Below are 102,963 nucleotides of genomic sequence, written 5' to 3'. Positions count from 1 at the left end.
TTAAAAAATAACCAGACTTTTTCTATCCGTTTATTTGATTATTTTACAAATTCTTCATATTTTTTGTTTGTAACATGTTAAATAGCAAAAATATCTATGGTTTCCTTTTCTTATCTTTTGCACCAAAATGCTGCAGGTCCCTCTTTCTCTTTGATTATCTTGGCCTAATAAAAACTGCAGGAAACAAGTTAAAAAGCTTCAAACTGTGTGACCTCTTCAGGATCAGCCTGTGGGTATATGCGGCACTTTATTCTCTCTTTGGATTGACCTTGTTGTGTTTAAATAAAGCTGACTTCATTTTATCAACTCCTGCCCCATCACCTGGCGCAGGTGTCTCTATTCAGACACCTCCTACTTCCAGTTTCATGGATGAGATACATTGAAAGAGAATCAAATCCAAGTGTATAGAGCTCTACATCTGTGTGTGTGCGCGCGTGTGTGTGTGTGTGTTTAGAGCTATATTGAGCACATTATCCTCTGCAAAATAATGAATCACACACACACACACACACACACACACACACACACACACACACACACACACAGTCATTTCATACATGCAGCAGAGAAGCTGGGGATATTCAGGATGTTGCTTCTGCTTTTTATTCATGCTGGTTGAATGCATTCAAAGACCGTGTGTGTGTACTCATGTGGCTATCTTTGCGAGGACCAGTTTGACGTTTAGACCAATGTTGTGAGGACATTTTGGACATTTTGGTTGCTCTGGTTTTAAAACAGAGCTACAAACGAACAGAAAGGAAATAAAAATTTAACTTAATGGGAGTTTTCTGATTCCTGACGGTGTTATTCCATCATTGTAGCTCAGTGATGGAATAACATGACAAGACTAGGTGATAATAAATGCAAACCAGCAAACTGAAACATATTTTCATCATTTATAAGAAAAATTAGCCACAGGGTGTCAACACCTTAGCGATCATGGCATGAATATGAATATGTATATTTCTGTTCAGTTTTTGCAGCTCCATGGTGTCAGGGTAAAGATAATACTCTGGAGTTCAAATGCCTCTTATCACAATTAATTTGGTACTGTTCCCAAAAGGGTTAAAGCCAGTCAGTGAGTATCCCCACAAAGACAGTACAGATGTGTGTGTGTGTGTGTGTGTGTGTGTGTGTGTGTGTGTGTGTGTGTGTGTGTGTGTGTGTGTGTGTGTGTGTGTATGTGATGAGTCACATATAAGTTGAGTGGGATGTTCACAAACCCGCAAGCTCTCTCTCTCCCTCTCTCTCTTTCAGTTGGCACATAATGCAGCTACTGACATATGCATGCTGTGATTCCAGTGTGTGTGTGTGTGTGTGTGTGTGTGTGTTGGCAGTGTGTCTGACAGTAATCTACAAAATGAGGCTCCAGCTGCATCACAAGCACACACACACTCTCAGTCTTCTTCAGAACGTCTCTCAGGAAATGATCCTGATTATGATTCTGATGATGAAGATGCTGATGATCAGGAATCTGATGCAGCTGTGAAGACGGAAGTTCTAAACCCGCTTATCAACACAAATCCTTTCAATCCCCTTATCTGAGATATTTAAGAAGCTTTTTTTTAGTGGAGAATGACAACATTTGTAAGGCTGTGTTCACATCACAGCTGCTATTTTCCCTCCAGAAAATGAGGGAACAGACCAAACCAGATGTTCTCAGATCAGATCTGGGCCACCTGCATATCTGGTCCTAGATCCGATTCCTATCCGAGCACCCTCAGAACGGTCAGATCAGAATCCATGTGGTCGTTTTAATGTCTCCCTCCTCTGCACATGTCGCCTGTCGTCATCATTCAGTGTGGGAAACATCAACATGGAGGAGGGGGGGCAGTGGAGAGACCAGAACGCTTCACATTGGTTGGACATTCATGGAGAAGCTTCTGATGGAGCCAAACTGGAAGGAACATATGGGAACCCAGCAGCTTTGGAGGAAACTGAGCACAAATGATGTTGTTGTTCTTCTTGTAGCACGTGGATCAGTTCAGTCTGTGCATGGTGGCAGTTTAAGAGCTCAGGGTGTTCACACCGGCACCTGATACATGTCCCTGACAGACATAGATCAAACAGCAGATCTGATGGAAGTAGCAGGACAGTAAGTTCTGGGCTGTGGATGCAGACTGACTAAAAAAAAACAACAGTTTTTATTTCAGTCAGTGCAGTAACAAAACCAGTGTGGACTGATTTATGGAACAAAAGATAAGAGAATTAAAATACACCATCCTGCCTCTGAGATGCTTTGTCCTATTTTAGGTTGTGGTCTGTACCAGAATTAAACTTGACAAACTCTACACACTTTGAAGACTCCACGTCTCTTGAATCAATTTCTTTCTCTAAAAACTGCAAAAAGCTCATTTAACTTTTACCAAAGTGTTTTCCGAACAAAAGCTGCTACTACAGGTCTGACTATGTTCATTTCTCTGTATTTTCTATATCATTAATATTTTTGGAAACAGCAGCTGACAAATAATAATTTATTTAACAGTTGTTTAAATATATCACATGATCTTATACTGCAGAGTGAGTTTGTCCAGTGGTTGTGGAGCATCTTTCAAGCCAACATGGATGAGAAGTCCTCAGGTGCTCAGAAAATAAGTGGAAGTTTAATCGTGATTACAATTCAATGAAAAGTCCATTTGCTGATGAAGATCATGTGGTTTGATCAAAAGCTCCTAAACAGCTGTTTATTGGCCCTCATGGCAAGTTTGTGGTACGAGCTGCTGCTGATGTCCAAGCTCAAATTCAAACCAAATGTCTACAGCGTGTCCTCATTTCTTCAACTGTCACTGAAATATTTGCTATTCTTGGGACCTGAGGTAGAACTGAAAATACCAGCGTTCAACCACACATCCTGGATTAATAAAGACTAAGGGTAAATGACAATAACTCACTGTGATGCACAATAATAGTAAACTGGTAGACGTTTGCTGTAACTGGCTGTAAAGCTGCAGCTCTCTGACTGTATCCGTCTTCAGATTGAGGTCAGTCCTGCTTTTTGTCTCGTAGCCTGCAGAGACTCATTCTTCCACCTCACTGCGTCTTTTCCGTCTCCTCCTCCTACACCCGTCTCTCCACAGCCTCACAGGGATCAAACATGGCTGCTCATCATGCTGAAGGCTGTCAGTTGGTCGCTGCTGTTGACAGGGGTGTTAGATCCAGAGGTTTGGGCCCTGTGGTTTTTCTTCTTCCTGTTGCACATTAAAACATTAGAAAGAATCCAGTTAACTGACACCAACATGTCCTTTGACCTCTTTTATGTTCTGAGTTTGTGATAAACTTGTCATCCTAAAGGTTGATTTAAAAATACACAATTACCTGGACTGCTTTATCAAAATATTTTTCGTATGGTTTGTCTAATGTTAGGGAGGTCCTGGTCAAGTTTGGGTCTCTGCCAACAAAGGAATCCAGTTCTTTTATTTAATTAATCGCTGGTTAACTGACACCCACACCAACAAAAATGTGTCAAGGGAAAATCAGAAACAGCAGCACTGCTGCATGTGTTGTTCAGAGTCTGGAGAAAAATATGTTTTGCTTAATAAAACTGAAAAGTAAAACTTAACCAGAATTAGCAGCGACAAGGTCAAAGGTCAGAGGTCACAGGAGCCTCTCACAGCTGTTCCTGTCAGTCACCTACTGTCATTGTGTAATGCCAGTGTGGCGTCGCCTCCGCTGCTTTGTTCTTTAAGCATTAAAGGCTGAAATTTGGTAGAATTCCCCTTTAATCCACTGCTGGGCGGAGTTGGGGGGTTGGGGGGTGAATTCCTCAGAGACAGGTCCAAACAGGAACAAGGCTTCAAATACCTGTACTCGTGTGTGTGTGTGGTTTCGTGCACATTTATTACTGTAACACACACCAGCAAACTGCCGAGTGTCTTTATAGCACATTTTAGACTTCACTGTTGATGTTTTCGAGTGTGCATTTTTAGGTCTTTGGGGCATTAACTAATCAATCTGCAATTAAAATGCTAGAAGAACCAGTCACTTGAGTATTGACATTTCTGCCTGCTATATAAACAACTAGATTTAATGGTTACTCTTTAAAAATTAATTATTAATTAATATAGGGCAGCATGGTGGGTTAGTGGTTCGCACTGTCGCCTCACAGCAAGAAGGTTCCTGGTCTGAAACCCATCAGGGGCCTTTCTGTGTGGAGTCTGCATGTTCTCCCTGTGCTTGTGTGGGTTTTCTCCAGGTCCTCTGGTTTCCTCCCACAGTCCAAAAACATGTATGTCAGGTTGATTGGTGACTCTAAATTGCCCATAGGAGTGAGTGTGAGTGTGTGAGGTTGTTTGTCTCTATGTGGCCCTGTGATGGACTGGAGACCTGTCCAGGGTGGACCCCTGCCTTTCACCCAAAGAGAGCTGGGATAGGCTCCAGCAGATCCCTGGGACCCTGGTTAGGACTAAGGGGGTGCAGATGATGGCTGGATGGATAAACATATAAAATAGAATTCAAAACAGGCAGTGTATCTTTGGGGCTAAGTGTTTCAGATGTATGTGAACCATTAGCAGTTGTTAGCACCGTTGGCTGCAGAGCTTTCTAAAACTCTCACATGTTCTGAGTATAAGTAACTGTTTGAGGTCCAAAGAGGTCAAACTATCCAATATTTCACAACAACCAAAGGTTAAGGAAACATTTTTTAAAAAATGAATTCATCTTTTTGTAGCAGAACTTTGTTTTCCTTGCCTCTTTCCCATTTATCATCTAATGACATCTCAGATTTATTTTGTGATCCTTTGGAAGGAAAAAAATGAAGCGGGTTCCTGGAGTTTACTTTCCACATTATAAAAATCGGTTACTGCACTTATTACAAAGTGAAACCTTTGTGAATGTAACAAAATTAAATAGCTCCCTTAAAGAAACTACAATAAGCCTTTCATCAGTTGGAACTTGGTTTTGTCCAAACTCACCAACCCTCGTTTCTCAAGTCATTTAACTTTCAAGTTGTAATCTCTAGTGTCTAAAAACTTCCACAGTGTTCAGCATCTAAACACAACCCCTCAACCCGCTTGTGGCCACTTCTGTTAAGAAGTGACATTTAACATGCAAATGTCAAGGACTTATGGGAAATGGTGTTTATTAAATGCCACTATAAAACAAATATTTAATTTAGATTTCTTTTTAATATGAAGTGAGAGACTTGGTGTTGAAAAAGTCTGTTTTTTAGTTTTAGTGTTTTGAACAGGAGGTTTTGGATTCACTTGTACAGGCTAATCACTAAAATGTGCTTTTTAATTGTATTGCTGAGGTCAAGGTGCTAGGTGATTATTTTTACCAATATTTTCTGGCTCTTTAGTTCAGAATGAATCAGTCTCGCTGTTTGAACAGCCTGTGGTGATTTATCCATCTTTATAGGAAGACATTTAGCTGAGAGCCGTATCGATCCCGGAACATTTCCTCGTGCTCTATCTCCCCCGGGGACTCTGTCTGTTATGAATGAATGAAGGCGGGAGGCGCGTGCCTGCTGGGCAAAGCCCTTAAATGGCCGCGAAAATTAACGAGGTTTGTAACCAGCGTCGGCTTTTTAACGGCCGGACAAGGAGCGGGAGATTTGGTGGAGCTCGCGCCGGGTTCGGGTTCTAACGGTCGTACCCGTACCCTGCTGGGGTCGCGTGCTCCTTCACGGGCATCACGTCACCCCCCCCCACCCCCCAGAGACCACAGGCTGTAGGGTAGAGTTACAGAGGGGGAGGGGGGAGAGAGACATAGACAAAGACAGGGAAGGAGGGAGAGAGAGCGAGAGAGACCGAGGTTCGCGTGCCCGTGAGAGGTTGAAAAAGAGAGAGCGCGGTCGAGAGAGGTAGGTGCAGAGTCAGGGGGTGGGGGGGTGGATCCCTGTGTAGTGTAGCGGCTTAAGCTAACGCTAACTAGCCATGTTGCTGTCGCTGCTGCTCCTCCCGCTGCTGGTGGTGTGTGTCTGATAGCGGGCCGCCCTGGACTCCCTATCCGCCCTGAGGTGCATCATGCCCGGCTGGAAGAAAAACATCCCGGCCTGTCTCCAACCGGACCAGGAGGGAGGTAAGACCGGACCGAGACTGACCCGTGCACGCTCATACCGACCAGTGTGTTATAGTACATACCTGTGTGTGTGTGTGTGTGTGTGCGCGCGTGTACTAATTATCACCGGTGCAATCTCTCGTGCAGCGTGGTTTGGCGCCGCCGGTAGAGCTCGCGCAGACTGTGGCTGTGTTGAAATTAGTGAAAGTTGGTAACGGAAACCGAGTGAATGTGTGTGTGTGTTTTCTGGTGTTAATCTGACGCATCGGGTGAGGTTAGAGTGACGTGACGGTGATTTGTTTTACGGTGAGTGCTACTAACGTGTTTAACGTTATGAGCGATCACCGGTGACCGGTTACCGGAGCGACGGACCGAAGTTAGCAGCGCTGCTAACAGGCTAACCAACGTTTAAACCGGGCGACGAGCAGTGTGTCGGTGCTGGTCAACCGTGTGTGTGTGTGTGCGCGCGCGTGTGTAACGACCACCTTCACCGGGCTGCGGGCGGCAGCAGCCCCGGGATTTACCGGCGTTCCGGACCCATCAGGTTCTGTGTCGCTGAAGGGTCAAATGTGGAAACAACAGCGATGGTTTCGGTAAATATTGACAGGTCAGGGGTTAAAGCTTTACCGACAGACCTGTACACCGACTCCAGTGTTTTCATAACACTACTACAGTAATACTACACCACCGTATGGTTTACTGTAGTACTATGTTAAACCGGTGTAGTAACAATATGTAGTAAAACATGTCGTGTCGTGCAGATGCTGTGGTAACATTTTGTAATAAGACACCAGCTATAAAGGGCTGCAATTAAAGGTTAATAAATCAATCACTAATGTCTCGATGATCAGCTATAAGCCATTAATAAGGCAACCTGGGGGTTGCCAGGTTGTGAAAAATCCTCCTGTCCAAGGGAATGTTTGACCACTTCTCTCCTGGGAAACATCTGCAGGACATCTGGACTAGACTCCAGCCATAAACTGATTATTTACATTTACAACTTTTATATTTAGAGAGAGAGAGACACTATGTTGTCATTTGTGTGCATGTAACAGAACCTCAGAATACAGCAGGAATACACAAATAAAAATTTTCTTTGCACAGCCAGATTAACAAGACAAAATATGATAAACAAATGAATTATGCCCTTGTACAGTAAATCTTAGCCTTAGCTTGGACTTTATTGATCCCAGGGGTGGTATTCGAAGCTATACTTAGCAGTATATAAGGTAGTGAGAGTTACTTAGCTATTTTAAGTGATGAAGTACTGCAGGTGATAGTTGCTGGATGAGCCACTTTAAGTCACAACAGTCCTGTAAACTGCAGCATGAAGAGCTACAGTCGGTGCGGAGCAGACACAGTTTACAGGATAATAAAAATGGATTTTGGGACCTAGTTCTGCTGCAGACAGTTCGTGTGTCAACGTATGAGAGAGCATTTCTTTTTAAAGGTATGCAGGGTGATGGTGCCCTTTCTGTTGCTGCAGGTTTTATCTTATTCTTGCTCATCTGTTGTGCACTCATTGCCTAAAAATATAAATGTGTCATGTTCTAGTTGTTTTGCAGGGGAAAACAAATGTGTTTACAGTTCGCCCCGTAACATAAACCTTACACAGCAGTGTTGTTTATTTGTTGGAACGTAGAACAAAATTAAGTTCCCAAGATAAATCCTGAGCAGCATTAGTGGACACACTGGTGTTTATCTAACTGTGATTATTTACAGCATCTATTCATCTGTACAGACTGATGTTAATCATGTTTAATTATCTGACACTTAATGAGGGAAAGATGTTTAGTTTACAGGGATGCACGGAAAAAAAAGCTGCAGCTTCTCACATTTAAGAAGCTCGAACTGACAGAACTGAAGTGTTAAAATGTTTGGAGACCAGTTTTCTGCTGTTGGACTAATTGTTTCAGCTCAGCCAGTCTGCTTATGTGGCTGAAATACGGTTTATCAAAAACGAAAAATAGTACTAACATGACCCCACAGTATGGTTCAGTGTTCCTGTACAGTCTAATGTCAGGCTGCAACGATAAACTGGTTAATCATTTAGAGTATAAGATATCTGGAACTATTTTAATGTGTCAAATGTTTCGATTTGCTGCTTTTCTTTGCCATAAATGTAAGTAAACTCAGTGTTATTGGATTTTGGATTGTACAAAAAACAGATTTGAAGGCACGACCTCAGGCTGTGGGAGAATATTCACAGATTTCTGAATAGTGAAAATAAGGTTCATTAAGAATGAAAATAATCGTTAGCTGCAGCCCGGTGGTAAAGGAAGGGACTGTAAAACGTTTTCTAATCCACTCAGCTTCACCCACAGCAGCTGTTAGAAAATATATTACATCGCTGATTTAGTGTTGTGTTGTAAAGCTGTCTGTAGTGCTCATCCAGAGATAATAATATAATCTTCAGGTGTGCAGCTTCCAGCTAAAGTCTGGCCACAGTCCTTCACAGCAGGATGCTGGAAAACAACAACATGTTAAAACGTCCAGTACTTAGAGTAAAACCTGGAAAAGCATCTGCACAAAAGACAAAACGTCACACAGCCAGCGGCACGGGGTGGTAAAAATAGATAAGAGGTAAATAATAGATAGAGCAGGCATTTAGAGACACAGTGTTTTACTGTGAACTACTGTAATAACACGTGTCAAGTCATGTTTATTTGTATAGTCTGATGTCATACAGTGTTTCAGTTCCTGCTCTCCAAAAACATCAGGAGTTAAATTCTAATATAATGTAAATTAAAAATACAAAAAATCAGCCAGGTTTTTTATAAATTGGACTCTGCTATAGTGGAAAAAACAGTTACAGGTTGAGAAAATGAAAAATGAAAAAAGAAATGGTAAAAAATAAAACTGTTATATTTTAGTACTAAACCAAAATTAGATATCAAAAAAGCTGAAAAGCTTAAAGGAAGCAGCCAGTGATTTTGTGTGACGTTCGTCTTTTTCCAAACACCAGCTCTCTGCAGGAAGAAAAACTCCACCGGTCTCTGCTCACAGCAGAGTCTGGAGCTGGTTTTTGGAAACAGACGGGCTCCCATTGCTGGTGAGGAAGAACCATGTGAGCCAGTGCAGCAGTGTGGCTCCCTGCTGTGTTTTTAATAGTTTTTGGACAACAATGGAGGTCTACGGCACAGACCCATAAGCTGAACCAGGTTCTGAATTCACACACAGTTTGCTGAGGACACCACATTCATTGGTGCTGTCAGGATTTGGACTCAGTAACACAGAATGACCAGCAGTATCTTTTAAAACTGAAGTGTCTAGTTAAAAGGGAAAACATAAAAAGTGGAACAGGAAAATAAATGAAGATAGAAGAGCTTTGGACTCTGTGTTAAAGGGTTTTATCTCCCTCAGTTCTTTTTATACTGAGGGAATGAAAGCTGAGCACTTTAATGTAGTCTCCACTATTTTATTTCTAATTGAATGTGCTAAAGCTGTGAGGTTGAAGATCAAAGGTCTTCAACTGACCTGTGGTCTTCATTGTGTGTTATTATGTTGGGAGTGATAGTCATAGAAAGGAATGAATGACCCCAGTTTGAAGACATTTAACTGGTTTTTGATCAGGATCCTGCAGGAGATGATCGAGTCTGAATCACATAAACAGCAGAATCAGTTTCACAGCTTGTTGTTTGTGATGCAGATAAACTGAATATGAATAATTCTGTTGGATTCATGTTCAGGTTGAGCTTTGTTTTGGGGTGTTTGGTGATTATGCTTACTTGTTTATACTGTGGGTTTGTTGCAGAGGCTTTACTTTACTTTCTCAGCTCTGATGTAAAACGTTTGGTATCTGTTGAGCTGGTGTTTCACATAAACACTTCTTCTATTTCTGCACGCTGCTCATCGCACACTCCTTTAAGTTATGTACTCATTTAGCACATTAGCCTGTCAATCTGTAGATCTGTGCACATCTTCACTGCGTCTGATTCCTTTGTTGATTCTTTTCTCAGTTTGTGTGTTCGGCTTCGTTCTGCATCACGTCACCCAAACAAATTCCTCCTGTGTCCTGATTCTGGGACCTGGTGGGACGTGAAGAGAGCTGTGCATCACTGAGGCGTGTGTTGTGTTCCTTGTTAATGAGTGGCATTGTGAGAAAATTATTGGATTGATTGATGCGATTGAGTTTGAGATGGACAGGACCTGCTTTGTCTGAATTCCAGCCTAAACGTTGGCATTTTAAACGCTCTGCTCCCTCCATGTTTTCATCCAGTAGCTGATGGAGATCGACTCTAGCCTCACAGTGCTCCATTAGAAACCATGTGGAGGAAAACACAGTCACTGCAGGTTCAGGTTCACTACCCCAATTTCTTACCTGGCAGGTCCAGAATGAACCAGCACCTGTGCCACCTCCCCTCACCCCACCCCCCCCAGGCCATAGTGACGTCTGAGCTGCGGTCAGACTCTCGACAGGAGCGTCCTTCGCCCAAACTCGCCGCCTTCATGCAGGCAGTGTTAGAAAGTGACAGCTGCAGCCGGAGCCCCGAGGAGCGCGGGCGGCGCTTGGATCATATTCCACATTTTACTGGATAATCTGTCCATGGGTTTGTTGGACATTATACCATTAATCCTTTAGTTCAGTGATTCCAGGTTCTGATTGAAATGTTTTATTTCAGGCTGCAGTTAGTCGCAAAGACAATAGCATTAAATGGCATCTAAATGAACATGTGTCTGTGTGTGTGTTGCACAGACACATGCATGAGTTGCATTTTAAGAAATTCATGTGACACGACTGAAAGCTCTGGAACGGCTGCTCTTTCAACGCGTTAGACATGTTTAAAATGTGTCACATTCAGAAGAAATGCAGTAAAAACCAACAGAACACACACAAACATGTTTTGTTTAGTGTGTGTGTGTGTGTGTGTGTGGTCACGGTGTGTGTCACAGCCTGACGTCATCCCACCGTCTTAAGCTTTTTGACTAAGAAGCAGAGAAAATGGCTCGAACACAAACACACACAGTAACACACAACATCATGAACCATTTTCTGTTTAGCCAACACGCACACAGTAAGACACTCACTGAAACACACACACTGTCTTTTAAGAGGTGCTGATGTCAGGACTCTGCTTGTCTTTGTCCCCAGGATTACTGAAGCAGGCGTGTGTGTGTGTGTGTGTGTGTGTGTTTGCATCCATTTCCCTCAGCTCACTGTATTATGCCATCGTCTCTGACACATTTTACCAAGAGACTCTCTCTCATTTTCTTGTCAGTGTCTATGTCTCTCTCTCTCACCATGACTCTGGAACAAATTGCTGACTGTGTGTGTGTGTGTGTGTATGTGTGTGACTGTGCATATGACTAACTTTATCCAATGTGCTTAAGTGAGTCTTCTTCATTGGTTTCCACCCAGACTCCTGTGTGTCAGGTGTGTGGTGTTTATCTCAGTGAACAACAGGCAGCTTCCCTCTGTGCGACCTGTCTGCAGAGCTCTTTGGAATCTCGATGGGAAAAGCAGAAATCCCAGTGGAACTCCAAGCTGGACACCATCATGACTAAAACCTTCCTCAGTGATCAGCAGCATTTAGAAAAAAAAAAATCCAGTGTTCGTCCATTACAACTCGTCCTTCATCAAGCGAAATGGGATGAACGTTGCGTTGCATCCTGGGTGTTGTAGGATCTTTCACCTTGGGTGCTTTGGGGAATCAGTTGTCCATTTTCACCTTTTTCTCCAGTCATCAGTAACGTCTCTGTAGCTGTTTGACACATAAAGTGGTGAGTGTATTAAATGATCACCAGGTCAAACAGTTCTGGCAGTCCTGCCTGCACAGTAATGGCCGACGAATCCCTTATTGAATCTGACGTTCATGTCTTCTGTTTAGCACATCCCTCTGACTCGACACACACTGCAAAGAAACAAATGATGATGTAAACAAATACTGTGGCCTGATGTCAATGGCCTGTATTCTTCATAGCTCTTCCACAGAGTGCATCTGATTGTTTCAGCTGTGGGTTTGGACGCTTAATTTGCAAGTGTCCAGTGCAATTGATTTGCATTTCCTGTGTTGCTGTGAAAGTTTGGGGCTTTGCTTATTCTGCTTATTCCAGCCGTGTGCAGATGCAGATGTGGGTGCAGTGGATTACAGCGTGACGTACTCTCGTGTGCTTTCTGTTTTGTTGTTTCAGTCTTTTTGGCAGAAAGCTGCGGCCGGGTGTTTGTTTACACCCTGTCTGACCGTGTTGTTTCCCTGCTGCACTCTGATGTGGAGATTTTCCGGATCTGGGCAATGATGCTGCTGAGTGAAATGTCATGGTGGCTGATAGGACTGATGGCGGAAACTACTGAAATAGGAGCCAGATTGTTAAAAAGAAACAGACTCGGGATGAGGATCTGCTTTATTGTCCTTCATCTGTTACACCCTGACACACACAAGCACAGGAACACGCACACACAGCCCTGGGCAGCATCCAGGTGGACAGCCAAGCTGCTGGCATCATACACACACACTCATTTTCTACATGGATAAGCCCAGCATGGACACACACAGTCACACACATTATGTCTTTGTGTGCCTCTAACAGTGCAGCAGTCGGTCTGAGACTGAAACCTGCAGCGAGAGAGAAAAAAGAGTTTCCACTAGTTTTTCTGAACTGTTTTATCTCTTATTGCGCTTAAGAAGATCACTGTGTGTGTGTGTGTTTGTGTGTGTGTGTGTGTGTGTGCGCACCAGCTGCTTGTGTCTGATAACTCCTTGCCTTTCCTCTCTCTCAGAGGTTGAGGGGTAGCAGAACGTTTTGGAAGCACAGTGCAGGAGTCCTTGTTTGAAAAACATGTTGGTTGCAGCTTCTTCACACAGAGAGAGAAACACCAGGACTCCAGTCAGTACATTTTACATTGTTATTCATGCTGCTGCTGCTGATTGAGTCCAGAGACTCAGCAGCACGATGTGGAGGAGCCGAGAAAGTTTCAGCTTTAAGAAACATTCTGCGATGTGCCCAATGTCCACACACCTGCTATATCTGCTTTGGAAATGAAGACGTTTCTGCTCGGCTCATCTGTTCACACTGTTCCATCTCAGCAAGTTCATCTCAGGAGTCCAGTACGATTACAGCGCCAGCCTACTGGGCCGGCACCAGCGGCCCGAGGCTTTATGGGCCAGGGAGCCTGTGTGAAGTGACTTCAAAGTCACCGTTTCTTGTTGGACAGGACTACAGAGACACAAACATGCAAGGTGTTAGAGACTCAAATCCACCACACAGAGATTAAAACAAAACTACATGAAGAAAAAAAATGTGTAGTTTGACCATTTCCATAAGACATCCAAGGATCTTATCTGTTCATGTCATAGGTAATTAGTTATTTTAGTAGTTAGTATTGAAATGGACTTAAACAGGTTCAGAACATTTTGTCTGTAAAATGTTAGAAAATGGTGAAAAATATTCATCACACCACCTGGGAAACAGTCAAAAACCCAAACATGCTCAATTTACTCTCAAAATCGACAGAAAAACTAAAAAAATGACTAAATTTAGATTTTTGAAAATAATTGCTGATACTTAATCCGTCATAAATGGCTTCAATTCAACATGATTATTTCTTTTGCCTGGATCACAATGGTGACTAACAGCCTGGTTGGTTGGTGAACCTGGGACAGCAGACATGCTGTTTTTGGATGAAACTCTCCTTTAGTTAGTCTGCAGGGCAGCTGTTGTCCAGCTGTTTGTCCTGTTCAGGTTAGGCCGAGCCTTCAGGGAATGAGGGGAAGTCAATGCAGTGTGTGTGTGTGTGTGTGTGTGTGTGTGTGTGTGTCCATTAGGGATCAAGGTCAGTCGCTCAGCAGTCCATTAAGACCACGTAGTCACTCCTCTCTCTCTTTTGTTCTGGTTGTTTCTGGGTCTCTCTGTCCATCTTACTCTCCCTCAGGCATTATCAATATCCGCTTGTCTGCCCCAATGAATTATGGGTAGTTTCTAGCATGTCTCAGACGCCTGTCTACGAATACGTTTACTCAAGTACAAGTACATTTCTGAGGTATTTGTACTTTACTGGAGTATTTCCATGTTCTGCTACTTGATCCTTGGACTTCACTACATGTCAGAGTCAAACCTTGGACTTTTTCCTGCTCTACATTTATCTGATAACTTTAGTTCCTTTTCAGAATCAGATGGATCCAACAAAATACAGTCTGATCATCAAACCTTATTGATCCCTGGGGGGACATTCACAAGATACCCAGCAGTATATAAAGTACTTCAAATTAGAAGTATATAAGGTAGTTAACGTCAGCTACCCAGCAGTATATAAAGTACTTCAAATTAGAAGTATCTAAGGTAGTTAACGTCAGCTACCCGGCGGTATATAAAGTACTTCAAATTAGAAGTATATAAGGTAGTTAACGTCAGCTCCAACATTAAAGTGATCAACACAATAATCATCAGTAATTAGAATCCAATAATATCAGATCCATTCATGTGGAATGGGCCATTCTGCACAATGAGTACTTTTACTTTGGATACTTCAAGTACATTTGGATGATGATACTGATACTGAGACTTTTACTGTAGTGACATTTAGAATGCAGGACTTTTACTTTTACACTGTGGTATTTCCACCATTACCGCAATAAAGGATCTGAGTACTTCTTCCACTGCTGTGAAAATGTCAGTTTTCTCTTCAGAGTTCTGAATGATGAGTCTGTGTTTCTAGGCTGCAGTTCCTCCATGTGAGCAGGAGGTGGAGTCAGAGGATAAACTCTGTGTGTGTGTGTGTGTGTGTGTGTGTGTGTGTGTGTGTGTGTGTGTGTGTATTCTGCAGAGAAGCATGGAGAATCAGATTACACACACACACACACACACACACACTTCAACGGGGTGTCCAATCATGTTACAGAGCTGCAGAAGCCTGAGAGCGATATGCAAATGAACTAAGACTTGTCATTTTTAGCAGCAACTCTTCTCCCTCTCTTTCTCCCTCTTTCTGCCTGTGTCAGTAAGTGTGACTCGACCATCTGCCCGGCTGTCAGATCGGTCAGTATGAAGCATCGTGAAGCCTCATGGCCTTCAGGCTCTCTGACAGGTGAAGGAGGTGGAGCTGAGCCTAATGTGGCGTCTCCTCCCTCGCCTTCGTGGGCAAACACTGAAGCTAATCTAACTTCACCACATGAACAGATCACTTTGTGGCCTGAGGCTGCGTGATTCTGGACCAAATCACTCTTTTTATGACTGTGACTCTCTGATTTATGGGCTTTTTTTTGGTCTGGTTTGCGTTTGATCAGCTGCAGCTCATGTGGTAAAGAGACTTGGCTGTTTATTGGTGGAGGTACTCACATCCTTTTTAAGTAAAAGTACTAATAGAACACTGTACAACACTGGTACAACTAAAATATCTGCATTTTAATCCTACTTAAGTAAAAAAAATCACAATATGATTATAAAAATTTTAAAGCATTAAAGTGAAAGTATTGTAGAAGTAATGTTGAAAGTAAAGCAGAAAAAGTTGCAGTTGGATGATTTCCTTGATTAATGAATTAATGAATTGGATTTAAAAACATGAAAATAATGAGAAATGACATTTTTAACTGTGTTTGTGTCCAACCATCTGTCCAAATTTCACAATTATTGAAAATGATTAAAATAAGTAAAAGGAAAAGTGGAAGGAACATCAAACATCAAAGGATCAAAAATCCAATTAATTTTTTGTCAATCCTCCAGTCAGTTATTCAACTAACTGGTTCAGCTAATGTGTTTTTTTTCTGTTGGATAGTTAGTTCATGTTTTATTTGTAAAAATCTTAACGTGTAAAAAAGCTGAAGCTGTTAAATAAATGATGCACAGTAAAAAGTACATCATTTCAGGTTGTTTCCCTTGTTTACCTGTTTATCCCAGAGTGTCCCCTGGGGCGTCACACTGCTCAAGGGCTCTGTGTGTGTGTGTGTGTGTGTGTGTGTGTGTGTGTGTGTGTGTGTGTGTGTGTGTGTGTGTGTGTTGCTGTCCGTCATGTTTCTGTCAGCGTTTTTCCATCTGTCAGGCGTCGCTGCCACACGGGATACAAGAGCTGTCAGGACACGACAGGGGTCGGAGGTCATCTCACACAAAACACAGTTCCCTGACTGTCAGTCATGGCCTCTGTCAGCTTCAGGGGGTCAAAGGTCAGAGTTCACAGAGGTGCATGCTTGGTACCTTAACTCACACAAACATGGTCCTGTCTCCTGTGTGAGCTGAGACTTGCCCAGTGGAACCAGTTTACTGCCAGTGTCCAGCTCTGTATTAGTGGTGGGAACACAAACAGTCGCTGTGTGTTTGAACAGCTGAGTAACCTGAATAAATCCCATTGCACTACAGGTCTTCCACTTTCCCTTTTTCAATGACCAATACAGACTACTGCCCCCTGCTGGTAGGGAGTGGTATTTCTGCTCACCAGGTGCAGAGCGTACGGGCTGGTTGGCCGTCAGCTGGAGTCTGTGTGGTGCGTTCAATGACACTTTTTGGATCAGATGAAAGAGGCGTCCAGTGACTCAACAATCAGCCTCCGTCGCCGCTGTTTTTGTTTTGCTGTTGGGTTGAGAGAGAAGGCACAAAGTTAGTGACATTCAGTGGTGGCATATGCATGTGAGGGGGGAGGAGCTCAGTCCATGATGGAGAGTCCTCAGGCAGTCTAGACCTATAGCAGCATAACTAAGGGATGGTTCAGGGTCACCTGAGCCAGCTCTAAATATAAGCTTTGTCAAAAAGGAAGGTTTTAAGTCTAGCCTTAAAAGTATAGAGGGTGTCTGCCTCCTGAACCCAGACTGGGAGCTGGTTCCACAGGAGAGGACCTCCCATTCTACGTTTGGAAACTCTGGGAACCACAAGTAGACCTGCACTCTGAGTGTGAATTGCTCTGTTGGGATGATATGGTACTATGAGGAGGCCTTTAGGAGAAATATGATCTCTCTTGCTAGTTCCTGTCTGAACTCTGGCTGCAGCATTCTGGATTAACTGGAGGCTTTTTTTGAAGATACTAGGACATCCTGATAATAACCAATTATAGTGATCTAGCCTTTAGTAAAAAATGCATGGACTAGTTTTTCTGCATCATTTTGAGACAGGAGGCTCCTAATTTGGAAACTTTTCACAGGTGAATGAACCCAGTTCATGATGTTAATGGATGTAGCTTATTATCTTGTCCTACTGCTTGTTGGCACTCACTGAAAACTGCAGAGGACGAGGTGGAGCACAGGAGGAAGCACTAATCACCCGCCAAGATGAGCTTATCTCAGCAGATCCCATCACCGAGGCAGACTGGAGGACGCCACTTCCTGTCAAACTTGGTCTGTTCAGAACTGTCCTCAGTTTAAGGACAGTCTAGTCTAGTCTCGGTTTCAGGTGTCTTCTGGGTGACTCCCTGTGGAGGGATCCTAGGCTCTAGCAGGATATCCAAGGGAAGACCCAGAACACCTGGAGGGATTAGATTTCCCATCTGGCCGGGAACGCCCCGGGATCCCCAGGAGCAGTTAGAGGAGGTAGCACAGGAGCAGTGTTCATTTTGATTCATTCATTTTTTCCTGACTTAAATTAAATTTTCAGTTTAGTTGTTTATTTATTGTTAGGTTGTAGTTTTAGTTATAAAACATTTAGATTAAGTCTCATCTCTGCATTTTTAAATTTGTCTTCTGAACTTTTTAGGTTGTTACACATGAGGTTAGAAAGGGCTGTTTACTTCTGTATTTCTGGGTTTCTTGGTTTTACCTCTCCTCTTCTCCTAGATTCCTTTCCTCATCTCATCTCCTTTCGTCTTCTCTCCCCTCCAAGTTTTTAACACCTCCTCAGTGCACAGAGGTGTGTGTGAACGAGGAAGAGGAGAATGAGGCAGATAAGGAAACATGAATATGGAAAGAGAAATGAGGGAAGGAAGGAAGGAAAGAAAGGCAACAGAGGAAGAAAGGATGCAACAAAGCCAGGAAGCAGGAGAGCTGAGAGCTGAGCTGGAGGAGTGGTGCGTTTGAGGGCGAGAGCAGCAAGGGAGCAAAGCCAGCGTGTGTGTGTGTGTGTGTGTGTGTGTGTGTGTGTGTGTGTGTGAGAGAGAGAGAGCTGTGAGCTCTGTGATTGGCTGAGACCGGCTAGATGCACCAACAGCCGAAAGAAGAGGACAGGAACGGAGGAGGAGGAGCAGGAGCTGGAGAGGGAGGCTGCAGATAGAGAGAGGGGAGAATACAAAGAGTGTGTGTGTGTGCTGCATGCTTCTTAATGTGTGATTGCATGTGTAAGAGCATGCATGAGTGCAAATGTGCGCAACATCCAGAGGTGTGTGTGTGTGTGTGCAGCAGCAAAGCAGGCAGGCAGGAGGAAACCTGATCTCACTCTCTCTGTGGAATAACACTCTCCGTTAGTGCTCACTGTTATTGGCTGAACTGTTAGCTCGTAGCATAGCCTGGCCCGGTTTGGCCCGGCACAGCTCGGTGATGGAAAGGTTCCTGGCCCTGCTGCGCCTGCTGGGCCGGAGGAGGCGAGGGAGGAGGTACCGGGCGGACGACGATTACCAGGAAGGCTACGAAGACGTTTACTACTACACCAGCAAGTACAACACACACCTACTGAGTGAGTGAGTCCCATAGAGAAACACTGGGGGAAAAGAGAGGGAGGGAGGGAAGGGGCTTTGTTTTATTGTTGCTTGAAGTGCGAGAGAGAGAGGAGCTTATCAAGAGATTATGAAGCAGCCCTCGGTGTGTGTGTGTGCGTTTAAGGTCCTGTATTATAGATGAAGGTCGTTAGTCAAGTGCTGTTCGGTTACAGCAGTCTGGTCTTTCTATAGCTGTGAGGACACTGGTTGACATTATGCAGCCCCCAGCCCCTTACCTTAACCCTAACCATCACAGCTGAACCACTAGCCCAACTCTAACCCTAACCCTGGCTCTAACCAGAACTCTAAAACCACGTCTGAACCCTCAAACAGCCCTTTGAAGCTGTGATGGTATCAGACTGAAGCACAAAGACTCCCACTCAGGTATCCAGGTGACGGGGGGCCAGGTGGTTTGTGAGTAATAACAAGGCAGTGAGTGCTGACTGTGGAAAGGAATGCCAACAATGTGACAGTAATTCCAGCTGTAAATCCTGGTGATTTCTCAGTCCACATCCTCTCTCAAATTCCTTCTGCTGTAGTATCTGCTTTTCATGCAGTTCTGGTGCTGTTCCAGGTTCTGGCACAGTACGGACCACAGTCTGTCTGTAGCGGCAAGCATCTAAGAGTGTCAGGTCCTGTACTGAAGGGAGGTAATAAAGTATAACTGCTGTGTGCCTCTCACTCTGACAGCAGCCTGACTCATACAGCAACAAAGACTGTGGTCGATCATCGCAGCGTTTTTAACACCTGCATGGGATCTGCATGTTTTCAGAAGTCAAAGTCAAAGCACTGAATCCTGCCTTTAAGGATAAGTCCAGTGATTTTGTGTGTTTCTGTTCAGTCCAGATCCCATCCAGAGACTGGCAGCACCAATGAATGTGTGTGAATCCAGAACCTGGTTCAGCTTATGGGTCTGTGCCGTAGACCTCCATTGTTGTCCAAAAACTATTAAAAACACAGCAGGGAGCCACACCGCTGCACTGGCTCACATGGTTCTTCCTCACCAGCAATGGGAGGCCCGTCTGTTTCCAAAACCAGCTCCAGCAGCTGAGAATGGCCAGTTCCCCTGCAGCCTCTCTCTGCTCACAGCAACATCTGGAGCTGGTTTTGTTTCACGAATGAACATGTAGTTGAGATTTAAGAAATGTGTGTGTCGGTCGGTCTGGGACCCACAGCAACCTAGGTTTACCCATAATCCCCCTGGCTGCGCAGATACGCATCAATGCCTACATATAGTTATGGTGAAATGAACCAGCATCATCTAATCAACTGGAACAGCTCCAGAAATCACTAAAGATTACAATCATTACCTCAAAAGGAAACATATTTTAATGATCAATGTAATTATTATTATTTATCGTATTCATTAATCAGTTAATTGTGTGGTCATCTTCAGAAACTGGTACAGAAATATCTGTCAGTTTTCCATAGCCCAGGGATTTTTGTGGGGCTGTGATACTGGGGTATATAAATAACACCAACAAGAGGACGTCTTCCAACACCAGAAATATTCCGTTTATAAACAGAGAAAAGCAGCAAAATCTCAAATCAGAGAAGATGCAACTGTAAAACCTTCGAAGTGTTTCCTTAAAAAAATCAGTTAATTATTGATGTTGTTTCTTTTTTGGTTGTTCTACCGGTTGACAAACCGTTGCAGCTCTGCACTGATGGTTCAAGTGTTCTCTTGTGTAAATTGAGGCAGAATCTGTCCCCAGGACACTTTTACCAAGACAACACTTGTTTAATTTGACTGGCTGACGTGACGTGTGTTCACCTGCTGCTGGGAAAGTTTCTCTCTATTTATTTTTATCCACTGCTCATTTTACTCAAATGTCTCCTGAGCTAAAATAGGATTCAGGAATATTTTGCGGATGAACGTCTTCATCTGTCTCTCTCCAGAGGAATCTCTAGCAGGACACGACCTCGCTGTCTAATAAACTGTTTACCCTGATTAAAGTGTCTGTGAGCTGATGATAAAAGATTCACTTTGGTGTCTGAAATGATTGTGAGTGAGGTGGACGCAGCGTTAACTAGAGTAACTAGAGTAGGTTCAGGGTTTGTGGAGAAATTATGCTGCAAAGTCTAAAACAATCCGTGTTTGTACATTACACATTGCTGAACTAAAACAGCATGTCTGTGAGTCTGGATGTGTCTGTAAGTGCTAACACCTGACACTGAACCGTGTTATTCCTCTGTGAAACATTAGTGAATTTTCCTGGGTGTGTAGCTGCCAAGAGACATTTCCTGCAGCTACCAGCTAGCTCGTTAAGTGTGTGTGTGTGTGTGTGTGTGTGTGTGTGTGTGTTTAGCACAGCGTGTGATTCTATATGATGGCAATTTAAGATTGGTTGACTGGATAACCCAGAGACACAGACACACACTCTCTCTCTCCCTCCTCAGACCTTGTTCAGTGTGATTCTGGTTCAGTCTCCTTATTTAATCTGGTTTACTCTCATTAATCTGGTTGGTTGTCAGTATCAAGTATCTTAAAACTGCTCTGTCTCTAGAGGCTCTAATAAACATCCAGACAAACTCCCACCATAAACCCCTTCTTACCGCCCTTTGCCCCAACCATCCCATCTTGTTTCCTGAAGCTACGATGTGAACTACGGATGCCTGGTTGGGACAAAGGGTACAAAAGTCAGCCTCCAGTCCAAAGCTAGCAGTAGCCGACTAACGAGTAAATGTGTCAGTCCAGTTGAATGATCCAGTTACTGCTAATGCGACACAAAGCACTAACGTCACACAAAGCTCCAATTCCTCCCAAATTCAACTCAGATTCATTCAACCCAAAGGAACGAGAGATGAGCTGTAATGAACGAGCATTGGATTTTCTTATTTCTAGACGCTGCTGATCATTGAGGAAGGTTTAGTCATCATGGTGTCCAGGTTGGAGTTCCACTAGGAGTTCTGCTTTTTTCATTGACTTTCCAAAGAGCGCTGCACCTTTTTAGCATCTTTCAGCTGATTGTTTTGGTTCTGACCCAGTGCTTTGCTGTTCTGGTTGAGTCTCACTATCTCTGAGAGAAGCATTTTTCTTCCAGGCTGCTGTGAGTCTGTGCAGGAGCTGGTTTCGGCAGCAGCTCTCTGTTGGCTCCATGATCTCATTCCATGGTGAAACATTATGGTGCATATATTTGCACGTTAATGAGGGAAAATGATGCTGACTGTTGTGTGATAGGGTTCAGACCAGTGCATTTCACAGCAGTCATGTGTTATGTGAAGGTTGTTGACAGAAAAAATGCTAATTAATGCTTTAAATAAGGGCTTCATTAGCATAACTGGTCCTGTGTTAACATGATGGAGATTAAAGAGGGAAATGGGCAGCAGAGGGGAGGGCTGGGCATCTCATTTGGCATTTTGTTTGTTTTTTTTTTTTTATTAAATTCTGCCTCTGATTTTCAATGTACTGAGTAATTAAGGAAACCTGAATATGTTAAAAGCAAAAAGGCGTCTTTACTTTCACCCACAGTCCTGTCAGACTCCACACCTACCTGTTTTTTAAATAGATGCCATGTGTGAACGTGTGAGACTCCTCTCCTCTCGGCAGCGTTCGCTGGGGCTGGATCAGCCGTGCGTTCACTGCTGGATTGTTCCACAGCCAGAAAACACAGAAAGTAGAGCAGAAATCTGCACAAGTTCACCTTAATTAATGTGTGGGCCTCTCAGGATTCACAGCACTTTCCCCTCATTATCTGGATATGATGTTTAATTAGTTTTCTTAAATTAAAGAACAACTCCTGTGCTAATTCCTTATTAACTAAGGAAGCCCAGGAACAGAGAGCACAGCACGTTACACAGTGTGCACTCAGTTGGCAGGTTACTGAGCTGTTGATTCAGCTGTCTGGTCTTTTGTTTGCCTCGTTTCTATCAATCAGAATAAACAACCAGAACCAGCTCTCAGCCCAACAGCAGCACAAACTGCAGCCAACGATCACCCAGGTGGATCAGCAGCTCTGAAACAAACAACACAAGCTGAACATTATTACTTTCATGGAGGACGATTTACTGCAGAACTGTTGGATTAGACAAACTGACCGCCTCATTTTACTGACCATACTTTTACCTCTGACCAGACACCTCCTGTTTTTGTGATCAGAAAAATCCAGATTAAATTTAAATCTACATTTTATAAACAAAGTCCAAATGAGCAGCAGAGAACCAGGGTCACAGAGACACAAACGTGGTACAGAGAGAAGTTTGGTTTCACCACAGCAGTTGTTTTTTTGACAGAACAGAGAGAGAATAAGTCCTGTAATAGAAACTCAGTGAATACCTTTGACCTGTGGGCAGAGCTCTTTGGAAACTCAATGGAAAAAAAGCAGAAAACTCCAGTTGAAGTCCAACCTGGACACCATGATGAGTAAAACCTTCCTCTGTGATCAGCAGCGTCTAGAAAAGAGAAAATCCAATGTTCGTCCATTACTGCAAGAAACATGTCTGATATTATCTCGTGGTATTTACTGTTTAAAATCGGGTGCCTGTCAAAATGTGCATTGTGATGCAGACAAGTTCACTGGACGTACTGACAACTATCTCTACTTGACTCTGATAATGAAAAAATCTTAAACACAAGATGATTGTCAGGCAGGTTGCGTTCCTGTCCCACTGTTATTGTCGTACAGTGTTATTGTTCTGTCAGGGCACAGTGCTGCTGTAGAAACTGTGTTAACTTCCAGCGTTTTGTTTTGTTTGCTGCAGTATTCTTGGTTTGTTGATTACAGCGCTGTCGCTTCGTCCCATCTGTTCCTCACGCACGGAAACTTGTCAGTCTGTGACTGTTAGCACTAATTAAAGGTCCTCTGCTCTTCCTGTCTTTGGAGCAGTGTTATTAACACAGTGTGTGTGTGTGTACTTACATAAGGAGATGTCACGGTGACTCAAGCCCACGTGTGTAACTTTGGGCGGTGGGTGTTGACATGCACACACGCACTGTCAGTGTTAAACTCTGATTTGGTTATTTGGAAATGCTGGAGGCTGTGATGATAACCTGCAGTGTGTGTGTGTGTGTGTGTTTATGTGTGTGTGGGTACGCGCTCAGCTGTTTGAGGACTGGTTTGATACCATCCTTGTGAGGACATGCTTTCTGGTCCTCACAAACAGCTGTTTCACACCTGGATTTAGGGTTCAGGTCAGAACCAAGTTTAGGTTCGGGATAGGGTTAGAGATTTAGTGGTGTTGTTTGCAACACTGTGTGTATGTGTGTGTTTGTATCTGTGTGTGTGTGTGTGTGTGTGTGTGTGTGAACACTTCTTTCATCTCTCAAAATCACTCTTTGTATGGTGTAGGGTCGCTCTCTCCCCTCAATTATTCATCAGCTAGTTTCCATAGTAACAGCTGCAGCCGTGTGTGTGTGTGTGTGTGTGTGTCCGTCTGTGAGTGTCTATGAGTGTGTACCTGGTATTACTTGCATTGTGGGGACTCAGCTTTGCTTGTGGGGACCAGGTGCAGACCCACTTCATGTAAATCACTGTATTTTAGCATAGTGTGTGTGTGTGTGTGTGTGTGTGTGTGTGTGTGTGTGTGTGTGTGTGTGTGTGTGTGTGACAGCAGGCCAATAGCTTCCTGTTATTATTACATGTGATGTGGAAACAGCAGCTGTAAACAGGCGCCGCAGTAGACGAAGTACCAGCGTTAGTACCAGTACAAGTTTTTCCCGGAAACTTCCTTCATAATTTCCTGTTTGTATTTAGCTTTAAATCACAAAGTTTTATTCTAAGTATAGTAAGTATTAGATACTGCAGTATAGTAAGTATTAGATACTGCTCATTATATTTAGATGTGGTTTTTATACTTTTTAAGAATAAACAAGAGGAATGTTGTTGTAAAGTACAAAATAGTTCAAAAAGTTAATATTCATCAGTTTCCTAAAAAGAAACAAAAAATGTGAGTCACTTCATTTAATTTATTTCTTGATGGATTTTTAAACTGGTTCTGATTCTTCTGGTGCTACGTGGTTTGGGCTGGTGCTGGTTTCACTGGTTCTAACTGGTTCTGTCTGGGTTTAGAGCAGCACTATCCAGGTGTACCATTTGTAGTGGCTGTTGTTGTCTTGGTAGTGATAGTAGGATAGTAGTAGCAGTGGGAGTAATTTTAATAATAAGTGAGTCTTTACTTCAAAAGAAGGATTATGTAACCGTACAAACCAAAAAAATACTTAGTACACATATACTACATGCTCAGCTGTGCTGCCATGTTGTGTCCAGCAGAGGGGAGTATCAGGTTCATGGTGGGCCAGGTGACCTGTGGAACCAGCAGGGGGCACCACAGCCCATAACAGCCCAGTACACCTGAGTCCAGATGAGTCAGGTACACCTCACTTATTTAATAAAACATTATTACACTGCCAGAGTGGGCGGCGGGCGAGAGAATGCCAGAGAGAGAGAGAGGGCTGTGTTTAATATGCTGACCTGCATTTTACTGCAGCTGTAGTAATATTACTGTTAATACCTTTAGTACACACTCTGACAGTAATCTGCAGTAATCTGCTGCTGAAACACTGACCTACATGTCTGCCCACTACCTGCTGGACAGGCCACGCCCCCTTCATCTGTCAGCCAGTAACATTGCAAGGAACAGGAAACAGCTGGATTCATGGCCTCATACTTCAACAAATACTAGTACAAATTAAACACTTGTACTAGCAGTACTGCATCAAAACAAAATATTTATATAAACACCTGAACTCTTAACACACTAATATTCATCAAAAACAAGTATTACTGTGTTTTTATACATTGTACAGTAATAGTGCAGTACTATGTTAAAAAATGCAAGTATTATATAGTACAGTATAAATACTGTATATACTGTACTGCAAGGAAATGCAGGGACTGAGTTAAAGGTTTAGTTTGTCAAAAACCTCACTCCCTGAGTATTTACTTAAGAACTCTACTATTTTGTGGTACTTGTACTTTGATTTCCATACCATTGGCTGCTTTTGGGGTGGTGAAATACTGCATTGATTCTACTACTATCATCTCAGTACTTCAGTCGTAATTTACTGTTAACTGTGTGCGTATGGGAATAATACTTGTATATAGTTATTTCCTTTCTTCCTTCCTTCATATCTATTCTTCCTTTCCTTCTCTCCTCATTTCTTCAGTCCTTCCTTTCCTTCCTCATTTCTCTACTTTTATTTTTGTTCTTCCTTCAACTCCTTCATTTCTTCCTTTTACTCTCATTTCTTTCATTCATATCGTTTTTTCCTTCCTGGATTTTTTTCCTCATTCGTTTTTCGTTTCCTTCCATCATTTCTCTCTCGTTTATTCTTTTTATTCATCCTTTTATCTCCATTATCTCCACCTCCTGTCAATGCCTGCTTCTTTACACGTTTCTATATCCATAATTCATCCATCCATCCATTCATCCATCATGTATTCATCAATCCATCAGTCCATACATCCCCACATTTCATCCGTTTATCCATCTCATTCGTATATCATTCATCCCTCTCCTCCATCCATTCATCCATCATCCCTGCATCCCTCATACCTCCCTCTCCCAGCCCTGTTTCCTCCATCCCTCCATCCAGCTGCTACAAACCAGACAAACAGCAGCCTCCTCCTCCCTCATCCTCCCCATCATCCCTCCACCCCCTCCTCCTCCTCTTCATCCTCCCATCTGCGCAGACTCTGCCTTCCCTCCCTCCTCCCTTGCCTCATTTTATGGAGGAGCTTCACATCTGCAACGCTCCCTCTCTCCCGTGATGGTTTCCATTTGAGGAGGTCGTTCAGTCCCTCGCAGAGAAGAGGAGGAGGAGGAGGTGTAGTTTGCGGCAGCTGCATGTGCATGGCTCTGGGGGGGGAGGCATCGCTCGGCTCGGCTTCACCATGATCGCCGTGTCGTTTAAATGTCGCTGCCAGATCCTGCGCAGGGTGAACAAAGGTAGAGAGACACAGGAACCCTGGGAGAGAGAGAGAGAGAGAAAGAGGCTGTGTGTTTGCATGTGTAACATACATGTTAGCATGGTCAAGAGACATTCACCGTGCTGACATTGAAAAGAGAGAGAGAGGATTGTTTATGGCCAGCTGTGTGTGTGTGTGTGTGTGTGTTGAAGAGGATCTGCTGATGGATCATTCAGTCGATCGCTGCAGGTTGCTTTGGACGAGAGACCTTCAGAGTGAGTGTGAGCACAGAGAGAGAGGGAGCGCATCTTATTTTCATGAATGTAATTTCATGGTGTGTTTTTACAATACAGAGAATGGAGCAGAAAGGAGGGCAGTGTGTGTGTGTGTGTTCAGGGTTTTGCACTCGGTGTAATTTCCTCTATTTTTCTTATCAAGTCTGGTGCAGTTTGGAGCTTCAGGTGTTTGATGTTTCTCTGTTTGCAGGGAGACATTAAACCTACTCAACATGTTGAGACGAGCAGAGAAAACCAGTTGAAAATACAGATGTGGAGCTTGTTTATTACTCTTACTGCACATCCAGTGTGTAGTGAATAATCTTTCTTCACAGCCTTAACCTGTTCTTCTATAATAATTGATATTTGTGAAGATTATCACCAAAGAGGCATCTGTCATTTTTTTACTTTTTTAAAATCACAGATGGAAAGTCAGACTAGTGTGAGTTTGTGCAGAAGCAGAATTTGTGTCCTTATAATTATTGACGGATTATTGTGTTGATCGCTTTAATGTTGCAGCTGGTAAAGGTGGAACTAATGTTAACTACCTTATATACTTCTAATTTGAAGTACTTTATATACTGCTGGGTAGCTGACGTTAACTACCTTATATACTTCTAATTTGAAGTACTTTATATACTGCTGGGTAGCTGACGTTAACTACCTTATATACTTCTAATTTGAAGTACTTTATATACTGCTGGGTAGCTGACGTTAACTACCTTATATACTTCTAATTTGAAGTACTTTATATACCGCTGGGTAGCTGACGTTAACTACCTTATATACTTCTAATTTGAAGTACTTTATATACTGCTGGGTAGCTGACGTTAACTACCTTATATACTTCTAATTTGAAGTACTTTATATACCGCTGGGTAGCTGACGTTAACTACCTTATATACTTCTAATTTGAAGTACTTTATATACCGCTGGGTAGCTGACGTTAACTACCTTATATACTTCTAATTTGAAGTACTTTATATACTGCCGGGTATCTTGGGAATTTCCCCCCAGGGATCAATAAAGTTTGATGATCAGTCTGTATTTTGTTGGATCCATCTGATCCTGTAAAGGAACTAAAGTTCTCAGATAAATGTAGAGCAGGAAAAAGAAAAAGGTTTGACTCTGACATGTAGTGAAGTCCAAGGATGAAGTAGCACAATATAGAAATACTCAAGTTAAGTACAAATACCTCTGAATTGTACTGCTCCATACTGAATTATACTGAATTATACTAAATGAGTAAATGTACTGAGTTACTTTTCACCACTGGCTGAGAACAACTTAAGATATTTGATTAATGAGAGTTTATGTGACCTTAAACAATTACAGCTCAATGCTGCGAGCTAACATGTAGTGTGTAGTTCTATAAGTGTGAGTATTGTGTGTATATATGTGTGTACGGTGTGTACTATAGATGGGGAGAGATGCTGCCGTCCTAAATCTGCAGGAGGAGGAGGAGGCACAGCTTTCATCTTCACTTAGATATGGTGTGTGTGTGTGTGTGTGTGTGTGTGTGTGTGTGTGTGTGTGTTTTCAGTCTTGTGTTTCTGAGCTCAGCTGCTGGAACCAAACAGAGGAGTCACAGAAGAGATCCGGAGCGGATTAGAGCAACCCAGAATGAAAGAAAATAGAACAGAACCGAAACGAACAGAACAACCCGAACTCAGCGGGTCAAAGTGATTATCAACGGTTCAGTGTCATTTTTCTGCATTAAGGGCTGTGATTTACAGTCATGTTCATTTGCAGTAATGTTTTTGAACATATATTCGGTGGTCAGTATATTAGGAACCCCTGTCTCAAACTGTGTCAGACTAGTCCAACAGTCCAAAACCCAGAGATGTTCAGTTTAGGGTGATGAAACAGAGAAAAGTAACATGTTCCTACTGAAAGTCAAAACCAGACAATATTTGGTGTTTTCTTCAACATAAATCGATTCAGGGGGTATAAAAAAGTCACCAGTTGCTGCCGTCGTTGCTGTTCATTTGTTCGGGCGGTGCGGATGGTGTTGGTGCTGATATTTTTTCTGTTTGCTGATGTTGCCGACTGATGTGTGGGTATTTCCGCTGCTGAAGAACAGCAACAGCTTTTATTTGGGGGACATTATTATTCAGTTCGTGCACAAACATGGGTGTCTGGGCAGCCGTTACGTAAAAATCCATAAGTTTCAGTCAGTTGTTGACATTTGTGCAGTGAACAAATAAAAACAGTCCATGTCTTTGCGTTTGAGCTGTGCTGCAGTCCATCTTTGTAAAAGAGTCTGTCTTTATCTGCTGCTCAGAATGTTCTGCCAATGTCCCCGTAGGACTGAAGTACTCTGGGTAATACTGGGCCATGTGTGGGGCTTCTTTAAACCATAAACCAGTCAGACATTCAGATCCTGCGTCATTTGTACATATCTGTGGAAGTCAGTTGAGGGCGACATTGATCCACACTGTTCCTGGTCTGATCTCTCAGCATGAAAATTATTTTTCCAGACGTCTCATCTTTGTGATGACTTCATCAGGGAGGTCTCCCAGTGGGCTGCTGGGATTGGCCCAGACTGAGAGGCCACAGTGTTCTCCACAGGGATTGGCTGCTGCACCAATGATGTCATCTCTCTCTGGCTGGAGTTTCTTTATTCATGAGGGCAGGCTGACTTGACAGACCTCTCAGCAGCAGCTGTGTTAGTTATCTACCACAAACCAGGCAGATAACTGGGTCTTACAGCTTTTTTGTAGGTGCTAACAAGTAGCATGAGCTAAAGCTAGGATGCTAACATGTTACATTACCGACTAATGAGGCAACACCGCTGTTAGCTTAGCTTTTAGCTTTAGCATTAAGGCAACTTGTCTGTTTTTACCTTCAAGCTCTAACATGTATTTTTGTAGTAGAAGCGCTGTTATGTCTGATGATGACGGTGAGTACAGATGCATTCTGGGAGCCTTAGTTTGAGGTGTCGTGTCAGAGGTCATCAGGTGTTTCTGACCAAAACCTTCGAACCAATTAAAGGCACTGGTGGGACCTCTGAGCCAACTGAAAGTACTGGTGGAGGCCCAGATCCAATCTTATTGGCCTGGTTAAGCCTTGAAGCCAGAACTGGTAAAGGTTCAGAAGTAGTTAAAGAAAGTAGTTCTGTATACAAGAACTGGATAAATTTCTAAACAATTGAGAAACTGGTAAAGGTCTAGAACCAGAAACAGAGGAACCCATGAAGTTTTTGAGAACCAGTTGGAGAAACTGGTAAAGGTCTAGAAATAGTCAGAGGAACTGGTCAATCTTTGGAACCAGTTGAAGGAACTGGATAAAGCTCGGAGCCAAATAGGGGCAGTGGCTAAAGGAACTGGTCCATCTCCAGAACTAGTTAGAGAAACTAGAAAACTGTCTATAGTGATGTATGCTGTGGGTTTGTGTTTCAGATGAGGGGCCATACACCAAACACTCTGCTGGGTCGAGACCTCCAGACGGAGCGTTGGCCATCAGGAGGCAGAGTATACCAGGTAACACACACCTCAGAGAAAGTCTGCTCATCTGTTCTTTCCTTTCAGGCAGCAGAGTTTACAGATTACTGCTCTGAAAATAGAACAAACACAGAGTTAGCTGATGTTTTCACAGTATCTGTGCAACCTGCAGGAAGATGCTTCAGTGCAGTTTATCTCCTCCCACCTGGAGCTGTGGCCTAGTTGCAACTCGTATCTGAATCCTGCAGTTACAATAAGCCAAAACTGCTGCAATGATAAATGGGGCTTGTTTATTTACAACATTCAATTAACACTTATAGAATAATATGTAAGAACTGAGTGAGTTAGAGGAGCTGGTGGAGATTTGGAACCAGTTACAGGAAGCTTTGGTGCTTTGGGACCAGTTAGAGGAGCTGGTTGGAAGTTTGGAACCAGTTACAGGAAGCTGTTGTGCTTTGGAACCAGTTAGAAGAGCTGGTGGAGGTTTGGAACCAGTTAGAAGAGCTGGTGGAGGTTTGGAACCAGTTAGAAGAGCTGGTGGAGGTTTGGAACCAGTTAGAAGAGCTGGTGGGGGTTTGGAGCCAGTTAGAGAAGTTTGTGGAACCAGTTGATGGATGGACCGGCAGAGCTTCAGAGAAGAATCAGTTTCAGTTGTTATACTTCAAGCTGTTTGTGACACTTCTGCTTTTAAGGATTTGAACATTTTGGGTTTTTTCGAGACTGAGTCGTTGCTGATGTGTTAGAAACGTAAAAAAGGACATTGCAAAGCCTCTTTGGAGGAAGAAGATGAGGCAGTCGAAGGTGATAATAATGGTCACTGTCACAGATCAGATGTTCTAATCCTGTCTGAAGGAGGGCGAATATTAACATCCAGCATTTTAATGAAAGCCTGCTCTCTGTTTTATCACCTGAGGGCTGGTCACATCATTGTACCAGGTCTGCACTGAGATATCTCCTCTCTCTCCATCCGTCTTTCGCACTGTTAAATATTTTAGGCTTTTGATAAAATATAGATGGACGACAGAAAAGAGGATGACTTCAGCCTCTTTTTGTCCAGATGATTATTTTATTTCACTGGGTTGAGAGGGTTAGAAGACCAGCTCTGAAGCCAGAGTGCAGAGAAAGGAAAGTCGTTCAGGTGAAATTGTGCCGTGAGGTTATTTTATGGCGGGAATCAGTGTTGGACCAATCTCGTGTCCTTCCTGTTGTGTTGTAGACGAGTTTCGGGGCTGCTCTGTGGTGGAGCTGATGAAGAAAGAGGGCACGACGCTTGGACTGACGGTGTCAGGAGGCATCGACAAGGATGGGAAACCCCGGGTTTCAAACCTGCGACAGGGAGGCATCGCTGCCAGGTAAACAACACCCTGTCTGGATCAGATTTGTTTACCATGTCAGGTGAAATCTAACACTGGCTCCGCCCTGCCAGTAGCCCCAAGTTTAGATTCTATTTTATGTTGCTGTATTTTATCTTGTGTCCTCAGAATCGAGTTTTATTGATAATTAATTTGTTTGAACGTTGTAAATATGCAGTTACAGGGAACAGGTCAGGTTAGCCTGGGTCTGCACTGGAACCTGCTGTAAAAATTTAGTAAAAGTAAAATCCAAGTTGGTGGTTTGACACTTTGTTCAGGAGCGACCAGTTGAACGTCGGCGACTACATCCGCTCCGTCAACGGCATCAACTTGGCCAAGTTCAGACACGACGAAATCATCAGTCTGCTGAAGAACGTTGGTGAGCGAGTTGTCCTGGAGGTGGAGTACGAACTGCCACCTGTCTGTAAGTACTCGTAATAGTATTAGTAGTAACATCCTCTAAGTAGAACAGTCTTGATTTGTATTTCATGTTCGTCTTTGTTTTGTTTAGTTCCTGGAAGCTTTGTACTGTGGTAAACTGACAAAATAAAACTTTTAGCTAAGTTTGTGCTGAAAAATAAGGACACCAGGCAGTTTTGGGCAAAGATGAAAATTAATGCATAGAGGTGTCGGAGGTGATGCTGATGTGTTCTTGATGTGTGTTGCAGCGGTGCAGGGGTCAGGGGTCATGTTTAAGAACGTGGAGGTTACGCTTCACAAAGAAGGAAACAGCTTCGGCTTTGTTATCAGAGGTGAGAGGAGCTCTGTGTGTGTGTGTGTGTGTGTGTGTGTGTGGGTGTGGTAAAAGATAAACATTTACAACCATTACTGTGTGTTTTTTGCAGGGGGGGGCCCATGAAGACAGGAACAAGTCTCGGCCCATAGTAATAACAACAATCAGGCCAGGTGGACCGGCCGACAGGTGAATGACACCTCTGTCCTTTCTGCCTGTCTGAATGGATCAGAGAGACCACATTAGCAGTAACAACTACTTGGGCCTGTATTTATCAAACTGCTAAAAATCTGTCACTCCTCCTCACAAGCTTAAGAATAAAAGCTACTTATCAAACTTCCTTTGACCTAAAAATTACATAGTTTGAGCTGTTTCATGTCCAATTCTCAGTTAATTGTAGATCAATTGAACCCATAAGCTTCAGTGTGTGATTCCAGGCTATTAAATATGGCTTTGCATTAAAAATTTAATTATGCTTTAGTTTGTTTTTCACATTAAAGTTTAGTTTTTTTTGTTGAGGAGAACACGAAAAATTTTGTCATAGTTCTTGTTCTAAAATGTTTTATTAAATGATGTGTTTTAGTTCTGTTTTTGGCCTGGCAACAAGTTGCCACTAAATTAACTCTGCTCAGAAGAAAAAAACTTTCCTGTCTCTCTCTGTCTCTGTCTTTAGAGAAGGGACCATCAAACCGGGCGATCGGTTGCTAAGCATCGACGGGATTCGTCTCCATGGCAGCACGCTGTCCGAGGCCATGAGCATCCTGAAACAGTGCGGACAGGAAGCGACGCTGCTGATTGAGTACGATGTCTCAGTGATGGGTCAGTCACTAATCCTTATGCTAATGTCAGCATTCAGAGAATAAACTGAGTCACCATCAACAAAGCTAAAAACATCAGTTGCATCTAATACAACCAGTCAGCAGCTGTTTCAGTAATAAATTATTTTCATGACAATTTTTAAACCAAAATGACAAAAATTATTAATATTAATTCCAGCTTCTACAGTCTGAGATTTTGTCTTTCATTATGGCAATTTGTATATGTGTGGGTTTTGGACTGTTAGTCACACCAAAACAGTTTCAACAGGATGGAAGTCATCATCAGAAAGTTGAGTATCGTCTGCATAATTATGATTGGAAATATCATTATTCTAAATAATAAGGAGTAGTGGACAAGCATGCAGAGATCAAACAAAAGAGGACCCAGGACTGAACTCTGTGGCACGCACCTTTAAGTCTTTACTGTAAAATAAATGATAAATGTCTCTTCTTTTTCATACCTAAGACTCGGTTGCTACGGCATCTGGACCACTGCTTGTTGAGGTTGCCAAAGCAACAGGCTCCAGTTTGGGCGTGGCTCTATCCACCTCCATGTTCTGCAACAAGCAGGTCATCATCATCGACAAGGTCAAACCAGCCAGCATCGCGGACAGGTATGACCTCTGATGATAAGCAACAAATGTGAACAGAAAAAACTGTTGGACACTGATTTTAAATAAATTAGGTGTGTTGGTATTTTGGTCTCTACATGTGTGTACATGTATTGTGTGTGTCTGTGTGTGCAGGTGTGGTGCTCTTCATGCAGGGGATCATATTCTGTCCGTCGATGGGAAGTCGATGGAGTTTTGTTCTCTGGCTGAAGCCACTCAGCTGCTCTCTGCCTCCTGTCAGACCGTCCGCATGGAGATCCTGCCACAACACCAGGCCCGACCGGCCCTGAACGCTCCACAGCACGGTATAACCACACACATCTCACACCTGTTGGGCCCTGAACGCACCACAGCATGGTATAACCATACATATCTCACACTTAGTGGTCCCTGAACGCACCACAGCATGGTATAACCACACACATCTCACACCTGTTGGGCCCTGAACGCACCACAGCATGGTATAACCATACATATCTCACACTTAGTGGGCTCTGAACAAACCACAGCCTAGAATAAACACAGATAAAGAATTCTGAATACATAAAAACCAAATATGATAACTTATAATACATATAAAAGATCACACAAACCTGTAATATAACCAGCAACCAGCAACCTGACCTCTGACCTTTCCTTGTGTTTTAACCTAAAAACCCTCCTCTGTGTGTGTTCAAATGTGTTTGTGTGCAGTCAAGGTGCAGCGTAGTCCTCGTCCCCTCCCCTGGGAGACAGGAAGCTCCGCCCCCATCCTCCCCCCTTACCACTACAACACATACCACCCTGACCAATCAGCTGGCAGATCGCACAACCGCCATACAAACAACCCTCGTACGTCCATCTCTCTCTCTCGCTCTCTCTCTCTCTGAAGTGTGTTTTATTTTGAAAGAGTGACCTCCGCTCATCCTGCCTCTCTTTCTTTCAGAAATGTGTTTTATTTTGAAAGTGTGACCTGAACTCATCCCCCCTCTCTCTGCAGCTCTCAGTCACTCGTTCTCTCCTGGCTCCATGTCAGCTTATAGTCTCTCGTCCCTCAACATGAGCACCCTGCCCAGGAACATGTATCCCACAAGTCCACGGGGCACGCTGATGAGGAAGAAGGGCAAGAAGAAGGACTTCAAAAGCTCCTGTGAGACTGACCTCTGACCTCTGAACTTGAGATTGATTTGTAGTTGTCCCAATCTTAAAGGATGTTTCTGCTTTATTAGCCAAGATAAGTCTGATGGCTTGTGGGAAGAAACTGTCATACAGTCTGGTTGTGTGGGCTCAGATGCCTCAGTACCTTTTTCCAGACAACAGCTCTGATTTAAAGTTACCATATTTGCCCTAATAGAAGACTATGATTCTTACTGAATCCATGCACCTTTTAACAGCTGTTTTTGGGAGTTGCACTGTGGGAAATGTAGGATCCTGTTTTGTTAGTTGCCTCCGTCCCCCACTAAGACCCCACCTCACCTCTTCCTGTCTTTGTGTCCGTCAGTGTCTCTTGCGTCCAGCACCGTCGGCCTCGCCGGTCAGGTTGTTCACACAGAAACCACGGAGGTGATGTTGCTAGGAGACGGCATTATGGGGTTCGGCCTGCAGCTGCAGGGTGGAGTCTTCGCCACGGAAACGCTGTCCTCTCCGCCGCTCATCGCTTACATCGACCCAGACAGCCCAGCTGAAAGGTGAGCTCACAGCTTCACATTTTATTAAAAGTCAGTATTCAGAGGTTAATTCAGGACTCAGAAGATTCTTGTTTGGGTGAGTGTGATCGGAACACACCTGGATTTGGGTTTATTCCTCTCTTCCTGTGATTCATTTCCAGGGCTCTTCACAGATGTTCAATATGTTACATATATATATAATATTTAAAAAATGAAGGCCACTGTGGGTATTCAGGTGCAGAATTTATAACACTCCGTGACTCTTCTTTCTGTTTGCAGGTGTGGGATCCTGCAGATCGGGGACAGGATTTTATCCATAAATGGAGTTCCTACTGAGGACTCCACCCTAGAAGAAACCAATCAGCTGCTCAGAGACTCGTCCATCACGGCTCAGCTCACACTGGAGATCGAGTTTGATGTGGCCGGTACACACTTGAAAACATACACACATTTTTTTCTCATTTTAAGGATGTCGTCAACATTTCCACTGCATTTACTTCATATATTTGAAATTCCTGGCACATCTGGATGGAGCAGTTTCACAGTCAACATGATGATGTCAAGTAAACCGGTATCTGATATGAAACAAATGGATTTATAAATGTAACAGTACTTTTTCCTGCGTGTTTAGTTTGTCTAATTTTCAGTGGCACAGAAGAATAAAATCAAATTTTCTTCCAAACAGAGAAATCAGTGTCTGCCAGAAACATTTTGGTGAAACATCAGACACCGAATCAGCTTCTGAAGAAACTTTGGCTGGTGGAAGAAGCTGTTCCACACTGTTTATTTGTTTGTCCATTTGCTGGTCTTAGTTTTTGTTTGTTTTTATAAATGCCAACATATTTTGGCACAGCGCCTGTTTGCAAAGTTTACTTTTCAGTTACAGTTTTTGCCATTCGGGCTCGTTTTGGCCAACTGACTGTCACTCTGTGGTTAGTTTGGCGTCTCCGGCGCCTCCCTGTAATTTATCAGATGGTTTGTCAGTGTAACACACTCCTGCTCGTGTAAATAACCACCTACGTCCAAAAGCAACACAACATGCTGTCAGCGATGACTCAGACATGGGGAATAATTTTGAAAGGGAGGAGTCAGTGTGTTAGATCCTGATGATAATCACAGGATACCAGCAACTCAGCAAACACGTCGGCGGAACTTTTACATTGTGTTCGGTGGGAACTTGTAGCTGTATCTTTTAACATTTTAGTAAACTCCACAGTGTTTGTCGAATGCTGCTCTGCACATCGTGACAGCCAGAATGAGCCGTGTCTGGCTGATTGATTGTTTCAGTTGCAGAGAATTAAATCACTGAATTTATTGAAACTGTCAAAATTTGGTAACAGATGAACCATTTTGGTCATTTATAAGCAAATGTGACTCGTATGAAAATACAGTAAACATTTTTGGGTTTGGGATTCAGATGATATATCTCCATGGGGTTGTGGGAAAATACAGCAGGACTTTTTTTTTCAGTTTTCTGACATTTAGTACTAATCAATAATAAACATAATCATTAGCTGCAGCCCTCATTATTGTTCCAATGTTCTGCAGTTTTCGGCTCCTCTGCGAGATGATGTACCAAATCAACTATTAATGAAAACTATAAAAATCTCCAACCCGCATCACTTACAGGCAAAGATAAAGTCTAACAGATGACAGGAGGAGAGAAACCAGTTTCCCAGTTAAGTCAGTTTTGCTGTTTTTTGTCTCCGTCTCTCAGAGTCGGTTATTCCCAGCTCTGGGACGTTCCACGTGAAGCTGCCGAAGAAGCCCGGGGTGGAGCTGGGAATCACCATCAGCTGTAAGTAAAGTGCTCCACGCAGCCTGGTCAGCACCTCAGCTGATGTTTGTCCTGGTTCAGTCCTGTGGGTCTGGGTTTGTTTAACTCCAGCTTTAAATGGCTTTGCCTTCATTTTCCCTCCAAACACCGTTTCTGCATTTTTATCTTGTTATTGTGACATAAAGCATTTTCAAACTGCACACATCTGCCACTTAGGTTTTTATTTTACTCATTACACATGTAGCCTGTAGCTCCTCATGCTGTGAGACAGAGTCAGCTCGATATCACGTTCCGTTTCCTCTCTAACATTTAGTCGCAATCTGCAGTCGAGGTGGAAACACCTTTTGTTTGTGTGTGCAGCTCCGTCCAACAGGAAACCAGGAGATCCTCTGATCATCTCCGACATCAAGAAAGGCAGCGTCGCACACAGGTACCTTAACACCACTGTTACCTCTTTCTACGATTCTCACGGTTCTTGTTCTCAGATGTGAATTTTAAGCTTGTTTTTTCATCCCAGACTGATTTCTGTAGTTTGTGTTGTTGTTTATTTTAATCTGGGTCTCGTTGCTATTTCAGGACGGGGACGTTGGAGCTCGGAGACAAGCTGCTGGCCATCGACAACATCCGGGTGGAGAACTGCTCGATGGAGGAGGCTGTTCAGATCCTGCAGCAGTGTGAGGAGCTGGTCAAACTGAAGATCCGCAAAGACGAAGACAACTCAGGTACCAGGTCCTGCTGCTCAGGTTTAGGACCTTATAGGCTCTAAAATTTCATTTGGGTTGTGAATATCAGTCCGTCTGTTGCAGCCTGGGACATTAGTTTTACCTTTTGTCTCTTTGCCATCTTCATTTATTTAAAAGTCATTTTTAGCTGTCACCACTTCACTAGGAGCTAATTGAAACATATACAGTAAATTATCACCAGCGCCAGATCTAGCTCCTGTGCAGCCGAGTCCTTTATCTCTGTTCTTCCTCTGGCGCCACCTTCAGGACAAACCTCCTCTTTATAACCTGGTGCTGAGCCTGGAACAAAAGTAAAACCACCAGCAGGGCTGCTATTCTTTTCGCATCATGCCATGCGTTCACAACTCTCTCTGCATGTTGAATGAATCTTTATTGAACGTTTCAGATGAACAGGAAGTGTCCGGCAGCATCATCTACACGGTGGAGCTGCAGCGGTACGGAGGCCCGCTGGGAATCACCATCTCCGGCACAGAGGAGCCGTTTGACCCCATTATCATCTCCTCACTGAGCAAGGGGGGGCTGGCAGAGAGGTGCTGACACTGATAGTATTATTATTATTAATGTATTATATATGTGACTAAGAAGAGGGAAGGTAAATGCGTTTTTATAAATTATTTACTTGTGCTGCAGGACCGGTGCCATCCATGTCGGCGATCGTATTCTGGCGATCAACAGCAGCAGCCTGAAGGGGAAACCTCTGAGTGAAGCCATCAGTCTGCTGCAGCAGGCAGGAGAGACGGTCACACTGAAGATCAAGAAGCAGGGAGAACGTACGACTCTTTGAACACACACGAACATGCTGTGATGCTGCTTAAGTTGGTTGAGCATTTTATATAACAGTAAGTCTGCGTCCACATCCCTGAGTGTCCTGATGTTTCCATCAGACCTGCTGTTTGTGTGTCTGTTGTCTGTCAGGGACATGTATCAGGCTCTGGTGTGAACACCCTGAGCTCCTAAACTGCCCCCGTGCACGGACTGAACTGAAATGTGAAGAACAACAACATCATTTGTGCTCAGTTTCCTCCAAAGCTGCTGGGTTCTCATATGTTCCTTCCAGTTTGGCTCCATCACAAGCTTCTCCATTAATGTCCAACCAATGTGAAGCATCCTGGTCTCTCCACTGCCCCCCTTCGGATGGGAATCTGATCTAGGACCACATATGCAGGTGGCCCAGATCTGATCTGAGAACATCTGGTTTGGTCAGTTCACGCTGTGAACACATCAGGGCTGAGTCACTGGTGGGAAAACAGCAGCTGGGATGTGGACGCAGTTATAGCTGTGGTGAAACTGAAGAATTAATAATTTGATAAAGTTCACAGCCAATATGTTTTAACGTGCATGAGCTGTTTTTAAAAAAATCTTTACATCCTTTCAGGTTTTACACCAGTTTTCAGCCACGTTCCACTGATGGGACTGTGTGATTTTATGATTCATTTTTTAGTGTCAAGCCCCAAGTCCTGTGTGATTGGTCCAGGCCTGGGGTCAGGGGTGGGGCTAGGCCAGGAGAACCAGGATGGGGAGGAGGAGCCTGTCGTCATGGTCGCTCCTCGATCGAGTCAGCGAGCGTTCAGCACACTGCCATCTGTTGACAGCGCTGTGGAATCCTGGGACGGATCCAACGTGGACAGCAGCTTCACCACACCGGGTACGACCCTGACCGCTGACCTTTGCCCCCTGAGCTTCACCTTTACATCAGGGTTTCTGCAGGGACCCCCAGTCTGAAAGGGTCTTTTTGTGGTCAATTTCATGGGGAAAGTGGTATAGAATTGTATTTCATGTGGACTCAAAAAGGTCCCGCAAGGTCTTAAATATAATTGGTGGCCACTGCAGAAACCCTGGACCTCCGGTCAAAAATACCTGCCAACGATCGATGTAATAAACATTTCTCTTTGTTTGTAGCGCCACCATTTCAGTCGTCCCCGTACAGTTTCCACGAGTGGCGCAACACCAAGACAACCAACAGCCAGTCATCATCCTCCAATCGCCAGAAAGCCAATCCGCTGTCAGATCTGGGTTTGAGTGATGACGAATGGGACCGCCCACCGCTCGGAGGGTGAGGAAAAGAAAAACAGTGGATTTCTAATTTCTAATTGAAAAGAAATCCAGCAAATGTGTAAATACTAGAGCAGGTTTATGTCAGCAAACACAATAAAATGACAGCTGCTTCAGATCTGCTTTACTAATGTCTAAAGCTTCGTGCAGTAACTTCACATTTAGGCAGAACCATTGTTTGAAGTGAAGGATACACTTACACTGTAAAAGCATAAATTACTGAATTTATTTTCCTGCTTAAAAATATAGGACTTATAAACACATTTATATATAACATATTATATATTTATTATAGCAAACTAAACTTTTATTGGTCATAGAGCCCTGACCAACTTTTGCAATAAACAGCATAAGCACACAAACACAGTGTGGAAGGTCTTACCTTAAATTCAGCAAAACTCTGCTTATTAAACTCCACAGCCCCAGAGCCTGAAGCTGTTTTGACCTGAAAGAGAAGTTTCCTTTTAGGGATTTGTACAGTTTTAAGGCACAAAAACTTTATGATGTTAGAGCTTGTTTTTTTCCTCAAGTGCATCTAATGACATCACTTGAAACTCGTCTCTATCAGTCTGTAAACTTTGACATTTCCAAACCTCCTCCAGGTCCCCCCAGTTTAACATTAGCATGTTAGCATTCCTTATTGAAATGAGTTGGAGTTACTAGCAGTGAGCTAACAGCAGTAACAGCAGTGCATCTCTGTCCGCAGAGCCTGTAATCTGCCCAGCGGTCTAATCACTGACAGCAGGTACCACACTGACCTTTGATCTTTAACCTCCACACAGTCCTCTGTCACCTGTCTGACCTCCAGCAGAAACCCTCACCTGATGACCTTTAACCACCGCCACACTGACACATACACCCGGTGGATGTGTATGTTGCCGCTGCACGTCTCCTCCTGTCGAAAACACACCAGCATGACCTGTCACCTCCTCTGTGTGTGAAACCATCAGGTTATTGTCCCCGCTGATTGGCTGACCTTTGACCTTTTCTCCAGGTTCACCGTGGGCCACGACGGGACAGAACCGGACCAGGAGGAGAACTTCTGGTCTCAGGCTCTTGAGGATCTGGAAACCTGCGGCCAGAGTGGCATCCTCAGAGAGCTGGAGGTTAGTAATCCTGCTAACATTACTACTATTAGACAAATTAGTAGCATGAGGAGCAGTTGTAGTAAAAATAGCTGTGGTCCAAATAGTACTATGAGTAGGACTAGTATAACTGAATATTTGTACTTATACGGTATCTCAGTTTGAGACAAGAACTGCATTTTTTTATGCCTTTGAGTGTACACGTTTTTGATGGGAATAATAAACCAGGCAAAAATGTTACTGTTTATCATAATGTACCCAATACCAGCTTTACATACACAAGTACTACTCATTCAGGAGATGAATAGTTATAGTTATTACAGTTATGGTTATTTAAACCAAATCACCAACCAGACAATGACAGTCATCCAACCAAACAAACATTAAACAATAAAGAAAATGAATCAATGCGAATGAGTGAAAATATGAACAAGTCAGCACATAATAAAATGTTTATTATTATAATTACCTCAACAAATTCATATATGTAAAACAAAAGTATCATCGGTTTCTTCTGTTTGCTGGCAGTCAGTACTGTTTAATTTGGACATAAACACAAAAACACAATGTGTTTTTTTGTTTTTGTTCAAAAGAAGATAATAAATAATATGGAGCTCGTATACCTCTGAGGTATTAGAAGGTGTAAATTCAGCTCCATGATTTACCTTCTTTGCAAATGCAGCAGTAAATGTTAGTGACTCACCTGAAAAGAGACATAATTCCTTCTCTTCCAGGAGTCTGGAAAGGAGACGCGCCTCCCTACTCTGGTATCTTCCTTCCTCCCCTTTACTAACGCTCCTCCTCTCCTCTCTGTAACCGGACTTCTAGTGTTGCCGAGCATAAGACGTGTTAGCTGTTTCTGAATGTGACTCTAACCGCACCCCAGCAGCAAGCTACAGACCATGGTGACATTTTTAGTGACGTCATCTAGCTTCTGACCAATCACGTGGCAGAGTCATGTTGCACCGGGCATGGCAGTTTTGAGCAAAGCATGCTGGGAGAGCTTGTGTGAGGCTTGATGGGTAGTTTGTTTCACCGGTCTCAAAACAGATCTGTCGGTCATGCATGTGTCTGACGAGTCCTTGATTCTGATTGGATGAACAGTGGACACCGGACAGTCAGTAGAAACAGCAGTGGATCCTGTCAGTGGATTCTGTAGAAGAATATTACAAAGATCAGCAGGTCCCGTCAGTTGAAATAACAGCACATTTACCACCGTAAAGTATCACAGCTGTAGTAATTCTGTCAGCAGATCATGTTGGCAGATCTGGTCAATAAAAATTCTCAGAACAAACCACAGATCATTCAGAAGAAGCAACAACAGAATCTGTTAGTAGAAGCAGAAATGTTCTGTTCTCGTGTGACTTTGACCCCATCAAAGATCGTACCCCCAACACCCTTTAATCTCCATGTTTTCTAATGAACATACTGGGAGTTTCAACCAGCTCACTGCTGATTGGATGATTTTGATTGATTGGCTCTCTCTGATTGGGCTGTCTCCAGGCAACCATCATGTCAGGCTCCACTCTGAGTCTGAACCATGACCCCACACCCATGCGCAGCACTCTAGGACGCCAGGCGAGTTTCCAGGAACGCAGCAGTTCCAGACCACAGGTAAACAGCACTGACCTCTGACCTATAACAACTTAACCTCAGCTCTGTGTTGTCACACTTACTGTGGTGCTACACTCTCATGAAAAAATATTGCTGTGAACTTTCCCAGGTCACGCCTCGATCCAACACGTTGCCCTCTGACCCCCAGCGTCGAGCCTTTGCCATGAGGAAGATGAGGCAGGAAGTCAATGACATCCTAAACCAGAACCCTGTGGAGCTCCACAAGGTGACTTCTGACCTCTGAACACTTCAGAGTGACAGGACATTATCCTACTTGTGATCCTAACAGTGTTTTTCTCTTTGTAGTTGACTCTAGAGAAGGCAACAGACCTGGAGGATTTTGGTTTCAGCGTTTCAGACGGTTTGTTGGACCGTGGCGTTTACATTAACAACATCCGACCGGGAGGCCCTGCAGAGCAGGGCGGCCTCCGAGCCTTTGACCGAATACTACAGGTACAAATACACAATTGTACTCAGGCAGTATTGAGCTAATGTACTCACTGTGACAATGCTAATCTGCTAATGTTTACCATGTTCACCATCTTCCTGTAGGCTGTTAGAAACCGCAATTACCACTAACAAGATATAGATAATAGAGTTTTCATGGGTTTTACAGGTATTTGGTCAAAACCAAAACTATTTGACTGTCACTGTTACTGAGGGGTGGCTGGTTGTGGAAGTGTTTTTCTCCTCATTGTGTATTCTCATTACTCCTTAAATAATATCATTAATGTTTCTTAACATGCAAATATGGGACTTTCCTGAAACTTTATGAGAAGTCATATGTCAGTGCTTTGGAGAATGGATCTAAAAACTACAGTTCCCATGAGCATCAGCTCCTGTTTCCTGAAACTCATGCACATACATACTTTTCTGTCTGCAGATTAACCACGTGCGAACCAGGGACTTTGACTGCTGCCTCGTTGTTCCTTTGATCGCAGAGTCTCCAAATCGATTGGAGCTCGTCATCAGTCGAAACCCCACCTCCTCCTCCACGCTGGCCAATCACACAGATGGTACCACCAACAGTAGCCACTCCCCTCAGCCAGTTGGCAGTGAGCTGGGACCATCAGAGCTTTCTATTGGCCCAGGAGAGGATGGTGGTCCAATCAAGTGGAACCAACCAGGAGATGGGCTAGGGGTGGGGCTTGGGGTGGGGCTTGGGGTGAGTCAGGTGAATAATAGTTCCTTATAGCAGACTGGTTGTAACCAGAATAAATGGAGAGGTCAACAAGGAGAACAATATAACAAAGTTGAATCAGACTGGTTTAGACCCATCCAAACTGGTTCAGAGTGGACCGCCATGGTGCTACACACCCTCTGGATGAAGTTTGACCTTTGATCACTAAAGTTTGAACCTTGAACTGCTAAAGCAGCCTGAAAGCACACTGATGGACTGGAGACAATATTCACCTTTTCACCGTACCAGTTCTGAATACTGGTACTACTGGTGTCACTGGAACCAGAACTATGACTACTGATCTTACTAGTACAGCAGATAAAGCTTCTGACTGGTCCAAGATTAATAGGTAATGGTTCTACCAGCCTAGAGCAACGACTAAAGCCAGAAGCATAGCCAATGTTCTTGCTGGTCTAAGATCAGTGGTTACTGGTTCTGCAAGCCTAGAACTAGGCCAACTGGTCCTACTGCAACTAGAGCCACATCAAGTCTTACTGGTCCAAATCACATGTGTTTGGATGTTAGTGGTGACAGAACCATAGCTAGCGGTCGTTGTGAAGCCAGTGCCACAGCCAGTGGTCTTACCTGATCCAAGACATGGTTCTGGTTCATGGTCTCAGGGGTCGCAGAACCATGGCACTGGTCCTACTGAGCCAGAGTCACAGGCAATGGCCTTACTGGTCAAAGACATGTGGGTTCTGGTGTTTGTGGTTAGAGAATCATGGCTGCTGATTCAACTGAAGCCAGATTGGTAGCCAGTGATCTTACCAGCCCAAGACACAAAGGTTCAGGTCTTCAGCACAAAGACTAACAGGACTCCAGTCCAAAACCTAAACAGGTTGCCAAGGAGACTAGGGATGCTCCGACCAGGCGGTCTAGGGCTCATGTCATTGGAATAGTCTGAACCAACAGTGATCTGTTCTGAAATAATTTACAAGACGGTCTTGAACAAGAAACCTTTTAAATAAAACACAGCTTTGATTTGAGAAGCCGTGTGGCAAAAAGGGCAAAGTAGTAGATCCCACCAGGGTTATGGACAGAAGCACTGGGGTTGGGCTGGAAGGTTTGGTTTAAAGTGTAAAGATGGTTATTTGGAAGTTATGAGACTGTGAACAGAAAGTATAAAGTCAGAGGCGGTTGGTGTTAGGTGAAGATAAGATTAAGATTAAGATAGGAGCCTGGAAGGATGTGCTGTCTAAGATCACATTTTGATGCAGCTGCTGAAATTCAATTCTGACATGCTAGGTAATCCTGCTCAAATAGTTTCTAATTTAAATCAAACGTTTGCCAAGCTGAGGTTCAGCATTTGTTCTTAAACTTCAAAACAGCTTGAAAACAGTCTTTTAAAACTTAAAAGTATTATTCCGGTTTCAGCACCAAATCTCAGGTAGCATATTAAGTCTAGCATCAGAAACTTTCAGACATTATCCAGTTCTAGTGGTGGAGACCAAGCAGCCACGATGGATTTGGCAGCAAAAACACTGTTTTAATTTAGTGACTTACGGGCAAAAACGTAAATAAAACAATTATCAGTTGGTACTGTTGGAGCATCCCTAGTAAAATGGGGTGACAGACAGAGGGTCTGCCGATTTCAGTTCTGTGCCATGACCGAGCTGCAGACTGGAAGAGTAATAATGATCATGTTGACAATAATGATGATGATGATACTGAGCAGTTCAATAAGAATCTTTTTCTACTGTTTACACCTGTTCGACTGGCCACACTGTGTGTATGTATGTGCGTGTGCCTGTGTGTGTTGTGTGTGCGTTAAACACAAGGCCAGTTAAGCCCCTCCTACCCCAATTTCTTGTCTTGGCTTGGCTTTACCCCACCCCCTCTATTCCCTCAACCAATAGGCAGCCAGGATGACAGACAAATGCTAATTCTGAGAGATTCAGCTGATTGGCTGGAACCAATCAGAAAACAAATGCCTCTCTGCCTGTCTGTGATTGGTTCTCCTTGACACACAAACCAACCAATCCTTTCAATGAAGAAGCCAAGCATGTCCCCACCCTCTGCTCCCCTACCCCAGTTACAGTGATCTATTATGCTAATCGATCGGTGTGTTTTTTGATTGACTGTTGTCAGTTTTTTTGTTTGTTCGTTTGTTTTCATGGTGACTGAACCTGAAAAGATGTAAAATAGATTAAAAAATGGTTCAGCCCCGATGTCCTGTACACATCAAAACTATAGAACCCTAAAACCCTTCACCTCATAACCATGTTACACGAGAAAAAAAGTCCTGTTAAAACAGGAAACTTGTGACAGTAAATACCTGTATGTGTGTGTGTGTGTGTGTGTGTGTGTTTATCCTTGAGTGCTCTCACCTCAGTCTGAACTATTAAAACTGGCCAATCAAAGCACTCCCTCAGCACCAACAATCAGTAGAAACCCTCCATGAGCCAAACAGACCAGCGGATGCTCTGATATAGCTTCTGTGTTTTGGACAGGAGACCTGTGATTGGCTGCTTCTGTGATTGGCTGTTGTGATTGGCTATACTAGTCCATCCCAAAGTTGGATATCTGTCAATCTAAAGCACAGTGCTAGCATATAGTTAGCATAAGGCTAGCACACTCTGATTAGAATTAGCTTAATATGTGGCAACTATAGTGGTAACAAATTTAGCACAAGCACTAGCTATGTTTGTCAACTGGAAAACATAAATGCTCTATTAAGAAATGCTAATAACTAATACATGGGTAGAATACAGCTAACCCAAGGCTAACATCGAGCCAGCGTATAAGCATATGGCTAGCCCAAGGGCACCCCCTGGCTGACATGGCCACACACCTAGCACAAGGCTACCACAGGGCTAGAATCTGCTTAATATAGCTAATATTTGCTTAGCACATAGCTAACCCTAACCTGCCTAACAGCTATGTGTTAATACATTGGTAGTTAACACCTGGCTAATATAGGTAGCATTTTGTCAGCACACAGCTACTGCAAACAAGGGCAACACATGGAGAGACATAGCCAGTATTTTGTAAACATACCTAAAGTAGTGCTGGTATTTGACAAGCTCAGCTCAACAAGTCACAGGGCTAATACAACTTTTAAATTGTTAATAAAAGGCCAAGATTTTGCTAAGCCATAAAAACAGCTAATATCTTGTTAGCTTAATGCTAACACTGGGTCAGCACGCCTAAGTGTTGCCATGGGGTTAACGCAGTTAGTAAATGGTCACACAGAAAAAAGATAATACGTGATGATTATAGTTAATACCTGGTTAATATAGCTATGATATAGCCAGCACAGACTTGGCTAACACAGGGCTAACATATGGTTAGCACACTGTTAACACAGGGCTAACACCTGGCAAACACACAAGTGTTACAACAGGGTTAACACAGTTTGTATAGTATAGTGCAATTAGCAGAGACATAGCACATAACTAACATTGGAATAACACTTGCTAAACATAGTTCAGCTCAGGGCTAACACCCAGTAAACCTGACATAGGGCTCATATAGGGCTAAGACCTGGTAAAAACAGCTGGATATTAGCACAGGGCTAAAAAGGCTAGTAAACATTAAATAATATTTTATTAGCACACGGCTAGCATTCACCATCGTACGGCTAACCTGTTACGATGCGCTCAAAGCCAACCAATCACCAAGCTGAGGGGGCGTGGCTTCAGGAGGGTTTGTTGAATGAGATCTTAAGCCATACACACTGTTACTTCATGTGTTATCTGAGTGTGTGAGTGTGTTTGTGTGTCACATTGCACAGATTTGCACTCCAGTGATTCACCTCAGCAAGACATCCACACATCCACATCCACACACACACACACACACACACACACATTGCACTGCCATTTGAAATAGTGGGTCAGATTAGTTTCCATGTAGCTTCACCAACCAACCAAACTGTATTTTTCTTCAAAGGAACAGGGATGTTGTAAAGTATTTTTGTACAAATTTAATACTTTGGTAGCATGATGTTCCTGGTGTTTGTCCTGTGGGGCTCCACTGCTCTCCTCCACCCCCCTTTGTATGGACGACTACTGAGCAACAATAAAGATGAAGACCTGCTGGCATGACTGGACTCCATGTGTCACGTCACATACATGCATGTTTGTGTTTAATATATTTGACACATACAGATAAAAAGGAAACCCTAAGGCAAATATATATATTTTAATAGGTTATTTAAAATATTAAAACTCCTCTGGAATTTAAAGAAGCATTTTTTAAACAAGACAAATATGCTAATAATATGTGCTAAACTTGACAGAAGGGTTGAATATATATTATGTACAACATAAACCTCTCTATATATTTTTTTAAATTATAAAGTATACTTTGCTTACTGAGGATCACATGTTTAGATGTCACATCCTGAGTGAAGCCACTGTGTCCAGTTCAAAGACCAGGCTTTGGTGCTGCTATAGATGTTCTAATAAAAGAAACGACAAAAACAAACAACACTTGATTAGAAAGATGTTATGAACTAGCCCTAGCCCGTCTCCAATCATGAACACCTGTGCTGATGACGTCACCGTTTGTGGGATTATTTCCGGCCGCCATCTTTGTTTTGGTCAAGGAACTAATTTGCGAACAGGTTCAAAACATGTTTCTTTCCCCATGAACACAGTATTTTACATATTTTCTATGAAAGTGTTTGAGAATTGTGTGAGTGCCTTAAAAACCGCGCCTGTGAGTCACGTTATTGTTTAATACCCTCCTCACGTGGTTTCCCAAAATAGTCGAACTTTTACAGTCTGTTCTGCTTCTAACATGAAAATGAACATACTGGAATAATTTTAATTATTGCTGTGACACCTAAATATTTATCTCACGTTTGTTTGGAAAGTTTTTGGGCCGTTGAAACCGGATGTGACACTCGGCGCTCTCCTCTCGTGCCTGCTCGGTGGATCGGCGGACGATTATTCCGGTCTGTTCCGTGTTGTTGCCGTTAGCAGCCGCCGCTATTTCTCCGCCACATTTCTGCGAATATTCATCAACACACAGCCGGTGGAAATATTTACCGACATATAAGCCCCGAGCTCGACGGGAATCATGTCCACCGCCCTGGAGAGCTACATTAACCGTATCCTTTGCTGCCGCTAGCTGGCTAACATGCTAACCGCCCGTTTGAATGAATGGACAAATGCTAGTTAGCTTAGCCTCGAAGCTAGGAGCTGCATTTGGAATAGTTTGAATGGCTAACTGTGTGTGAAAGTTATTTATGTGAATTAGAATTAATGTAATAATTTGTTAGAAAATGTTTCTTTAACTCGGGGGCTCAGGGACTGTGGCCATCGTCACCTCAGACGGAAGAATGATTGTTGTGAGTTTGAACAACGTGCTTTCTTAATGTACCTAATAACTGATCAATTAATCGATAGACAGAAGATTAATGGATGATAGATTAGCTAAGTTTGTCTGGCTCTCGGAGGAGAATGTGCATTTTTGACCCCTGATGTCCAGAGATCTAAACCCGGATGTCTCCCCTTGTGTCCACCACTGTGCTGTCAACCAAATAGCAAACTAAACATCCAGTCACTAATAAGAGGTGTATATCGATCCATATTGATTCATAATGTTATATGGAAGAACATATTTCCAGTTATTGAGAGTTTAATTCCACCATAAAGACTGTAAGCAAGTTAGCAGTGGTTTTTAGTTACCCTAGTAAACATACAGCTGAGTTTTCTTTCATGTGTTAATGAAGAAGAATAATTGTAGTCCAAATTAATGTCCATCATGAAATCCACTGCTATCTTTTTCTTCTTCTACACTGCTTTTACGTGTGGCAGATTACAAAACAAGTTCCCAAAATCTGACATTAGTGAATAATAGGCCTAATGATTAATTAGTAGAACTTTTAGGGGGGTGCTGAGAGGAAATGTGGGTGCTTGAGCACCCCTAAAGAGGGTGTAAAATCCTCAGATTTGACTTTGGGGACGATCAAATTAAAGAAAAGTTTAACCTCCTCTTGGCTATATTCTAACTGACCACAGGATTTTCTACCCTCGTGCCTCCTGTGTATTTTCATTACATTTGAGCCACAGACCTAAGATCCTGTTTTTTGATTGTGGGCAATTTTCATTTACTTTTGTTCCTGTGATAACCGTGTGACAGGTTGTTTTTTAGACAGAAGTGTCTCTTGAATAAATGGGTGCATATAAAACATCCCCGTCTGCTGCCTAACGCAAAAACCATTTTTGATGTGTTGGTGATGCGTTCAGGGAACTTTAAAGGGCTTCGATCAGACCATCAACCTGATTCTGGACGAGAGTCACGAGCGAGTGTTTAGCTCCAGTCAGGGGGTGGAGCAGGTGGTGCTGGGACTTTACATCGTCAGAGGAGACAACGTGTGAGTCACCTTTTTGTTTTCCACTCAAACCTCTTTGTGACGTCAAACAGCAGAAACAAAACCTGCTTAGAAAATGTATGAACGTCTCATCTCATCATTCCTGCACTTGTGTTGGTGGATTTATTTCCTGCTCTGCTCTGATGTCGACATTCGGACAGTTGAATAATGTCATTTTTTAAAATTGTGCCTCTTATGTTAAGATGTTGAATTTTTTTTTTTTTAAATCTCCACGTCAGTGAAGATGAGTGTGTGTGTGTGTGTAGTTTGGCTGTTTATAAGTGTTGTTGTGTTTCAGGGCGGTGATCGGGGAGATTGATGAGGAGACAGACTCCACTTTGGATTTAGGAAACATCAGAGCCGAGCCTCTGAACTCTGTTGTCCACTGACCGCCACTGTCCTGATTGCTGTTTCCATGACGACAGGAGGAAGCTGACGGCATGTTAGAGGAGCAGGTTTAGTTTCACTGGAGTCTGGTGAGAAATGAACAGGCTCCTGTGGTGATGCTCGTCTGTTTGTACTTTTTATAGATAAAGAAGTGAAGAGTTTGAATTGTTAAACTTTTTTTATGCGTCTTTGTTCTGTCACATTGAGTTTGTTTAATAAAGTTTCGTTTCTCAGATTCTGATGAAACCTGTTTGTTTACCAACAGCTGAAAATCAGTTTCTATTTTTTCCATGTTGAAGTGACATAAATGAAATTTAACTTCATCTCATATTTCTGAGAAAAGAAGAATTGTGAGAATTAGTGGAAAATGTTTTTATGACATTTTTAATATGTGTCTATGATACTTTGCTTTGGATATAGAAGAAAACGGTGTATTAATAAACATGCACATACACCTTAAAGCTGAGAGAAAGCCGTCACAGGTGACCAATAAATGAATATTTAGATTTTCTCCAGAGAAAACTGAGGCTGGTTGTGTCTTGGTTGAGAATCCAACCCATCTTTGTCTTCAAATACGTTTCCCTCCTGGCCAATGATCAAACCACAGTTTAAGGCTGATCTGTTTCTTTGGTAAGTTGCTCTGAGAATTCATTCATAAATGTTCCTTAAAGTAAGAAAAGCAAATTCTTTATCGCATTGATAAGAATGTGTGTTAAAAAAGTAAGAGCACTAAGATGTGTGTTACATAGGTGGCAGCAGCTCCTTCACTAAAGTGTATTTGTGTTGAGGTTCGTCTGCTCCCAGAGCCAGAGCGTCCTTCAGCTGTTGAATCTGGTCTGGACTTGGAGCCGGATCCTCGTAATGAAGACGCAGCCAAGTGTCTCCTGGAAACACACAAGACCTCAGAAAGAGTTTGAATCATCATCATCATCTTCATCATCAGTGGCCTCTCACCTTTCTTGACCTTCTGCCCCAACAGCACCAGTAGCTCCGCCCCCACTCTGTGCTTGATATCTTCTCCAACCTTTGATCGTCCCGCCCCCAGTTTATGTAGGACTTCAGCCACAACCATACCATCCACGCCTAGGACCCAACCTGCAGGAGCACAGAAAGAGGTCTTAAGGTGGATTAAGGACCAGGACCACACCTTCAGGAGGACAGAAAGAGGTCTTATGGTGGACTAAGGACCAGGACTACACCTGCAGGAGGCGGAGAGATGGATTTGAAAGATTTTCTAACAGAAAGAAATCAGTCTCAAGGATAATCTGTGTCTGTGTTTTTGTTTTTTTACCTTCTTTAGGAGCCTTCAGTTCCTCCTGTTTGCCAGACTTTCCCAGGATGCCGTAGTAATCTGTCTCTGGGGAGCAGAGTGCCCGAGCTATGTCTTTCGCGACTCCCTGAGCCTCCATCATGGCCTGGAACTTGGACAGAGCTTTTCCGTTAGTGACAACATCAGATATCTTCTTCCTGCCCTCCGACAGGTCGGACGCCAGGCCAGTATTCTTCAGCAACACGCCGCCTGCACAGGAACAGCCGTGACCTCTGAGGTTATTGCAGGTCATGAGTCACTTCATGTGTTTTCATAACGCACTGGGCTACTCAGTAAAACTTTAAATGGTTGGTACTATCATAAATACACAGAATGAACTGATCAGATCCACTGGATTATTGTGGATTATTGTGATACTGAAAGAAATGTGAAAACTTCTCAGGCCAGTTCTTTAAACACATGAGAGCAGTTTATTCCTGAGTGGATGTAAAGACATTTATTTGCTGCCAGCAGCTGGATTTTTACCTGAGGTTTATAAAACTGTTCTGGCTCCAGAGTTGAATTATATTATTTCTGTGTTGCAACATACTGGAGGTGATTTTCTTGCACATGGCTCCAAAAAAAAAAATCCCAGTTTCTTCCAGACCCTGAACTACCCACTGGTTCTGCGTCTTTGCCCCGGAAGTGCTCGCGTTTTCCCCTGTGTTCCCTGCACGTGGACGATGTTACCGTTCACCTGGTCCGCGTTTGGACGTTTTTTTAATGTAATTAATCGGATCAACTGGGTCGGTACCGTGTCGGCGGCTCTTTAAAGTGTCATTTATGAGCAGAAGAAGAGGGGCGAGTAACGGGACAGGTGTGAACAGGTGTGAACAGGTTGACTGCTCCAGCAGCGTTAAACTGAGCGATGCAAACCTCGTTGGATTCTGTGTGAGCCAAACTGATATTACCGTCTGTTATTGTCTGTTGTCGTCTGTGCTGTCTAACAGCCAAAAACTCGAATACAGTTCATACAAACAAGATGCTTCAGAACTGGCTTGGGAATATTCGCGTTTTTAGGATTTCCTCTGTGAATATGAATGTTATCGATATTTGCCTGTGCATTTAAATCCTCCATAGCAAACATGGAGAGTCACTGGTGAATTCGGCGAACTAAAGTTTCCAGCATGTCAACAAAAAAGGCTAAAAACGGGGCTGGATGTGAGGCTCATAGCGCAGCTAGTGAGGAGCAGAGGTGGCTGTTCACACATTAGTGTTTGCTGACTCTTGTTGTGTCTTGTTGTCTTCTGTGACTGAAAACACAAAACTTTGGGTTTCAGGCTGGACTCAACATGAAGACGTCAGCCCGGACGGCTCAGAGCTCAGGTAGGACCATGTGAACAAACTGGTTTCTGATCTCACAGCGTGAATTGAACCAGATCCATTATGGTTTAAGTTTCTCACGTTTCAAACCTTAAGACAAACAGATTAAATTAAAACCAACATTAAACTTAATAAATAATTTTAAAATGTGATCATTCTGGGCTGTAAACTTCCTGGTGTTTAAATCTGAGATGGGCAAACTCATGTTTTGTTTTGTGCCTGTGGTGGTTTTGTGGTTGTTTTTGGTTTATGAGTGTTTAAGAGGCTGCAGACTCTGTTTGCTTCTAAGAGTAAACATCCGTCAGAATCACTGACGTGTCCAGTCGAAGCTGTGAAGTGATGTAGTTACCCAGAGTAGTGACCAGCTCCATCAGGTCTTCACGCCCTTCGCCCTTCAGCGTCTCCAGAGACTCGATCACCTCCAGACTGTTGCCCACACATCGGCCGATGACGCCGTCCATCTGGCTGAGCACTGCACACGTGCACATCCCCAGGCCGATCCCAGCATCCACCTAAAACACAACCATCGTTACTGACGTCTAAATGCTTCCACCAGCTTCTCGTATAAACCGACCAGTGACTGGACTGGTAGTTATGGACACTACACCAGAGTTTGATGTCTGATCCAGTGTGTTTTGGTCTGATACCGAGTCCTTTAATCCCGTACCATTGACTGTGCTAATTCTTTAGCACTCTTGAGATCTTTGTAGAGAGCAGCTTGTCCAAACTTCACGTCCAGCACCAGCGCAGACAGAGACTCAGCACCTTTCTTGGACATAATGGAAGCTGAAAAACAAAAACACATCTGAAGTGACGTTTAACGAAGCAGCGCCTGGTTCAGGTAATGATCCCGGTTCAGTACCAGTGATGAGTGGCAAACTGTCCACGGTGCTGGTGGCGTCTCGCAGACCGTACAGGACTCGATCTGCAGGAACCAGCATCTCTGTCTGTCCCGCGATGCAACAGCCCACTGAGTCCAGGATCTCCCGAATCTGTAGTCACACATTTATCTGCATCAGGTTCAGTGGTTTTCTGGGACTATCTGAAAAGTTTCTGTAGTCCAGATCCTTTTTAATCCTTTAAGAGTCTTAGCCCAGGTCCTAACAATAAGTACTGGAGGACAGGACTTCTTTGATGTCAGTAAATATTCCTGTGCTCTGTGATAATTTGTCTATAATCAATAATCTATGGCAGTTGTAAATGGAACAATATGCTACGAAACATGTGACCTGATCTATTCTGGATGACCAACAGGACCTGAGGTGTTTTATACTGAAGCTAAAGATGCAAATCAAGTCTCAGTGAAACAAGTTCTGTTGCCTCAGAAAAGCAGAAGCTTCTGACTGTGGCCGAGTGGATATTGTGATAGAAACGGAAATAAGCACAAAAGTAGACCTGACTTCCCATAACGAGTCTCACTGATGAATCTTTTGTTATACTTTTATACCCAAACCAGACTAAAAAAGACCAACTCAGTCAGGATCAGCTGGAAGACTAGAGACAACACCAGTGTAGAAGAACCTGTTTCTCATGTTTCAGCTCACAGGAAGACTTTAAATCTTTATCGAGTTCTGAATCTGCTCATCGACCTCGGATCTTTACAAACCCTGTTTAAGTATCTTGTTATTTAAAAGAATTTATTTTGTATTGACAAACACACGTCAGGTATAACCTGATGTTCACACTCGGGGAGTAAGTTAGTAAATGAAATAGTTGGCTGCACCTGTTCTTTTGATTGATGGATATTGAATCCTGGAATGGATTCCAGTTTATCAAGAGTTCCTCCAGTATGAGCCAAGCCCCGCCCACTGATCATTGGCACCTGGCAAAGACACACCTGAGGTTATGACATCAGATACAAACCAAAGAAGCAGCTGTCATTAAAACACTTGACGGAGGCTCTTCACCCAGAGAAATGTGAGCTAGTAGTAGGATTCTGTGACACAGACTGGTTCTCCTGGACCCCCAGACTAAACAGAGTTTCTGCGTTGGGTTCGTGTTTTTGCGGGTGTGAGGGCGGGTTCACCTTACAGCCGCAGGCGGCAAGCGCAGGCGTCAGCACCAGGCTGACTTTATCTCCGACTCCACCTGTCGAGTGCTTGTCAACCACTTGTCCCGCCCACTCCTTTGGCCATGACATCACTTCCCCCGATGACATCATCTCTCTGGTCAAGGCCTTGGTCTCCGTGGTAACCATCCCCTTCTGCCAGATAGCCATCAGCATCGCCCCTTACAAAGACAGACACAGGAAGTGGGGAAACGTCTCCAGAGTGAGGAGGAGGAGTCAAACGTTTTGTACCTGTCTGACAGTCCTGGATCTTTTTAGTCGTGACGGCCTCGATGAACGTCTTGATCTCGTCAGCACTCAGCTCTCCTCCATCTCTCTTCTTCTTGATCAGGTCTGGAATCTGCAGCATGGCGGCCTGGAAAACAGCTAGACAGTGTTTAAGACATGTTGATGGACACGAGTGTCATGAATGGAAAAACAGAGGACCCAAGAAAAAGAGACTCAGAAAACATTGAAAGTTCTCAGATCCTGAAGTTAAAGTAGAACCACCAGTAAACAGACTCTTATGTGGAGTCGGGTTGGTGTAAAATCCGGTCCCTAATAATTCGACTGTATTCCCAGTTCAGACAGGGATGAGACTTAGATATGAAGTTCTCTGCAGCGCCACCTGGTGTGTGGACTCTTTTCTGTCAGACTTGAACGTTAATGTTGGATCATCTGCATCGTTTGGATTTTTGGAGCTGAGGCTTCTGTGTTTATGTAACAGAGCATCAGCTGTTTAATGACGTCAGGTTGTAAAAACTCACAGTTTCTGTTTCTTGGTTTAGATTCAACGAAACTGACTTTTAACGTCAATAATCGGTGATTCTGAAGACGAGGGCTGGGGTCAGAGATGTGTTTGGAGAAACGAAACCTGTCGGTTGCAGGATAAATTACATTTGGATGAGAATATTAAGGTGTGGTCCAAGTCTGAATGGAAACAGTTTGAGATGTGGTCGGATTTAAGACAGTGACGTTGCAGAAATTTGAGCCCAGTGCAGCTTTTCTCCATGTTCCACCAACCATCATCAACATCATCCAGTGGTTCTCAACCCTTGTGTGGTCTCAGAGTTCTGTACTCCCCTTGTCTTAAGCAAAACAATGACCTGTCTTCACTAAAGTATAAAATAAAGCAGCTTCATTTAATGTCCATCCTCATAATATAAAACCATTTAGGGTTTTTTGCTGTTAAGATGGACAGGGGGCATTTTGAGCCTTAAGACAACACAAGCGTTAATCAGGACACGAACTGGATTCTGGCACGGAACAGCAGTTTCATTCTTAATGTTTCCTGGATGAAATGAAACTTTGTACTTTGGCACATTTTTAAAAATCCGTCTATGCCCCGCAAAAACATTTCAACTCAAATCACAAATATTTCCCTTTGTGATTGTTGAGGAGCAATGCATGCAGGAATTTGTTGGGTTTGGTTGTTACACAATATATTGTGACACAGCCAAACTATTTTATTTAATCTGCACGTGTGTCTAAACCCAGTACTCACCTGTACAAGATCCAAAAGTCTGAATGTTCAGTGAGAGTCCCGTTGGCAGTCCCAGGAACCCGGCGTGTTGTGGCGGTTGATGCCATCGACCCTGCATAAAAAGCTGCAGGTCACGAGGCCAGCGAGAGAGCAGGGAGGAGGAGGTAAAGAGATCACAGGGCCAATCAGGTCCCAGCTCTGGTTTACTCAGCGTCCCCAAAAGAAAAAACATTCAGTTCAGTTTAACTCTTCAAGTTGAAGGTGATGAGCTTTTATCAGGCTGCATGTGTTTCCAGATAGTTTCTGTTTGAGGGAAGTAGTGGCCTCCTCTATGAGAACAGATGAATAAAAGCAAACGTGTGACTGTACGTACAGCCCGCTGCAAAGCTTTGGCCACTAACATGCACAGGACGTGCTTTTACTGTAAAATACATCGTTTTTCACTCAGTTAACTTCATCCAAAGATGACAAACAAACCAAAAACTGATCAGTATCTGCAGCACTTTGACAGAATTAGGTCCAGGTTTTGTCTCATGTGCATTTACATTGAGACTCAGCAGTTGGATGCTGAGTCCATGTGTTTTCATTGATAATCAGTATCTGTCCACTGCTCAACTGGATCAGTACCAGCTGTAAATATTAACACTGACCCAAAGATCCAGTGAACAGGCTGTGAGCTTTTAGCTCGTTTAGTCGCACGTCAGATGAAACGGCTGTTGTCTAACAGTAACTAAGCGTGTCATGAGAACTGGTTTGTGCCGTGCAACTTGTTTTAAGTCCTTCAGCGAGGAATTCACCACCCAAGAAAACAATCGTGGAGCCTTATAGATCATAATAAACTTGTTGTTAGTGAATTAAAGGCGTAAACCCGAGGATCCAGCCTGGATGAGTCAGGAGGGTGAGTCCGCTGAAGGTGGTGTTATCTAAATATAGCGATGAAAGCATCAGTCATTAACTCGACCTTTGGCCTGTCGACTGTTAATGTGGAAGAAGACGCGGAAGCGGCTGGTACCTTTGTAATAAATGACCGTTTATTATAAAGATTACAATCTGTTGTGTTGCAGAGCTCATCAGTTGTCATCATGTGCTCTTCAGTTTTTAGAAAAGAAAAACTACAAGTACACACACACCACTCACTCCAGAAGAAACTACAAACATACTGTAAAAAGAGGAAGCTATAGAGGGACCAATAAACCAATAGAAAACCAATAGAACCAGATGAATATGAGGGGGGAGGGAGGTTTCACACACAGGTTAGAAAGCCAGGATTCTCAGCCAATCCGCAGGAAGCTGAGGCGTTACTATGGTGATGTCCATAATGTCTATTGATAACAAGCTGCAGCCATTTTGGCTCTTTATTCCATTTAGTTTCAGATCCGTCCTGGTTCTGTCCTGTTGCCTGTGACTGGCCTCCATCAGTCGGCGATCGGTTTCTGATCTGCCGCTTTCGTTCAGGGAGAGTTTGACTTTATAAAACCGGCGATTCGTCATTGTCACTTCTGCCGTGGTGTTACCCAGAATGCACTTGGCTTGGTTGTTACTGAGAATACATGTCTAACAGTGTGTTTCAGGGTTTCTGCAGGTCCCTAAAAACAAACATCTGAAATTCAATATTTTAAGCCTTAATATGTGTTAAATATAATTTTGATAGGAATTATTGATCAGGCAGATTATTTTAACTTGACATTACTTCTATAATATCACAGATCCCAATTTCACACAAGCACAAGCGATTGTGCTTGTGTGAAATTGGGAATTAAAATGCGTCTGAAAAGGTCTGATATTTAGCTAAACCTGCAGAAACCCAGTATTTGCATTTACGTCTACAAGTCATAAAATCCCTTAAAAAAAGGCCTCGAACGTTACTTTAAAAGTCTTACACTGTATTTACAAAGTTTCTTGCCTGTCATATTGATTTCAAATGGTTTTTGGATTTGATTAAGACCTGGACGTTACACACTGAAACCAGAACAGCAAACCAGGATAAACCTGAGCTGAACCAGAACCAAACATGTTTCTCCTGAGCAGACTCTGACTAGTGTTGGTTTAATCTAAACGCCATGTTGGCCGGCGCTGGTTTGAACGGTGACGGACAGGCGTGAAGAATGAAAACAGGAACTACTTTTTCTAGTGGAGGAACATCACTGAATTTGGTGACCATTTTAGTGGCAGGTTTGCTGGTGGTGATTCTGATTGGCTGAGAAATCCTACGGGGCGAGCACACAGATGGACCTGAGGTCAGAGGTTAAGAGGTCACGTGACCCCCTCAGCACTGATTTCAGCCCACGTGTCGTTCTGCGGACTCTGTACAGCAGACCACAGCCCCTTCCAATATGCACTACACACTCATGGCTGTTAGTGTGATTTCACTCAGTGTAAACAGCTGCAGACGCCACTACAGATGTTTCATTTGGATGATCCCATGTCATGTTACGTCTGTACGTTAGCCCTCGCCGACCCGTAGAGACCCTGGCCGACCCGTTCAGACCCTGGCCGACCCGTAGAGACCCTGGCCGACCCGTAGAGACCCTGGCCGACCCGTAGAGACCCTGGCCGACCCGTTCAGACCCTCGCCGATCCGTTCAGACCCTCGCCAACCCATTCAGACCTGAAGTGAAACTGATAATTGTAACTAAACTAATAATTAAATGACACAGGGATTTTGTCGACAGTGTGACTTTCTCTATAGTGGTTTTCTGAAAAATGATAGAATATAGTTGTTCAGTATTTTAGCAGCATTTACGAAAATGTCTTCCTGTGATATCACTTTAAATCCAAGCAGCCAAGGAGGGAATATGCTCATTTCAGCAAGAGAGATGAAAAGAATTACAGATGTCAATAGATTGTCGGCAAACAGCTGCAACTGGTGAAAACTGATCAATGAAATCCAGTTTTGACGCTAATAGAACCCATTTCAGAGGATCTAACACTGCAGCAGGTTGTTTACCTGGTGTGACCACAAACGCCCCCAGAACCCAACATGTCCTCCAGACTCAGGGCTGATGCTTTGAAATGAATCTTTTTTCCTTCTGTGCCAGGGCACGTAGCTGTTTACACAGGCTGAATATCACATATGGATAAAGACCTCATGGACTACAGTCAGCCAAAATACTACTGTATATGTTTTATTGTCTACTATGTATTTTACACTATAGCTACATTATTCTACCACAGTATATATTATAGAGACTTATAGTCTACTATAAAGTGCTGTACACACACTATTCATTCTCTACCCCTGTGGTCTGTCGCTTTTCCCATGAAAGGGTCTCTGGAACCTGCGTGGTTTTTGCAGATGAAGACTGTGGCTTCACCTGTGCTCAGGTACTGAAGCCGGGAAAAGCAGAAGCAGCTGATTGGTTGTGGAAACAGGCACTGAAGAGTTTCTGTGCTTTAGACTGAAAAGTGCCACCTGTCAGGACGTTGTGTCAAATTAATGACCTTTATTGTGAAGCCGCAGAGAAAAGGAAGCGAGCAAATGCCTCAGTTTGAAAAAGCAAAGCGCTGTTAAAGCCGACCGCCGTCCGCAGACACTTCCTGTTTACGTGTTGTGTTTTGTGCAGGTGCTAGGCTAGCAGGTTTAGTCTTTGTGCTAAGCTAGGCTAAACACCTTGTGAAGTCTTCTCATTGTCTGAGGGCAAGAAGGGCAGGAGAGGGGCAGCTTCCTGAACAGCTGTGTCCACCTATTTTTGTCCTGAGCCAAAAAGCTACAGAGGCGGGAAATGTGAGGGCGGGGCTTTTAGTTTAACGTGCGTCAGCCAACAGGGCTGGCACGCTTCTTATCAAATGCATCTAATACAGCACGAACTAAACGTTTACTGTCACTCAAAAGCTAACACGTTAAATTGATCCTCACGTTAAAAGAGAAACTACAAATCGTCACATTTGAGAAACAGGAACCAGTTTGTTTCCGTTTGACTGAACGACTGTAATTATTCAACTATTTGATCCATTTCCTATAGATTGTCATTGATCGTAACGTAGCAGTGAACAGATTCAAAAACATTTACTGAGTATTAATGTACACTGTCAAAAACTATAACTTCTCTTTTCCTCAGTGTGTAAGGCTATTATCATTCATTAGAACTAAATCTTAACAACTCTCCTGTACATTAAAAATATATTGAATCATATTTTAATATTTCTGCTTTTTGAAGACGCAAAAAAGCAAACAATTATTTTTTGGCCTCATTTTTCAAAATCTGTTATTTCAGAAAAGCAGCATCTCCTCTGATGTTGGTATTGGTTCAGTGTTTCCTGAGCCACCTTTGTTCAGTTCAGTTTAGTCCTAATGTAACATGCCTTCATTTATTTCCATAATTTACTGAGGTGAACAGGAGCAAAGTTCATTAACCACATTAACCACATCTTAAATCAAACACATCAAGCCTGAAACAACTGATCAATTAATCAGTTGGGAGGATAAAAAATAAAATAACGATTTTAAAGAAAATTTCCAGACAAGATTTTGAGATTTGCTGCTTTTCTGTCGTACAGATGAAATAATCTGGGGTTCTGATCTGTTGGCTGGAATAAATGTTTAATGTCGTCACCCTGAGCCTCAAACTTCCAGGTTGAGTTTTATTGATGGAAAAGAATCCACATTGGAATCAGTGATTGTAATAATTGTTGGTTGCAGCCTGAAAAACTATTAATTGGGCCTCTCTATGTAAAAGTCTTTATATGGCTGCTGGAAAACTATAATCTGGAGGAAACTCCACATATGGCAGGGAAGGAATCCCCAGTATGGCAGGGAGGAAACTCCATTTATGGTCTGTTTCTGGTCATGGCAGGTACAGCCACACTTGATTAATTGAAGAATTGCCCACTGTAGTTGACCGAAGAGTGTCGGGTGTCTGAGTGAGGAAAGTACGGGAGCAAGGAGGAAGGTATCGTCTGTACAGATGGCTTTAAACGGATAGCACCGTGTACAGTAAGCCCTCGATAAGCAGGTTAGAAACCAGAGAGGTTTACATGGAGCTCTGCTGCAGCTCTCCCTGAAACACAGACATCAGCACAAAGTCACACTCATTGACAAATCATTATGAATTTCCAAAACATCACCGCAATAACCTTGAAATTCAACTCATTGTCAAATCATAAGGAACTCAAAATCGTTTTCCAAACTATTATTAACTCCGCAAGTCATCACCAGCACATTATTATTAACTTGTTATTTATAAACTCTAAATAATCTGCGTTAAGATACAAACTGAAAATGAACACAAATTCTTGATGAGAGACAAATGTCCTCAGCTGTGATCTGCTGTTGTTCTGCTGTAGCTCGGCTAAAGTCCGGCTGAACTGGTGGGGAAGCAGGTTGGTGCGAGGAAACAAAGCCATCTCATTATATTCGTAGTCAGTGTGTCAGATCATCTCTGCGATCAGTGTCCATTCACCTGGTGAGACTGGCAGCAGAGCTCTGTGTCCAGTGCTAATCAGCTCAGCATGTCAAAAATGATCCACTTCCATCTTCTCAAAACTGGAATACTTGTTGGATTTCTTTGTTTTTTGATTGTTGGTTGGATAAAACAAGAGATTTGTTGGAGACTTCTCAGCCTAAATACTAAACCATAGAGATATTTAGCATATTATTTGAAAATAAAAATAGCTGTTGCCCCCAATCATCCCAAACCCCGCTCTGAGACCTTTAATATTTAGTACTTGCTGATGCAGGGCCACTTGTGACACATAACTGGATTTAATTGAGCTTTCCTTCAACTGTTACCATTAAAACTGGGAATTGTCCCCATGATAATCACCAAGAACCGACTCGTCTGAATCAAATCTTCTGCTGCCTTTGGCAGCTTGAATGGTGTTGACACGTATTATCAGACCTTGGTTCAGGAACTAGTGGACAACAAGCCTCAGTATCAGCTCGTTGGCCCTGTGCCCTGCCTGCAGCGCCACATTAGTGTTTAGATTTTGGAAGTAGTTTTGGAACTGTGCTCTAATTCAGTAGATTGGATCACAACAATTCAAACTGTCCAGTTTCCACCTTAGAGTCAGTTTGTCAAAATCATTTTCCAAACTATTAGACTCTGCAAGTCATCACCAACAGAAATATCTACTGGGTTAACAGGTCTCAGACTGGGCTTTGGGACGATTGGGGGCAGCAGCTATTTTCATTTTCAATAGAAATATCAACATGTAACTTTGACAACGTGAGTTTGGTTGAGCGGTTTCATGGCCTAACTAGAGACTGGAGGTCTGACCTTCATTAAACTGAGTTACCAGGGGACACAGAGCTCGGGGCTACGAGTCTTTCTGCTTCCCAGCACTGAGTTAGTGAAAGGACTGATGAACAGTCAGAGAGCTGGGCGCCACATTGATAAAAAGGTCTAAGGATTCTGTCAGTGCTAAATTATTCTAGTCGAAGTGATGGCCTAGTGTCTGACCGAAGGTCAGGGGTTATGAGGTCACAGTTCAGGAAGTCTAGAGGTCAGAGGTCAAGTGGACCCATCTAGCAGCTGTCTGAGTGCCCTCTCGATGTTGATTCGGTGTCCCAGTCTGGTGACGCCCAACTCCACGTAGTCGTCCTTGGTGAGGGCAGGGAGATGGGAGCCTTCGATCTCATGCTCCTGGAAGCGCTGGCGATGTTCGGCCAAGCCCATGCTCTCCAGCCAGTCACCCACGTCGTATTTATTCCACAGGTTGAGGGGCCGCTGCCTCCATGGCCGAAGGGCTAGCAGCGGCCCGCTGAGGACCGGGGAGGGGCAGGGAGAGGCGTGGGGTGAAGGTGAAGGGGAGCGGGACCTGGTTCGTGCACTGGCACTTCGCATCACAAACCGAACCTCCTTTGGTTCTGAGGGGAGACTGAGGCTGGATGACTTTAAGATGGTTAGACCGCGACCCGAGCTCAGATCAGGCCTTTCAGAGCAGGGGGCAGGGGAGGAGGCAAGCCCTATTGACCTATCAGATGGGGAGGGAGAGGGGGAGGGACTGCGGCGGGTGACAGGATAGCGGCTCCCTGGTCGGACTGTATAGCTGGCGCCATATCCTCTCTGAGAGATGGTGTGGAGTTCACCTAGACTGGAAAACAACCTGCAACAAATCAAACAGTATATTGATCTCATTGATTCTTCCTTTGCTAGGCCCCTCCCCCTCCCAGTTACTGCTTTTAAAGCTTTTTTTAGCCTGTTTTGTTTATAGAACCCTGTAAATATACATTTGATAGTGAAACACATAGTCATGTTAAAATACAGACGCTAAACTAGGCTCCAGGTAAAAGGTCAGGTTATCCATGATCCATGATCCACAAAAACAAAGGTACAGGGTTGGTTTTGTACTGCAGGAAACCGTGTCCGTGACCCTGTGTGGTACAACAGCACTGAAACGAAAACTGCTCGTGTTGTTAAATTGTTCTAAGATCAGCCTGTGTGGATGCTTGGCCTCTACAGAACCTTCTAGGACAAACAACAAAGACAGTGGTACGCTAATACTTGGCATTAGAATGTATGGTACATGTACAGTAGTACAGTGGATACACTAATGTTTGTAATTTACATTAGAGTACAAACACACACTTGAGTTCATTCCCTGCATGTTTGTGTTTCTGGTTGGACAGCCCCATGCTCCACATGTTGACACACCCAAAGCTTTGCCAGGCCTGCCATGACTTGTTACGGTTGCTAAGCTACGACTGGACAAACAGTCAGCTCCGAGGGTTTATTCTGAACATGGGAGAGTAATTTCAGTTTTTAGTAGTTAGTCATCTGTGAAGAGGATGCACGTTAGTTAGCTGTTAACTAAAGAAAATCATCTCTTAGCGATAACGGGAAATGTTTACCAGAGATAAACCCTACGATATATTTTCTCCACTGTCCACACATCTGGAACAACACAAACAACAGATTCTGTTACGCACGTACACAAACAATAGTACTATCAGCTCAGCAGTACTGTAGTATTTACAGCATAGATAATTCAACCTACCTGGCACCTCCTACTGGTGACCTCCGGCCCGGGTCGAGAGGGCTCGGCTCTTCCCCCAGAGAGTGACTGTCTTTGTTGAGCAGCTGTAGTCGATTTGCCAGATCCAGGCCGGACCCGGACCTGCCGCTCAGCTCCAGTGCTGAGGCCGACCGGGTGGTCAGATCCACAGCTGACCCTGAGCCCTGACCTCCCAGTGCTGCTGGACGGCCTCCCTCCTCTGGGCTGAGACCCCGCCGCTCCTCCCCACGGTCATCCCCTCCCCCCCACAGTTTGGACCTCCTCTGAAATAGGTAGCGTGGCTGCCGGCCACCACCACTGGTGGGGGAGGAACAGAGTGGGGAGGCCGGGGAGGAAGAGGACGCAGCAGAGGGGAGGAGCTCACTGTCTGATGATTGCTTCAGAAGCGGGTCTCTAAGTGCTGAGCGGCCCCGGCCGATTGGAGAACGAAGGCGAGGCTTTAGGGCTGATGGAGAAGTGGAGGCTGATGATGGAGATGGATGAGCAGCAGGTGGAGAGGAAGGTGAGGATGGAGCAGGGGGGGAGGCCAAGGTGATGGAGGGAGGGAGGGAACTGGGGGAGGATGAGCTGTCATGGAGTCGCTCATCACCTCCCTCCTCCTCATCTCCTCGTCTGCCCAGGGAGTCCGAACCGCTCTCTCCGCCTCCCTCCCCACCTCGTCGTGGCAACAGCGTGAGGGAGGATGGGGGAGGAGCTGGAGGACTGGCAAAGGCAGGTGGTGGAGTGACCAGGCCGATTCTGCGGAGCTCCTCCCTAGTCTCCTCATCACTTGATGACAGCAACGCTGGTGGGAGTGTCACTGTGTAAGCCCCACCCTCCTCCTCTGAGCTGCCCACTGTTAGGCTTCTACGCCTGTCAATCAGAGCAGAGTGACTCTCATTTGCCAGCGGTGGCAACGGGGAGGGTCTCCAGCGCTCAGGGGAGGGGCCACCAGGTGATGTCACCCCCCCTTCTGTTTCTGGACGCTCCACCTGTCCATCTGGGAACAGGGGTGGGGTTATACGTTTATGCCTCAGCTCCGGACTGGTTTGAGGAGTGGTGCGCTTGGTTCGCTGCTCTGGGCTTGTCTGTGGCGTGGTGCGCTTGGATCTGGGCTCAGGGCTGCTCTGCGGAGTGGCGATAGGGGTCCGTCTTTGTCTACCCTCTGGGCTAGCAGCCGGGGTAGGAATAGGCGTGGTGGAAGCAGAGGCGTGTTTAGTTCGAGGCTCAGGGCTCGGCGTACGGGCGGTGAGTGCTCGCTCTCGTGCAGCAAGAGCCAGAGCGAGTGGAGAAGAGGGATCTGGTGGAATAAAAGAAGACAAAAGGTGGGTAAGTGCCCACGGTCCTCTGGTGTTTTGTACATTACTTTAAGACTGAGACCCCTTATTTGTAGCCACATGCTCCAGTAAGTCAAAATCATATTTAACCACAGGTTCACCACTATGCCGATGACCGACAACTTTACCTATCAAAAGAGGAACGTTTGACACCAAATACTAGAGGTCTAATTCTTCTAATGCACTGAAGAAAAAGCAGAAACAGTCAAGTTTTAGCCATTAATCATAAATTAATAACAAATCTGACACCAGCATTGAACCTAATGATGATAGTGATGTTGAGTAGTACAGTTATGTCTTTGTCAACGTGGGTTGTGGTTATTGGTCACTTGATTGAAAGGTTATCTTGTCAAACTGACCTAGAGGTTTCCCTGTGAGCGGGTGGAGGAAGGTGTGAGGTGTCGGTGAAGGTGATAGGACTGGAGCAGGGGGTGGAAGCTCGCCCAGGTCGTCCATTGAATGGCTCTGAGTCAGGAGGGGTGGCGTCTGGTTTTCTGAACCTGCCCCCTCGACCGACAGGAAGAGGGATGACCGGCGACCCTGAACCCGGGCGCGCTCTGAAAGAACCTGCTGCTGGTACAGCTCCGCTCTGCTGGGGCTGCTGGGTCCGCCTACATCTAATTTGGATGAATCATGCTCTTTAATTCCAAGTCCTGGAAGGGAAAAAGGATTCCAGTGATTAATCCTAGACTTGTGAAGGGACTTTTTGAGCACAGAAACCTGTTTTTTGCAATTACATACATTTTCATATAAAGTAGTAAAAAAAAAAAAAGGAAAATGAGCAAACATCAGTTCTATGCTCATTAAGTGTGTGCTAACATCTCTCACTCAGATATTTATTCATTTTGGTCATTTTCCTGTTGTCAAATTGTCTGTGGCTCTAAGAAAATGTTTGCTTATAGGATTATTGATGACTCTGGGAGTCCTGGGAGAGTAGTAACTGGATTAAACGCCCCCACAGTTTTAGTAACTTATTCAAATTCCATTTGTGAATTATTCTGAACTTCTTTAGCCTCTGAATTTGTTTGTTTTCGTAGGTTTCCTGTTGACCTCTGTCTTATAGCGCTGAACTGAAGCCAGAACTTCCAGGAACAACATATGTAATTAATAACTGCTAATCTTGGACTTGGACTTGGACCAGACAGTCTCTCAGCAGAATGTGCTGTTGTTCACTTCATACAATGATGGGAACAAAGAGATTCATCTGGTTTTAGTGGCACTGATAAAAGGAACAGTGAATGACAGGAAAAAGAAGCTGCTGGTAATTACAGTTTACAGGATGATTGTTATTTGCTCCTATAACGTTTTTCTTTGACTATAAATTCTTTCATTTTTGTGCTCAAAATTTCCCATCATGCAATCGGTAAATGACACATCTCCATATCACAAACGAGTGAGTGATCCTAACCCTGTTCCTCAACGGGAAGTTGTTTCAACAGAGGTGACTTCCTCCGCTGCGGTTTGGTGGGTGGAGCCTGCTGTCCCACGTTAGCATAGGGGTTTTCTATTGGTCGTCCACGGCGGCGTGACAGCGGTGAGTGGCCGAGGGCGGGGCTGGTGCTGTGGAGAGATAGCGTGGAGGTGTGTGTGGCGGTGTGAAGTGTGTGTGTTGCAGTGTGTGTGGCGGTGTGCAGCGTGTGCGTGGCGGGGGCATGTGCGTCAGGCTGCAGCGGCGGCGGTGGCGTGTCCTGCAGGATGATCATCGACCTCGCCTTCCTCTGCCTCTCGGCGTGGGCGTGGCTTCTCGATGGCGAATCAGAGAGCTCCTGCAGCCTTGGTTCTGCTCCAGGCTTGAAGCTGGAACGGTTCAGCCCCTCCCCTCTGGATGGGGGAGGAGGGGGGAGGAAGGAGGGAGGAGGCCCGGAGTCGAGAAGGTAGAGTGAAGAGGTGGATGAGGCGGAGGGGGGAGGGGGTGGAGCTGTCTGAGGAGGAGGAGGGATAAAGCTGTCCGTCAGTGAGGAGCTCCGTGGAAACCGACTCTCGTTGATCAGAGCCGTGATCCTGTCGTCCTCAGGTGTGCCTGTGGTGGGACATCAAACTGAAATTTATTTTCATCCAAACACAAACAAAATCAAAATCTGCTGCCAAAACAAACAGTGTACCATAAAGTACAGGTACGCTCCAACAACAAATCATCGTGTCTCACCAAAACTCTTGGTCCTGGACATTCCCCTGGGTAACAGCATGGTGCTCTTCTCTGGAGCCGAGGGGGGGACCAGACCCTGACGCTCAAACAGCGACTACAGACACAAGACGCAGACGCAGACGTTTAGTCGTAAATCCATGAAAACCCAGTTAAAGACCGGCTCTAAGTCCTTCCTAACATATGAACCCAGTACAGGTCTGATGTGGCCACTAACGTTTGCAGTAATGTCACACATGCATGTCACTTTGGACTAATATCAGCTACAGTGAACAACACAAACGGTGTGTATGTAAAACCAGTAAGACCAGAGTCCACTGTGGGGAGACTGGCCAACCTGTTTCATTTCAGGCTGATAGTCTCACAGGAGAAAAGAGTCGGACTTGTCCAACATGTTTCATCTGATGGGAGCTGCAGTTTGTTGTTTAATACTGCCTGTCTTAGATGAAGTCTTTATTTTGTCTGTCACATTGTGAAAAAACAGGATTTTAACTTCATAAACTGTCAAATGATTAAATGATTGTTAATGTGGAAATTAACGCTGCTCTTACGTTGATTTCAGCCTGTGTGATTCGCCGGCTGGTCGGCCTCTGTTTGACCGTCGCCGCTCTGAAGTCGTCTGTCGGTCGAGCCCTCAGAACAACTTCCTGTTGACCCCCGGCCAACATCTCATCCAGTTTCTCTGGAGGTAAAAAAAAACACCCAAACATCACGAACAGATAAAACACAAAACATGTCATCACGACACGACAGCAGCAGCATGACCCCACTGACACACCGACACTGTGACCGGGGCCGTAGCCAGGACTGCTCTACCTCTGTGTAGGTGCTAAATAATAACACAAACATTATTTCTATCATTATCAATTATTTTGTATTTTCTTAATCAGTCATTGGCGAAAAACGTGTCAGTTCAAACCAATTTGCAAATGTTCAACTGTTGAATTTGCTGTTGTTGTATCTTCACAATTGAAAAACTGACCAAGCAAACACCTTCCTACCAGAAATCAATTATTATTATTGTATTTCCCTGCGTAGGAAAACACTACAGTGTGATTCTTTATTTAGTTGTTTGTCTAAAAGTATTAAAATCTTTTGGTAATTTGGGGGGAAAAAACAAATCAGCTGTAACAACATGTGATCTGTGTCGAGCAGAGCGGCAGCACCGAACGTAAACGTGTCGTGCTGGAGATTCTGGCTCTGAGCGACTGCTGCAGTTTGAACTAATGTACCAAAAGAGGTTCGATGTGTCTGAGCACAGACTGTGACATTAGAATGTTTTGTCACGTATAGAGATTTTAAACTGTGGGTCATTTCAACATGATCTGTTTATTTTAGACTCTGAACTTCAAACTGTTGAAATACAGAGAAAGTGTTCAGTGTCTGAGCTGCAGCCCCGAGCACCTGAACCAAACACCATCACAGCAAGGCCAACTTTATTTATACAGCACGTTTCACACGGGTCAGTGCACAATAAACGGATTTACAGCTAAAACACACTGAGGCAGGAAAAAAGCAATGAGAACAGAACTGAATAAAATACAATTAAATACAAAGTGGAAGGAATAAATATGATGCAGTGACTAAATGAATAAAACAAGCAACATCACAAAAACACGTTCACACAAAAGCCACAGAAACAACCATAACGCCTTCAGGTCATGTGACTCACCGAAGCGTCGCCTCCTGGCTGCAGACAGAGCAAAGGTCAACACACACTCCTACAGTTGGACTAAAGTCAGTGTGTGTGTGTGTGTGTGTGTGTGTGTGTGTGTGTGTGTGTGTGTGTGTGTGTGTGTGTGTGTGTGCGCGCGTTTGTTTGTTGTACCTATCTCCTCCAGGTCCGCTGTCATAGACTTGGATCGGAGCGTCAGTGACGTGCTGGGGGCTCGTTTCGGAGGGGGTGGAGCTACAAGGCAGGAACCAATCAGATCACAGACAGGGTGAGAAGTCAGTGCTGCACGTGACAGTAAGACTGTCGCTGTAGCTGATTTAGCTGCATCCTCTAAACGACATACAACCACAGATCAACATAAATATCTTACGTCCTCACAGTGTGTCACTAGTTTTAATCTCAGTCCTGTGACACGTCCAAACATCTCAACCTCCAAAGTGAGAAATAATAGATCATTATATAGAAAGTCGAGCAGAAGCAGCATGATTCTTGATGAACAGTGTGGGGTTAGTTTTTAAAGCACAGAGATCTGATTATCAGAATTCAACACATCAAGTGTCACAAACAATCAGATAAATAAAACCAAATAAAATCCCAAATGTGGAATATCACAGCATCTGTTAAATAAAATAAAGATGTTAGGTGTATTAGATATTTGTCCAGAAACAAATAGAACAGTCAAATAAATTAGAGCACAGTGAAAACCTGGATTTAGGAACAGATGATTCATCACTTCATTTCTGTTTGGTTCTGTAAAACGTCTTTATCTCGACCTGTTCTCCTGCCTGGACTTTCTGTTTCAGATTGTGTGTTGAGCTTTTGACTGAGCCGTACCTTTCTTCCTGAGCAGGTTGGCTTCAGACTTTCTGGATACGGACACGACTTTCATCACCAGTCGACTTCCTCCCTGTCGGATCAGAGCGACGACCTGCCGGTGGCCCACCTTCACCACGTCGGTGCCGTTCACCTGGCCCACAGACACAGTGAAGGTATGTTACACAGCTGGATGATGTGTAGCAGGAAACTAATGATGAACCAGTACATCCCAGTTCCCATACTGGTTCCCTTAATAGAGCTGGAGTGTTTTTATGGTACAAACCATATACTGAAGTAACAACTCATGATTTAATGTTATTTACCTTTAACAAATGATCCAAGTCGCTGTGGATTCCTCTGATTAGTTTGTACTTGATAGATTATCAATTAAGGAACATCTAGTCTGACCACTGACAGAGCGCTCTGATTGGCTGTTCAGGTCAGCAGATCAGTAGTTTCACCCATTTAGTGCAGTTTCCCATTATTCTTCTCTCCACCTGTACCTTTCTTCTTCTACAACCAAAGACCAAGTCCCACCAACAGCAGCTTCTTCTCAGACATGTTCTGGATCAGAAGCAGCAATAAAACTGTCTGTGGTGTGAAAATGGACAGTTTGTATATCTGCAGTATAGGTCTTCCACTGTCCCTTTTTGAGTGATTAATACAGACTACTGCCCCCTGCTGGTGTGGAGAGGTACTTCCTCTCAGCAGGTGCAGAACATACATGCTGATTGGCTGTTGGCTGGAGCCTGTGTGGTGCGTTCAAGTGACATTTGATGTTCCTAGTGTCTCTGTTGTTAATTCACATTTACTTCATACATTTAGTGATGAGTCTCCAAATTGTCTGCATTCCAGTTCTGCAGCAGCTCATCGTGTCTGATCAGCCTCTGAAACAGAACCGAACCTGCTCTCATGGACATTTTTAAACCTGTTCCTGCTGCAGTTACTGCAGTAAAACCAGACAGGTCATGTTTTCTGCTGCAGCAGCAGGTAAATGTTTGGATGTGGAGGTTTAAAAAAAAAAAAAAAGGAAAAAAGGAGGCTGATATGTTTTGCTGCTAGAGGCCGATCAAACACACATGAGCTGCTGTGGAGCTGGAACACACGTCATTTGGAGGCAGATCAGTAAATGTGAATTAGCACATTTTAGTTTAATTGAGCATCTATTAGAAACTAATCACAGGATGTCAGTGACTTGATGAATTGTTATTGGCAACTAACACTAATTCATGAGTCGTATGTCAAACATTAAGTTGATTTGTTGTCTTGCTGTAATTTCTGTATTTACCTAAAAAACAACAGACCACACCGTTATCTCCACCTGCACCATGTTTTTATTGTCTATTTCAGCTGTTGACAATCAGACCACACTGTTAATGTGCAGGAACCAGCATGTTCTTGATTTCAATCTGTATTTCCTGGTTTTTGTTCCTCCAGGTCCTGGCTTGTCTGATGGGCTAAAGGTCTTCTCCTCCAAGGACCTTGGTCCTGACTGAGTGCTGGAGTTCCTGGGGGGGGAGGGAGAAGGGGGGGGGGGGGGAGGAGGGAGAGGGAGTGGAGGAGGGAGGGAGGAGGACACAGGTCCACACAACACCACTACACTCCTCCCCAGGCAGCCCCCACCCCCCCATCACATGCTGACCCATCTCAGTTTCCTGGGTCATATCCACCTTTCCCTCCCTCATGTCTGAGAGGAAACATGTTGCAGACATGAGACCTCAAATCCTTCAGATGAAGCGTCCAATCTCAAGCTGATGTCTGATAAAGCGGCGTGTCAGATGGTCTGCTGTGTCCTTGCTCATGTTTCCTCCATCCTCAGAGCAGGTGTAAGAACTTTAAGACAGTCTTCAAGATGGCGGACTGGTTTCTGGGTCAAATTAGGAGCCCCAGTCAGTCCACCATCTTGAAGACCTTTTACACCTGGAGGAGACATGAGCAAGGACACGAGCAAGGACACAGCAGACCATCTGACACGCCCCTTTATCAGACATCAGCTTGTGATTGGACGCTTCATCTGGTCTCATGTCTCCAACATGTTTCCTATCTCCTCACACCCCCTGGCACCAAGGGGGCAGGACTAAGACATGAGTGAGGGAAAAGTGGGTGCACCGTAGGAGACTTTGCACCTTACCTCTATGAGGAAGTCTCCAGTCCGAAGGCCCGCCCTCCAGGCCACGCCCCCCTGGTCGACTGACTCCAGGTACTGCAGAGCAGGAAACGCTGGCGTTGGAGCAAACTCCTCGATGGGCGTCTCAGCTTGGAAGGAAAAAAACAGAGAAAAGACGTTAATAAAAAAAACATGAACACCAGCGTTTGATGGTTCGTTACTGGCTGATTTCAAATGTGGGCGGGAATTAAATCTGATACAAAAACACTGAGCAGAGACTAAAAGTTATTTTACATCAGACTCCGTTTATTAGAATGAAAGCCAATCAGCTAACAGGGATTCTTCTGAATGTGTTTCCATTGGTGCAGAGCCCTAAAGACAGACGGCGAGGAACAGGTCTGAGCAGCAGATTCAGATTGTAATAAAACAGTTTAATGACCATCACAGCCTCAAACTGATTCTGGGGGGTGTAAATCACTGTCTGATCTTTGCTAATTGTAATACTGGATCACTGACAGATTAGATTAGATCAGATTAGAGAGAAACAACCAGAGGCTGCACCTTCCGGTATCACTTCCTGTGGTTACCACTGTTGATACTCATCCATTTCATTAAATGAAGCAGTGACGCACTAATATAAATGTAGCGTCCAATCGTACAATCCATTAGAATAAAAAAGTTAAATGCTGTTGGTACAGAAAACACCAGATCATCTGTAGCTACAGGACTCCTCGTTGTCATAACACTTTTAGCTCTACAGCTCTGGACCAATGGAAATGCAGTTAGAAGAAACGCTTTTAGCTGATTGGCTAAATCAAAAAGAGACTATGGACATGTGACTGACCTTTTTCGGTTTTACGGCTATAACTTACACAACGTGTGTTTACACCTTAGAAATCCAACTTTAAATGTCCCAACCTGTGATCCTGTTGGACCTCAAGTGGAACCAGCAGCCTGCTGTGCTTTCAGACTTTCAGTTTTCTAAATTACTGCATGTTGCCACATGAGGATCAACACAAGGCTTCTGCTGATTCTGTAGATATTATGAAACAGCACAGCGAGGAGTTTTAAAGTGCTCTGCTGTTCCTCTGAAGACTTCGCTCCGTTTTAAATATCTTTCCCTTCCCAACACCTCCAAACACCCACCACTCCTCCATCCACCCATCCCTCGCTTTCTACCTTTAGCTCCTCTGAGGACGAAGCCGAATCCCTCGCTCTCTCTCTTCTGCAGCACGGCCGTCTTCTCCTCGATCACGTAGTCACTGACACAGAAGAAACACACATTTAAAGAAATTGAAGAGGAAACGGACAACGTGCGGTTTTCCTTCAAAATCACACAGCGAGGTCCAGATCTTAAAAAGGCTCCACCAGCTTCTCTCTGCTCACAGCAACATCTGGTTTTTGGAAAAAGACGAGTCTCCCATTGTTGGTGAGGAAGAACCATGTGAGCCAGTGCAGCGGTGTGGCTCCCTGCTGGGGTTTTAATAGTTTAGCACAGACCAATAAGCTGAACCAGCTTCTGGATTCACACACGTTACGATGACGACACCAAACAGAAAACCACCAGCTGCTTCCTTCAAAATCCTCACACTTTTTCCCTCTGTCTGGGTAACCAAGTACATTCAATCAATAAATTCATAACTGTGCTGTGATATTTAATTAGGTGGCTGTGTGTGTGTGTGTGTGTGTGTGAGCTGAGTGCAGTGATGGTGTTTTACCTGTAGGAGGTGTAGTTGTCATATGATCCTACAGTGTAGTGTCTGAACAGCCTCTTGGTGCGGTCCTCCCTCGTCTCTGAAACACAACACGACATGTCAGCACAGTCGGCGAAAAACAGCAAAGCTGCTCCACTACACAGCCTGTGTGCCTGTGTGTGTGTGTGTAGATTTACCCAGTCTGGGGTCGTACTGTCTCATCTGGACTTCTTCCACACAGTCTGCAGGAAACCAACCCGTCCGCCCTTTAACACTTCCCTCCCAGAATCCTCCTTCACCTATAGACAACACTGCAGACCCACAACACACAAACACGTCATCACTACTGTAAACGTACATGACACTGTGTCGTTGTCTCAGCCACGCACACAACACAACTGCCTGACCTTTGACACGCTCTCCTCGGTGCAGCTGGATCTCTCCGGGCCCCTGGGGGACGTGGGACCGGGTAGCGATGAAGGTGCGTCCTGGCACGGCGCTGTACAGCCTCCTCTTCCTCATCTGTGGTGTGAGGGGCGGGGAAGAAGGGGGGCTGGTCTCCACATGACCCCCACTGCTCGGGCTGCAGACACACAACCAGAACTTTAAACATCAAGCCTGTTGTCAGAACCAGAACCCAGAGTCCTAACAACTGTAAAGACCAGGAACTACAATACTGAACAATACGTCTACGACTTCACACTGCAGCTGCTGTCAGGAGTACGAGCAGTGACGATACACATTATGACAGTAACAGTGTGTGTGTACCTGAGGCGGCGTGTTTGTCGCCGCAGAGAGTGTGTGTGTGTGTCGTGGTGTGTTTCCAGGCTTTGGAGGGATGGGCCTGGAGAGGAGGCGGGGCTTTCCAGAGCATTGTCACTGACGGAGCGAATCAGAGAGCGAGGAGACGACAGGCCATTTCCAGCCGGTGCCCGGGTCACGCCGACTCGGCGGCGTTTGGTGTAGGAGGGAGTTTCTCTGAAGGGAACTGCTTGGGCACGTGAAAGACAACCAGCTAGTGTAAGATGTGGAAATACTCACATACACACACGATTTTACTGATTTATCAAACTTGCATTAAACTCACCAACATCAGAGGTTTTGTGGATCTTAATGATTTCGGCCAAATCAAAGTTTCCAGCAATGATCGCCACCTACGCACACACACGCACACGCGCGCGCGCGCACACACACACACACACACACAGATACACACTCAGTTCAATCATAACAGCATCAGCTGGATCAGAAACTGAGCTTTAATAAATCTTAGATTAAACTGGAAAAAAACAAAACCTACAATGTTGGGAACTATTTTTAGTGGCGGATGAAAATATGGCCTGTAGTGAGCAGCAGAAAAGGATTAAGACAGGTGTATGTGTGTGTGTGGTGGGGGGGAACTGGGTGACAGTTCATTTTTCAGGTGTGCAGAGCTACAGGCTCCTGAATCCTTTCATATATAAGAGATTTTAGTTTTGATTTTCAATAAATTTGCAAAAACTTTATCACTTTTCACTATGGGTTTATTGAGTTATTGATGACCAACATTTTACCCTTTTCAAAATAAATCAGCAACACAAAGCCTGCAAAAAGTGAGGGAGACTTAATATTGAAGCCACTGCACAGATACTTGACTTCAAAAGCGGTCTGGTTGTTGTAGTTTTGTGTCTAGTTACCTGGAAAGCGGTCTGGTTGTTGTAGTTTTTGATGTCCTTGTTGGCCCCTCTGAACAGCAGCACTCTGGCACAACTGTCCTGTAAAACAGCAGGAAATTATCTCATTAACCATAAAATAATAATCATCATCATCCTGCAGATGAAATTTCACCTTCAGCCCTTCATGGTGAAAAAAATCTATTTTTCAGAACCAGAAACTTTGTGTAGTGTGTGTTACCTGGTTGTAAAGTGCACAAAGGTGCAGTGCGGTGTTTCCTGATGCATTCTGGGAACTCATGTCAGCACCATAGAACAGCAGGTGCTCCAAGTGCTGCACGTTACCATAGCGACATGCCTGAATTCACACACACAAAAAATCATAATTGTACAGGGCCTGAGCTACTCATCAGCACAGTCATTTCACTGATTTAGTGTGTGTGTGTGTGTGTGTGTGTGTGAGTGTGTGTGTCACCTGGTGGATTTCCTGCCAGCCGTTCTCATCAGTCATCCCTGCAACCATGACAACAAGAAATCTCTGAAGTGTTTTTTTCACAAAATTAATAAATAATAAAAACAGTCTGCTTTTTTTTTAGGAGTGACATCATCAGCCACACACACACACACACACACACACACACACACACACACAGAGGTCAGATTGACCCCACTGAGCCTCCGTACCGATGGTGGCGTGGTCTTGCAGCAGCAGCTCACAGCAGTAGGGGGCGCCACCAACCATGGCAGAGTGATAGAGCGGAGTGAGGCCTCTGCTGTCCTTGTAGTCCGGAGATGCTCCGAGGTCCAGCAGAGTCTACAAGGTCCAGAACCAGAACCAGACAGGACATGCACCGTTAGAGGCTCATTATCAGACGACATACACCAAACAAAGTGTGTTGTGTAACTGTGCTCAACCTGCTGCACTGACGGCTTACAGACATTAGGAGACTGAACTGCTTTATTTTGTTCTACAGTCAGAAGGAAAGTTGGATGTGTGAGGTTTGTAGAACTGACTGTAAATAGCTCAGATGTGAGAGGAGTTAAAACATGTCAAGTCAGCGTTTGTTCTCACGGTGAGGGCAGTGCTGTTCCTGCAGAGGACGGCCCGGTGCAGGGCGGTGATCCCATCCCTGGTCCTGAAGTCCAGGTGAGCTCCTCCACTGCGAAGAACTTTAATCAGCTCACAGCTCTCCTCCAGCTGGACCGCCAGAGTCAGAGGACACTCTAAGACAGAGACGACACGTTCAGGTTCCACAAACACATTTCACATGAAGATCACAACGGGAGTGTAAAGATACTGAATCTAAACCACCACATGAGATCAAACTCAGAGAAAATATAATTAAACAGGTCAAATTTTCTTTGGTGACTGTTCCAAAATGTCTTGGAGGGAATTTGAGCTAAGAACCAGAGACACAATACAGAACAGAAATAAAACCAACAGAAATCACACATTTCATGTGAAGCTGCTGTAAACTTATATAAATATATATATATATATACACAGGAGCACTTTTTGAAAAGGCTCCATTCATAGTTTATAACTCATAATTAACACTGATGGTTAATAATTTATGGTTGTTAGATCTTTGTGGGTTTTGCTCCAGATCTGCACTGGAGAGATTATTTCCCACAACCTGGCAACACAAATGTTGCTCTTATTAATGGAAAATAACATTAATAAATGACTTATCCCCCATTATTTAAGCCGTTAGTCACAGCTTATACGTATCAGATTGACAAAGCTCCTCAGAATGACGGAGCTGGGAGTTGTACTGTGTCGATCCGTGCTCACCGCCGCTCTCAGAGTCATGGAAGTTGGGGTCCAGGCCTTTTTCCAACCACTTGGAGACTTTCTCTACGTTCTTCTGATGAACATGTTCCATGAAACGCTTCAGATTGGCCTGAAGAAAGAGGCTTTGCATTATTCTCATGCAGCAAACCAAAGGACCAATCACTGCACTGTTTGCTGTGGTTATTCTAATTATTATACAGGATTAAAGTGTAATGACCAACAAATCGGTGTTTGTTCATCGAAATGATCCACTGTGTGTGTTCGTACCTTGGTGTGCAGCTTGGCCAGCTGCTTGTCGTCCACGTAGCTCTGCGTGTAAACTCGCCTCTTGTAACGAAACTGTAAAACAGACGTACAGGGTCATATGTTTTTGGTGGAAGTCACATGACTGATGAAGCTAAAGCATCAATGATGACAGACTAAGAGTTTCTGGGTGGTTTGTGGGTATTTTTGTGCACCGGGTAAAACGAAACACAAACTTTACCTCCAGGTATGGGATGGGTGTGATGGGAGGAAGAGGATACTCCTTCAGCAGTCGCTCCTCGTCCAGAAACTTTCCGGCTCGGCCGTTGAACGCCGGCTGGAAGAGACCATAGTTCAAAACATCCGACAGAGACTGAGTCAACGTCACCAGAACCCTCTGCTTACTGGTCCAAACTGGTAACTCTGGGTCCAACCGCAAACACTTCTGAGAGAGCCAGAGCGACAAACAGACAGAGAAAAGACAGACAGAGGCAGACAGACATACAGGTTTGTCCTGCTGATTCATTCATGTGACCTCTGAACTCCAGCTGTTGACTGTCCTGTGTATTAATGTATGTACTGTGTGCCTATGTGTATATTGTGTACTTTTGTGTATACTGTGTACTTATGCGTGTACTGTGTACTTATGTGTGCACGTGTTACCGTCTGCTGTAGGTCTGGGATGCCAATGCGGACGACAATGCTGTTTCCAGGGGGCGTGTCATCCGCGTCGTCGTCCCTGGCAACAGCAGAGCCTGTCGGGTTGCCGTTAGTAACCGCCTGTTGCCGCGGGCGATCATGTTTGGTGTCAGCAGCCGGACTCAGAGGCATGTGGCTGAAAGACAAACTCAGTGATTACAGTCTGCAACGGAGTTAATGGATCAGACTGCAAATAATAATTAAACACTTTATTTCATAAAAGTGTTTTAATGAGCTCGTGCTCCGTCGTCTGAGGAGGGAAAACATTCAGCGAAGTGATGTACAAACTGGAGACTTGAAGTCACCAAACAGCTTTACGAAGGAATATTTTTCCAAACAAAACACGCAGACACGTTATAAAATAACACAAACAACTGCAGCTGTTTGAGTTTTGAATCAATGTCTGGGAAATAAAACAGCATTATCATCAGGGTAACTGTGACAGGCATTGGGAGGTTTATTGATCAACAGAAAACTCCTGTAACTACTTTAAAAATCAATTATTTGATTCAAAAATATTGAAAAACGACAAATACCTGCAGCTTCTAGCCTGTTAAATTATTTCCCTCAGGATAAACTGTAATCCCTGCAGAACTGACATCGACGCCTTCAGCCTCTGTCATACTTTGTGCTGAATAATAATATTCATCACAAATCAGACTTGTAACCAACTTGTAATCAGCCTCAGCTCGTTCGTCACGCCAACTTGGCACTCATGCTAACAGGAAGGTGCCTAAAAACCAAAAAATGTGGACGCCAAACAGCGCTCTTCATTGTAACGCACAGGGTGTTTAAGTCAACACAGTATTTTTCACTCACACAACAGACAGTCACACAAGTGGAGTTGTCAGACGACTGTAACTTAATTATTAATTTCCCTGCCCTGTGTGCTCACAGCATGGCTGCAGATTACTGGTGTTTGTTGGTCTGGAACAGGTACGGCTCTTAACGCTACCTGTTCTTGCACTAAGAGGTGTCTGTGCTGTGTATTAACACTGGCAGCTGAGGAGACTGACTTCCATGAGGACAGAGACATTAGCATGAATCTGACAGCCTCCCACAGACTTTTCTCACTGCAGATATTTTGCATTTTCAAATGATAACGGTAATAATGGCTGATTTCCATTTCCAGCACAGACCAAAATGTAACACAGCGTCTTAACGTACATCCAAACATCTGCGATCGACATCTCACTGAGACCGTCCGACCTCTTCTCCAACACTAATAATGGGCTCAGGAAGTTACATCACATCCTGTTTTTACCCTGAACAAAACGTTCACACGCAGACAAACAGGCTGTGTCTCCTCAGAGTTCATGGCTCAGAACATTTGGCAGCTTTTTGTTCAGAAACACAAACTGGCAGCCAGTGATGGGAAAAACTCAGTACATTTACTCAAGTACTGCACTTCATCACAGTTTTGAGGTATTTGTACATTAGCTCCACCTTCACAACCTGACACATTCAAGTCCAATAAAATCAAATTACATCACATACTTTAATTTCTAAAGGGCCATTCTGCACAAAGACTACTTTTACTCTGGATACTTCAAGTACACTGCTTTTGTACTTTTACTGCAGTGACATTTTGAACGCAGAACTTTTACTTAAAACAGAGGATTTTTGCACTGTGGTATTACTACAGTTACTGCAGTAAAGGATCTAAATACTTCTCCCAGTGCTGATGAAGTCATTTCTGATGTCCCCTGTAAAGATTTAGAGGCTGTGTGAAAATGATTATGCTCTGATAACTAAGGAGCAGTTCTGGTAGTAAATGTTTATTTTCTTGCTGAGAGATGAGAAGATCTTTACCCCCCTCAGTGTCTGTACAGTAAATATGAAGCTCATTATTCTGAGATGCAGCTATTCACAGTATTTTGACAGATTATTGTTATGTAAACATCTATTATATATCCCGAGTCCTGCCTTTAAAAAAAAATAGTCCCCACTATTAAAATTCCCACACTGGGCCTTTTCACTGACACTTCCTCTACTGTTATTCTCTGTTCAATACAAGACCTTATTGTGCCTTTAATTATCGTTTGTATTAATCATCCCTGGTGCTAATTAGCAGCTGATTACCATTCACGCCAACAAAGCAGAGCAGAAGTGAAGTCAGAACTTAATGGCTGCTTCCATTACAGCCGAGGATGGAGGAGGAAGGGACGGCGAGCGGAGGATAAGTTGTGAGTTGTCATAGAAACTGGAATAGCAGGGAATCCTGTGCTAACCTCACTGTGTCACCGTGTGTGTGTGTGTGTGCGTTAAAAAAAGCCCCCTGATCTACATCCTCACTGTTGCCATGGCAACGCGGTTGAACAATTTTCGCAGTTCCCGTTTAAAAACTACCGACCTACCTGCTGCTGCTGCCGACTCTCTCTCTCTCTCTCTCTCTGTCTTTGTCAACCTCGATCGGCCCTCATGGCAGTAAACGGTCCTCCTGCACGTGTTAGACCCTTGATGGTTTTATGCACTGATCAGGAATCGATTTCCAGTCTAAGATCAATACAAACTGGCCAGAGGAGAAGCAGATTTGCAGCAGTCTCAGTTCAGGGACAGTTCACATGTAGAGGGCGTCTCAAATGTTTGAAGAGGGATTTCAGTCTGTGGAGACAGACTCTCTAAAGGACCATATGTGACTTTTTCTGCAGGTTTTAGCCGGTTCACCACAAACCAACGGCACCGTTTAACACCGCTGACTAAACCATGACTAAATTATCTCCTAAAGATGTATATTCATCAGAGCAGAGACGGTGGACTAGTCAACTAGAAAATGAATCAAAACTATTGTGGTAACTGATTAACTGCTTCAGTTATTTTTCAAGCAAAAATTTAAAAAATGTCCTTTTTAAAATGAAGATTTTCAATTTTTTGCTGCAGGTCTTGAAACGGTCTAAGTAGCTTTCTTATATTTTATTTCCAAAGATCTACACAGTCATTCTAGCCTGTTAGAAAACACCCAGTACTACTGTTTTATACGTGGACCTTAATTAATTTGTTATTTTGTATTGATTAATCCTTTCATCAATTTTCTGTTTCTTTTCCAGGTCACATTTAATGATTAACTAATGATGCTGGAAGGAAAATGTGCTATAAATATTGATAAATGTGTTCACTTCAGGAGAAAATAAATCCTAAATGAGAAATAAATGACAGGAGAATGAAAATCACTGTTTGAATAAAACACGCACATTTCAGCTTTGAGCATTTTCTTAATCACATTTTCCCACAATTTTTGAAAAAGAAAGTGATTCCATCAGGAAAATAGATGAAAATGATCACTGGTTGCACCTGATTTACAGAAAGAAATCTGCTTTGTGTGAAGTAAGACACCGTCCAGATGCAGCCTGGTTTTGGTTTCCTCTAAATATGTTTTTATTTGTGTTGTATTTCAACTGAGGATTGGAGGAGAAGGGTGAAGTGAATTTGTTTCTCTTCACTTAAATCGCCCCTGTTCAGCACCTGACGCTCACATCTCCAACACGCGAGTGTCCTTGAAGGCACCAGCAGGGCGAGTTTTGAAAACAGTCAGTCGGTGCATTAACACACCATGATAATTCAATTTCACCATAAAGTCAACAAGTCCTGGAGGCTGATTTTCACAGCGTGCTGAGATGAAGGGACCGTAATGAAGCAGCCGCTGCAAATGAATCCCTTCCTTTCATTTAGTGCAGGAAAAAGCTAATTGCGATATTTAACACTGTGCTCTCACCCTGTCACACAGGACGAAACCTCTGAAATGTCACAAGAGCACATTAAAAGAAATTCAGATCAGTTCATTCGTTTCCTCATCACGCCTCACAGGAGGCTGCAGAGTATCCCAGCATGCACTGGGCTGATCCTGATAGAAACACACATATTCCTCTGAGACCAGTAGTCGCCTCGTCTCTGGTTTTTACTCGTCCTCTTGTTTATCTTCCCACTTTATCTCCTGCACCTGAAGTTCAGTGACGCCGTGTTAACTCCACTTCAACCGATTGTTCAGCTTCAGTTTCTTCAACTGTAAACCACCATAAGAGACACGACACATCCAGAGCAGTGGCCCCCTCGGTGCTGCGGAGGATATTTCTATAGACGTGCTCTTGCTAGTTTGCTTTTCTCACCTTGGCCCCGAAGTGACGCTGGGCGCCCGTAGCTCAGTGTGCGATGCTGGGCCACGGCACCAGGTCGCAGCCTGTTGCTGAGCCGTTGAGTCTCTATATGTGAACGACGACGACCAACAAGTTCGAACGACGTGCGGATTGTAAATTCACTGTCTGGCTGCAGCTCTGCTCGGTTTTTTCAGACGCTGTCAGACTGCTGGTTTGTTCAAGCTGCTTTTATCAGCTGTTTGCTTTTGTTCTGTAACAAACACATCGTTTTATCACTGCAGTTCATTTGTTCTCGGCGTTGACAGGCTCCCTGTTTTGACAGATTACAGTAAAGACTGAGCCAACAGAGAAGAAGGTCATCTGATACACTGCCCTGCAGCTCCGACTGTTACGACAACACTGCGGCAGGCTCAGACGCAGGCCGTGTAAACGTCCCAACCACTTCTTGCTTTGACAATCAGCTCTGAGTTTCTGGGTTTGATTTCCAGCCATTTCTCTCCACTTCAGAAAACACTTCAGATCCACCAATCAGAGGCTCTGAATCACCTTCCTGCCATTTAAAACTCCGAAACAAAACCTTTCCTGTCAGAGAGGGGAGATGGTCGCCCTCTGGGAACACACAGTCCAATAACAAGCAACGCCACAAGTCAACATCCTGACAGAGACCGAGTGGTCGGAGTAATAAGGTTTCCTCTTGGTCAGTCTGATGGGCGGGTTCAGAGCCCAAAACAATGACTAAGCCCTTCTGAAAAACCCTTACGATGTTGTGTTTTTTCCTTTTTGTGTGGGTTTCTCTTAATCCTTTTCTGTTCTGAGGCTTTTTTTGCAACAGAAGAAACCACAGAAACACAAAGAACAGCAACCTTAAAAGACTTGTTAATCATAGGGCCTTTCATGCATCGCAGCCTGAAACAACACTCAATGAATCAGAGCTTTTCTCTGTTGTTTCATGGATTAACCTTCAAAATGAAGGTAAAGACAAATGCAGGCCAACTCTTCGACAGCTGTTCAAATACAAACCCGCGACAGCTCGGTTACACACAAGTTTCCAAATGACTCCTATTATTTACAGTTGAGATGAAACAGGAGGACTGTGTTCGATCTGTACCGTCCCCACTGAGCCTCTGACACGGCGTCTTCGGCTCGACAGACACTGCAGGATTTAATTAACCTCATAGCAGATCACATCTCAAACCTTTTCCACAGGACAAAACCAAAGACTCACACACTCTTCACCGGGTGGTAACACAAGAAAATTCATAATGATGAATTATTATTATCAAGCAATGCTGACAAAAATTAAATGATGGAACCACAAAGAGACAAAACAGCATGAGACCCATAAAAAAAAAAAAAAATGAGACCACGAAGATGTAAAACCAATGAATTTCACAAAAAGACCACAGAAAGATGCAGAGACACAGAGACACACAGCAAAAAGAAACTAAATCACCACTAAATCAGCCACAATAGAAAGATCCAAACCAGACAAAAATTCTCTCAGTGACGTAAAATGACCATAAAAAGATGTAAAACCACAACAACTGTACTTTAAGTCCAATATCCAATCATCATCTTCACAAGTCGAACACACGGAGAATAAAAAAGCAGATTCAAAACAGCAGGAAACAGCAACTAATGTTAGCCCGATCTCTCAGCACAGTTCGTAGCGTCCTGCCTGGTGTTGATATGTTCCAGTCCTGAACTGGGATTTGTCTAAACCGTTTCCCCACTAAAATACGGAGCTAAGGAAACAGCAGGTCACTGCTTTAGGTGAAGACTTCAGAGCAGGCAAACATGCGGTTTAATCCAATCCTCACAACTAGTTTTTGACACCAAGACCCAGACTCTTTACAGGTGTGAAAGTTACCGTATCTGTCACTAATCAGTTACTCTGATTGGACATTCACTGTTCGGGGGGGGTCACATTCACACCATCTGGCCTCCTAAAGCCAGGTCTCATTCATAACGAACAGGAGCTGAGCTGTGCAAGCTCTTTGACTCCACATGTGTGAACATCCCATCACTGGGAACTTTATTATTCAAACTGTTTCAAATTCTGCTTCTTATCAACAATTGAACTGAACCTCAGAACATCAAGAACCTCAGCTGACGGAAATTCAGAAATATTGACTGAGGATAAAGGACGAAGGATCTGATATTTGAATTTTAACCAGTTGAAACTAAATCAGTATCAAGGAAAAGGATCAAAAGCAGTTTCTCAGTAGGAGACACAGGAGGATTGACTGTGGGTGGAAATAATCTGGTTTGGTGAAACCAAAGAACTTTCAACTGGAGTCTATTTTCCCAGTGAACGTAGCTGCAGCTTGTGCAGGCTGTGTGGGAGGACAGCAGCTCTGCTCTGGACAAAAACGGGAAATGATCAAAACAGTGACCTCAAGTTATTTCAGGACGAAGCCTCCTGCTGCTCTAATCGAACAAGAATTTCACCTTTCCACAAGACGACGATCTCGAGCCAAAATCAGACCCGAGCTGAACATCCTGGATCAGATCGGTCCAGAAGGAAACCAGAGGACCGACCCGAGGAGACGTTACGTAACAGAGCACTCTGCAGAGAAGAATGGAGGAAAACAACCACAACGGCTGCTTGTGTTCCCGCTGAGTGCTACCTGAAGGACCCATTCACAGTTCTAACGGCGAGCATGACGACAGCTACAGACGCTGCAATTTCCAGTGAAAATGTGCCATGACTGGTGATAGAAATGTTTTGCTTAGTGAGGTGTGAAAGTACTGTCAGAAAGTCTCAGCTGTGGAAAGCGTGCAGCGAATGGGCTGAAAGTGAGAAAGAAGGAGAGACCGAGGAAAGAACAGAAAGAAAGAACATGAGCCTCTGTCTCCTGTCATCTTTCTACTGCCGCTGCAAAAAAATGCAGAAAAAATCCCCAGAAAAAGTGAAAAATCCTTGGCCTCAGTATTTTACCACGATATCATGTACGTAGCCGTCAAATTCGCTTTTGTCCCCTCAGTCAAAATCTTGAGGATGGAGCCAGAGGCAGTTTTCTGATTTTGGTAGCTGCAGCTGCTCATGTCATTTCAGCAAAATCAGAAACGAGTCGTCACTTTTTTCTGCTTCAGCCTAAAAAAAAAAAAAATATACGACAAACTTCACCAGTCTGCCAGTCCTAAAAAGCTTGTAGAGCATTCACAAAAGCCTGACGCTAAAATTGATTATAATTGATTATAAACTGTTAAAACTCTCCGTAGCTCCTTCACTTTAGAGACACAAAAATCTCTTCTCAAAGCTGAGTTTGCTCCGCGGTGACAAAGATAAATCTACCTGCTGAAGACAGTGAGCTGCTGGGGAAAGCCATCGGCTGAGGGGACTCTTTATTTTACCATATACTCCATCAACCGTTGAATTCAAGCTAAGATTAAATACTGGATAAGAATTATTTATATTCTGATGTGTTTTTTTAACCCTAACTTTTCGTGACAGCAGGAGAAACGACGAAAAGCGGAAACGTGTTCCTGCATAATTCAGAAAGACCAGATGACAGAGGAGCATCTGTGTTGGCAGCTGACAATGATCACAGTCTGCCTGTTGTTCACACAAGGTGATCAGAAGCTTCACATCCTCAAATGCAAATTCACTTTCACAGACACAAAGTGAGAGAAATGTCCTTGAAGAGCAGAAAGAGGAGGAGCAGTGAGAAACCTGAGGGATTTTCATGGAGGACAGGAAGCATGTGGAGTTTTATTTTTGGGGGTGGGAGTTTTGACAGTTTTGTTTTACACTATTTCCACCTCATGACAATAAGACTGGCAAGAAACGAATGAATGAACAGAGACAGAAATAAATGAGCTGACTTTACTGTGGTGGCTTCTCCCTGGCACAAAATAACAGTTTAGTGTTTGTGCGTTTCCAGTTTTAGATAGTTTGCCTAAAAAAAAAAAAAAAAAAAAAAGATCCTGTTGATTATCAATTAATTTTCTGTCAATTTAAACTAATTGTTGCTCATTGAACTAACACGTTTGCGTTTTTTTTTTAAAACATGCATCTGAACAAAAACCACTGTCTGTTCTCTGAGAACAGTCCAGACGTGCAAAAGTCGACATGAAAACTCAGTGGAGTCATTAAGAGTCAATTTGGACTCAGTAACACAACAAACGCACAAAATGACCGGACTGGTTCTTTAAAGCTATTCCAGTGGTAGCTGAATGGTTCACTTCTTCAAACCAGCTGAAAGTATTCAAGGCTTCTCTGTTGTGAGTCATTTGTGAACTGAGATATAAAAAGACTTCAGACGCCTTAAATACCCCTGAAACACAGCGAGGCCTAAACGAAGAGGAGGAACCAGCAGGAGCTCGACTTAAATTAGGCTGTAAATGTACAAATAGATCAACAATATGAGTTTCAGGAAGCTGGAAGGAACATACCGCTCTTTTTTAAACACATATTTTCACCTATTAACTACAAAACCTGTATGGGTCCTTTGGAGTAACAGAAGGGAAACAGTGTCGTAACTAACTGGTCCAGTACGATGTTTACCTCTGGAATAACACAAAGTACAAAGCAGGACTTGAGTTCTGGACTGAAGTTATTCTACATCTCCAAACCAATAAGTTCTGAATCTAACAGACTAAACTGTCCCATCATCAGCCTTTAAAATGTCTGATTTCACTGTTTAGCTTTGAACCGGTTGAACCAAGACACCAGTTCTAAACCTGCGACAGGTTCTGACCCGGTTTAGTTCCAGCAAGAAAAACCTCAACACTTTCAGTAACACAGATAAGACACTTACCTATTGTCAGCAGTCCCATCAAACTTTTCCAGTGGCCTTTACAGATTTCTACTGGTCTCTTCTGGTCTGGCTTGTTCCCGTCTACAGGATCTGACTGGAGTACTGGTCCGGTACTGGCTCTTTCCTTGGTTCTGTTTCCTGGTTTTGGTTCTGGTCCAGTCCGAGGTGCCAGGTGCTTGTGTCTCTTGCTGGGTTTTTAAAGTTTAGATGATTTCAGAGGAGCTTCTGGTGGACTGTTGTAATCCTGTGGTTGGCTCAGTGGTTGTAGTAGCAGAATGAGTTTTACTGCAGTGGATGAAGTACTTTATGTAGATGGAGCAGTTCCTCTTGTAGAAAACACAGAATGTGGCTGAAGGAGTTTCACAGTAGACCGTAGTTTCTGAAGTGATACTGTGTAGTAATCCTGCAGTAGAGAGGACTGATTCAGACTGCATTCAGGGAGCTGCCCTTCCCATCCTGTAGAAAGGAAGGAAAAGGGGGAGGAAGAGCGAGAGGAAGATAGGGAGGAGGTGGGTGGGAGGTAAAGGAGAGGATGTGAGGGAGCGGAGGAGGGGGAGAAGAAGGAAAAAAATGTCAGATGTAGCGTGCAGTCCTGCAGTTTAAATCACAACTGGGTCAGACACGGTTGCGTTTTGCGGAGGCCATTTCAGGTTCAGTCAGTTACACAATATGAAGCGGTTGTATTGTTATCATGGCAACTGGCAGACGTAGTATTATGTAAAGTTTTCAATGTGAATTCATCTTTCTGTTTCTATTCTCAGATCAGTGTAAACGATGGTAAACGGTGGTGGGAGTCGATGCCCATCTCAGTGCAGAGAATCGGTTTAACCTGCTGTGATGTTATTTCCATGTGAGTTTCAGATTTAACAATAGACGACAACACTCCAAACACACACAGGCACCCAGAGCAGCTGAAAAACACTGTGACTAAATTAAAGTCTTCTGTACATTAAATTGAATTCCTTTAAATGCATTTTAGTCTTTTTTTTTACACTTTAAGACTCTAAAACCTGCAGGCACAGTTTTCACTGTATTCATTTTCCAGCATTTGTTGAGTTAGATCTGAGGGTAAAATTATTTTTCTATATACTCCCCCATGAACTGGAACATTACTACAGCTTCTACTAACGCTGCTATGAACACTGTACAATGCTTTGTGTTGTGGAGATGCTAAAACTAGACAAAGCCGTGAATCTCGACGGACGATGATGCTGATCAGTAGAATGTAAATTGAAACTATTATTATTGTTGTTGTTACAGGGGAGCAGTGAATAAGTGGGTGAGCAGCGACTTCAGGCGCAGACCTTCTGTTAGTTACCACCTGTTGACCTTTTGTTGCCTGTTGGCTCAAATTAGCTTATTGCTAATCAGCCTGGAGCATACTGGAAACCAGCTGGTAGCCTGCTAATAGCTAACAGCATGCTAGGCTGCTGGTGTATGTGTGTGGGTTCAGTGAAACCAGCATGTTTCCATGGCAACATAGATGTTAGAAACTACAAATATAAAGACATTTTATTTAAAAAAAAAAAAAAAAAAAAGGAAACCAACTTCCTCTCATTCCCACTTCCTGTTTCCTGTCTGGGTTGCCAAGGAAACGGATGTTTGGCAGGAAGCGCTGAGAAGCTGGGCGGCATTGATAACGCACACACAGCACGCCTTTGTGCGTCGGATACGGTTCAGTCCTTGCCTTTTGTACGAGACGTATCTAGACTGCCTGTAGATCCAGGCCAAGCCACAGCTCACGCCGAGTGTCGGAAGGTAAAACGACTGGATTTTACTTTTCCACATTCATCAGCGGTTAGAGGTGGAAAGTGCCCACTCATTGTTCTGCATGTAGAGCTAGAAGTGGGCAGCATTGACCGCACCAATACTGCAACAATTGCCACAACTATATTTCAGTTTCAATAGGTTGTACAGTTCTAGAGCTGACGTGACTCAGTCGTTGAAGTAACCTTTCAAGCAAAAACACCAAAAACAGACAGAGCCACCATCATGCTCTGACCAGTGAAAAGTGAATAACACTGATTATCTTCTTACAGTGGCACCTGTCAGTGTGAGTGTTTGGGGGGGGTGACAGACGTGAGCTCAGACAGATGTGAGATGCGAGCTCAGACAGACGTGAGCTCAGACAGATGTGAGCTGTGAGCTCAGACAGATGTGAGCTCAGACAGACGAGCTCAGACAGATGTGAGATGCGAGCTCAGACAGACGTGAGCTCAGACAGACGTGAGCTCAGACAGATGTGAGATGCGAGCTCAGACGGACGTGAGCTCAGACAGATGTGAGATGCGAGCTCAGACGGACGTGAGCTCAGACAGATGTGAGATGCGAGCTCAGACGGACGTGAGCTCAGACAGATGTGAGATGCGAGCTCAGACGGACGTGAGCTCAGACGGACGTGAGACGCGAGCTCAGACGGACGTGAGACGCGAGCTCAGACGGACGTGAGACGCGAGCTCAGACGGACGTGAGACGCGAGCTCAGACGGACGTGAGACGCGAGCTCAGACGGACGTGAGACGCGAGCTCAGACGGACGTGAGACGCGAGCTCAGACGGACGTGAGACGCGAGCTCAGACGGACGTGAGACGCGAGCTCAGACGGACGTGAGACGCGAGCTCAGACGGACGTGAGACGCGAGCTCAGACGGACGTGAGACGCGAGCTCAGACGGACGTGAGACGTGAGCTCAGACAGACGAGCTCAGACAGATGTGAGATGCGAGCTCCGACGGACGTGAGCTCAGACGGACGTGAGACGCGAGCTCAGACGGACGTGAGACGCGAGCTCAGACGGACGTGAGACGCGAGCTCAGACGGACGTGAGACGCGAGCTCAGACGGACGTGAGACGCGAGCTCAGACGGACGTGAGACGCGAGCTCAGACGGACGTGAGACGCGAGCTCAGACGGACGTGAGACGCGAGCTCAGACGGACGTGAGACGCGAGCTCAGACAGATGTGAGATGCGAGCTCAGACGGACGTGAGCTCAGACGGACGTGAGACGTGAGCTCAGACGGACGTGAGACGTGAGCTCAGACGGACGTGAGACGTGAGCTCAGACGGACGTGAGACGTGAGCTCAGACGGACGTGAGACGTGAGCTCAGACGGACGTGAGACGTGAGCTCAGACAGACGTGAGACGTGAGCTCAGACAGACGAGAGCTGTGAGCTCAGACAGACGTGAGATGTGAGCTCAGACAGACGTGAGATGTGAGCTCAGACAGACGAGAGCTCAGATGTGAGACGTGAGCTCAGATGTGAGACGTGAGCTCAGACAGCCGTGAGACGTGAGCTCAGACAGACGTGAGCTCAGACAGACGTGAGATGTGAGCTCAGACAGACGAGAGCTCAGATGTGAGACGTGAGCTCAGACAGACGAGAGCTCAGATGTGAGACGTGAGCTCAGACAGCCGTGAGACGTGAGCTCAGACAGACGTGAGACGTGAGCTCAGACAGCCGTGAGACGTGAGCTCAGACAGACGTGAGACGTGAGCTCAGACAGACGTGAGACGTGAGCTCAGACAGACGTGAGCTGTGAGCTCAGACAGACGTGAGCTGTGAGCTCAGACAGACGTGAGCTGTGAGCTCAGACAGACGTGAGCTGTGAGCTCAGACAGACGTGAGATGTGAGCTCAGATGTGACACGTGAGCCCAGACAGATGGGAGCCCAGACATGATGGGAGCCCAGACATGATGGGAGCTCAGACAGATGTGAGATGGGAGCTCAGACAGATGTGAGATGGGAGCTCAGACAGATGTGAGATGGGAGCTCAGACAGATGTGAGATGGGAGCTCAGACCGATGTGAGATGGGAGCTCAGACAGATGTGAGATGGGAGCTCAGACAGATGTGAGATGGGAGCTCAGACCGATGTGAGATGGGAGCTCAGACCGATGTGAGATGGGAGCTCAGACCGATGTGAGATGGGAGCTCAGACAGATGTGAGATGGGAGCTCAGATGTGAGATGTGAGCTCAGACAGATGTGAGATGTGAGCTCAGACAGATGTGAGATGTGAGCTCAGACAGATGTGAGATGTGAGCTCAGACAGATGTGAGCTCGGAGATGTGAGATGTGAGCTCAGACAGACGTGAGATGTGAGCTCAGACAGACGTGAGATGTGAGCTCAAATGTGAGCTCAGATGTGACACGTGAGCCCAGACAGATGTGAGCCCAGACAGATGTGAGCCCAGACAGATGTGAGCCCAGACAAGATGGGGGCCCAGACAAGATGGGAGCCCAGACAAGATGGGAGCCCAGACAGATGGGAGCTCAGACAGATGTGAGATGTGAGCTCAGACAGATGTGAGCTCGGAGATGTGAGATGTGAGCTCAGACAGATGTGAGCTCGGAGATGTGAGATGTGAGCTCAGACAGATGTGAGATGTGAGCTCAGACAGATGTGAAATGTGAGCTCAGACAGATGTGAGCTGTGAGCTCAAATGTGAGCTCAGATGTGACACGTGAGCCCAGACAGATGTGAGCCCAGACAGATGTGAGCCCAGACAAGATGGGAGCCCAGACAAGATGGGAGCCCAGACAGATGTGAGCTCAGACAGATGTGAGCTCAGATGTGAGCTGTGAGCTCAAATGTGAGCTCAGATGTGAGCCCAGACAAGATGGGAGCCCAGACAGATGTGAGCCCTTCCTGACAGCAGATCCATGGAAGCAGACAGATCCACAGGAGATGCTCAGTGAGCTGCAGAGCCACCTGAGGGCCAACCCACTGAACCCTGTGGACACAGTGTTAGGTCCTAATGTTACGGCTGATCAGTGGATCTGATTCTAGTTTCTCAACTGCGATGACCAGCTGCTTTTTTCTGCTCAATGTCGTTCAGTACATCTGGATTTTAAACTATTAATATGACAAAACAAGACACCTGATGATTATTTGACCCATTTTTTTCTTTCGACAATGAAATGATTAAGAAAGTGACTGTCAGATATATTATAAATAATAAACACAATCATCAGCTGTAATCTTACAATATTACGTTTTCAGGTCATGTTCATCCAAATGCATGAAACAAACAGATGGATTTAAACATGAAACCTGTGAATTTTATCATCCTACTCCTACACTAACATGAATTCCCCCTTATTCAGTGAAGATATCAATCTCAAATAATATTACCAAGTGCAAATCTAGTGTCATCTCATTCTGGTATTACTTTGACACCTCATGTTACATTCTCACTTCAGGACATTTTCTGACAATAATTTCAGTTCCTGGTAATGAATAAAGTTCTTTTCCAGCACTTTCTCTCACTGAAGTTGAGAAAAGCCTTTGCATCCACTGTGTATCTGCACTTCTCACATGGGTCACTCTGAATGTAAAGATATGACGCGTGGGACATTTCAGCTGCCCAGTTGTGCTCCAAAGACACATTTCATTGTTAGGTGTGAACAGGATTTGTGTGTGCGCGCCCTGGGAAGGTAGCTCTTTCTGCCATTACCATGGAAACCCATGGCAGGAGCTGATAATACTCACTGTATTCTCTCTCCGACACACACACACACACACACACACACACTTTATCTTGTCAAGTTTCTCACATCACTGGGAACCAAAAGCCGAGGCAAAAATCTGTTCAGTGTCCTGCTCTTCGCATTAGAACAAGTACAAAAATGCTGCGGCCCTGTAATCATCCCTACAGGCTGAAACGTCCACAAGATTTTAGTCTCAGGTGTAACGAACACTGATCTGACGATTAGAGCTGGAGTTTGACGGTGTTTAATCTAAATGTGGCACTGAATAATCTTATCAAGTCTGAAACCTTTAAAATCCATCATGCAGTAAAATGAGGTTTAGGTTTCAACTAATTTTGGCACCGAGCACCTTCTACTGTTATATGAGCTGCAGGTTGTGATATAAGGTGTGTGTTAGCTCATGTTTAGCACTTCCAACAACAGATGTTAAATACAGTTGTTTTCTCTGTCTTCATCTCTACTAACATAAAGATTAAAGACACATGATCTGGTCTGGACTAGTCACAGTTTAAAGGTGGGAACATATCAGGGTCAATGACGGTCAGGTTACCAAGCTATACACTCTGATAATGTGTTTCTACTGATGTTAGAGGTAGCTGGGCTTTCTTGTTTCCACTGGTTAGTTCAATCATGAAAAGTGATGGAAAACTGACTGTGGACCAGTTCAGACGTTGACAGAGAAGGTCGAATAAAACTAGGAGGAGAAACACAGCTAATAAGTTATAATGGCCTCTCAGTGGTCAGCAATGCCAAGATTATTTTCTCTGGCCAACACCACAAACTTAGATGTCAAAGTTAGAAAACATTAATCTCAACAAGAAAATTGCACAGATTTAATTCATCCACTGACTTCAATGATTCTGAGGGTCAGAAGGTCGAGCGTAAAGATTAAAGCATAAAGAGCAAGGTTAGAGCAATCAAATGCCAAAATTTAAATAAACATTTGCACAAAATGAGGATTGTGAATTTTATCTTCCTCCTACAGTTGTACTGCTTTATGAGGCGATCTAGTAACAACCAGCACAAACAGAAGGCATGGTTACAGCACCCATGTTCCTCTAGAAACCCGACTGTTTTAAGACAGACTTAAAGAACTTGTCGTTTAGGTCATTTTAATGGAAAGCAGACTCAGTGGACTAGCTGTCGCTCACACAGTTAACAGTTTAACCTCTGACGTAACAATCACATGATGCACGAAGTATCAATGCTAGTTGAAGCAGATCATTTCTTTAGATTGACGGTGTGAGACCACGGCCTACACACACTCTGCTGTTCTTACATAACAAACACACAGAGGACGGGAAAGTGATGCTCGAGACAAAAAAAAAAAAGGAGAGAAGAAAATAAAAGAACGGGAAGACGAGAGAAAGAAAATATAAATACAAAACGAAGCAAGGAATGGGCAAATAAGGAAAGGAAATAAGGGAAGGAGGCAGTAAGAGAAGGATCTAAGAGGAATGAAAGGAAGTAAGGAGACAAGGGAAGGAAAGAAATAAGGCAGGAGGGATGGAGGGTAGGAAAGGGAAAGGAAGAAATAAGAGAAGGGAAGGGAAGGAAGGGAAAGGAGTAGAGAAGGAAAGGATAAAATAAAAGAGAAAAAGAGAAAACTAAGAACTGAAAGGAAGAAATTAGAGATGGCAGAGGAAAGTGGGAAAGCAAAGGAAATGAGAGAAGGTAAAGGGAGAGAAGACGCTAGAGAAGGAAACAAGAACACAAGGAATAAAGGCGACTAGGAAAGGAAGACATGATAGATAATGAAGACAGGAGGTTAGGAAAGGAAAGGAAAAGATGAGAGAAGGTAATGAAGAGAAAGGAGCAGAGGAGGAGGCAAGAAAAGGAAAGAGATCACAGAATCTAAAAAGGAGAGAAGGAGATGAAAAGAGAAGGAAAGAAAAGGACATAAAAGCAAAGGTGACAAGCAGAAAAAAGAAAAAGTATAAAGAAAATTACGACTTTTAAAGTTACCAGCTGTAAAACACACACACAGCCCACATGCCACAACATTAACACACAAGCATTTCTGTTAAAACACACACACACACACACACACACACACACACACATATAAGGAGGTGCAGAAAGAGACTCACCCAGAAGATCACTGACTCGTTCTCCATGATGATAAACTGAAAAGAACAGAAAGGACAGATGGAGAGAAAAAAAAAGAGGAAGAGATGATGGAAGATGGAAAAAAGGAAGAGGAAGAAGAGGTGTATCTGGAGACGAAAAGAGAGAGGGAAGAAGAGGGAGAGAGATGAGGAGAGAGAGGGAGAGAGGATGAGTGGAAGGCTGGTCGGTTTCAGCCCACACACTGCTAGCATGACACACACTCTGTGCGTATGGGGGAGTGTGTGTGCATGTGTGTGTGTGTGTGTGTGTGTGCGTGCACGTGTGAGTGCGCACGTCGTCTCCCACTTCAATGCGTGGGTTAGAAAACACACCTCTCTCGCTCTCTCTTTCACTGTGAGCGAGAGAGGGAGAAAAAGAGAAAGAGAGAGAAGGGGTAAGCAGCGTGGGTGTGGAGGAGCGGCCCCGTCACCATGGCAACGATGCAATTGCAAAAAAAAAAAAAAAAGAGGGATTCAGCATCCAAGCATCATCATCATCATCATCATCATCAGCTAGTGATGAAGATGAGCCCCAGTGCATGATGGGGCGGAAAAACCCACATACTTCACATTTCAAACATATAATTCAATGAACAGCTTTCTGTGTTGGACCAACCAATCAGAACACACATGGCAGCAGCAGTCACATGACTCACATGGTGCTCTCCACACGTGAACCTGCCACCCAGTCAGCGACCGGAGGCCGAGGATCGATGAGTGTGATTACACAGACGGTTGGCATCAGCCTCAAACGGAAAACATGACATGAGAAATTTTTTCATTAGTTAAACGTTTTAACCTGCGAGACGTTCGGCCAGACATCCACGTCAACTAAACAACAACAGCACCACCTGCAACACAAACAAAAAAAAAAACAACACAGAATGACCAGGACACACAATGCACATTATTGTGACAACATATGTAAGCGAGTGTCCTCATGTGCCTGACAAGTCCCTGTGCTGCTGTGACAAACTGCAGTTTTCTAAGCCTCATCACTGACACACACTAAGGAAGCTCCGTTACGTTGGTGCCTACAAACACAGGAATAAAGACAACACAGGACAAAGAGTTCAACAACACACGGACAACATGAAAAACAAAGCAGCAGCAGAACAAAGCAACACAAATGAAGATTTCAGAGGCCAAATAAACACACGGCTGGAAAATTAAACTAAAGTTCTGATAATACTGGACTTCTTGGCTGCAACTCAATTGTGCATCACCTATAAAAGTCCCTGTAATTTTCTTCCATTGTTGTGTGTCATATAAAGCACATCTACATTTGCAGCACATGCATGCATCAAGTTAGTGGATGTGCTTGTGTTTCAAGGCTGTGCAGCATGATGAGCCTAATGTTGTTTGAGTTCAGCTACGGAAGCCCAGACATTATAAAAACACTTTGAAACAGTTTCATACAGGAAAACGTTTAACAAACCAAACTGAGGCAAACATCTGAGAGCATTAATGTGCTGCACTGCACTGATACATGGAGAATAAGAAAGTGTCACTGTCAGTCTCACTATATTTGTGAGGACACTCAGACCTAATGCCCCCAACCCTTCTTCCAACCGTACATGTTAATTCTTATACTAAATCTTTCTGGAAGTTAAATGTAATACTGTAGGATATTTAAACACCACATACAACTCAAGCTGTCACTTGTTTTGCTAACATTTTGGCCAAATATTAAATTTATCATTACAAACCAGGGGGAACAATACAGACCAGAAGAAACTGCCCTTTGCCAGCTGTACCAATGAGTATTAGCTTTCTGACCAATGTATGAATAGACCATACAATTGAAATCAACTATTCAAGGAGGGTCCATGTATGGAAGACTTTCATAATGAATATGAGAATGTTAAAAACTACTTAAGAAGGCTATAAAACCAAACACTGCTTGTGAAGAAACTGAAATCAGTTCAGACCTGAAGATCCACAGGACGAGCAGCAGCTGACTGGATTGTTGGTGCAGCAGAGGAACAGTGCCCTCTGCTGCACTGAAGCAGCCGGTGCTCCGAGCTTCGCTTCTCAAGTTTGATTGCTGCCTGACAAAACCTCCATGAGCTGATGTCTAATCACAGTAAACATTGGTATCATAAACAAGGAAGCGTCACCTGAAGGTGAGAGGTTTGTTTTAATGAGATGGAGCAGAAATATCACATTTCTAAAAAAAAGTAAGAGACCTGCTCTTCACTTTACATTTCTCAATTTTCCCACTGAACTGTAATTCTGAATTTTGGGATTTACATTTTAATTTCTTGCTAAACGCCGACTCATGACAAACTGTCTGGTTACCATGGAAACCTGTGGGAGATTAAAAACCTGTTTAACATAACGTACGTGGGGTGTGTTTGCAAATCCCCAGAACAAGCACTGAACAGGGCGTGACAGATCCCCCCCCACACTTTCAGTATTTTTATATTTTAGCCATGCGAACAGCTACTCTATTACTCTATGGACGACAACCTGAGACAAATTTAACTGACTCCAAATTTATTTGTTGGGATAATGTAGTTTTCTCTGGTACACAACTATTAACATTCACAAAATGATCTTTAAGTTGACGTAACACATTTTCAGGTATGTAAAATACTGATTTTTCAGCGTTATTAGTCAGTCCATGATTCTGGCCACACATTTCACAACAGCATGTTAGCATTTAGCTCAAAGCACCTCACACAAGTCACGCTCTACACACTGAACTCAGTTCTTTTATTTAGAAACAAGAAAATAGGTTTAATTAGAGAACGTTACAAACAAAATACTCCAAGCCTCGTGCTGCAGATGTGATTCAATAATCAATACACTATGATGCACTGATTACTGATTTCTAATCACTTTATTCTACTTACTGTTTTGTCACTGCTGCACATAACTACGCATCTTCAATTCTGACTCTTGTCATCAGGTGTATGTTTGTTTTATGTGTCTGCCTGTCCCTTCAGTAAGAGGTCCATGTAAGCTCCAGTCACCAGACTCTCCTTCGATACACCCAGCTGCTCCATCAGGTCCTCGGCCACCTAAACAAACACAGCACATGCATTTAAACATCACAGGCCTCAGATTAAACTAAACAGGAGGACCGTCTTCTTCCAAAAACCAGCTCCAGACTTTGCTGTGAGCAGACAGAAGCTGGTAGAGCAGTGGGAACAGAGCAGAGACCAGTCGACTCTTTCTCTCTTCAGAGCCTGTAAACAGTGACGGCCATTTTCAATGTCTGGAGCTGGTTTTTGGAAAAAGACGGGCCTCACACTGTTGGTGAGGAAGAACCGTGTGAGCCAGGTCAGCGGTTTGGCTCCCTGCTGTCTCATTCTCTTGATCTCACTCAGAAAATTCTGAACAAAGTTTCTAACAAGAAATATCCTACCTGTTGTCCCTCTTCCACAGTCTGCTCTGGTCGCATCACCACCTAAACACAGACATGCAGGTTAATTATTATTCAATCAACTGAAATTCACAGAGGTTTGGATCAGTTTTCTAAAACATGATGCGCACCTGATTTCCATGTGTGTAACATGTTTCTCTCTGCTTCTCTGGGGCATCTAACACAGGGTCAATATATCAAATACTGTAACAGCTAAGATGAAATGTCCTGAAGTAGTCGGCGCTCACGAAACATTTTTCTCATCAACTACGACCAGCCGGAGCAGAGAGGCGTCTTTAACAATCCTGCCCTAGAGAAGTAAATGAACTCAGGCAGTGTCTTCAGGGTCCCGTCTCCTCAAACTGATGGATTAGATGTCCTTAGTGCACTCAAATGGAAATTTAAACATCTACAGTTTCCAAGTAAACACCACCTGCTGCTAAAGATTAGGCGATGATATTCAATGGAGGGTTTTAATCAGTTAGGACATTTTCTAATAATCACAAAAGAGAGGAGTTATCTTATTAAACAAACAATGAACTGCATTTGGGATCAATACACTTAAAGGATAAAAACTGGGCCTGTAACCTGATGACCCACTGAGCTATTTCTTAATTATTTACCTGTCTGACAAACAGGTTGAAGGCTGTAAATCACTTTGTCTTGCAATTAACATTCAGTGAGTATAACATGAAGTGGAGTCTGGTTGTTGTCCAAAAGGTGAATATATTGTTAAAACTATTTTCACATCTGTTTCAGGTGAGGTGGGAGAAGAGGGGCCTCCACTACAAAACATTTTCTTCAACACACACATCAAACTCCCAATGATTCAAAATAGAGAAACAAAACCTCATATTTAATAAACTGTTGGCTTTACGATGGACTTGGACAATTATCAGGATTCTTTGTTGGTCACTTTTTTTCATTAATGAAAGGACAGTGAACTGTTTGTGTGTGTTTGACCTCCAGCTCCATGTAGTGTCCCAGTCCCTCTACAGTGTCCAGGTGAACTCTGGTCTGTCCAATCAGAAACAGCCGCCGCTCCTTCCGCACTTCACCTTTAACCCCGAGCGCATCTGACAGCACGGCCTGTGAGCGCACACGCGCAGACACACATGCAGTTAATAACACAGGATGACATTACTGTCACATGACGCAGAAACACACAGTCGGAGTTTTACCCGGAGGCTCGGTGGGTCGCTGGTCGGACTGATGGAGTAACGACACAGTTTGGGTCCATCAGTGTCTGGACGCTCATAGAAGATCAGCTGACCCGACCCATTCTAACAATAAAAGATAAAAAAAAGTTAGATCTAATAATAAATTAACCATATATATAAGAAATTAACAGCTGACACATTGAATCTTTCATAATTTTTTTTTAACTCGCTATTTTTGTTAATTTATTGACAATTTATTTCCTGAGTGAAAACTGATGAGTACAAACCCAGCTTTTCAAATTAAAACATGGATGCAGTTAAAGAAACAGACATACACACTGCGTAGACAATGCAGTATAATCAAAACACACAGTACTGCATGTACCTGAAGGTCTCGGAGCTTCAGTCGCCCTCGGCTGCAGTTGAAGAAAGTGTCATACTGCCTGATGATCGTGCCCTGTGATTGGCTGAGCTGGGCGGCCTTCTCAGCGAGCTGCACTGGGTCAGTGACTTTGGCTTTGATCTCCACATTAGACAACATGGCTCTACTGAGCATGTGCAGAACGAAGGGAGAGCAGGTAGTCAAGAAAGGTGTTTACAGATCAGTGACACTTTTTTCTACAAAATAAACAGAATTCAGGGACTACTGATATCCTGGAAGATGAAAACTGTCTGTATACTGGTTCAGATTAAGTAAAATAAAAATAACAGAAATTAAAGGTTGGGGTACAAACTTTAAAGTGTTATTAAATAATATATATATATATATATATATATATATACACACACACATATAGGTCTATTTCTAATTGTACTCGCAATGATCTCACTGAATACACATCTGTAGTGAAATATATGTCTCTTTCAATGATTCGGTGATCAATAAAACAGATTAAATCCGTGTGTTTACACTGCAGTCACCTGTAATATGAGTTTAATTCGGATCCATATAGTACTGACATATTGGTAGGGTAGCGAAGCAGCAAACACACGACAACGTTGTTTTCTGATACGAGTATTCACTGTGTGAGGAGGCCTCTGAGCCGCCAGGTGATGTTTCTCCACACACAGGTGCTTCCGCTACACCTGTGGAGCTAGCTTAGCCTTTAGCATTTCACCTGTCTGAGGTCTATCACAAAAAAAAGGTCCTGCGCCACATAACGTTACAAATTCCTCTCTAAACAGGGAGCTAACAGGCTTCGAGCAGCCGTTTTATCTGTAAATAGTAAAACTATCACGTTAATAAGGTTAAAAAATGCTGCGCACGCATCCGCAATTGTTTGTAAACAGCACATTAGCTCCAACATGCTAACGCTAGCATCTAAATGCGGCGGGTAAACAACGAAACCCGTCACACAAACTAACTAATAAACAACACGGGAGGTAAAAATAAAACCGTAACAAACAAACGATGTTAACTCACGTGCTCTGGATGTTTCCGTTACCGTCTGCCTGTCACGAGCTTTGATTTTCCCGCGAAAGCGCTCGCTCCCGAGGCAGAACAGTACGGTGGCCTGAGGGGATAAAAGATGAGAACAAATAAAAGCACAAACTTAAAGAAAACGCGCAGCAAATACAAAAACAAAAAAAAACGAATATGAAACACAGACGCTTGGATGAACTACCGACCCAATAAAATCATTTATTTCTATTGTTGATTCGTGTCCAAGTACAGCTCATCACTCCCCCTAGCGTCCAGGAGCACTTCCGGTGTAGCAAATCCTCTTTTACAGAATTTTGTTTTTGCATGTGCATTGTGTTTTTTGATTTGCAGTATGTTTTTTACTGTCTGTTTTCATTTTTTGACGTGCTTTGTCCTTAGTGGCCACCGTAGAGCAACACAGAGTGATCATGGACCTTCTTCTCCTTTGGGCTGCTCCCTTCAGGGGGTCACCACAGCCAATCATCTGCCTCCATTTAACCCTATCCTCTGTATCCTCCTCACTCACACCAACTATCCACATGTCCTCCTTCACTACATCCAAGAACCTCCTCTTTGGTCTTCCTCTAGGCCTCCTTCCTGGCAGCTCTAACCTCAGCATCCTTTTACCAATGTATTCACTGTCCCTCCTCTGAACACGTCCAAACCATCTCAATCTGGCTTCCCTGGCTTTTTCTCCAAAACATCTAACATGAGCTGTCCCTCTGATGTCCTCATTCCTGATCCTATCCATCCTCGTCACTCCCAGAGAGAACCTCAACATCTTCAGCTCTGCTACCTCCAGCTCTGCCTCCTGTCTTTGTCTCAGTGCCACTGTCTCTAAACCAGACAACATTGCTGGTCTCACCACTGTCTTGTCCACCTTTCCTTTCATTCTTGCCGACACTCTTGCTTGCACAGGTTGGAACGGGTGGAGGAAAGTGTCAGGTGTGATGTGTTAACTGAATAACTATAACTGCAGCCAAAGGAAGCTGTGGTTTAGTGTGCTCTCTTCAGTCACAGCTCCTGGATATGGATCATAAACAGGACAGTCTGTACTGAGGTCTGTTAGTTTCTGCCATTACATGTAACCATGTTTAAACTGCATTTATTCATGTAAAGATTGTATATGGATTGTGTTATGTTATACTGGGACATTAGACTATAACATGTTTTATCTAGGCAACATAAACAAAATATATTCTCCTTTAGAAGTGTTTTTGTTCTGTAGACTAAACCGTTCAGTTCTTTCTACCTCCAAGGATCCAGAACAACCAGTAAAATGCAGGTTTCCTTTTACCAAAACATGATTATAACCAATATCTTGTTATGGCTCAGACTACACTTATTTCACACCTCTGAGTAATATCTTATCACCTTACAGATCACCTTTACCTTTTAAAAATGTGAAACTGAAACCACACCTTTTGCTGAATATGGAACACAAGTATAAATGTAATTTTAACAGCTTCAGATTTATTCATAAAGTTGACAAACATAACATGCTCTGTACATTCACCCCCTTCCCCTCCCTACATGCAGGATGTCAAGGCAAAGAGCTCAAACAATGAGAAAGTCCAGGTCCAATGTTCTTCTCAGGAATATTTCTTCTAACGGAGGCCCTGTCCCTGCAGCGTCTGGTTCTAGGACAGAAAGCAAAATAAAAACAAACAAGGTCCAACAGCTTTAATTCTGTCCTGTTACTTCAACACAGGCCCTGGGGGAAATAAAGAGACCTGGGAAGTTCAGCCACAGGATAATGTTCTCATTTCAAACATATATTCATATTAGACACCAATATCTTTATTCACGGCTGTCATCATCAGCACTAGATAGAATATTAAACTAACACACCCAAACAGTGTCCAGCAGCTTCTGTCC

The 102,963-nt window shown here is 43.9% G+C and overlaps 4 protein-coding genes and 2 long non-coding RNA genes across 24 annotated transcripts; 3 read left to right on the top strand and 3 right to left on the bottom strand.

Moving 5' to 3' along the window:
- The first annotated feature begins 5,751 nt into the window (after positions 1 to 5,751).
- Positions 5,752 to 47,773, top strand: grip1 (glutamate receptor interacting protein 1). Of its 8 annotated transcripts, XM_026327065.1 has the most exons (27): positions 5,752 to 5,800; positions 5,925 to 6,018; positions 30,065 to 30,145; positions 31,323 to 31,458; positions 31,737 to 31,882; positions 32,127 to 32,210; positions 32,305 to 32,380; positions 32,865 to 33,010; positions 33,476 to 33,623; positions 33,756 to 33,925; positions 34,314 to 34,451; positions 34,600 to 34,749; positions 35,101 to 35,287; positions 35,546 to 35,691; positions 36,984 to 37,064; positions 37,404 to 37,473; positions 37,620 to 37,765; positions 38,172 to 38,316; positions 38,417 to 38,556; positions 39,228 to 39,431; positions 39,686 to 39,839; positions 40,833 to 40,944; positions 41,658 to 41,690; positions 42,427 to 42,537; positions 42,647 to 42,763; positions 42,844 to 42,990; positions 43,421 to 47,772. In XM_026327065.1, the coding sequence occupies exons 2-27, from the start codon at positions 5,964 to 5,966 to the stop codon at positions 43,730 to 43,732; spliced, it is 3,435 nt and encodes a 1,144-aa protein (XP_026182850.1). In that variant the 5' UTR covers positions 5,752 to 5,800; positions 5,925 to 5,963; the 3' UTR covers positions 43,733 to 47,772. The 8 variants fall into 8 exon arrangements, with proteins under 8 accessions (XP_026182850.1, XP_026182855.1, XP_026182849.1 ...); XM_026327070.1 differs by lacking the exon at positions 5,925 to 6,018; XM_026327064.1 differs by lacking the exon at positions 5,752 to 5,800 and having other exon boundaries at positions 5,818 to 6,018.
- LOC113142189 (uncharacterized) lies at positions 40,502 to 42,071 on the bottom strand. The gene is made up of 3 exons (XR_003296920.2): positions 41,627 to 42,071; positions 40,815 to 40,910; positions 40,502 to 40,733 (listed from the first exon to the last, which is right to left on the bottom strand). It is a non-coding gene; the product is annotated as an uncharacterized LOC113142189 (long non-coding RNA).
- Positions 47,774 to 48,519: 746 nt separating the features above from the next.
- Positions 48,520 to 50,661, top strand: lsm8 (LSM8 homolog, U6 small nuclear RNA associated). The gene is made up of 4 exons (XM_026327059.2): positions 48,520 to 48,773; positions 48,973 to 49,013; positions 49,915 to 50,042; positions 50,338 to 50,661. The coding sequence occupies exons 1-4, from the start codon at positions 48,743 to 48,745 to the stop codon at positions 50,426 to 50,428; spliced, it is 291 nt and encodes a 96-aa protein (XP_026182844.1). The 5' UTR covers positions 48,520 to 48,742; the 3' UTR covers positions 50,429 to 50,661.
- A 133-nt stretch (positions 50,662 to 50,794) lies between these two features.
- tymp (thymidine phosphorylase) lies at positions 50,795 to 56,662 on the bottom strand. The gene is made up of 10 exons (XM_026327060.1): positions 56,610 to 56,662; positions 55,358 to 55,492; positions 55,085 to 55,287; positions 54,782 to 54,880; positions 53,921 to 54,050; positions 53,726 to 53,844; positions 53,408 to 53,570; positions 51,718 to 51,945; positions 51,381 to 51,521; positions 50,795 to 51,310 (listed from the first exon to the last, which is right to left on the bottom strand). Exons 2-10 carry the CDS (start codon positions 55,473 to 55,475, stop codon positions 51,168 to 51,170), a joined length of 1,344 nt encoding a protein of 447 aa, XP_026182845.1. The 5' UTR covers positions 55,476 to 55,492; positions 56,610 to 56,662; the 3' UTR covers positions 50,795 to 51,167.
- LOC113142184 (uncharacterized) lies at positions 52,255 to 68,655 on the top strand. Its single transcript, XR_003296918.2, has 3 exons — positions 52,255 to 52,626; positions 53,016 to 53,061; positions 68,563 to 68,655. It is a non-coding gene; the product is annotated as an uncharacterized LOC113142184 (long non-coding RNA).
- shank3b (SH3 and multiple ankyrin repeat domains 3b) lies at positions 57,598 to 95,917 on the bottom strand. 12 transcript variants are annotated; one of them, XM_026327052.1, is made up of 27 exons: positions 95,789 to 95,917; positions 87,536 to 87,991; positions 78,646 to 78,817; positions 78,388 to 78,427; positions 78,224 to 78,319; positions 78,007 to 78,078; positions 77,740 to 77,848; positions 77,017 to 77,168; positions 76,629 to 76,758; positions 76,420 to 76,457; positions 76,186 to 76,302; positions 75,969 to 76,046; positions 75,380 to 75,446; positions 75,061 to 75,283; positions 74,700 to 74,875; positions 74,490 to 74,603; positions 74,317 to 74,392; positions 73,778 to 73,860; positions 72,623 to 72,747; positions 70,510 to 70,642; positions 69,829 to 69,909; positions 68,552 to 68,682; positions 68,004 to 68,097; positions 67,266 to 67,877; positions 66,217 to 66,510; positions 64,524 to 65,820; positions 57,598 to 63,632 (listed from the first exon to the last, which is right to left on the bottom strand). In XM_026327052.1, exons 3-27 carry the CDS (start codon positions 78,780 to 78,782, stop codon positions 63,038 to 63,040), a joined length of 5,070 nt encoding a protein of 1,689 aa, XP_026182837.1. In that variant the 5' UTR covers positions 78,783 to 78,817; positions 87,536 to 87,991; positions 95,789 to 95,917; the 3' UTR covers positions 57,598 to 63,037. The 12 variants fall into 12 exon arrangements, with proteins under 12 accessions (XP_026182837.1, XP_026182834.1, XP_026182838.1 ...); XM_026327049.1 differs by having other exon boundaries at positions 78,224 to 78,427; XM_026327053.1 differs by lacking the exons at positions 87,536 to 87,991; positions 95,789 to 95,917 and adding an exon at positions 79,849 to 79,911.
- Positions 95,918 to 102,963: the final 7,046 nt, after the last annotated feature.

This window comes from Mastacembelus armatus, chromosome 23 (assembly GCF_900324485.2).
Source record: "Mastacembelus armatus chromosome 23, fMasArm1.2, whole genome shotgun sequence".
NCBI lineage: Eukaryota > Metazoa > Chordata > Actinopteri > Synbranchiformes > Mastacembelidae > Mastacembelus > Mastacembelus armatus.
The sequence above is the reverse complement of the archived record's forward strand: the minus strand, read 5'-3'. Positions and strand labels throughout refer to the sequence as shown.

What these genes read in the sequence shown, in the direction of transcription:
- grip1 (XM_026327065.1), top strand. Translation starts at nt 5,964, where the DNA reads ATGCCCGGCTGGAAGAAAAACATCCCGGCCTGTCTCCAACCGGACCAG. An exon ending in GTACGATGTCTCAGTGATGG is followed by an intron (nt 33,011 to 33,475) that starts GTCAGTCACTAA and finishes TTCATACCTAAG; the next exon opens with ACTCGGTTGCTACGGCATCT. An exon ending in CAGCAGCTTCACCACACCGG is followed by an intron (nt 39,432 to 39,685) that starts GTACGACCCTGA and finishes CTTTGTTTGTAG; the next exon opens with CGCCACCATTTCAGTCGTCC.
- lsm8 (XM_026327059.2), top strand. Translation starts at nt 48,743, where the DNA reads ATGTCCACCGCCCTGGAGAGCTACATTAACC. An exon ending in CCTGGAGAGCTACATTAACC is followed by an intron (nt 48,774 to 48,972) that starts GTATCCTTTGCT and finishes TCGGGGGCTCAG; the next exon opens with GGACTGTGGCCATCGTCACC. An exon ending in ATCGTCAGAGGAGACAACGT is followed by an intron (nt 50,043 to 50,337) that starts GTGAGTCACCTT and finishes GTTGTGTTTCAG; the next exon opens with GGCGGTGATCGGGGAGATTG.
- tymp (XM_026327060.1), bottom strand. Translation starts at nt 55,475, where the DNA reads ATGCTGCAGATTCCAGACCTGATCAAGAAGAAGAGAGATGGAGGAGAG. An exon ending in AAGAATTAGCACAGTCAATG is followed by an intron (nt 53,571 to 53,725) that starts GTACGGGATTAA and finishes GTTGTGTTTTAG; the next exon opens with GTGGATGCTGGGATCGGCCT. An exon ending in GGGGCAGAAGGTCAAGAAAG is followed by an intron (nt 51,311 to 51,380) that starts GTGAGAGGCCAC and finishes GTGTGTTTCCAG; the next exon opens with GAGACACTTGGCTGCGTCTT.
- shank3b (XM_026327046.1), bottom strand. Translation starts at nt 79,871, where the DNA reads ATGTCGATCGCAGATGTTTGGAT. An exon ending in TCACACAGGCTGAAATCAAC is followed by an intron (nt 68,098 to 68,551) that starts GTAAGAGCAGCG and finishes TTGTGTCTGTAG; the next exon opens with TCGCTGTTTGAGCGTCAGGG. An exon ending in ACTTCCCGTTGAGGAACAGG is followed by an intron (nt 66,511 to 67,265) that starts GTTAGGATCACT and finishes TTTCCCTTCCAG; the next exon opens with GACTTGGAATTAAAGAGCAT.